Source organism: Blennius ocellaris (assembly GCF_963422515.1).
Source record: "Blennius ocellaris genome assembly, chromosome: 1".
In the NCBI taxonomy this organism is placed as follows: Eukaryota; Metazoa; Chordata; class Actinopteri; order Blenniiformes; family Blenniidae; genus Blennius; species Blennius ocellaris.
In genome coordinates this window covers 26206401-26335531 of record NC_137650.1, presented here as the reverse complement: position 1 = coordinate 26335531, position 129131 = coordinate 26206401, and the positions used below count along the sequence as shown (strand labels likewise).

Here is a 129131-nt window from a genome sequence, read left to right as displayed (position 1 = left end):
ACAGAAATAGCGTACATGAGAAAGAAACATCGACATCCAACAAAAGAAACAATAAGCCTGTAAAAAAAAAAAAAAAAAGCACCATTAGGACTCTGGGACTAGAATGGAGGACAGAAGTAATCAAATTACTGGCTTCAGCTCTTTTGCTGAAGAAGAAAAAATAGCACATTGTCATTACATCAGAGTTTTACTGCTGAATTTTGTGTGTGCGTGCATGCATGCGTGCGTGCGTGTGCGAGACGTGTGCGAGACGGTAGTATTGTGTAGAGGCATGAGAAGTACTGGATTTCTTTTCTAACTGATAGGGTGTTCAGCAGCACCTCACTGCCCTTTCTATCTACCTCACTGCCCTTTCTATCTACACATACAATTTCTATCTACACATACAATTGACCCTGACCAATCTACTTAAATCCCAAATTCAATGATTTTAGTTTGGTTCAAAAATCTTACTTTTAAGCACTAATTGTGAAAGCTTTTGTAACATGTACACCTGTCTGTTCTTGCGACATGTATTGCAGGGGTTATGATTCTCTGTGAGGAATGCAGAGAGTGTGTGCACCAAAACATTCCAAGTGATTGTACCATCTTGGTAGCGCATTGGTGCTTTAGTCACACCATAACCTCAAGCTATTTTCTGAGCATTTACTTGAAAGGCATATAATTACAGCATTAATATAATTATATATATAATATATAAGCCTGGATGACCTGAACACCCTCCATGCAAAATGAAACCCCAACTATCCTTGTAACCGACAGAGAAACCATTCAGAGGAGCTTCACCTGTTCTGTGGAGCAGTAGATGGGTGAGATGACATCCACTACGTCTTATACCTATCTACTGTTTGGCAGAAGAGCGTAGCTATGATGATCCAATTGTGCTGTACCATTACAATACTCGTCAGTCAGGCTACAGAGGCCCAATATCTAATCAACCAGAAGCCAGTTTACATCACACTTTAAAGTCGGCTCAGATATACAACACATCCTTTACTATAAGTCTGTCCAATAATTATTTATCTGGCAGGTTTACAGAGCCCTTGAGGATTAAATTATATAACACTGCTCAACCCTGCTGTTTATTCCTCTGCTTGGGTCTCATTAACATTTCCTCAGCGTTGTTGCATGAAAATATGATTTTCAATTTTAATTTTCACACTTTGCTGTCTCATGGGTATTTTCTCTTAGAGATTGTGGCAAGGCAAGAAAATCAATCTTCAGTCCTTGGTGCCGTTATCTGGTGTTTCCAGTCATATCTGGATTTGAACGCTGCAGTCTTTGTTCACCGGAGGCTGCAACAAAGAGAACGGGTGTCATGCCAGATATTCTAGAATGTACTTATGGGCCATGATGTACGGAATGCCTCAAAGGAGGTGGTTGCTTTTCAATACCTCGATACAGTTTCTTCAGTGTGATTTCCATCTTTGTTTCACTAATCACCTGTCTTATTTGCAGCATATAGGTCAACAGTGAGAGCATTCTCAGGACTCTGGATATGTTGGTGTGAAGAGTGAAGGCACAGCGCTCGCTTACTACAATGAGGTCAAAGAAAATCTAACTAATTTAAAGAAACGCGTAAGAATTTAATGGTGCTGAAGACTCAAATCAAGGCTGATGTTAGGATGGTCAAAGATGGGAGGGAGGAGAGTCAGGATGAATGTGGAGAGAGAGTGAGAGAGAGAGAGAGAGAGAGTGAGAAAGAGAGGGGGTGGCGAGAGAGAGGGGGGTGGAGAGAGAGGGAGGGATGGAGGGAGGACTTTACCTTGAAGCTCCAGGGAAAGAACATGTGCATGTGATAAGGACTGCCAGACATGGGGAGGGGGTGCAGAGAGGGGGGGAGGAAGTTACGAGGGGAGTTGGGTGGTTTCGAGCTCAACGCAGAGAGATGAAGTGAAGGGAGAGGCTGAATCACAGGGAGATGGAGCAGGAGAGTGTTTCAGAGGCTTTGTACTTAGTGTGTGTTTCTCAGGAGAATGAATGATGAGGACCACAGCTCCACTTTCGGCTGCGCTGGAAGGCTTTTAGCGGGATTTTACTTCCACTAATTCTCGAATTTCAATACTGGACTGAGTTCCTGCTACCAGCTTTGGTCTCCACAAGTGCTCTATGGTCCATAACAGTGGCGATGTCGGTAAGATTGAGTTGATTGTCAGTTTTGACTTAGTGGTAATATAAAGTGGGATTATGTCTTGCATTGCGTTTGTATTTGTTTGTTTGACTTAAATAAATTCCAAACTTCAGTTCAAATGTTAAATGAAAACTGATCTGTATTCAATTATGTCGATTCAATTTGCATTGCAAAAACAAATTAAGATATAACGGTTAATACTCTTGAATTTTCCTAATCTACAAAATGTGTCACCTAAAAACTAAGGGGCTGTCTGTGCATGATGAGGATACAAGGCTTGTGAATCTTTGACTGTAGTATTTCAGAGTATTTCAGATGTGTTGAAGAAACTTTGCGATTTTGGCGATCAAAATATAAAAATCAGGTGACAAATAATGGCCATGCTTTCTCATAAATATGTTTTTTCTAAGGAACTCTCAGACAACAAACTGTGATTACTTGTAAGACAAAATGGACTGGTGGATGTTTTTCACGTGTCCTCTAATGCTAACGAACAAACCCAAATACAATGAACCATAAACACAGTTTTGTCTCTCATGAATTTTAATACCATGTGTTGCAACAGTCAGTTGTTTAATGGGAAGCTCATTTTAAAAGAGGAGTGTGTTTGTGTCAGCACAAATATTTTTTTAGGCATCTCTTTAAAAGAAAAAATAAAGATTTGAGTTTGGAGAAATCTTTGTGATGAATATGCAGCAATCAAAGATTAATATGATTTTTTTTTTAATGTTTCATCCATCCTTTTTATCCTAAGGTATTACTTCTTGAGGGGATTCCAGCTAGTTACTGATTAGCTGCTGAGTAAAGTGAGGTGGATGTGACATCCATTAGTTGCACAAACTTTAGACTGGCAGCCATGTGATCTTGCAAAACTGCAAAAACACCTTATGAGACATTGAATTTGACGGCTAGGAGTTTCTCTAAGATTGTAGCACATCCAATATATCAGAATCAGTCAATATTTTAAATCTAAATGATTGAAAGTGGTAAAAAGGTGAAAACATATGAAAATAGGGTGAACAGTTATGTGACATAGGGGAGTTTGAACACAATTGGATGATTTCTGTCACAGGCGAAGCATAGATTCAAAGGCTGGACACACAGCAGGTTGCAAGTGAAGTGTCTCCTCATTGGATTTTCAGTTGAAATTGGAAGGTGGAAAATGTTTAAGCTGAGCCAAGGCTGAGCAGGCAAGGGTAAAGGAATCTTGAAAGTCAGAGGACGGCTGGACTGGAATCTTGGTTGGACAGAAAAAAGTGGAAAAAAAGACTAGGAATAGGAAGAAATCTGGAACGACGTATGAAACAACATAGACGAACTGTCAACAACAGACAACTGAATTTAAAGTGCAGTCACCAGGTGAAGCTAATCACACACTCACACACACACACTTGCTGGAGATATTATATTGGTCTGAGAGCGACTCTGCGTCCCCCCAGAAGAACTGGAGGAAGTTGTGAGGGACAGAGATTTTACAATAGTTTTCAGGCATTATTATAAAGCAAAATCCCTCAATTTCTTGACAGCTTTTTAAAATATTTAAAATATTTAACATTTTTGCCGTTTTAGGTATTATGTATATTGAAATACTCATTATGACAATGATAAATAGTTCCAATTTAAGTTTTTTTGAGGGACATGCTGCCAGAGAGAACAGACAAAAAAAGAAATGAACGAGCAGTTAAAAACCAACAACAACAGCAACAAAACAATAACAAACTAAGAGGCACAAAACAAGAATAACTTGTGCTTTACTTTCATGTGTGTATGAATGTGTTGTTTGTGCGCCTCTCTGACAAACACAATGGAAACAAACACGGACAGGATGACAGGCCAAGATGCGAAGAGAAAGTTGTCTTTCTGCTTATGTGCTGTGGCAGTCGGCCCCAGGCAGCTCCCAGCCTGCCTGTCGGTTATTGCTGCACATGACCCCTCTGTGTATCCGTTGACTTGGCCTGAAAGCCCTGGCCAAGCCCCTACAGTCCTCCTACATATGCCTGAATCTGTCACTCAGGGACAAACCCTTGTCAAAGGAAATTCACTGCATGCATGAACAAACTAAATGCAGCTGCTCCAGCAGTGCTCAGAGAGGCAACAGCTGCAAGCTGCATTAAAAACTGAATATCTGCATACATGTTATCAAAAATGGTTACTGACCATGTGTTTAATATAGGCTCTTAATGTCCTTAAGGCCTGCAAGGTTTCTTGAGTGTCAATGATGATGAATGATTTTAGTTGTTGGCTTATTTGGGACAAGCCAATGACAAAGCATACATTGATTTCTGATTAATGCACACATAGCTGTGTTTCTTCGATCATTCACTGTTGCTCCCATGCAAGCAACCCCCTCTGAGCACTTCAACTCGTTTGTTTTAAGACACACAGATTCACAATGTCTTAGGGAAAAGTTGCTTAAATTGCATTGTCTTTTTTTTTTTTTTCTAATCACACAAGTACTCTGGAGACAACTCCTCAGCAGTTATACACTGCTTGTTTTAACCATCACAATAATCACCGAGGCAGAGGAGAGCAAAGTATTGTTTTCGAAAGAGTAAATATGAAGGTTCAGAAGCACAGAATTCTAACTTATTATTTGGATTTCAAAAAACCAAAATAATTTACTGCAAAAGGAAATTCAAAGTACAGAAGCCTACAATTCTTTCACGCAGATCTACAGTATGAAACAATAAATCTAACCCAGCCCTCATATGTTAGAGGACAAGCTGACCACTTTTTCCTTTTAATAATCTGTGAAAAAATATTTTAAGCAATTGCTGGAGTCTTTTCCCATTAGCCTAAATGAATTATTTGATCAACCAATATGACTGTGTGTGCCCCTCTTTCATGTTCATATTGCACATAAAGCGTTGGTGTCAGTTTGACCCAGCAGGGTGCAGAAGCAGGAGAAAGAATCTTTATTATAATGGAAAAAAATTTTTTTGCCTTGTAAGAACTTTAAGTCGACATGCCGGTGGTGTCAAATATTGGTGGTCAACTTACCATACTCTACATCAGACGTCAATCTGATATGGTATATTTGTAAAGAAATGTCATTACATGTGATAAGGGCAGGTTATGCCAATCGTTATTCTAAACAGAGTGCATGTACATTCTTGTTGACTCCATGTTGGGTTTAAATTATCCTTACTGCAGAGGTCTGTTATGTAACCAGATGGCACTTCCCACACATTGCTTTGAGAATGATGCCAGCAAAGCACAACCCATCAATTTGGAAGATGATGTTGCTCTCAAACATATAATTGTCTTTTCCTGAGCTCACTCCAAACAAATGTTTGTTTTGTGTTGCAGTTTTCAAACAAATGCAAATAGTGCAAGTAATAAACAAGCTTGACGAGTCAAACAAGTCCATCTTCAATACTGTTGAATTTAATTGCGTAGCTGTATGCGAGATCATGCGTGCATGTTGTAAAAGACCAAAGTCACAGTGCAAAGGCTCGTGGGATTGGATCACAGACTAAATCAGATTATAGCCCTGATGAATATAAACCAATAAACCAGTCTGATCATTTTATTCAGTGTTCATAAACGGGACAATCTGATTTAGATTAACAAAGTCAGACTGACGAAAAGTGACCGTGGAAACAGAATGATCGGTGTAGAGCATGGTGCACTGTGTTCAAATACATTCTCCGCTTTGCTCAAACCACAGGTAGATTCCTCCGCTTGTAGGCAACTGACTGTGAAGTCACTCGCATTGCTCACCCACAGCTGTGTGTGTGTGTGTGTGTGTGTGTGTGTGTGTGTGTGTGTGTGTGTGTGTGTGTGTGTGTGTGTGTGTGTGTGTGTGTGTGTGTGTGTGTGTGTGTGTGTGTGTGTGTGTGTGTGTGTGTGTGTGTGCTGTCTTTGCTCTCAGCTGCTTGTCTCACATCGCCTGAGGTCTTGCCACAAGGAAGACTTCTGCCTGTCATCTTCACTTAAGGTAACGGCAAAAAGCCCCTTAATGAGGTTTATCGTCCAAAATAAATTTCTTTTGGCCTGACCACCAGGTCGGAACGTAGGGCAAATTAAACGTTATGGATTTGCTCAGGATCCACACAGTGGATTAGCCCTCTCCTGTTCGAATCCCACGTTGGGCATGTTCTCCCTATGTGGATGTGCAGTTTTTTTTCTGGGTCCTTCTGTTTCCTCAAACCCTCCAAAAAACACCCCAATGCATTCAAGGCTAGATAGTGACACTAAAATTGACTGTAGGCCCCTAAATCTATATTATGCCACCATTTAGACCACTTTTTGAGTTTAAAGCGTCAAATTTAGCAATTCACTTTATGGTTTATTTTCTGACCCCGCTTTATGTAATATGAGTGAAGGGAAAAGTCACACATTTATAGAGAGTGGAAGAGAAGTCAACCACAGATGTCCTAAGTGCTTTGCTCTTCTTTCTCACTCATCTCAGGAAATCCAGGATACTCTTTCATAATGTTGAGACAAAAACACCCTCTTATCAATGTTGGACTTGCATCATTGTAGCTGCACTGACACAGAAGTCATCAAACATCGAACACATAAAAGAAACACAAATAGAACATTTCTCTTATAATCCAATGTCACCAAAATAATGGTCGAGAAAAACAATCTGCATTTTCTGTATGTGCAAGTAGGATTCTTTTGATTAATTTATCACCACAGTACATTTGTCACAAGAGTCACAACAGGCTGAAACAACTGAAACTATTGTTAGGCAATACCGAAGTAATCATTAGTGGACCAAGAATCTTTCAACATTTAAAACTGCGGTTGTGTATTCCCTAGTGCAATGTTGTGAAAGGCAATGAAAACAGGAGTGTAATAATATGAAAGGGCTTATTCTTAGTAATGAACCCTCTAAGACTTGTCAAGTGTAGCTGAAGCTTCTTTTGGCTCTATGGAAACACAGTCATTGCTTCAACTACAAGGTTGTTTTAGCTGCAGGCAGCTGCCCGAAAGCCTTTTCTTGGAAGAATATATTTACCTAAAATAACCAAAAAAGAGTGATAATGTCTTCACATGAATGATGAAGCTGTTTTGGAGTTACACATGCTGGCTTTATATAAGTTAAATAAGGATGCTAAAGCTTTTAAATTGGCATGTATTTTTTTTTTAATCTATTTGTAAAAGCTTCTTTTACCTCCTTTACCAGGTCTATGAATAATATGTTTACATTTGCATTTATTGTGCAGCAAATTCCATTCAATTCAATTTTATTCCTAAAGCGCCGAATACAACGTCATTTCATGAAACAGAGTGAAAAACCTAACAATTCCATAGGAGCATGCATAGAAGGTGGTGGAGAAGAAAAACTCCCTTTTAACAGAAAGAAATCTTTGCAAAACTAGGCTCAGAGGAGGTGGCTTTCTCTGTTCCTGTTGGTGTTTGGGGGAAGAAAAAGAGAAAAGGCGAGGACAGAGACAGAGAGCAACAAGCAACAAACAGATAAAGATAAATCCACTTGCTGCAGAAACTTGTCAACTACATATTTTGATATATTTGGCCATTATTGTTGCTTTTCCACTCGTGCAGCAGTGTGGCCCCGATGTGACCAGACATTTTAAATAAAGGTATTTGATATGAGGATCCGTTTCTGAGAAGCCTCATGTCGCTATTACCTGTTTCACAAACACTTTGTACATGGATGTTGGCACTGTTTGAAAAGATGTTTAATTTCAAGCTCTCAATGAGTGCTGACATGATTATAGCAAGCAAATAAAGCAGTGCACCGTGTTGGTGTACATCCCATGGCACCACTCAGATAATCAGTAAGTCATTCAACGCTCTTTACGCTGCATTCTCAACTGAGACAGGTGGCTTGAGGTAATGCAAATTTCTGGCATAATGATGATGAGACTCAGTCTTCCAGATGCAGAAATACTGGTATCAGTGGGGTTCTCCAGTAGGTTAGTTACAATACCCTACAGAGAATACATTTTCCAATCTGTGGACATCGGACAAGCCTATAAAAGGCTGATGGTTTATGCTGATACACTTATTGCTAATGCGTTGAATATCTGGCATTTATTGCATTCACTTTGCCGTTAATTTGGCCTTTGACATAAATTAATATCATTATTATTATGTTAAATACAGAAACAAACCTGGCAGAGCCCTATGTCAAACACTGTGATAGTTGAAGCACTGTACAAAAGTCTGGATGACAAGATTGACAAAAGAAAAGAAGAAATTAAATCAAGGAAATTTCTGCTAAAGAAATAAAGAACAACATAGTGAGGATGTAATCATAACAAGAAAACTGAACCATTCCCAATTATGATTCCAAAATCACTGCAAAATTACATGTGGAGATTTCCGGAAAAAAATGTACCACATTTAGTACAGAACACCAAAACCACTTTGGATCTGAATGACTCACAAAGGAACATAATAACAGGAAGGTTATTGAGTATAATATATATATATATATATATATATATATATATATATATATATATATACCAGACACAATTCATTACAATCAGAACCATTTGTTCACAAGTGTTGTTCGGTAACCTAATACACCAATAACCTAGAAACTTCTTGCGATTATGTCCTCACCATGTTGGTTATAGACTCTGGTCCTTGGTTTACAGCGTGTACAAGCACATGCACGCATGCACGTGCACACACACACACACACACACACACACACACACACACACACACACACACACGTACACACACACACACACACACACAAAGTAAAATGAAATATTAATGGATTCATATGTTTATATACATTCACGAGTGAGTACTGATAAGATGTCCGTCCTTCAAATGCAGGCTCAATATGTGCAGTAAGAGTTGTAATGTAACAAGACCTTTATGTTTATGTTGACCTTTACACGTATGCATTTTCCCAATGTCCCTGGATGTGTTTTCTTTAGATACTTGAGCTTCATACACAATCCAAAGAGATATTAGTCAACTCAAGATTGTCTGCAGCTGTCAGTCTTTCTATGTTCATCCTGTGATGATCCTTCAACAAATGTTTCCTGTGATAGGGATAGGTGGAGGCATGAATGGATTGCCATCGAACTGTGGTTAAAAACTGCTCAATTCATGAACAAAATTAAATTAAACATCTAATGGAAAGGAAATGCTAAATTAAAAATATGAGGTATGTTTGTGTTAACACTGTGTTACGCATGATTCTGCTGTCGGGTACACATGATTCCCATGGATGTCCTTTTCAGGACTATCTTGAATGTAAATTGATATTCAAATTCATAGCAACCAACCATATGAGAAAAGGACCAGGCACGATTTGTGGTCTATCCATATGCAATTCCTCAGAGTCTTCATTAAAGACTCAACAATATGCCAGTCACAGAGTATTGCTGCTCAAGAACTGCTCATTATTTTGGGGGCTAATTCACTGCTGATGATAGAAATAAAGGATTTTTCTTTGACTGAAAGCCACGCTGTGAAAACAGAATTGTTTTCTTGGCTTTGCCCTGGTCTGAATATGTCCCTTCTGGTTACCCTTTGTTTTCTTCGATATGCGCACCTTCTTGTGCTCCAGTCCAGTGAACAGCTTAAATGATTGAAGGACTCATGCATTTAGTTGTCAGTTGCAGAGGGAGCGAGAGATGTTTGGGGCAGAACTTAGGTTTTGGGTACAGTGACTGACAGCAGCGAGGTGCTTTCAGCATAAGAGCAGAAAGTAATCAGAATACACACGTAATAAAATCAAAGCTGAGTTAAAAATAAAACAATAAAACAATATAAAACAAAGCAGTAAAAATGAAAAACAAATATGGAAATGTTAACAATTTTCAAGCCATTTTTTTGAACTTGAACACCAATCAGATATATTATCAAACACCAAAATCAATTCCGTCAACCCATTTGCCACATTTCTGACTTGAGTGCTCTGCTTCTATATGCCACACACACAAAGTTAACAGCAAATTAATTAAAGAAACTCCATAAATTTCAACAATTTATCAATTTTGAGCAACAGATATAAAGAAAATAGGCTACGTTTTAAAGTTAATAGTCAAACAGATAAAGTCAGACATTCAGGTTCCGCTGCTTTCTTCATGCCATCATCCCAAGATCTAAAGGGCTTTGGAAGGCCTCAAAGGAACACCTTGTAAAAATGTTTCAGTACACACCATACCCAGAGGTGCAGCACTCATCTACCACCACCCTTCCTTCTATGTCAGAAAAACAGATGGGCTTTCAGCATCATCACTTCCTGCATCAAAAACTTTCTTAAACAAATACATTAAAATAAAACACAACTGTGTGTGTCACATCTGTATAATAGTCAACTACTACTGTGGGAGAATGATCCATTGTTTATATCTAGATTTGTTGGAAATCTCTTCTTTAGTTGTGTTTGAAATGGCTGCAGTTGATTTATCCACTACTTATGTCAGGATGAGAAATGAGTTAGTCAGTATGAAGTGTCCAGAGGGTTTTGAGACATGATATTTATCATACTGTGTTATTTATTAGTCTGAAAAACAAAACAAAAGACAAATAATACTGATGAGGGCATTTAAAAGTCAGACTCTTTAGTAAATATTAATTCTACATGTCAAAATTAATTCTCACTGTTTCTAAATGAAAATTTAAAAAATGGCTCGATAGTGCTCTTGGATAACAATTACCCTCATGATGATCATTGCTATTGTATTGCAATTGCATTTAAATAATTTATAATGTGGAGTATTAGAAAGGCATTCGACGGAGAAGCTGAGGAAACACATTTTCCCCTTCAATCAACCACAACATCTGTAATTGTGTTGTTTTTAACAATCTTTGTGCTCATGTACGATTATAAAATCACAGTTTTATTATAAAATGAATCCATGATAATAGGATAACACCCAATCAGAACCTAAAATGACAGGAGGTGTTGGCTCTGCACTGTGTGATGAGAGGAAAACCAAAAGAAATCTGACACATCGATTATTAGAAAATGCTAAAAGGATTTATTTATTTTTTATATACATGATTAGATAATTAGGATCAGATAGTGATTGAACTTTCTTTTTTGTTTGTTTCATCAGGGCAGCTTCCGAGACGTGGAAATGGTTTCTTGAGCAGCCCTGCCATCCACACATCACAGGAAATATAACCAGTGTAGCCTGGGCCATGACTGCTCTGCTTCCCAACGTCAGCCTGCCCGGGACCGTCGCAGCTCTGCTGGTGACCACCGATTGTTCCCTGAACCTGACTGCAGCGGCTCAGGCGGGCCTCGGGTTGGGTCACGCCCCGCTCTGTACGCTGTGCTGCTGTGGGTTCCTCAACCGCACCTTGGCTGTGGTGTTCATGGTCAGCCTGGCTTTCGCCATCGTGGTGGGAAATGTGATCACACTTACTGTATTTGTGCAAACGAGGCAGTCTCGAACGCCACAGGGATACTTAAAAGGTAATTGTTGTGACTTGTTTTACCTCTCCCTGTTCCCTGGTAATCATTTGATCTGTTCTGATGATTTAAGTGAAATTTGATGTTTGTGTACTAATCCATAATTTTGAAACAAATACATATAATACACAGTAAAACAAAACATCATACCTCTTTTAAGGTACATCAAATGTGCATGATTAAAAGGAGAAAGTGAATGAGCATTAAATAGTAAACATTTGTACTGTATTTAATTCCACTGGGTCCAATTTGACAGGTACCAGAAATGATTAGGAATTTCAAAGATAAATGAGTGAGTGAATGATGCTGTGAAAACACAAGAACATCAGTGTGATAAATAGTAATACTATATTTGACCATATGGATTTTTATCATAAAATAGCTACAAATAAGTAACAAATTGTAAATGAACTTCACTTACAGTATATAGTGCTTTGTAGCTAATGAATAATATAGTTAAGCCATAATTTAGATGTTGCTATAATTATTGTTGTTGCTCTTAACTGGTATTGCATCACCTTAGCTGTTGTAGTCCTCTCAAAGAATGTATTTTTGCTAACTTTGTAAAGAAAAGAAAGTTCAAAAATGAATTTGTGCTTAATATTCTTGAAAACAAAACTGGATTTCCCTCTGCTTCACTCTACTTGTGCCTTTCTTTCTCTGACAGTTTCTTTGGCCATTGCGGACATGATGGTCGGTGTCCTCGTGGTTCCTTTCTCTGTCTACACTGAAATCTCACTGATGGTCACCAGCGCTCCTCCTACATGGTACCAGGGCAGCTCCACTGCCCCGGCCGTCTCCTCCTCCCTCGGTGGGCTGGTGAGCCCTTGGCAGCCGTGCATGCTCATCGGTCCGGTGTTTGCTGGGTGCACGTTTGTTTCCATCAGCACCATCTTCCTGATGACCTTGGAACGAAGTGTGGCCATCCTGCGTCCGCTGCACAAGGACGCTCTGGTGACACGAAGGCGAACTCTCTTCCTCATCCTGCTCTCCTGGACTGCCAGCTTCCTGTTGGCCCTGGCACCACTCATCTTCAGCGGCAACTTCACCTTGGAATACAATGAGTGCAGTCGTATGTGCAACTACACTCCACTCCTGTTTGGAAGCCAGCTTCCTCCTGATGCCCACATTCTTCTCTTATTCCCGGCATTCGACTTCATACTGCTCGGCGGAACCTTAGCAGTAAATATTGTGTCTTTCACAAGCATCCGGCGTTATTCCCGAAAACGTAAACTGCTGTCAGAGGGCAGCCTGAGTGATGGAGGGGGGGCAGCAGGAGGGGGAGGATGCACTCACAGGCCCTCTTTTTCAGATATCAAAGCTGCCAAGACTATTGGCATATTAACATTCGCCTTTACCGCCTCCTTCTCTCCCATCGCGGTGTTTGTGCTGGGAAACGTGGTGGGATACACCTGGTGTAATTTTTCCTTTTTTGCCTTTTGGATTCTGACAGGGAACAGTTGCTGTAATGTTATCATCTACAGTGTCCGGGACCACCGCTTCAGAAAGGGCGTGACACTGCTCTTTCAGCGAGAACATTCGGCCCCGCACGGGGAGAAAACCTGAAGGATACAATAAGCCACGGGAGCGACAAATATGTGCTTTGTGGTGACAGTCCTAACTTTGACTTTGAATAGTTTATCTGTTTGAGTGACTTGCTTCGTCACTTTCTTCATGGGGAAATTTGCTCCCCTGCTCATGTTTGCACAGTAAATAATATGAAGACAATTTACAAAAAAAAACAAAAACAAAAAAAAAAACTGGAAAGACAAACATGGCACATTTGCTTCTGTCAGAATTAAAAGTAATATTTTCCGATTGTCTATTTGTACAAGAAGCAACTGAAAATAACAGCAGCCATAGGTGGTTTGATGGAGTTCATAATTCAGCAGTGAACAACTGATTATACTTCAAAATAATCTGACAATGTGACATCTGAGAAATTTTTCAGGTGTTGGTAGGTCATTTTGATTTACATATTTGCATGTTTGTATCTCTACAAAGGGAACTTTTACTTCTGACTTTGATTGGGTGATAATAGATCCTTGATGATTCCGCTGCATTTGAAGCTGCTTGAGGGTGCTGACTTGCTATGTCAGATATTTTTCCCAGTTTTGTTCTGTTTGTGTTTTGTTTTTTTTGGCATCATCAATAGCTTATTTGGCTACACATTAAAACTTAATATTTCAAGCATTTTCACTCACTAGATTTCCATTTTGTTAAGGTTACAGGATACATATTTAACATTGATATGCTCTGTGCAGCACTGATGAACCAGCAAATTGTGTCAGGTAGGATATGATATGATGAAATTATATCGCTGTGGCAATCTTGGAGAGGAGCAACTGAAACACTATCATTATCAATAAAATCAATATTTATGACAATTACGAGCGCTGGTTGTTGTGACCAGTCGAGTCAGTGTGACAGGAAAAGCGAATGTTGACTTGTTTTCATTCAAGTAGTTTTAACCATACCACATTATTCCTCTAAAAGTAAAATAATAATGACCAAAATCCAACTAATGTTATAGAGTTGATCTCATTTTTTGTCATTTCTTTGGGGTTTTTTTACAGAATAGAAGAGATACGATAACAGCATAAGCTTTTTTGTTGGTAACTCACTTGTGCTTTTTCCTGTCAGTTCAGCAAGTTATCATTTTGAGAGTTTCATTACCGTTATGAAGAAGTGTATACAGTCGTGAAAGTGGTGCCAATATCTCCACTGAATTGGTGCCAAACCTTTCAACTTTCTAAAAAAAATTTTGTTTTGTTTTGTCAAGTGTAATTCTCATGTGAGATGAAGAAAAACTGGTTGAAACAGAAAAAAACACAAAAGAGCTGCAATTCCTCATTACAGAGCATACAGTTCAAAACGTTGGCTTCCTTCAGATTTGTCATGTCAAAACAAATCCATATCTATGCATTGCACAGCGAACAGCTTTCAGGTTTGAACCAAGCACACAAACTGTAGATTCTGAGGAAAAAGACCACAATCTGAATAAACTGGAGGTCCTTGTAGCGACTTTACTGCCACACAACTTGTCTCTTCTCTCTTCTTCACCTTTCTCTCTCCTCACCCTTTAACTCTCATTCCTCCATGAGCTGGGTTGATAAGAACTGCTGTCAAGCCTTAGTTTTATTTTATTACTATTAATCATATTTTCATATTTTACTTTATTATGGGCCTTCTCCTTGTGCTCAGAAATCACACGACTGCCTCGTTTTTGGAATACTTTTGGATTAAAATGTTTTGCTTGAGGAAACAGTTAATATCACAGATTCGATTCTCTTCTGATGTTGTACTTACTTCTGAGCGTCTCATGTCCACATATTGCAAAATATATCTGCCTCAAGTTTCAGAAAAGCACTTTATCAGTCATCACAGAAGTCATCTACAATGTGCCATGCGTCACAAAATATTTTACATGTATTTTTTTGCCTTTTACATTATTGTTTATTTTAATAGCAACTGAAAGTAGAATGATGTGTATATTTATTATATACTGTAAGCTCTGACTAAATGAATGGGATTCCAACCACAGAGATGCACTATGAAAAATATTATGATCACATCAGACCATCATACTGTGTCGGACTATTTGTTCTGGGTATAATGTTTTTGTAACATGATTTGTGTCAGCTTGTTAGTCTTGTATATTGTTTGGGCTCATGCATAATACAAACTGACATTTTATTATTCCCTATAAACCACGTTGGGAGCAAGGGGAGCTTTCAGAAGCAGTGAGTGGCAGTCCTGAAATGATAAGCGAATGAAGATGAAGAAATAAACACAACAAAAGTGTTATGTTACACAGATTTGTTTTGGAATTCAGTAAAATGTTACATTTGACAAGACAATTTAAAAACAAAAGACATTTATCCTGTTTGCCATGAAGTGCCAAATATAAGAATTCCTTGACATTTTTTTAAATATACGTCTATTTACAGAAAATATAACAAAGTCCACAGATTCAACTTTATTTATATAGCACCAAATACAACACAAAAAATGATTAAAATACAGATGAACGTCATGGGGAGGAGGTTGTGGAAAATTGTCACGCTACAAAAAGAGCAGCCTCTCTGCTAAACGCTGAGCAAAGTTGTCACTACTTTCAAACACGTTAAACATTGACAGTAACAACCAAATGTTTACAGACATAAATCACATTGTACATTCATATATTGACAGAAACCTTGTTGAATAACCAATATTTCATATTCATGAGGCAATCTCATGCTAAACAAATAACACTTGTTATACTGCATCTGTCCCTCAGTGCGACCATTAGATCAGCCTTTAGTGTTTTTTGACAGAAAATAGGCAAAAATCAAGAATTCCATATCAATCTCACATTAAGGACTCTTTAAGGAGGCTCTGCCAATGTTTTCAACTTTTAACGGAGAATCTTTAAGCCGTAGTGAGAAGCTAATCTAAGTTCATTAGTTATCACAGTACATATAAATTGTCTCATTTATGTTGCAATGATGGTGTTAAAAAGAAAAAAATTGTGTTTATTTGAAGCCAACTAATTGGCTACGCTTGCATATTCATGCAAACACGTCATGTTTATCAAACAAAAATGGTGCTGTGATGTTGTCAAAGTTGACTAACCAACAAACATCAGGGAATGACATGGTCAATGCTGGGAGGAGGTAAAATAATGTGTTAGCATGTCAAGTGTAAATGTCACAGAATAAATGGATGAACACAGTGTCATACGTGGGTGAACTTCCAGGTATTTTGCATTGTTTTCTGAGTTTCAAAATCAATCACGATCATGGCAAACACCAAGAGTGTCATAGTTATTGTTGGTTCGATGTAAAGCCCCTTTCACACAGAAACTCTGCAAAGAAACCGAGCAAAGAAAACCTGCTGTGTGACAGAAGACCAACAGTGTAAATCGGTCCGTGCGTGCGTGCGTGCGTGCGTGCGTGCGTGCGTGCGTGCGTGCGTGCGTGCGTGCGTGCGTGGCAACACAGACTGGCTGTGTGAAAGGGGCTCAAGAAAACAAGTGATAATTATTGTGCTGACATTGAATCACTGTACAGAGTTGTATCAGTAGTGCATAATTCATCGGTGGTGATTGCATCAGATCTGGTAATAATAAATGTGTATGGGAACATTTCACTTGTGGCTTTGATGGGGGGGGGGTTCAGTGTGGCGGTAATGCACTCAGCTCACTGCTGTAATATTCACTGCCTCAGCAGTTACACAAGCTGCTGGAAAACTACTTTAGCTGTTTGACCATGTTCACTCCAGTGCTTCATTGGCCCGATTCCACTGAGATCAAAGGTGTCATTTTATGTAATGTGGAGGACAGGAAGCGACAGTGATACATGAACAGCTAGTATCAGGGCATTTTTTAAACTGTGCAGGTAAAAAAAAAAACAACAACAAATGAATTCCAATAGAACAATGAAGTAAAGATCTTGAAACTGTAAGTTGCAATATAAATGATGAAAACTGCTCCTGCAGCTTGAGAAGTCTTTAGATCGTGACATGGTTAACAGGAAATAGCTCACGGTAACAGTGACATGAAGAACAAAAAAAAAAAGAACCACATCAATCCTGCCTTAAAATGAATTAGACATGAGATTGTCAAGAAAGTAGGAAATATGGATAGAGAGCGAGAGCAAGAAAGAGATTAGATTATGAATGCTGATATGGCATTAAAATGATTATTCACCATATATTTCACTCAGAAATTAGATGGCCCCTATAAACTAGTTCATACACATTCATAAATCAAAGATCTGATGACGTGTAGTGACGCTTCATGCCAACTGATATACAGTAAAACATCAAAATCAGTAAGTGGGAATTGTTTGCTGTATACATTTTTTGAACAACAATTCAATGCACCATAACACATATCCAAGGTTTCTTTACAGTTAAAACGGTGCTTCTGCTACATCTGAATACTCTCCAAAATTCCCAAATTAATGTGAAAACATACATCCTTACTAATTGTCCTTAGGAAAACACACTACCAAAGTTCATGGATCTCAATGAAAACAACTCAAGTATACAACGTTCAAAAAGCTCCTCCCCTTATAAAAGTTGAAGCAACAACTTCATTTCTTTGTAAATCTGATCAGAGGACTTTTGTTGTGTGTGAATAAGCCGGGAAGGTAAATACAGGTTAAATTCCTTAGGATCAAGCAATACACAGAAAGAAAACACTGATTTGCAAGTAAAAAAAAAAAAAAAAAAGCATGAGTGACAGTGATTTGTTAGTCATAATCATTTAAATGTTTTGTTCTAGAGAAGCATTGCATGAGTTTCAGAGCTCACACTTTGTGTTGAGCTTTTACTGAGGGCAGCTGCTCTGAAGAGCAGAAAAAACAAGCTAAAAACTGTTAAAAAACAACAACATATAGACCTGACTGGGAAGTAAACCCACATCTAGAAAACATAAATGCATTTTCCTCTGTCACTTTTCTGATTTTTGGGGCAGTGGCAGGGTAGCCTTGTTTTGTCTGTTAGAGTCAGTATGTCTTTAGTTACACGGCGACACAACCACACACGGACGCACACACACAACAAAGCCGGGAGCAAGAGACTTTGTAGATGGTAGGTCAGAGCACTTTGGGCCGCAGCAAGGTTATATGTATTGTTTGTCCTGTTTCTTTTTCATCCTCTCTCGTTTCATTGTTCTAATGAATTTTTAATTGTCTCTCTAAGCTCTTAAGGCAAGAGATGTGTGTCAGAACCAATAAAGCGCACAGACCACCTGTGGCTGCTGTCTGTTTTTGGCTCCGCAGAGGAAAGGGCAAAGGCAGAGATGGCTGAGAGGGGTGACAGGGAGGGGTGAGTTAGGGACCGGCGCTGTATTTTCAACGCAGCAGCAAGCCACAGCCAATCCAGGTTTCAAGATACATGTAGAAGGTGGAGGAGCAGTTTTATAAAAAGATACAGATGTTTCTCTTTTTTTAAAACACACTGAACTGCATAATTCATATTTACATTGGAATGGCAAAAATAAATAATAAACAGCAGCTCATTATTAAGGTCAGTGGTTGTCATATGTTTGACACCAATAACCACATTGCTTACATAAATTGTGCGAAATTAGTTATACAGCAAAGAAGTCTGAATTTAATTTAAGTCTGGTATTCAGAATGTGTATTCAGAAAGTGGAAAATGTGAAAATTCCTACATCGACTCTCATCCTAACTCACCAACAATCCTCTCCAATATGGATTGCTCCTGTATTATTTTATATGGCCACGAGAGGTTGTTGTAAATGGAAATAGGTGCAGATGGGCCACGTGATCCCATATTAATGTGACTGAAAAAACAAATAAGGTTAGTTTATCAGGCTAATACGATTTGAAGATAACAATTAATAAACAAATAATACGCAACACTAAATAAATAGTGCTATCTTATGGAAGATAAATGTTTTGATTTCATGGTTATGATGAATTTTTTGAAAACATGGACCAAAATCTAGAATGATGAAATTTATGGATTTATGTCAAGTTAATTCTGAAAATGTTCTGCTTTAAAATTGTTGTTTATAACCTTGATAACCAGATGTGGCAGTAATATAATGTTGCTTTATCAAGTCATTATTTAAAAGAAAAAGTTTAACACCCTCTGTGTCCCTCGCCTGATCTCTACAAAGTGATTAGACATACGAGTCAAAAGCTCTCCATATTTATTGCTTTGAATTCTGTAGTAAAGTTCAATCATTCTCTAAATCTTGAGAAATAAGTCCAGCAACATGTTTTGAATGTCTGCTGCCCCCTTAAAGTAATTTACATTCAATCCTCTGCAAAATTGAATGCTGAGCTGTTTGCTGGAATTCCCATTTTAGCCTGCATTAATATTACATGTGTTTTTAATAATACTGCTGCAGTGCTGTGCAAGGAATATAAGGAGAGCTGTAAAAAGGTGAGGCTGATGTGATAATTTTTTTTAAGCGTCTGATCTCCACTGAGAGTCCAGAAACAATGACTCCAATCGCCATGCATCCATACTGCTCGGTCCCAACACCTTGTCAATATATCAGCTATAGATTCTTTACCCATCATCACAGCGTGGCCCCAGTGAATCCACCTGCCTGGCAAGTTGAGCCTGAGCCGAGTTCAGGGGCAGCCAGTGTGGTGTTGGGTATACCTGAAGTCTCTGCTGAGGATGTCAGCTATAAATATACACATCTGCACAGTTCATCCAAAGTCTGCTCAATAAACTCACTATTGCACTTAACTTGAGTGTTCCTGTCACTGCGGACTGTCCTCATGCAGAGAGGTTGCTCTGTAATATTTATCATGCCGGTTTCACTGTTTGAGTAAAGGTGGCATATATTACAACAGCTATTGCTCTGGAACTGATCAGAGAGAGGCAGCCCTTTAAATATTTTTTTAGGTTTGAAACATTTATTATAACTCTGTTGCACCCATTCAAACAAATGCTAAATTCATTGCTAATACACTGCAATGGAAGATAGCACAAGTTTCTCTGTATATAAATGCATACATATGTATGTGAGCACACGCTTCTTTATGAATACGTTTGTTTACAGTTCATGAATTTTAATGTATACATGCAGGGATTAATATAAAAAGCAGAGACAGACAGGGCTGAATGATGTTTATCGCTGATGTATTTCCGTTCGCTTGCTTCACGCTGTCTTGAGCTGATGAGAGCTGAAGTCCCATATGGCTCTACAGCATGGCTGACAGTGAGTGGGCGTTTGCTTATTTTATGGGAACTGGGAGTTTAAAAAAAAAAAAAAAAAAAAGCAATGATATTTAACTTTTGGCTTGATTTGCTACAAGCAATATTCTGTATTTCAGAGCTGTGGGGGTGTTTGTGTGTAAGTCTACACAATACTGATGAAACAACTAGTAGGTATGGATTTTAAGGAGTTTTCGGTCATAAATCAGTCATAAATATTTAATACGTTTCCAAAGTCTACATTAAAAAAAAAAAAAAAGTAAATTCCCAACTTTGTTCCACTTTCAACTGTTTTTTCCTTCACATCTTATCATGTTTCTTAAAATTCGATATGGGTTGTGTATACTTGCGGGTGACAATACTTAAGCTACCATTGTAGTATTTAAAAGCACTGCGTTAGCTTTTAAATGGTTATGTTAATAATTGTAAATAATGCACATTTCCTTACGTGCATGTAATATACAAACAAATGAATAATAGCATGCTGTAGATACACATACTGAAGGGCAACGTGGTGAAGTAAAATAATAGATAAAATATTAATAATTTATTACTGCACATTGATGTAAGTGTTGTAAGTATTTATATACCTGCACTGCCTGTAACTTCATCATAATTTCACAAATGACTTAAAATATTGCTTATAAATGCAAATCCAATTTCAGTTTCTCCAGTCTATAAAAGTCTATCATAACAAAAACAATGACTCTTTTTTACATTTTATGGGGGGACCGCACCTTTACAAACACCATTTATCTTGCTATTCTCAGTCTCCTGCCTCTTTTAAGTGTTGTATGTTCACACGGCCACCCATCAGCTGTAATCAATTCGGGCAGGGTCGTGTCTGCCTTATGACTCTGCCTGCCTCCATCACACCTGTGACTTCCTGTAGCCAGAGGCTTCAACAGCTTTCATAACATCCATCTGCAAGAGGAAGCTGGTCTGTGAACTTCACATTCACTCTGCCAGTGCACACAAGAAATGCTCCAGCTCAAGTTCTAGTCTGAAAATGAATTCAGGTATTTTAACTTTGCACCTTTTATTGTTTTTGATTCATGTTTTGGTATTAATATTACACTTTCTGCATCAAAACTGGACTAAACTCCTTCTGTAATTTCACTTTGAACTCATACAATAACACTTGTGGCAATTTCTGCTCTACGCAAATATAACATTTGTAGACTGACCATGTGAAGCTGGAAAGCTGTGTCCACTGCTGGAACCTGGTCATATTTATGCAGCACAGCTCTCCTTTGCATGAAGTGCGATGGTGTGTGAAAGACGAGGAGGGTGTGGCGATGCTGAAGTTACAGAAAATTCACCAGTGTGAGTTTGTCAGCGTGGTGAAAACAATTCTCCCACAGGATCAGAAAATCAAATGAAGGCATAAACATATTTTTTAACAACATATTTTTCATACCACCATGATAAATGATCCAGACACATCTAACAAAGTCATCAATCACAACAAGACAAAGCCTCTTGAATTATGCAACACGAAATAACATTTTCTCCGTCCTTCATTCATATCAGCTACAAATGTACATATATGTTACTGCAACTTATTAAATCCATTCTGAGAAACCGGCAGTAATGCAAGCACCCTAGTAAGATTACGTCAGTGTTGAGATCCAGGAAGAACATTCACGCTTATCTGGTTGACTTGAGCCGACAGGCTCACAGCTGCCACTGCTTCCTCCTTCTTATGGTAAACAAACACCTCAGACAGCACCTGCAGCCTTCGACTTACATAATCATGTCGGGCCGGACAGCAGCTTTACTGTCCATTCATGGTAAGTTTGTCCTGTTTTTCTGAATTAGACACTTTCATTCAAGTCAAGTCATTTCAAGAATACTTCTGTTCATATGACATTTTAAGTGCTATTAACTGGTGCATATGCACAAACATCTGGCCCAGAGGAGCTGGTAATTCTTGACATAAAGTGTCACAATGTTCACAAAAACAATTAATTATCATCTATGCCAATGCAAAAACTGGTAAATCCAGGCCTTGATCCTGGATCTGTGAACCTGACACCAACAATAAAAACTGAAAACATGATCAAAACTGCATTGCACTGTCAAGATACTATAAAACACAAGCACTGCTCTGAATACAGTGAAGACACATAGATGCATATGGACACAATATATTCATTTCTGAAATGTTCCTCACAAAGAAGCGCCTTGGGCAGAAAATGAGATTTACACTTGAAGCGGGTACATCACTATGCAGATTTTGGGGTTTTCTTCCTCACAGATGTGTTTAGCTCAATCTGTGAAATGCTCTTCTACAGTGACTTCAGTAGTTTCCTGAACAATGAGAGTCTGAGCCCTGCAGGCCTCTATGGGGGCTTTCACGATTTCCTCTGAAGTTATTCCAGTGCTAATGATTCCTCTGCCTCGGCTGTCACTGTCCTTTTCAGGAGCTGTATTGATTCTCAGCCTTTGGAAGTCTGCTGCAGGTTTTCTCTTGGGAACTTTCCTATAGTGGTCTTAATCTATTGTTTTATCGATTTCTCCAAGCCTCCTCCAATAGTGCCAGTGAAAATTCAGTGGTATTTAATGCTCGAGTTAATTCAGTAAACCACTTCCTCTTTTCTTATGAGGAATGCCTTTTCACTCATTTCAGGCTTGTATTGTTGTTTTAAACAGCTTCTTTCTCCTTAAATGTCCAGCGGGAAATGTTTTAGTGGTAATTATGTCACTCACCGGCAATTTATATTTAGTAATGCTTTGTGAAAGAAGAATTTTTTTTCTACCAGTAAGCTGCAGGCTACAGGATTAAAACCTTTGAAGACCTTGTGTTTGCTTGCGTTTACTCACAGTTCAAGATGAACGGTGTAGATTTAAGTGCAATAGAGTCCACATTGCTGTTTTCAGGACTATTTTTAACCACTGATGTTTCCTGATTCAAGGATTCAAGGATTCAAGGATTCTTTATTGTCATATCAAAGAATGATACGAAATTTGGACTCAGGTCCCGGTGAGCCAGTAATAAAATATATAGTAATAAAATATATAGAGCGTAAAATATATACAAATATACAAGAGCAGAATGTAAGTGTGAAGTGTTTGTAGTGCAGGAAGATGAGGGAGTCTATGGAACATGGCTCGAGTTCACAAGTCTCACAGCTTCGGGGAAGAAGCTGTTCCTGAGCCTGGTGGTTTTGCTCCTAATGCTCCTCAGCCGCTTTCCTGAGGGGAGGGGCTGAAACAGTCCATGTGCTGGGTGGGTGGAGTCCTTCATGATGCGGAGAGCCCTCCCCCTGCATCGTGCTGTGTAGAGGTCTGAGGTGGTGGGGGGGCCGCTCCCGACAGTCCTCTGAGCGGCCTTTACCACCCTCTGCAGAGCCTTCCTCTCAGCGGCGGTGCATCCGCCATGCCACACAGTGATGCAGCTGCAGAGGACGCTCTCCACCGCACAGTGGTAGAAGCTCCTCAGGACGGAGCCTCCCAGACCTGCTTTCCGCAACTTCCTGAGGAAGTAGAGGCGTTGGTGGGCCTTCTTGACCAGACGGGAAGTGTTGGCGCTCCAGGTGAGGTCCTTGGACAAGTGTACCCCCAGGTACTTGTAGCTGGAAACCACTTCCACAGCTGCTCCTCCGATGTGCAGGGGAGCGGGGGGGCACCTGACCCTCCTGAAGTCCACCACCATCTCCTTGGTCTTTTCCCCATTGATGCAGAGGTTGTTTCCACTGCACCACTGCATCAGGTGTTCCACCTCCTCTCTGTATTTGGACTCATCGTTGTTTGTGATGCGTCCTACTACTGCTGTGTCGTCCGCAAACTTCACTATATGACAGCTGGGGTGTATTGCCGTGCAGTCATATGTCAGCAGAGTGAACAGGAGGGGGCTCAGCACACAGCCCTGAGGTGAGATTATGGATTAACAACAATAACAAGCAGCAGCAGTAATCAAACAGCGGAGATAAACTACAAATATGCAGAAAGATCTCTCAAACAGGAAGCTCATGCTTAGTTAGGGCTTCAAAAACATCAAACCCAATGTGGATACAAACTCATGTCACTTGCAGTCAGACAGCTTTCATGTTGCTCTTAGAAAGTCTGGTTTAGAGACTATTTCTCCAGCGACAAGGAATTAAGTATATTGGTGACTGTTTCAAAGTTTCAGCTAATGCTGAAGATAACTAGCACATGGAGCAGAAAAAGTTTTTTTGCAGTGCATTACAGCAGTACATAACTTTTAGCATGTTATTCATAATACTAGTAATTCCAGTCATTTATGTTATTTATCTTCACTTTCGGTGGCATGGTTAGTCCTCTGGCATCACAGCCAAGTTGTAGAATCAAATCCTGGCCGAGCCTTTTGTACAGCTCAGCATTTGTAACTTAATTCTTATTGTACACTTTGTAAAAAATCCGTCATACAATTTTTTTTATATATTTAAAAGCATTAAAGGTCATCACTGTAGTTGAAATCTATGTTGTACTACAAACTCTGCCCCCCTCTGAGGAGCCTTCCCTGTTTACTAGAAGAGGCTTTGCATTGTGTCCTTGAAGCTGACAGATGACCCAGAAACCTTTTTTTCAATTTCTAACATTCACAGTTGATTAGTTTCGTAACCAATGACTCATCTCTCACTCCTCGCTCTCCAACAGAAGTCCTTTAATATATCCAGTAGTCTGTGTCTGTATTATACGATGTGTCAATGGCTCAGCCATTGCACGACCCAGAAAGAGAACAAACCACATGACTGTAAATGTCATCTACTGTATATACAATCCCAATTCTGAAGGTTGAGGTGACATAAAATAAGTCTCAGAAATATTCAGAATAGTATATAATATACAGTGTATATATAACATAGTGTGTAAAATGGGACATGGATAATATTACAGATGTTGGCTCAGAGTCATTTTGTTTTACTTTAGTTGGACTTTTTGCAGAAACTAATCACTGGACTACATAAGGGAGGATTCTTTAAGAACGTGAACTTCTTAGTCAGACATGTTCCTTTAAACTGTGTATGAAGTTACAGACGGCACCTTCAAACATGTAGTTCACAGGAAGAAATGACCAGAGGTCAGAAAAGTGTCATATTTTGTTTTAGAATGTTTAACAGCTCGGGAATGGTACAGTCCAGGCTGAGGTCCATCACCAATATTTCTCACCCTCTGAATGATGTTCTGGTCAACTTCAGAATCACTTTCATCAACAAGTTCAAATACAGAGCGCCACAGGACGCCCTTCCTTACTGTGGCCATCACACTGTAATACTCTTACTTTTTTTTTTTTTTTACCTGTTAAGCCCCAACATGTATAGAACACATTTACTTAATATTTATGTAAATATTTATTTATTGCTATTTACAGTTAATTACTACTCTGGTTTCAGTAGATTGTAAACAACTTCAACCACCTTTGATTTCAGGAAAACCTCTCAGAAATCGGTCTCTTTCTAAACTCCCCTGTTAGAGACTCAAGTTATGCTCCTGACCTGCTGCCGCAGTGTTTAACTTGGATCTGTTTGGATCCATCACATTGAAATTGAACTAACAACTTCATGAACTATTTAACATCTCTTTTCAACAGTTTCATAGTGGAAAAAAAATAGGAGAGGAAACCATGCAAAGTGGTTATCAGTTTGAAGGTTTTTCTTGTCTGGGATCCAGACTGTAACACCACATATGGGATATGATCCAGTGTGGACTTGGCCTCCAGGAGAGGGAGAAGGAAATGCTCGACGGCTCACAGCTGATCCTCACAGAGCCGCCGCATAGAGCCTTCGATGGCTGCGTCTAACGGCTGCAGACTATTCTGGGACTGGCAGGCGGTGTAAGAACGGGTTAAGAAGGCATCTCAATGTCAATGAGTGAGGAGAACCCAAAAATAATGACAAAAACAGCAGCAGACTGCAGCAGGCGAGGTCGTGCTGCACCGTTGTGTTGTCGTAGCGCTGCTAAAAGTAGACTGAAGCCACAGTTGGCGTTTTAAAAGACAGAAACTATTCAAATCAACGTGACGCCTGTTGCTGCCACTGATGACCAGGGAAGACCAGTCAGAATAAGCTTCTCAAAAAGAGTTGAAACATTATTGCTTTAAAAAAAAAAAAAAAAAAAAAATGTCTTAGCAAATGCTGCTGTCATACAAAGATGAAATCAACGTGTGATTTGAAAACAAGTGAGTGGAATAAATAATACAACAAATATAAACACATTGGATGTGTAATCACTGAGAACCAGCCTTTTTAGATAACATAGATAATCATACATTTAAAGGGGATTTTGTTCAGTAAATAATCACTCGTTTTATGTTGTAGTGGTTGGCACAGTAGCATCACATCAAGAAATGTCCAGTTCAGTTCCAGTTGAGGGCCTTTCTATGTGGAGTTTGCATTTCTTCCCTATGCATGTGGGCTCTTGTCTTCTTACCCGGTCAAAAATAAATTAATTTGAGGTTCATTGGGGCCGTAATCGTGAACATGATGATTGCTCTGTGATGGACTGGTGACCTGTCCAGGTTGTCTTGTTTTCACTGTTAGTCCCCTGAAATCAGCTCCAGTCAACACAAACTGAATAGGAGGAAGTGAAATAATCCCTACAAAACATTCCTGAGGACATAACATTTTTATTCTCAGTTAAGCATTCCAATATATTACACTTGTCAAATTGTATACAAAGTAATTTTGGTGTAAAGTTGGGCTCTTCATCAGAGTGATGAGTCTTTGCAGTCAGTACAATGTAACCTTGAGTTTTCATAAATTAACTGACTGTAACCCCTGAATGTGATTAAGATAAGTGACAATATCAAATCAAAATCAGGAGGCTGGCTTCTTATAGGTGTTTTCACTAATGGACAAATCGCTCTTGAAAAAGGAAAAGTGTTATCAGCTAAATAACAGTAGTTTTAATACTTCAGACAAATAAATTCTGTTAAGTGAAAATATCTTAAGTATCAATGAGTGATGCACAAAGTATTCTCAATAGTTACAACCAGTGGAAGCACATCAGTCAGGTTAAAGCTGATCAAGTTTGTTTTTTAGTTTTAAGGCTTGTGTCTGCAAACAATTCAGTTGCACACCTAAACAATATATGCATGCGAGATCCCTTTAATACTAGGAGAAGAATTTGCATGTTCCTTCCTTTGGTCAATGAATGACATGATGTGGATTAAGTATGGAGTATTTTGAATCATAAAATTCATCCATGACATTTCCGATCTTTAAAGCACATGCATGCCAACGCTGCCCTGAGCTCTCAGGGAGTGAGAAGTCAAGTTTTGACTTTAGGAATCTTTTGGAAGTCTGTGTGCTTGGATATGCTCACAAACAACTTTTAGAGTTATGTACAAACTAAATAAGCTGGATACTCAACCGTTAACAAGCGTGACTGGACTTCTGTGCTGTTCCATCTTTAACATGTTGTTAATATTAAAATATCTGCCACTCGAGAAAAGATTCCTCTTTTAGAGACAGCAAATCATTTTAATGCACGTTCAAACCCTACTAAATGCATCCCAGAGTACAACAACATAAAGCTTTTACCATTTATTTACCATACAGCATCAAGCATTATTTTTCCCACAAACACAAAATGAAAAATGTTTGTAAAACTGACTTTAGGTGGCAGGTGCATTAAAAAGTTCAAGAACATCATTGTCAGTTTGCTTCAGAAAGACTAACTGCTGTTACACTGTAACAAATAAATTAACGTCTGAAATCGAGTTACAGACCTGAGCTTGTTGACACTGGTGACCTAAAATAAAAGTACTGCCTACATAAAAGTAAGGCAGAGATTTACTGAGTGTGTATATACCTGCATGTTCAGACTCTAATGCATCTGCAACCCTGGAAATAAAGACAAATGGATGGACTCGTACTTTCATCACAGTTCGGGAAAAGCTGACTAACATGTTGCCACGTAAGAGGAGACGGCATCTCCAGGTGCCGCATCGTCCTCCGAGGGTCCGCGTTATCGATTTCCATGTCTGACAGGGAGCTCTATTTCTGAGAGAGCCCACCTGCTCCCCTGTGATCAGCCCCGACTGCCTCACACACGCTGCTGAAGCCTTCATCCCTGTTCAAACGGACAGAGGAGACTATTTGAAATATTTGTGCAGAGAATCAAAGCGAGGTGAAGTATCGGGAGAACACAAGTGGAAACTATTGCGGAAAGTCTTGAGAGAATTGCGTTAAATATAAATGACTGTATTTGCTCGACTTAAAAGACGTAAGCTCGGTTTACTAGGCTCATATTTGTAAAAAGCTTTTACAGACCGAATATTCTTTTTTTTATTAAGACATGAATTTTATTTTCCAAAATAAAAATTATATAAATAGATATAATATAAATAGATTTAGAACTGGTATTCATTTTCTTTCTTTTTTATCTAAAGATGGAAATGGGACAACAAATCCAGTTGTATCCAGTCTGCTTAGAATATTATTTTTATTGTTGTCACTCTCTTGCACCAGCTCTATCTGCTCCTCCCATAGAACCTCAGTGTTTCTGCCATTTAACAGCTCTTGAGATTTAGCATTTCAAAGCGTTTGAACAGCATGTTAACAATGGCGTTCAGCACCTGTAGTTGGAACTTCATCCTAGCGTCACTGCTGGAACCTGACATTTAAGTGTCCGGCATGTTTATCTGCTCCAGAAATGTAATACTTGCACTCAATTGAATTAAAATGCAAAGATAATTTTACTAAGATTTTACTAAGATTAAACTAAGATAAATGAAATGTCAGATAGCATTTTCAAAGGCATCTGTAGCAAAGAATCTAAAAGTAATCAAATATGTAAACCGCAGGAAAATACCATTTTCCATGTTAATTTTAATACACTCTCATACTCACTTTAGAAGTTGCTCCAACTCTCGCTTTATTTTGGTGACTATTGGTGGACCTTGGTAGGCGAAGGCAGTATAGAGTTGAACCAAAGATGCACCGGCTCGGATCTTATCCATGGCATCCTGTCCATTTGCCACGCCTCCTATTCCAATAATCGGTACTTTACCTACAATATAATCAAGAAACAACAGATGTATGTTAAAACGGTGTGTACCGAAAGCATAATGAGACGTTGGATTTGAATTATGTACCGTTGGTGAGGTTGTACATTTCCCTGACGGTGCTGGTGGAGAGATCTTTGAGGGGCTGCCCACTTAACCCACCAGCCTCAGAACTATGTGGGTCCTGGAGTGTTTCCGGTCTGGACACGGTGGTGTTTGACACCATTAAGCCGTCCACTCCCAGCTGCACACAAGCGAATATACAAAAAGGCAAAGAGAAAGCATTTAGCGGCCTCGGAAAAAAACACGACTGACGCATGCGGATCGGTGAATCTGACTTTCATAGAGCTCTAATGTGACAAAGAAAAGGGATTGCTGCAAGTATATTTGCTTTCGTCCTCCTCCTCAACGCCTCTTCCATTACGTTGCCTCAGTGAGCACAGATACAGCAGCGGTGATAAGATTACCAGAGACGACGATGATCCTCTTTGCTGTGGTTATGCGAAAAAAATGCTTTGTGATGCGTTGAGATGATGGTTTCAATTATGAAGTAATTCAATAAAAACAATCAGCCGAGACAGATTCCACTTAAGACATCTATTTCGATTATGATTGGAGTGAAATGTTAAAATCGAGCGAATTTTCCTCTCTGTGTTTATAAGTTTTTCATTTTAACAACAGCTTTCCTTGAATATCTGATAATTGCAGGGGCATTTATCCAACTTTGAAGAATAATCCATGTACAAATCAGTCTAACAATGTTAATTAAACGTTTCTATTTTGCACCTTTACTCGTTCATCACAGCAAATTATTAAAAAAATTCCTAGGACTTCAGTAAAAAGTATTTTTTTTATAGTTTTTATAGTTTTTTATAGTTTGATAATTTTCACCTAAATACCTTGATGCAGAGTAGACATCTTAGGAGTTCATTTTAGTGAAGCTTAAGTTGTATTGACTGTCACATTCAAGCTTTCAAACTAATGGATGCTGCGATGTTTACTTTGCATAAAGACATGACACAAAAGTGAAGCATGTGAAACAGAAATGAAAAGAAATTAAATAAAGAAGATTGCAAGAATTGTGACTTTTGGTACAAATACACATATTTGGTTAAAATGGAAATCATTTCTGACCTCTGTGACGACATCAGCAATGTCCTGTTTGTCCTGGGTAGTGAGGTCGGGAGCGATCTTTACGAGGACCGGAGGTTTGTGTTCCTCCTGCAGGGAATCGCGCTCCTTCAGCACCTGATCAGATTGTAGAGATGTGAGCAGAGAGCTTCAAACTACCGGAGTGATTGACGACATAATAATGTACTCTGCCCGAGGATATAAAATCTTGGAATAGACAAAAAGAAAAGACCGCTGCCTCTGATTTGATAAGTGGTTCCACAGGAGAACAAACAAAAAGATTAAAAAAAAGAAAACATTAAGAAAATAAAGGGAATCATTCCGGTTGAAAAAAACCCAACCTGGGATAACCCTGTGTGTGTGTATCAATGCTGATTTGTACATGACAAAGACATAACAATAACACTTTATAACAGACCTTCGAAAGTGTTGCACTGGTTTTCCTTCACTGTAATATTTTACAATGTTGTCTTTGGAGCCAAAGCCAGTCATACGTTGGGCCTAAATGTTTTTAGCAGCCATGTCAATGCCTCTTACCTTTCACTTTTACTAGCATTTTTTTTTTAGGATTCTATCCCTTACCTGTCACACTTTGATGCCTACTTCTATCTGATTTTATCTTTCATTTTATTAGTCCTGTTTTTATTTCCTTACCCTCACTTGTAGCACTTTGAGATTGTTTCCCAAATGTAAAGTGCTTTACAATTAAAGAGTTTTATTATTCTTATCATCATTATTATAAGAGACACTTTGAAGGGGTTCCAGGGCAAAGAAATAAATCCAGCTGTAGATTTGCTCATCCAATCCTTTTTACCAAATTTGATGGAGAACTTGGAGACGTCATCAAAAACATTGCTTTTTCGCAGTATCGTGACCCAGATGTCAGAGGATGTGCTGTGCTGAAAGGATGTAGTGCTTCTCTCACATATGTTTTCACTGCTCCGTAACATTTATTAACCCCGTCCTTGACTCGTATTTCCTTTTGCTGCAAGGGAAAAGAGCATTTGCTCTTCACTGGGGGGCTGTGCTACAGCTGCAGAAGCTAAAGCGAGAACAACATGCATCAAAAAGTATCAAGGCGACGCCGTGACTCACAGCAAATATCAACTCCAGGAACGAACAGTGAACTATGTGATTAATTTTTGCAGGTATAGTTTGTATTGATATTGGTCAAAGATACCGACAGTGTAATACCAGTCAAAGTAGAAGATGAAAATGTGTAATAATGTTATAATCCATCTTGCACACAAAGGCTGGCATTTGATAGCTCAGCTGTTACAACCACGAGCTGCGATCCACATCATTTACCTGCGTCACGTTTATGCCAGTGTCGGGAAGTTCACATGGGAATAAGCCTTTCCTACCGAGTGTAAAAGCTGGCGCAGCTCAGCCTTCCCCTGCAGGTCCCGGAGACCCGGCGTATTGGGACTGCTGACGTTGACCACCAGGTAGTCGGCCAGCGGGCCCAGCACTCTGACCCCTTCTAGGTAATCTGCCCCTGCGTCCCGGGACAGCTTGTTCTTCCCCAGGTTGATGCCCAGGGGAAGGCCAGCTATAAACACACACACACACACACACACACACACACACGCTTCAGACAAATAAACACAGACTAATCATCAGACACATGACTCAACTGGGGAAGAGGAGGCTGATGTGCCAAATGAGCATGGACAAAAAAAAAAAAACCTGAGGCAAGGATAGGTCAAGGTCATGAAAATGGAATAATGTAGAGCAGAAATTAAGAGTATTTAACCTCATACACTGTTTACTGCGAGGTTTCCACATCACAAGCAGACTGACAGACAATGTGACTGTCAATGTGTCGGAACAAAACCAAAAACTAATGGTGCATTCAGGTTTTGTCCAGCTGAATCAGTATGACAACAGATTTCTGGCAGAGGACGTTCATACTCAAACAGAATAATGCAAAGGTTTTTCTAACCTTTACTTTTCTCCTGCTGCATTTCTTCCCTTGCTTTCAGTCTCATCTGAGCTTCTGCCAAACCGCAGCTGTTGAATCCATACCTACACAAACACAAATATCCAGCATGAACAATCGATCTCATGTGCTTCTGGAGTACAGTACTGAACAAGAGGTGTAAGAACACAACCTAACACTTTCTGTGATATTTGTACGGCGTCAATTCAGTGCCAAAATCACAAGCACATAAAAACTGTAATCGCGCACGGTTAGACAACTTTCCGCATGCTGCTCATCTCGTTCTGTCATCTCGTTGTGACTTCTGTGATCTCTCTGCGTGCGGCGATGTTGAGTTTTGGCACTTTGGGGGCAGACATTGCATAGATGGTCTTGTAATCCTCCCTGCTCTCCGATTGGTCACTTTAAACGTCATATAAATATTAAAAAAAAAAACTGATTTATGTTTATTTGAACAACCCAGATTAAGGTAGATTAGGTGTTGACCAATCGTCAGTTTAGCTGGCACAGTTAAAAAAAACAGACAACCAAGCTCCATTTATTGGTCCGAGTATAAAAATCAAATGAAATCGATTACTGATTACTGAAATGAGAGCGATTACTATGCAAGACTAAAAGGACGATTCATATTCCATAAGAACAGAAACAAGTTCGGCACTATGGTCTTGCTGAACAAAGTGACATTATTTTGTTTGGCCAGCTACTTCTGGCCGAAGAAATTTGTTTGGGTTGTGCCAACCGGCCTTGCAATGGACCTTGGATGGATTATCTGAAGCTTCCTTTGACCTGACACATTGAATGGAGGACAGACTGTTTAAACACTTCTGATCATTTTAATTTACAAAATCAATTCTTTGTCAGTCTGATTAAAATCTTCCCAATTGATTGATCAGACTGTGTTGTTTACATGAACACCGAATAAAATAACATTTAAAAATGCTTCAGAGCCGCACTGTCTCCTGCACTGACCAGCTGTGATTTGCCAACACCATTTTTCTCAAAAAATTATAAATGAAGAGTCACGTGGTTAATGTTACTCATCAGAGAGCCACACAACGCTCAACAGCGTGAAACAACTCCTTGTGCCATTTACATGGACTCTGATGGGATCATGAACAGCACCTCCTCCTATCTGATTATTTCAACTGGATAGGGATCTACCCAGTGTCAAGTGCTTATGGCATTAAGGGACAAAAAACCAACCAACAAGTTTTTTACACCTTTGTGTGTATTTGTTTCAGCTTGAGCATTGGCAAAAATCCACCCATTCCAAACTTACCTGTTGATTATTGCTTGATCGGCTGTGAGCCGAAACACTCGTGGTTTTGGGTTCCCCTCCTGAGGTTTGGGCGTGATCGTCCCCACCTCAACGAAACCAAAGCCCAGCTTGTACAAGCCGTCAACAGCTTCCCCGTGTTTGTCGAAGCCCGCTGCTATACCGACGGGGTTTTTGAACTTTAGTCCAAGGACGTTTACTTCCTGTAGAAACAAAACAAAGAAAACGGGCCACCGTCTTTGATCATTCAAATGTTTACAAATATCAACCAGTTCAGTGGGTAAAAAAAAAGATACAAATGGCCCAATTACCAGTTCAGCAGGGTCCTGGTAGCGGTTCAGAGGAACCAGACCCAGACCGATCATCTTCACTGCCAACACATGTGCCGTCTCGGCGCCCACAATCCTCTGCAGCAGGGGCATCAGCTGGTTGGCATAGAAACGCTCATCTCCAACCACTGTGAGGTAGGAAGCAAACAGAAGGCTTCCCGAGCTGATGATCTTCACAGCTTCCTTTAATTGTTTCTGTATAAAAAGAGCGTGAAAAAGGTCACAACAGGCATACCCCTGTGTGAATAAACTGCAAATGGTTCAATCAAAGTATTTAGAATATCAAAATTGACCCAATTCCCTCAAGAACTTGAATATGCGCACAGCCGCTTGTTGAATTAATTTGTTAATAACTAGAAATAATGCATGTAAGCTTCCAGAAAAATCACACATGAAATGACCCCAATCACCCTTGAAGAAAAGTAATTAATAATAATACAATGAACAACTCATATTGTTGTGCTTGTCTGGCTTTGGTAAGTCAGAATATCTACTCATTAAGTCTTTGGAAGACTAAATGAAACCTGCGAAGAAACTTGTTCAAATATTCATGTATTTAGATCGCAAGAGGAAATAGGAGTACGCAGAGCCAAACAAAATCGGTTACTGTGGCTGTGATCACTTTAATCTTCTAAAGTGTGTGTAGGTGAGGCCTCTTTTTCGTTCCTGTTATATCAATATCAACTGATTAACCCCAGAACCCTGCAATCTTCACTGAGATAAAACTGGAAGATTTGCAAATATTATTGTTTATTATTAAAATAATCAATTCTGCCATGCCAAAAAAAAAAAGTTGTTTGATTTCAGATTAAATGATTAACACTGCTTTAACAAGCTGAAAGGACAGTTCAGTGAGTTATCCAACTACTTGTTTGGATTGGAAGGGACAAACATCATTACCATAGATGTAACAACTTGCTCGGGAAAATGGGTTTTTAGATTAAATAGTAAATTATACAGTGAACGAATGCTTCAACTTAAAGGTCACTGATCTTAAATTGCCACTTCTTACTGATCATATGAATAGCAGTTCCATTAATCAACATCAATAGAACTTTAAAAACAAAGAGCACAAGAGATTATGATGTTTATCTAACAATAACAAAAACAAACTAAACTGAGGAAGACTTTGACTGAGGTGAAGACGAGACACAGAGAAGCGGTAGTTTCGTTGGATTAACATTATTGACAAACAAAAACACGGGAGAAACAATGCTGCGGCGACGTTTCATAAAACTGTTGAACGCCGTGTAACAAAACATGCCACACTGTTCCTCTTATTACCTTTAATCGTCCCGCCATGGACGCAGTTTTGTCATTGACGTTCAAATCGTTTCCTCACATGTTACACAAACAAGTTCCCGGCTTCCTCTGTGTCTTCTCGCGATACTTCAGTGGCGGCGTTCAACAGTGACGCAATGGTGACGTTTGTCGAAGCGGAAGAGCACAAAAAAACTCACAATAAACTCTAAAAATCCCAGCAAATAAAAGAATTGTAAGCAAAAGAGCATAAAAGTACAACAGTTATACTACAGCTGTAAATAAATTATGTCTGCACCAAACACTGTGGTCTTTTAAATCTTTAAAATCAACTCACAGTTGGAGCCATCCTGCAGTTTTCAGGTAATGTATTCCAAATATATGCTGCATGAAATTTAAAAGCAGCTTCTATATGTTTGGTTTCGACTCTGGGAATATAAAGAAAGGCTTGATCCAGATGGTCTAAGAGGTTCTTAAAATAACACAAGATCTGAGATGTATTTAGAACCGAAACCATTCAGAGATTTGTAGACAAGTAGAAAGATTTTTAAATTCTGTGCATGACAGACTAACCACTACAAGCTGCACATTCACATGTTTACATTTATATTTATCTTCTATGATCCATGGATATATTATATTTACTATTTATTAATGATGAGCACAGTATGTATGATGATTATGAGCCATGGTGTAATTTGCCTACATCCCTTATGACGCTGAATCATGTTCATTCCAAGACTATTAAATCTAGGATTATGGTTAATTCGGAGATTACATCCTTCAAGTATAGCTTCAAACTGAACAGCAGATTTTGGTTGATGGTTGGTGGCAGAGTGGTTACCACTGTAACCTCATAGGGAGATCCCTGGCTTCAGTCCAGATTGGGCTTGGGTTGTTCAGAAAGTTATCTGCCTCAAGTTTCTTCCCAAATCCCACCATGTTGATTATTCCTTTAAATGTTTATTGGTTTTATTGTGAATTATATGTTTCTTCATTAATCTATGTATTTTAGATAGCATTAATATAATATGTTTCCGAGTTCCTTCTCAAAAAATACAATCCTTAATCTACACAGCAGGGTGCCCAACCTTGTCCCAAGTCATACATTTCACAATAACTTGAGCTTATCCATATGATACTATCTCAAATATAAGAAATATGGAAAACAATTAGCATTGTCACATTTTGGTCTTTACATAATACACACGATCAAACAGGTGTTTTGGGATTTTGGGATTGGGGTTCAATTTAAATATCCAGTACACAAAAGCCACACATAAACAATTACACACATACATAACATTGTTTTCGTTCTTTCTTTTCTATGTTCAATGCGAGTAAAGAGGTTAAAACTGTCCTTGGCTAGTCTTGGTCAGAAGGTCACCTTGGTGATGCCAAGTGATTCCTTCACTTTGCATCTTGTTTGAGTGTCTCTAGTGATTTCCCTAATGTATTGGGAAGATATGCAGAGTTTTTCTGGAGAGATCTTTCTCATTTCCCTGTGAAAGATCGAAGTACCTTTGCTCAGTAGCTGCTCCAGCCCCAGTCCAGGCAGAACTGTGTGCTTCTTGGCTCTCCAAAAAACAATTAAAATGGGTCCATCATTTCAAACATCTGTCTTTTTGTGGATTTCAGCTGGACTTTTATTCGTACCTGAGAAGACAGAGGGTTATCCTGACTTTGTGGCTGGGTGTGAATTCGAATTTGAAGGTGTCTGTTTTGAGTTTGTTGTGGATTTGAAAACGTGGTCCCAAGCGGAGAGCAGTTGTGAAATGCAAGGTGGGGAGCTCCTGAAGGAGATAAATGAACCCATCAAAGTTTTCCTGAACAACATCTGGAGCAAGAAAAACATCAGCAACTTCAGCTGGTGGCTGGGGGAGGATATCCAAGGAGGGGAGAAGGAATCTACAGCAGGTCTGTAAAGTATGACATTTATTTTGACATCTGTCATTGTCGGTTTGCTTCATGCCTGTTCACAAGCAGAAGAGTCATGGAAAAGAAAAAGACGCAAATGAAAAAGTGGTTTGTTTAAAGAATTATTCAGTTAGAAGAAAAAAACCTCACACGAGCAATGAAATGTTTTTTAGAGCTTTTAATCGAAGGAATCAGCCGGTTTCTTGAGCACCAAACGATGCTGAGTTTGAGTTGATTTTTGTTTATCTAATTACCAACACAGTCTGAATTTAAATAGGTTTGAATACTTGCTCCAAGGAAGGCGTGCATGTCTCCTGAGCATATTTCCATACAACAAAAATAAGACAAACATAGCAATGTCAATATCTAATTGTAATCAGGATGAGGACACCAAACATGTTGAAAAGTCCAGTCTCGCCTTCACAGTACTCAACAATAGTCGCATCTGTTTGTCAAAATATAGATGATTGGTTAGACAGAACAAAACAGGCATTTTGGGGTCAGTCAGTACAAGTAACCGCCAATGTATTCATGTAAAATAAAAATAATTTAGATGCTGTGATGACATAGCATTTCACAATAATGTTTTTGTCATTAAAATTTCTTATAATAATAATAATAATATCTTAACAAGCATTTTCCTTTACAAGCATTTCATAATTCACAATTTAAAGTAAAGTAAATATCTCCAATGGATCTCAAATGGGGGTCAAATTATGGGGGTTAAATTGATATCCTAAAAATGTTCTTACAATCCAGCTGACACAACACTAACACTACATTGCATGTATCATTTTCAGAAAGGTAATGCATGTTGTACTTGTCCTTGACTTATAATGAATGGTTTGTTTCAAGGATATAATACAAATGAAGACATTATCATACACGGTCACTTGCCCTAAAGGGTTAAAAACTCAACAGGATTGTAAAACAGTGCAAAAGTTGTGCATCCTATTGTGTGTATCGAGGAGCACTCCAACCCGTTCCTCAGGTTCGAGTTCTCCCGGATACCCCAAACGTAGAATTACTATTGCAACAACACATCATCAGTAGGGTAAAACGAACAATGGTGGGGACTCCTCAAAAACAAAACATATACATATGAGGTCGACTGCTGACTGAGGTGTGACTGTCTGTCTCTGAGTGTTTGTCCTATGATGAACTGGGGTACCCTACCTTTTCCTCCAGTCTGCTGAGGTCCAGAGTTGAATAAAACAGTACAGTGTGTGTGTGTGTGTGTGTGTGTGTGTGTGTGTGTGTGTGTGTGTGTGTGTGTGTGTGTGTGTGTGTGTGTGTGTGTGTGTGTGTGTGTGTGTGTGTGTGTGTGTGTGTGTGTGTGTTTATAATCTCTTCTTACTGCAACAGAGACTGGTGTATTGACAGAGGACCTCTGCCCCTTGATGAAGCTGAATCCTCTTGAGTTCACAAAGTCGGACTGCGACCAGAGACGAGGCTTCCTCTGCACACACAGTATGCGCCACTTCCATGTCATTGCATCAAAACCTATCACTACACAGAGTTTACTACTTCTTCAGTTGTGTGTTCGTCCATTCCGTCTGTTAAAATTGTTCTTTTTTTTTTTTCTTTAAGTTGTACAGACTCCATCAACGACAAATGTGAGTGAAACAGAGTTAGAAAAATGTAATTGTTATGGTTTGTTTTATTTTACTCATTTATTTATTTGTTTACTTCATGACAGAATACAGTGGCCTTCTATAATGAAACCAGTTCTCGTGAGTTACATTGAAACGTGTTCTTATTCACCTGTCAGCAGACCAATGTGTGTATCTGTGTGTGCCTCTCAAACAAGCACATACACTTTGATTTCAGGACACAGGCGGGATGTTTCTGCAATGGAATCCAATGTTTGCAACATCACCAATCTTCTCAAGGTGAGGGAAACCTCATTTGTTTTACACACAGGCTCGTGAAATCAAATGAGGACAGGCTTTAAAGTATACAGAAAAATTTATTTTGTTTATTCACAAGCAGGTTTTTTTTCTGAAACAGGAAGCAGACAAAGAACTACAGAAGATAGAGTTAACTGCAGGTGAACCAACAGATGAGAACAGGGTGGGTACCTTTAGTTTGTAAAGCATGAGTGAATTTTCACGCCGTTCTTCTATTATTTGCATCTTTTATTGTTGCCAAAATGAGTGTACCTCCCCCCCTCACAGGACAGCTTTATCGAACACATGCTGAGCGGCACGAAAATCCTGACCTCAAAGAAGTTTGCTGACAGTGACAAAGAAAACGTGCATCACATCATAAACTGCAGCGCTGGTATCTTGCTTCTTGCGTTGAAAAAATGCGACAAAGATGAAAAGCCAAATCCAGTTGTGAGTTCGTTTGTCTACGTCAACTCTAATATCAAACACATATGTTTGCATCGTTGTTGTGGCAGTTGGATAACAGGACAACAACTTCTTTCAGCCTTTGTTTGAGAGTGTCTTCGAGATTTTTCGTGAAATTTCTCGCTGGGTAGGTGAAGAAAACTCAGATTTGATCATCATTAAGCACCCATCAGGCAACATCTATCAGAAAAGGTTGGTATTTGTTCTCTTTTGGTTGATAATTGTAATGTTCCAGATTTTCTTTAGTGGGTGAATGGTGTAAATCTCATAGACTACACACCAACATATGGTTGCCTACAGTCTCAGCCATTGGGTTCCACATCTTGTGGCGCAAACATGTGATGCAAGACTAAATCGTCTGGGGCAAAATAGTAAAACTCTCCGTGAGATGTCATTGTGACAGTCTCATTCAACTATCTCATATTTTGCATTTATATATTTTGACTTGTAATAAACTAAGATATTACATAATGTTATGTTATTTTTAACTGGATTCCCCAGCTTGTACTGTGGCCAAGTCTACAGTATAAGTTCATATAACGTGCTGTGGAGACCCCTGTGGAAAAAAGGGGGAGCAACCCAACAGTCATTCATCCCATTTAAATTGGATTTGCCTCCTTTAGCCAAACACCCAATGAGCTTGGAAATCTGGTGCTCGGTTCAGAGGATGATGGTGAAGTTGTAAAGTTTCCGTCAATGTCAGCACTGCAACCACATCTTCAACACGTATCCAAAGTCACTGCTCAGGTCAGTGTGTGTCATCAGCATGTATGACTGCGTCTTTGTTGTCAGCCACAAACTCTTTGAATCACTTTATCTTGCTCTTTCAGCTTGCCACGTTCAAACACAATCCCCATCCATCTTCCGAAAACATCACAGGAACTGTGTGCAGTATTTTACTCAGCGACGGAAACAAAAGTATTTCCTTGATGGGTCTGAAAGAGAGGATTGAGGTACAGCTGACATGAGAAGTACAACTGCAATTTCGCCGGATGACACATATTAGACACCACTACAGCAAATATGATCAACACACCAGTTAATATAACAATGTTCCCCAATCACTGCTGCTTTAAAAGTGATGCGCATGAAATCGGCCAACTCTCAGAAACAACAACAGCGATTGTAAAAACTCTAGCTTCTTAATACTTAGGCAAAAACATGGCAAATAGTAAGACATGCCACATTTGTTAGAACACTTCATACATAACGTTTGATGTGCTGATGTCTTACCTCATTGAAACATAGAGGCGGAGCAGCAGTGAAAAAAATATAACATTAAGTCACTTTCCTCAAACCATCATTCAGATTCTACAAGCAATTTTCTTACTCAATTACTTTCAGTTGCTGGACAAACATATGATTAAGTCTTGTACTTTCAGTCAATGCCATGAAGAATAATGATGATAATACATTGTTATTCATGCCTCAATGCTCAATTTCTCATATTATAGCCATGTTAGTATTACATAGCAAACAAAACAGATTTCTCAGAATTTCTCTGGAAAATATTTCCCTTAACATCACTAACTTGCTTTACCAATCAAATCCATGTTTAATGTTTACCTTCAAGTCATGACTCTTCACTTTCTGCAGATCTTCTTGCCTCGAGCAAATGCTTCAGATTCAGTGGACAATAACACTGTTGTTCTGAAGGAAAACACCAAATCTGTAACGGTGATGAATGTCACAGATGCCAATACAACCATCTTCTTCAGAGTCCAGCCCAGCATCAACGTGTCACTTCATCTCAACCTGACCTATGGGACACCAGATGCACCCAAATTTTCTGTAAACACCACAATCCTGACCGTTGCAGGTAGTTGTTGCCTCCATGTTATTGATTCACAGCAGTGTAAACTAAAACCTGAGTTCTGTCTCTTTTAAATTTGAAGCTGCAATATTTAATATGATTAAATTGCAGTACAGATACAGAATTTAAAAGTAACAAATCATTCAACAGCTTCAACAAACAGCAATTTTACAATATACTCTCCACCTTCTGTGTGTTCTGTTCATTTCTGTGTTACTCTGTTTTCTGTTTTCTGTTTTATTCACTGAGTCGACTTTTGTATTTGCATTTATCCGAAGCTGCTGGTGTATAAATAGTCACAATTCAACTGAACCTGCTTCACTCCTTTTTAAGGACGTCTGCTTGTGGACACCATAGTTACAATCAAATTCTAGTTTTAAGTAACTGGCACAACAGTGAAAGTATTGAAAATAATATAGAAACGTTGTAGTGTTATGGTCAATTAAAAAACTGTTGTTACTGACAATTATTCGAACAAAAACAAGCTACAAGTTACAGAGTCATCTGTTATCAGGATAAATGTAATCATACTCCTGACCTGCTCCTATAATATGCATTGTTCTGAATCTGTCCGAGCCAGAGCAAATGAATTATTCAATATCATAGCATTGTTAGTATTATATTATCATTGTGTATTCAGGCAGATACAAAATCACAAAAATCCATCCCAAAGCAACAAAATTTAGGATGTTGGTTGATGAAATGACAAACACAGCAATAGCTGCAGCTCTCGGAAGTTATTAAATGCTCAAACCTGTGAGAGGAACACTGAGGGGAGACTTCACACAACAGTGACTCAACACCCAAATTGGTTGTTTTCCATTTTACATATTGTGTCTTTGATACCTATCAGCCACATGAGTAGAGAATACTGATCCCTTGAATAACTGGTAACACCAAATAGAGTTCATCAGCTTGTTCTTTGATTGTGAATTAATGTATTATGTGAATTCTTGCTTCAGACGGCTACCGCTGGATGATAACTCCAGAGATGTTACGTTACACTCCTGGGATCTGGCACGTCGATGCCAAACTCAACGGTTCCCAATGGGAACCGGGTTTGACTCTGAAGACAATGTCTTTCATGACAAAGTGTCTGTACTGGAACACAGGGAGGAAGGTGTGGAGTGTTGACGGATGCATGGTAGGAATATACTCCAATGCAATTTAATCTTCCTGCAGCTGTAGTGTCATACGTGTGCTCCTGTGATCTTAGGTGGGGGAGAAAAGCACTCCACAGTTAACACAGTGTCTGTGTAACCACCTCACTCTCTTCGGGAGCTCCTTCTTTGTGATGCCAAACGAAGTTGACATATCTCGCACGGCCGAGCTGTTTGCGACGGTGAATGAAAACTACGTGGTTCTGGCCCTGCTGTGTGCTTTCTTTGGTCTCTACCTGATCACGCTGATATGGGCCTGCTATGCTGACCGCAGGGCGCGTTTTAAGGTCAGTGGCCGGTTTCCACAAAGCACAAGTGAGCCTGTTTTCTTTTGTAATCCCAATTAATAGGATGTTTATGTTGTCCTGACAGAGGAAGATGACCCTCGTGGAGGACAGTCATCCTGGTGCTCAATACAACTATATGATCAGTGCCCAAACAGGCAATCGAAAGAATGCTGGGACTTCTGCCAATGTAAGTCTTCTCTGAAAGTCTGAAGGGCCTTCAGAGAGGCATCTTGCCAACATGTGACTCTGCGTGGGGGTTTCATCTCAATAGATAAGGATTGAAGGAGGACAAAAGAAAGATGAATAGAGAAGGAATAGATGAGGCAGTGTTGTCATGGCAATGCATGTTAGGTTTAGCTCAATATGCCAGACACTGATGTAGATGGAAGAGAAGCACATATTTAATTCCAATAATTAATCCAAAAAAAACACCAAAAAACACAAGATGACACAAATCTAGAAACACAGACTGAGTCACTGGAATAGAATACACACAGAAACACAGACGAAATGGCAAACAAGACACACAAGAAAAGTCCAATACATACCAAAGCCACCAGGTGAGGACGATCCCTCTCTCAGGCACAGGAGAAAGAACTCTGGACAAAAAGTACAGAAGAAACTAAACATGAACCATGACAGGAGAGAGACAGTGATAAATAGATTGCCCTTTTAATCAAATTTCCTGTAGGTGTCACTGTTTTTGTGTTGTCCCTGTGATGAACTGGTGAACTTTCCAGTATGGTTTACTTTGAAAAAGTAGTATACAATGATACCAAGATTATGTATTCGGTAACAAACGAGAAAACCTTCTATGCTCTGTCAGGATCCCTCGTGTGAAAATGCAGCATTTATGGATGTGCTCTTTTCATCCTGCAGGTCACGGTCATGTTGATTGGCTCAGAGGGGGAGAGCCGCATATCCAACCTCACGGATCCCGACAAACCCTTGTTCGAGAGAGGATCTGTTGATATGTTTGTGCTTTCCTCACCCTTCCCACTGGGCGATATTCAAAGCCTCAGGCTGCAGCATGACAACTCTGGAGGAAACCCATCATGGTGCGAGAAGCTGAGAATCTCTTACAATTAATCTACTTTTACCTCTCATATGAACACAAACAACGGTTTTAGATAGCTGCACATTGTAAGCCTTTTGAAGAAGGTGCCTTGCCAGTTTAGGGTACCATCAAGTTATTCTAACATAGTTCAAAAGGTGTTTCTGAATGGATTGATTTAACTTGACTCTAGTGTAACTTGTTTCCTTGTGCACAGTGACCCTTAAATTCAGGCTTGCCCTATCACTTCAAACAACCTTATTACATCATGTTGTTAAATGTCATGGACCATCTTTGTTTATATATTTCAGTGCAATATAGGCTGACTCAGTTGGATAACTATGTAGGAGCTTGACAATAATTAAAAGCCTGCCATGTTATACCAGAATCTGCAGAGTGCATATAGACACATAACATGTGCAGGCACATGTGAGAAAGAATGCTTCAGGTATGTGATACTGTATCCCACGGTGCTGGAGCCGATCCCAGCCGACAACAGGCGAGGGCAGGTACACCTCATCGAATCAACTGTTAAATCAGTCAATTTTATGTATTTTTCATGTGTCTCACTGATAAATTGTTAAAGGTATATCAACAAGGTGATCATCCAAGACCTCCAAACACGATTCGTATGGCACTTCCTCTGTGAATGTTGGCTGAGCGCTGACCGAGGAGATGGCATAACCAAGAAAACCTTCAACGCAGCGAAGAGCAATGAGATCGCCAGCTTTAGGTCAGAGTCAAGCTCTTTTGCACTTTCAAAATGAATCATTCAGCTCATGAGGGAATTTGTGGCAAATGATTAGCAATCTTGTGCATTTCTGTCTCTCCCTGTCAGAAACATTTTCCAGAGCAGAACATCAACCGGCTTCAGGGATGAACACATCTGGGTGTCCATAGTGGATCCGCCATCACGTAGTCCATTCACACGTGCCCAAAGGGTTTCATGCTGCATGAGCTTGCTGCTTTGCACCATGGCAATCAACATCGCCTTCTGGAACCATCCTGTGGACAAGAACCCAGTCGTGATCTTCTCAATAGGTGACTAAACAGGAAGACTGACGCTCACACACTCACATATATTGGTTACAGAAAGGCCAGTGAGGCCTGAGTGCAAACCACAACACCAACGTGCGGCTCTGGACTTTATTCATATAGTGTATTTCTCACTGCTTCAGTAGACTCAGCTGTGTTCTGTCACATTCACACATTCAAACACACACACACCAATTGTTACAGCTTTCATGCACACGTTGAAATTCTCTGCCTTCTCCAAGGACATTTCAACACACAGAATCGTGGGAAGCTTGAATCAACAGCAAATATTAGAATTGGTTTGATACTTTTTACTAACTGACATCTTTCTAATAGGTATTAACGTATCAATATTGAGAGAAAGACACAGGTAACTTTGTATTGATACGTATAATGTCTAGTACACAAGCTCTCTTGAAACATAGGTCGACAGTTTAATGAGAAGGTCATCCCAATGATTATAATTTCCAACAAATATCAATAAATTGTACTTTGCTTTTGAAAAGGAACCGGCCTTTGAATTCTTCATGGTTGCAAAAGGTTTTTAAGAATACAAAAGTGGAAAACACACCGATCACACCTTTTGCATGGGGTGTCCGAAAGGCAGAACTGACCTCAACAACCAGATGATGTATTTCAGACGCTACAGTTAAACTTCTTTTCCCTTAAATCTGTCCAGGTTCAATGGTTTTCACATGGCAGGCGTTCATGGTGGGGCTGCAGAGTGGTCTGCTCATGTTTCCTATCAACATCCTCATCATCACCATCTTCCGAAGCATCCGGCCACGCATGATCTCAAAGCCTAAAAACGAAGAGGCAGATTTAGGACAACCTGCAGTTACTGTACCGACTGTTCTGAGGGTGTGTTTTCACTATCAAATCTCTGTGAGAGAAAGAGTTTGTTCAGAACCTTTGTGGGTGTTATTTGGAGCGTTTTCCTCCAGTCATCTTTGGAGTGCATCTCCCATATAGATCATAACTCAGTCCGTTTGAGTTTCTTGTGACCCTATTTTATGTTTTTATAACATCAACTTTTCTTTGGCTCTGTAGCTTGTCAAAAATGACACGTCTGCCTTGTGGTTGTTCGCTTCTAGGACACAGATGAGTTTATTTCTTTGATGAGCAAAAGTCCGAAGAACAAGGCATTGGAGATGAACAGTCTGGAGTCCACCGCTGACCTTCTCGCTTGCTTGGACAAAGTGAATATATATGTTCAAGCTATGCAGGGTAGGTTTACTTTTTCTACAATACTGTTTCTCAACTAATTCCTGTACTTCGAAATCAGAGTTTGCTTATGCAGATGTGAGGTATTGTATCATTCAAAGTGGTGCACATAATCTTTTGAAGAAAAACAAATATTTTGAGTGCTGAGAACATCATGATGGAAATATTATTGGGAAGAAAATATACACATGTGATCACATAGAATAACCAAAATCTACACACTAACATCTCCAACATTAGGAACGAGATTACCATCCACACACATTCAAAAATAGTGCATCCAATAAGCATGTCAGTGTGGAGAGAACAAGCAAATGTACAGGGAGAACCTACAAACTCCACACAGAACCCGATCTCAAACCAGGGATATTCTTACTGTGGGATGAAAGTGCTAACCACTACGCAGCCATGTGTTTTGTTGTTGCGGCGATAAAGGTTTTCCTGTCAGCTAAAAAAGACTCAACACTGCAAGCTGCACAAATAAGTTTCTTTGTGCTGCACAGAGACACAATTTGTTTGAACTCTTGTGGCGTTACAGGAGAAACTGAGAGCGACCCCCACCTGGTGCACAGCTCCAGGTTTCTCCTGGCTGGACTCTGCCACCTCCTCATGTCTTTGGAGAAACTGGACGTCAAACACTTCGCAAGCGAAGAGGAGCATCAGAAGATCTTCAGCCTGGCCAACCTGCTGGTGCGCAAGTCTGAGATGGTCTTCAGCAGCCACTTGACCACCTGGTCAGCACTCCAGCTCACACGACAACCCCCAAAATATCCGATCAGAACACAATTGCCTTTCAAACACTGTGTGGTCTCGCTGCTCTTGCTTCAGCCCACCTCCGGTGAAGAGGAAGAAGAGGCCGGCGAGCGGCTGGCTGCCCTGGTGGTGTGTGTTCCTGGGCTGGTTCCTGCTGCTGTCCATCAGTGGAGTGTCGACTTTCTTCACTCTGCTGTATGGGTTTCAATATGGCAGAGAGAAATCCATCAAGTGGGTCATGTCTCTGGGCCTCTCGCTCTTTGAGAGCATCTTTATACTGCAGCCTCTTAAGGTGGGTCAAGGTGGAACTAATACTTTGATTGGTGCTGCATCACATTAAGTCTTGATCTCCGTGATGGGAAACATCTGCTCCTGTATAAGGGAGTAGTCAAATAGACACATGTTGAATTGTGTTAAAAAAAAAAATTTAATGTTCTGTTTAGAAATCTCTCAATAATTATCTATATTCAGTTATCAGTAATTTACTGTGACTTGTTTTGCCTCGCAGGTGATTGGTGTTGCAGTGTTTTTTGCTCTGCTGCTGAAACCAGTTGCTGTGGAGGAGACTGAAGAAGCCGAAGAAGTGCTTCGCAGTAAGAAAACATTACAAAGCCCTTCAGTGACCCTAATACAAGAGCTTCAACTTCTACTTTTGACATTGCCTTGCAATGCACTGTTAAAGGATCCACTGAAAATATTAATATGCACTATTATCTATTCAATAATACTTTGGAATTTGGAATAATTGGATGGAATCAACTCTGAATTATTAGAAATGACTGTCTGCAGATAAATAGATGTCCTGTAACATGTGGATCCATCTAAATGATTCTACTTGTTTCTGTTGAATCAAAGACATAAAAAAGAAAAAATTTAATGTAAGTTTTGCAAATTTACCATGGAAAACTTTGCACAACCAAAACAAAAAAAAATGTAAATGCTTAATTATGAGATATGAGATAAGAATTGCCTGTTGTCCACTGATACACTCAAATTTCCTTTTAAAGCAAAAGAAAAAAATTGATTTTATGGAAGATTGAGGTTCACATAAAAGCAAGTTCATGAAAAAGTTATTTAGTTCTTCTTTGTCGAGTCATGCACTCCTCCTCCGGTAAGAAGTGAAGTATTGTGCGGCTGACATGTTTTCTCCATTCGCCAGAGCAACAGGAGAAGTGTATCCAGTATGCTGGCAGGAAACTGTGACGACGCAGCGTTCACCAACACATGCGGTTTTCTCTGAAGGACAGAGCTGAAGCCCACGACACCCTCAGTCCTCAAACACTCGGTTGAACTCCATGCGAGTTTTAACAGCTTGGGTAGTTTGAATGAGTACAAACTGCCATACATCTGTAGTTTTTAAAATGTAAGAGGAGCCCCCTCAAAGAGCGTTTTCCTTCTTCCTCATCATCTTTCTCATTATTTGTTCTAATGATTTAGAGAAAACATGCTGTGAATGTCAATCCCCTGACTACTAGATTTTTCCTGCTGCTCCCAGTAAAGATCCCCCCCCACACACACACACACACTGAAAATCACGAGCTTTAAAGATTTTAAAAAAAATTTTTAAGTCAGCGTAAACTCAATGTTATTAACACTTTTTACCAGAATAATCTAATTATACTACATAAATATACATATAAGACGTTTCTTTCTGTTAAAGAGAGATTACTCATTCAATGTAGAAGTGTAGATTTAAGAGGGATTGGTGCGTTTACATCTTTTAAAGTGTACGATTATAATAGACTTAATGATTTAGTTCAAGTGAATGGAAGTAGAACATTCAAATAATTATTTTTTTATATTTACTCAACCTGTTAAATAATTTACTTTGTGTTTAAGTTTTACTTTATGTATGTTATTCCGTCTCATCAAACAAGAAACCCTGAGTTCTACTTTGTTCTTTATTTTAGCATCGAAACAAAGTGGTCTCCAAGCATTTATGTTAACAGACAATAATTTGCAGTCAGATACTTTAGAGATATTGATATGACCATTATTCCAAAGCGCCTAAAAGCCACAGCATGTTGCTGTCAGCACAACTATCCATCACAGCCAGCCATTAATTACCCGAACACAGACTTTTCCTTGTAGAGAAAAATGAAGAAGCCTTTATGTAATTGCATATACTGGAGCTAATGGTTAATTGAGCACTTCCATCACTGTAATATGTGCTGAGAGTGCATGTCATGTCTTTTTATCGTTCATGTCTGCTTCTATGAGATTTGTCCCCCTCCCCCCCTGAAAGATTTATGAAACCGAACTAAGTACATTCAATTTGGTGTGTGCGGTTTGCAACTACAAACAGCTTTGCAGATATTTTAATATTGTGAGTTCAGCCATCTGTAAGTTTATTTAATCCACAATGGCTCATTTAATATCGGGTTTTATGTATTTTTGCTGTATGTATGCTATCTGTGAGTTTGAATAAAGCCATCGCTGTTAACAACCTGCAGAAGTTTCATGACTTCCTGATAGTACTGATATTAAAAATGCTCACTAAAGTACAGGACGCCAAATGAGGTGAGTAATAATGCTGTGGGTTTATAAAACATTGTATTTTACTACATTTAAATGTGGTTATTTTTTTCTCAATCCACTGATCAGTTAACTTGTTTTAAATGTTATAATGGAAATATCATCCATCAGTAGTCTAAACCATTCTATCATGCCAAGGTCCAAAGGCGACTGGAACAGATCCCAGCTCACTGAGGCCAAAGGGAAGGTCAGCAACCCTGGTGAAGTCTCCAGTCCATCACAGGACAAACACAGACAGACACACACACATGGGTCATAGCTGTCATTTAGAGTAAACTATTAACCGCATACGGATATCTTTGAGGTGTTCAAAATTGCAAATGTTCAGAAAGTTTGTTGCACAGGTGAGGAGCGCAGAAACTAAATGCTGCTTCACCTTGTTTGCGTCTGACTCTTGGAACACCGGTTAAACCTCCTCCTGAGGACCTCGGAGGTCTGGATGTTTCATAATCTACAAATAAATCTGAGATGTTTTGAGGCCCGAGAACATTTAAAGCCTTGTAGACCACAAATAAGGTTTTGACACACAGGCAGCCAGTACAGGGATTGGAGCGCGGGTGTATAACCACATGTGATTGTTTGCTCTGAGAAGGTCAAGTGATATCTCCAGGATGTACAATGTCCTCACTCATTGTCTGCAGGGAATGGCTCCAGCACCTTGCGACAAGCTTGAATGAAGCTGCACAGAAGATGACGTCTCACGTGTACTGACCACACAGTCTCTAGTGTCAGAGGAGACACAAAACTACCTTTAAGCTTCGTTGTAAACAGCCAAAAACACAACAAGCTGATGAACTACAATTATAATAAAGCTGTTTGATCATGTACTCAATTGCAATGTTAAAGTCAATAATACTTTACAATAATGGATCCACAACACGTGACTGCCTCTGTGGGTTTTCATTGTCAGTCACTTTCAGGTACAAAAACCTTATTTCTTCCTGGTCTTCCAATGGTGTATTGAACATGAGATCAACTTAAATATACTGATGATTTTCAGCTTTTATTTGTGCAAAAATGAATGCACTTACTGCACACCACTTTTGGCATAAATGGCTAGTTTTACTCTCCCCCCTTGCTTTGAGAATTCAGTCACTTAGAAAATGTGTCTTTCAGCAAGCAGCAGACAAAACTACTCCTGCAGACTGTTTAAAATTACATTACTTCTAAAGTTTGACTTTTCAGTTTTAAAATGTCTTAAAGGTTTAACGCTGTCGTATCAGACATTTCCTGCAGTTGGCTTGCAGTTTGAACACCTCTGATTTGATGGAGGAAAAAAGACTGGATGCTGAATAATGGCTATAGCACCCTTTAAAGAGGAAGTTTGCAGCCAAGACTACTTCAGAGTTTGTTTTTCTTACATATAGGATGGATTATTACAGGTTGTTTTTTTTTAAACATTAAAGAAAAGAAATTAGAAATTATGACTGATCCAAAATAAATCCCCACAAAGAAAGTTTCCAGTCTCCAGAAAGAGAGCATATTACAGGATTTTAGTGTTTTCATTGGTTATCTGACATCATCAGGAATGATTTAAACAATTGTATTAGTTTAAAAATCTCTCTATTGGCTTGTTCCTACATATTTGTCCAATTTACATTTATCAGCAATCACTCCATCATATAAAATGTTTCTCTTCTCTGATCAGAAAAACACAAAAACATGACAATAATTTTATAAAATGACTTAAGTTAGTCTCTTGTAGATCGCTGCTTTCCCTGCACACTGGGGACATCTACTGGACACTACATGACATTACAGTATAGAAAAGTACTTTGTTGCGAACAATTTAACAGTATCTCAGTTTTTAAATAGTCCTTTATTAAACTCTTTGTTTTAGTATACACCAGAAGAAAAGAAAAGCTTTGCAAGAAGACACCATTCTGTGTCCAAATATTTCACATGAACTAGTCACAGACAGAGAAGACAGTGAGCAGATCACAGTTTGTGTAGTGTTTAAATTATCTCACTCAGTCCAACACATGGAAAACTTACTAATGTCTGCGTCACCCAGGTGGAAAACTTCTCAATGCACCTCCAGGGCCAGTTTGTTATTCGAGCAGAGCTGGGTGTGGTCAGGTTACGCACATCATGTCCACATGAAAACAAAAACTTTCTCACTCCCTTTTCCACCACAGCAAACATTCCTTTCACCTGCCAGTGCAGACTTCATTTCATCCAAAACACAAGAAATATTCGAAAAGATAGTCTGAAACAATGAAAGCAATTTAGTGCGAACTGTAATTCAATCATTTGAGACTCCATACATGTTAACATGTTTCCAGTCTTGATGGACAACAAAAACTAAATCCTGGTACAGACTGGGAAGGCCTCTGATGAGAGATGATGGCTAAGGCAAACGCAGTGGTGCACATACAGTTTAAGTCCCATGCACATGAATCAAAGACACAAAAATACGTGCTCCGGGGTTAAAATTTACATGAAATCAAATTAGGCTGTCATGTGACGTCTTTTGTCGCAGAGGATTTTCCTTGTAAATGAAGTACTTAAGAATTACAAAAGTGCAGATGCTTGGGAAAACATTCAAAAGAGTGGAACAAAAACTACTCGGAGAAACTGTATTGAAAACAGATTTGTCAAATACTGAACACCTTCCTGCTACCAGTTTTATTTCGCTGTATACTTAAATCATTCCTGTAGATAACTATCTAGATTATCCTAAATGTATTATATTACACATATCCGTACATTTTCTTTGCCACTTTTCATCTGTGTCCCATCACCACTGTGAGATGAAGCTATAATATACACGCTTAATCTGATGTGATTATAACTGAAAGTTTGAGAAAGTCAGTAAATAAAATTAAGTTTGAAAGTGTTGTTTTCCAGTGACAAATTCCTGCCAACACACTGAAAATATGGCTTCTGGCTGTCTCCATTATCTTTATGAAAATTAGTGCTGCGTGTTGGAGCCTCGCCTCCGAAACAGTTTTGGTGACTTCATTGTGTGTGAATGCCCGTTTCCCGCTTCCCCCACTGATGTGGAACGGCCTGTCGGGCTTGTTTGACGAGTCTGACGTGGGACTGGGCGACACAGTGGCAGAGATCACAGCGTGTGCAAAGAAAAATCAAGGCAGGTCCAGTAAATATTAGTCAGATCCACAACCCCAGGAGACATAACGACAAAAATCTACATGGTGACATGGTTCAATCACACAGACAAATGGGGGGTGTGTGTAAAAGTCAGTGTGTCCTCAAACGATAAGGAGTGAACAAGGCGCAACACTGTGGTTGTATGTAGAAATGTATATGTGTCAGAGAGAAAGAAATTAAAACATGCGACAATCTCTGGAATCGCAGAAAGAAAGGATATTTCTTAGATCGGTTAATGAGCGTCCACACCCTCAGGAAGTAGGACGTGTTTCTATAAATGAGGTAAGATACATGTTCGCATATTTTCTATGTAAAGTTGCGTCACTGCAAAAGGGGGGAGGAGAGAGAGGGGTTTGGACCGGGGGCGTCTCGATTAACTCTTCTTCTTCAGCTCCTCAAACCGCCGCGTCAAATCATCAAAGTCGATGTCATCCGAAGTGGTGGTGTTTCCGCCAAAGGAGGAGGTGGGGAGTGTGTCAGGAACGGAAGGGAGTTCTGGGAGAGCGTTGGTGTCAAACATGCGAGACGAAGGGCCTGGACCTGTGGAGTTATAGACGTGCATAATTTATGCTGATTTTGGTTTATATGCTGCTAAAAATAACAACGGTGCCTTTATATGGAAGAGCAGATGAATGACTGCTATAGCTTTTCAAGGACATATCTATTATTAATTATATTATAAATCCTGTTAAATGTAACTTTGTCATAAAACAATAGGTAAATATAACTTTTCTTAATATGAGCACATGGTGGTTTAGTGGTGTTATCATTTTTTTTTTTGTTAATGGACTTTCCTAATTTTAATGTTTTAATTTACAGTGCATATTTTCATGAGAATTTAAAACATTGAACTTATTTAGCTTAATTATGACCTGGAAGGTCACATGTAACCAATCTATTATTTAATAAGGTATATAATATGAAGGCATTCATACACTAACGTATTCAAACAACAGATTGTTAGATCCAGTGTTTCACCAGGATTTCTTGATGATACTGTTTCATGGGCAGTGACTGTTGGCAGAACTCACCTGTAACCTGGGAAGGAACAGTATTGTCAGAAAGGTCGTCAATCTGAAACAGACAAAATATGTCTCAGAAATGTTATTATGATTTGATAGGACATGATGTGTGTGTTAGTATGTTTTAACAATAAAGAAGCAAATAGCAAAGAAAGTGGAAATCCTCAGTGACTCTTAAGAGAAACCATCACCGTGTGTTAGGAACTAACTGGTCCGAGCTGTTTCTGCCATACGAGCACGGTTATTTCCTGCGTTCTGTCCTGTGCCGAGCGACTAAGAAACTACTACTAATGGTTAGTATGTCAAAGCTGCACCACCTCATGCTACCTGTACCCATGCGAGTGAAGCAGAATCTGAGCTTACGCTGAAACATTCTATCAAAGTGTCAAGAGGACGGACAACACTGCATATGTCGAATAAACATCTCTTCCCTGAGTGGTGCCCTGCCCTGTCCGTCTGTCCATCTTTGGGAACAGGAAGGGGGCATGATGGGAGGGGGGTCAGTCACTTACAGACTCGTATGTGGGGGGAGAAGTAGGCAGCTGAGGGGGCTGCCCTCCTCCCATGGGGGGCTGGAAGTTGTCGTAGGTTCCAATGGGAGCACTGAAGGGTTCCTGGAGGAAAACGGAGACAGTCAACGATTATAGACTTCCTTCGAGACATCATTCGCTTCAAACCAAGTAGGAATGACAAAGACAATTTCAATCCAAACTTCAAGTGGAATTTTTTGGATTGTTTCTCTGTGATACCGTCACATCATCAAATTAATAATAAATAAATAGAATGAGTTACACGCATCATACATCTGCATCCCAAGACAAGATTGAAGTTGAAAAAATGCTAATGTTTTTCATTTGGATTAATAAAACTCCTTGATGAATAATCAAAAAGCTACCGAGGAGAATGTGTTGAAATGGTTTTGTAATAAAACGTCACTGGATTTAAAATCTTTGATACATGTTTCGTAGACATCCAGAACAATAAATAGTGTGGCTGAACATTTTTTTAATCCAACTTCCCAATGTTTACTGTGAACATTCAAACCTCATAACAGAATTATTAAGAACGCTACAAACCCCTTTAACTGAATGCATGTAGACTATAGATTTCACAAAACTGTAGTGAGCAGGCGCTTTCGCCCCTTTTTCCACAAAATAACTTTCAATATTTTGAAACTGTTGGAATTTTGACTGAGCATGTTAAGGGAGTGATTTGTAATCTGTGACTGGACATTGTACAACAGAAGTCCCATGGCTACTGTAAAGACTGGTAAATCTCTAAAGCGCTATTTACATTTTTTTAAGACATCATAAAAGGTTTTTTAAAAACAAATCTCTTACAGCTCCTTTAGGAGGTGGGTAGTTGAAGGGTGTTGGCATATGCATGGGCATAGGCATAGGCATGGGCATGGGCATAGGCATGCCGGCAGCAGGAGCAGTGAAACCTCCTCCACCTCCTCCACCACCTCCTCCTCCTCCTCCATTCTTCCTGTCGTTGTTCACGTCGATCAGGTCTGCCTCTTCTCCGACACACACCTCAGGCTGTGAAAAACCAGTGGTGGGATAGTGAGTAATAAAATACACTGGAGTCCATGAATTGATCCTTCCTGCTGGCGGATTCTTGAATGCTTACCCGCACCATGGCGTCAGGTTCATATGGGACATTATAGTTCTTGGCGATCTCGATCAGGTAGCGCTCCACCAGAATCTTAGGAGGAGCCTCCACACTCAGTTTGTGCATCAGCTATAAACAAGGATATGCAATAATGGATCACTAAATTCATTAAGAGGGTTACTGGAACGATTTAGAGAAAAGTTCCCACCCTGTCATTGACGGTGCCGATCTGGTTTGTCCGACACAGCTTGCCGTACTCCTTGCTGTATTTTGCACAGAGCTGATCACACACCTGAAAAAAAACATTTGAACACAAACCTATCAAGAATAGACTTAACAGAACAACTGCATAGAAATAATTCCACACTGGTGTTCAATCAAGAAAATGACTTACAATTTTGAGTTCGTTCACCTCCGACTGGAGACGAGGCGTTGCCCAAATGAGCGTGGACACAGCCTCTTGTAGGCCTGGATCTAGTTCCCTAGTTAGTGTAACAGAAACTATGTTTTTTCAAACAGCCCAAATATTCAGACACATATATCGTGCTAAAGTTCCAAACATAAGGCCAGTAAAAGTAACATCATGGGGCTTTCATTCCACAAAAGACAAGTTGATGGTTTTCTAAAGGTAATATGTGTCCCCACAGTCTGTATATGAGGTCCCAGAGATGAAGAATATCTGTCATCTCCCTCACTTGCTCCACCTTTCAGTAAAGTTGTGCTCATACAGGCAATTCAAAGATGTTCCCTTCATGACGTCAACTGGGGAAATACCGACGAATACCGAGATAAGATCTGCCCTCTAAAATTATCACAGGTGCCAGGTATTTTTGTTGTTTTTTTTTTTACCTCACAAATGCTACTGGTAAACAGACACGGCTTATTGGCATTTAAAGTTACAGACACAGAAACAGCGTGTTCTCAGTAGAGCTCACTGGAAGGACTTTTAGACAGGGCTGAAATTCACGACAAAGGGTGGATTTAGGGAAATGCACTTGAATACCATATTGTTGGACGTCTGACACTTATGTGAAATTGTTGAAAAACTGGATAATGTGGGACCCTTAAATCAATTGTTAAATGTACCGAATGCCAAGGAGGCGCTGTATACATGAGATGAAGTTAAGGCATAAATAACAGTCATATGATTATTATAGAATACCAAAAGTCCTAAAACCTATGTTAACAGTACTCACTTCATAGATTGAATGAGGCCAAAGCGAGCCAGCAGCAGATCACAGTAAAGTTCCAGGATCTCCATGGCCTCCACCAGATAGTCCTCTCTGATGATGTGCTCCACACGGATGCGTGCACGCTCATCTTTCCCCGATGACAAGTAATCGGCAATCTCCTTCCTTGCCTTCTGAGCAAGTTCAGCTACATTTTAAATTAGTTAATGGGGGCAGGTCAAAAGAGGACTGTAATTAGTGGGACGAATGGAAACAATTCACAAACAGGCACTCTGTATTCAGCTCCAGGACTTACTTTTCTTTTTCTCCAGAAGTTTGAGCCGGTTGATGACCAACCGTAGGTTGACTCTCAGCCTCTCTGGTTTGAATCCCATCATGATAACAGACCTTCTGTAAAGAGGAGAGCATGAGAGTTGAGGGGCAGGACACCTACAGCCACAGCAAAGCTACAGAGGCCATCTACCCTCACCCCCACCTCTGAGTCACATCGTCATGTGAGCAAGACCAGCCCACAGGAAGGACTCAGTGACTCAACAGATTTACTTCACAGAAACACAACATAAACAAAACAAACAGTAAACACTAAATCAACCAGTTAAGGAATCTGTCGTAGAATCAGATGACGAAAACAGTTAGCTTCTTTAGCCATGGACAGCTGAGAAGGGCCGGCCGTGATACTTTGGACAAAGCCGTCCCGATATTCAAATGTCCAGATTATCTATAGTTATTTCACGGTGACTTTATCGTTCTACACGACTACAAAACCAAAAGATGTGTGTAAATCAACAGAAGTGTTCGCTAACATTCGCTTTGTTAGCACGCGCCTGAGCTAGTGGCGTTAGCGCGACAAAAAAAAAAAAACTTATTCAAAACAAGTGATCAAATAGAAATGGTCGTCATAACCGCAATCATTTTAAACGCATCGACATAGGAAAGGGTCACCGAGACTTACCGATAAGACGTGAGACGGCGGTACACTTCAACTTATTTGGGTTTCTGTCTGTTGTTCCGTCGCCTGGTTTACTTCCGCAATGAGCGTCAGTGACGTCATGGGAATTTTACCCCGAAGGGGGTGTGGCCAGACAGGTGCGCCCACAGCACACAGGAGCGCACATAAACTAATTTTAAAACTATTGTATCTTCTTTAAGGACATCTGAGCAATACTAACTTAGTGGAAGCTACTGTGAATTTAGACATTCAAAAATCGTAACCGCCACTTCTGCGTCATGCTGTTTGTAATTTAGTTTTTCCTGTTACATAACACGACACAAACTTCCTGCAAACATGCAGACTGGAAGAAATAGTACAGGTTTTTATATAAAGGTTTTTAAAATGCTTTCATATTTATTACCTATATCTTCAACATAAGATTGAATTCTAGAATTAAAGTACCTGTTATATGACAATTATTACAGTTATAACTACTCATAAGAAAATAAACTATATAATCATTGATTCATTAAGCACCTTTTAGTCAACTCATGGTAGCAGGTGTGCTGGTGGAGCCAATCTAAGTTGAGAATTAGTAAATATAGCTTGCACCCTGGACAGGTTGTCAGTCCATCCATCCATTGATCTTCTTTACTACTTACCTATTCACTGAACAGGGTTGCAGGAAGCTGGAGCCAATCCCAAATGATATTTAGGTGAGAAAAAGCATTGACAAACCTGATAAAGAGGACATTGCAGTAGAATCTCAACATCCCCAACATGGAACTGATTTTATCTTAAAGGCATATACAACTACAAATCATCACCATGACAATGGACACCAAATCCAACAAAGAGAGACCAATAGTTTCCTTACTAGACATCAAATGTCATTTTTGGATAAGGAACTGCCCTTGATGAGGTTTGGCTCTGAAACTACAAGAAATCCACAATTCCACCAAAATGTACTATTTACAGTGAGACTATGTTGTTTCAACGGCGCAGCTTTCCTTTGATTCTGAAATGGATCTCGTCAGCATATGAAAGATTTGTCCCTCCCAACAAAAGTAAGTTGTTAAATCTCACATTACCAGGTGGAATGTTGACTACCTATGCACTACAATGTATACCTTTTACCGATTTGTGCATTCCACTAATCCTTTTAACGATACAGGATGGTAGAGAGTGGCTATCATTCCTGTTAATAGTCACCTGAAGTCTTACCTGGATAAAATGTGTCCAGAAACATCCTTCTACAAAGGTCAGCACCCTGTGAATCCCCAGAAACATTTCCCATCGAGTGGAAATTCACACAGTATGTTTAATGACAATGGAAACGCTTCACAAGGAATTTCGGATTTAATATATTTCTCGTAAAAAATATGTACAAAGAAAGTTGACTGTCCTCGGTGCAGCGTCACAGTTACAACTTGAGCTTGCTGCCTGAAACCTCTTTGCTTTTCTTCTTCTTTGACGGCTGAGCCTTTGCACTTTTGATCTGACTTTTGACCTGGTCCTGGAGCTGTGAGAAGAAGGCTTGAGAGGACCGCAGAGCCTTGTCTTTTCCCTCGTCCTGAAACCAAAACACTGTGTTAGCCGAGTCACCACAGAAACGTAGTGATGTATTGTTTGTCCTGGCAGTGAAAGGTGTGGCAGGGCTGCATAGTGGAGGCTGAGACAGGAGAAACCCTCGAGACTCCCAGCGATAGAAAACAGGTGGAACAGACTGAATACAGGCAGTATGTCTTCTGCTAAAGCCATGTTTAGGTAACAGAAACTTCATTTCACTGTAAAGTTTAAGGCAGTGGGCATCCAGACATCATTTGGAATCTTCGAAAAAGACGGCCGAAAAAATAGCGCACACCTTGCTGAAAGCTATCTAACTTCTGTGTACAGTAGAACCTCTTACTAGGGACCCAGTACGAGTGGATAAATAGTTGTGTGAGATTTTAACTGAGAGACAGTGAGATTTTTTTTTAACATTTCACTGTATTTTGCAGCAGAATGTTTCATTAAAATTGACTACGGTATGTTGAGACTGTTGTCATTTTTTGTACTAATTTTGTGATCTAACAAAATTCGTCCCATACACTGTGGCCACAACAAAGAAATACTTTCAAGTATAAATTCAAAGGTCGCATTATGTCACCAGTACAGCCCACTCAAGCTGAAACTGGACTGTATGTGGCTTCTGAAGTAGTGGAGAAGAAGAAAGTAGCGGGATTTCGTATTTATTTTGTATACCTCTTTGTATATATTATATTACATTCAGTGTAAGTGCCCAGTTTCTTTCTCTCATTTCCATACTGTCCACTTTAAATGTTCACTTGAGAACAGAGAGCAGGGTGAGACCAGTTCCCTCATACTGTCCTGACAAGTGCAAGTGCTGAAAGCACAAAGGTGTGAGCACAATAAAAGTAAAAAAAAAAAAAAGACACTCGCCTTGAGTATGGTGGCTTTGCCTCCTTTTGTGAGTTTCTTCAGGTTTTCTGTGATTTCGGCCTTTGATGGTTTTTTGTTGTCGCCAGTCGCAGTGGCCTCTTTCAGTTTCTGCCTCTTTTCCTTCTCCTTGATCTTCAGATGCTTCGTCTTCTTCTTGTTGCGTCTCTCGCGCTTTCTGTCCGTCGCCGTCTTCTCAGTATCGCCCACTATCTCTCCGGCTTTGTTCTTCTCCTTGAGACAGAGGATGGCACCATGAGACACACCGTCTCTATTGACATCGACATTAAATTGATATTTGTATACGACTTGCAAACCTTGATTTCCTCTGGTGCCAGCAGTGTCGCGTCACTAGTACTGACTGGAGCCACCTCCTCCATTGTGATGGTGGGCAAGTTCGACACCACTTTGACCTCAGGAACCGGCTGCAGAGCGAGAGCAGCATCAAAGCAGTGTTCAGTTATTCCAATGACCTTTCATATTAAACTACCATTGATCACAGTGTCATCATTCCATGAGGACCCCCCCCCCCCCCACACACACACACAGCATGCTTTATGTTAAAGTCTTCCCTTACACATATACATCAACAATCCCAGACTGCAACCTATAAGATGTCACTGACTTTTGTCTGAACTTGGAGAAAACTATCTAATCAGAGGCTTTCACTCTTTGTTAAGAGTGAATGACATCATTCAGCCACCCAAAGACTAAACTCACTGGTTTGGGTGTGAAGTGGAAGTTGGAAAGAGCATCCAACTTGAGGAAGAGTGTGTCCATGAGCTTTTGTATTTCAACATGGGCAGGATTTTCCTTTTCTTCAACCTTCTCCTGAAATGAGAAAGACAAGCAGATAGAAAACATGGACGCAGTGAAAGGTACACACTTTTATCATAGCAGTGATTAAAAACTGAATAAAAGTCAAACCTGAGACTGTTTGATGAATTCTTGCTCGTAGATTTCTGCGAGACTCTGCTTGCTCTTCTCATGGTCCAAAGTTAATCTCTTCTTGTACTCAAACACTTCTTCTTTAGGTTTCTCCTTACGGACCACGTCATCGAATGCCTTCAAGAAACAAGTGAAAAATAGTAGATTCAACGGAACTTCGTATTTCTTTAATCAATATGAAACGGAAGGTTTTGGGGGACAAACCTGGTCTTTAATTCTCTGTTTGATGATGTCTTCAAGCTGTAGTGTGGTTTCCTCTGTGACAGCCGGAGCTGATGAAACAAACACGAATTAGTTGGTCTGATTAAAAGTACCTTTACAAACACCACACATCAACAACTATGCTCGTTTGTTAAATCGGGGCTTCTTCTAAAATCAAAGCTGGTCGTTCAATCAACATGTCAAAGCGCCCTTGAGCAAGACATTGGGCTCCCTTGCATGGCAGTTGTCACTATTGGTGTACGAGCGAGTGCGTGATCAAAAGTGTAAATGCTTCGAGACTGCAAAAGTACTGAAAAATGTGAATATGCCCACACATGGATGCGGAGCACAACCTCGGAGGAGCCACTCACCAAACCTGGAGGTCTGATCAAAGTCCACATCCACCTCCAGCATGCTGTTCTCTGGACGAGTCTGTGCCGTCACCTCTCCAGACAGCTGCCAGGGCTTCTCTCCCAGAGCGGCTGCCTCCAGCTCCTGGATCTTCTCGGACATCTGCAGGTTAGAACGATATAGTAAACTATTAATGGAAATTAACACATGCAAGTTCAGTTTGAGTGTCACACCAGTGAATCTCTTTAATGCAGCAAACAAAACGTCGGTTTTTCTTTCTGACCGACACACTATAACCCCAGACTGGAGCAGCAGACAAAGCAGTTACTATTAACAGTCAGTAGCAAATACAAGTTTCTTTTTTGAAAGCACCAAATTTCTTGAATCATTTGTTTTTGTACAAGAGTGGACAGTAGAGATTAGAATTAAAAAAAGTTTAGTTTAGATTAGGCAGTTTCAATATATGGTCTCTCTGCGCCCTCCTGTGGGTGCACTGAAGTAGTAGTGACTTCAGAGTTTTGAGAACTGATCTGCAGTTAATCATCAACTGACCCTGTTGGCCATTTTTCGCTGATGTCGTTTCTCTACACCATTCGTTTCCTGCTTCACTTTCCTCGTAGGCATCCTCCTCAGAGTCAAGTTCAAATAAATTATTTTTTCCCCCACTGCTTCTCACGTAGGAACTGTTGGGTTTCTCTCAATTTCATTCAAAACAAGGAATCTTGCAGGGAATATGTGATAAATGAGGCTTAATCAAACAGACAAGCCTCATTTTATGACATGAGTTCACATTAGAAATGTCTGCCCCAACAAACTAAAAGAAATAGCGAATAGGGAACCTATTCACCTTCTCTTGCCGTTTCTCGAACGATGACTTCACTTCAGACTTTGCAGCACTCGAACTTTTTCCTCCAAAGATGTCCTCCAAGTCCTCCCCCTCACTGTCTTCATCCTCAGACAGATTGAAGGTCACCTTTTTATCAGATGTTTTCGACCGACTTGCAGCTTCATGGCTGAAAAAGACCAAAACAAAAAGGCACAAACATGTTGGAATTAAGCAAACGTGTCCTTCCCACACAAAGTGATACATTTCTTCATTCTGATTCACACTTACTCATCATCACCCTCCTCTTCACCATCATAATCCTCTTCTTCATCATCCATTTCTTCTTCACCGTCATCCTGGCCTCCATCCACGCTGTCATCATCTCCATCTGACTCTTCGTCTCTTTTTGCTGTTTCGCCGTCCACAGCATCAAAGAAGTCCTTGTACTTGAGATTCCTGGAGCTCCTGGCCTGTTAAAATAAACAACAGTCAACATACTTCTCATTTCTCCGTCCCTGCCCGGCCCAATAAAAGAGGCAGAATATGTAGAAAATTACATACTGCAGTTTTCTTTTGCTTTTTAGAAGACATTATCTGTTCTAGATCAAGATCTTCATCCTCATCAGAGGGCAGATCTTGAAAATAGTCAATACGATCTTGATCATCATCCTCCTTTCCCTCTTGCTTGTCCATGTCATCAAGAAACGTTTCCATCTCAGAGAGTTTGAAAAACTTGTCATCGACCTCAGAAGGAACCACTTTTGTTCGGGAGCCTTTTCTTTCCACCTCCTTCCGTTTCTCGAGAGCATTAACGTCAAAATCTATATCAGAGTCATCTTCTGAGTAATCCTCTGGTTCTGGAGTCGCCTTCTTCGACTGTCTGGGTGATTCCTCTTCTTCATCAACGTCATCGTCGTCTGTTGCTTCTTCCTCATCGTGACCTTCCTCCTCCTCTTCCATCTCCTCCTCCTCCTCTTCTTCAAGAACCGTTAACGTCTCGTCTGACTGGGCCTCATCGATGGCATCTTTAAAGTGTTTGAGCACAGCGTTGTTCTGCAGCTCCAACTCCTGCCAGATCTGCTCTTCATCGAAGCTCTCCACAACCAGCTGAGCCAGTGGGCTGCCTTTATAATGCGAGGGCTCCTGAGCTTTGTGGAGGTCATACAGGGTCTTGGTGAGCGACGTGAAATCTGCTGCCACTTCATCCTGAAGGCTGTAGTAATGAAAAATACAATGATATCTTATGTAGTATCAAAAAGACATTTTTAGATTTGTTATTCAAAGGCACAAGTTAATCTATTCAACAAAGGTTGAATGGGTGCAGTGTAGTTTAAAGTGGAGATTATTTTCACAATACTGGCTTGAAAGTTAGTCGAGGCTTTAGTTCATAAATACAATGAACTTTTATAGCAATTGAATGGAAGCATGATGATGCATGCAATGTAATTTTTTTTCAATGGCTTCCCATCAGAATCATACCAATGTTCTTTTTGGATGGTAATTCTGGGTGTTTGATGCGTGTGATCAGGATGTATGATTTGGATTTGGCTTTCAGAGCATGTTTGTTTGTGTTCCTCATTTGTCTCAGTTCATTTCCAGTTTTTTTTATAGTAATTTCATATTCTGTGACTTATTTGACCCTTCTTTATAAATCATATCTCAACTTTGATTTGCAGGAAGGAAATGGTCAATAAATTGACTTCCTTTAGGACTTTTAAATTAGTATTTTGTGGGTGTTTAGTTTCTTGTTTTGATATTCTAACATGCCATTATGCTTCTCTGTGCTCATTTTGCACCATACTCTTGCAACACTTACTGTTAAGACAGTTTGAGAAGACCTCTGTGATGTCACCTGGCTGATCAGGCCTCCGACCTGTGCATTATTCTAATTTTGTTTGTTTCTTCTTAACACCTGCATGTCCATCCAATCATCTTTACCAACATACCCTTGTCCTATTGAGAATTCAATGCAGTCATATGAAATCATGTGGTGAACATAAAATACATGTTGGGTGGAAGTTTTAATTTATTCATGGATTACTTTGGTTGCATGCTTCTAAAAGAACGCGATTAATTGGAGGTAAAGTTGTGAGGCAACCCAAACTCAGTTAACGATAAATATCTCCAATAACCGTCTATATAAATAATATCTGACAATGCAAGTGGGGACTATATGCTGATAGTGTTAGCTTTAGCTCCATTAGCTCGCCGGATCTCCTCTCAAGAAACTTGCAACAACTTCAAAGTTTTTCAACACAAAAGGAAAAACAACAAATACTCGCCTCAGAAAGCTATCCGGCTGTGCTGTGTTGGTATGTATTTTCTTGACACAGTCCTCAAGCACACTCCTTAGTTCTTCGCTGGCCATGTTGGCTTCTCCCTCACATGCGTGCCCCGTGTGTCGCACATAAACAGGCTCCTCTGGAAAGTCGTCACAGCAGCAGTTTGGTTCCGACATACGAACATGGCGTCCGTACTGCTGAAGGTTGCAGGTTAGTTTGTGTCGATCGTTGTTTAACTACAAAATAATCTCTTTAACACTTTATATTTTCTGTCATGAATATGTTTATAAAATCCTTGGATTTACCTGCATTTACCTTGTGCAGCGCCGGAGAACACAATGCGAAGAGAAATGTTATGTTACATCACGTCTGTGTTGTGACTTGTCAAACTTAGTTTAGAACAGTGATGCAAATCTCCTTCTTTTAGCATTTTCAATTACCTAATATAAATATGTGTTGAACGGGTAAACAAACCAATGAGCAGGACTTACCAATGTTGCATTTGATCAGAGATACAATCTTTCTTATATGTGTCGCCGGTTAAATGCAACTCAACAAAACAAGGTTCAGATCAACAGACCTTTTTATTTAAGGACTAGTAGAGACTACACAACTTCCCAAAGTCGTGTCTTTTGTGTTTATAATGTTTGTATTTATCAAATGGTTTAACAGAGTGATGCAGGCAGATATGACATGTTAAACCTTTTAGATTTTGTGGGGGGAAAAAAACAACAAAATGTCAAATTAAAGTGTCAGTTGTCAGTGTACATGCGTGTTTTACCACACGAAATTGCACTGGTCATATGTAATACCAGTTTGTTCCAGAAGATGGTACAGTGCATCCCATCCCAGCTCACTGGGCTCAGGCAGGATACCCCCTGGACATCAGTCCATCACAGGACAATCACACAGAGACAGACGACAACACACACTTATTCACACAAAGGAGCAATTCAGGGTCAACGATTAAGCTTGCATGTATGCTTTTGGACTGTGGGAGGAAACTCATGCACATGTGGGGGGGACATGCAACTCTCCACACAGAATGGCCCAGTCGGTATTTGAACCCAGACCTTCTCGCTGTGATACCAGAGCATGACCACTGCACCAGCGTGTGACTCTCGTCTGTTCTCAGTCATCAGGGAAAGAGTAGATACTAAGTATAAGCCATTGGGGACCAATTATTTTATACGAATAGAGTCAGTGCTTTCATTGTGTGAGAGGGAGCCAGAGCAGATAATGTTCGAACACTGAGTTGTTTTTAATAGTTGTATTTGTTGTTACTGATACACTTTAGCAGTGCACTTTCAGCTCATCTGTATTTTGATTTGTTTATCTTTTAGCCGGCCTTTCCAGATGCTCTCGCGTCTCACTTGTGAGGGCACATTCAACGACTGCAGCGCTTCATCAGGGTGTTCCCGGGTCTGTGTGGAAACTGGGGAGGCTCAACCATATTGCCATTGCTGTTCCTGATATAGAGAAGGCTACAGCTCTGTACCGAGATGTACTGGGGGCCACGGTGAGCGACAAGGTGCCCCTGCCTGAACATGGTGTCTACACAGTGTTTGTAGAGCTGGGAAACACTAAGCTGGAGCTGCTCCATCCTCTGGGGGAGAAGAGCCCCATAGCCGGCTTCTTACAGAAGAACAAGTCTGGAGGGATGCACCACATCTGCATTGAGGTGAGACGGCTCTGATGAGTGACACCTTTATGAGTGTTTACTAGTTTTTAGATCATCCAGTTTGTGCCTGTGCTTTTTCTACATTATTAAAATGTGTGCTGCGTGGATGCTTTCCCGATTGGACGGATCCGTCTAAGTGAGGTAGTATAAAGACGTTGGGACCTTCCTAATGTTCTATATTTATATGTATCAAGCAAATAAAGAGCCAATTTGCATATATGACAATAAGGTTACTTCTAAAATAAAATTAACATATCATGACATTTCTTTGAGTTGATATTATGTTTTTGGAAGTTTTGGGTCCTTTCATAAATATGGAATTTGACTAAAGGTAAAGCCACATTGCACAACATATGCATCATTGCCTTTGTCAGTCAACTAGATGTCTTCAACTCCAAATTTTGGAACTTTGTTCACATGTGTGTGCGTGGGTGGTTACGTGCATGGCTCATGTGACCACATTTGTTTGACGAGGCAGAAGTTTTATGCAAGACACCGTGCAGTTGTTGTTTAAAACAGTTTCACTTTGTTGTCCACAGGAATACTAATGTGTTACAAATCCATGTAATGGTACATGATCATTTTTAGATAGATTCTACACTTGGATGTCATTGGACCTACGATATTCCTGAGTGCATGTGAGGATGTCAGTCATTTATTTTCTGACAGCGGACCTCGTGTCTTAATTTCCCTGAGACTGAAACGGTTAATCTTAACATTATTCCAACTTTGCTGAAACTACTTTGAACTTAACCTTAACATGGTTTGCTGCTGGGCAGAGGGCTGCTCCAGAATACGCTGTAATGTAGTCACACTGTACGAGAACCAGTCAAGTGCATTGGATGCAATCTGCCAACACGGCAACGTTTCTATACAGTCCAGATTGCGCAACTAACTCACTGACTGTACTCGGGTGAATAATTGACCAGGTTTTTCTCTGGGTTGCAGGTGGACGACATAACCTCTGCGATTTCTGACCTGAAAGCCAAGAACATCAGGACTCTATCAGCGGAACCCAGAATAGGTGCTCATGGGAAACCGGTCATGTTTCTTCATCCTAAAGACTGTGACGGTGTGCTGGTGGAGCTTGAAGAGGCCTGAACGTGACTGTTGGAACATGTTCATATCTTCCACAGCTTTATCCTGATCCACTCAGTGTTGGTCGTTGCTCGTGTCAATTCTCGCATTTAAAACAAAATGTTTCTGCAGCTTTGTGTCAATGTTTTGATTATTTCATCTGGAAAAATAAATTTGAATATGATGTTTTTCTCGTAGATTGTAGAGAGTGTACGCCTGTGTGCATTTATTGACTTTCCAATCAATGTCGGCTTGCATAAGAGAGTTCAATCTGGTGTGATTTCTCAAACAAAATGTATAAATTACATCACTGCAGTTGAATAATAATTTTGGCTACTGCTACCTTTTGAAATGAGATACAAAGCTTTAATGACAAACAACTTTATTCTCCTCAAAGAGATTGCTGTGTATTTGTTCAGAAGACAGGTTTCGAAAGAGTAAATGTCATTTGCTTTGTTTGAGAAATGTACCTTGAAAGTCAGTCTAAAGGTAAACTGACTGTGCTACAGTCAAATATAACCAAGAGTAGTTTCTGAGGAAACCAAAGCATACATGCTGCAAGAGCAAACTGGTATTAGATCATTTATACTATATTTCCATTATTTAGAAGTCTGAGATGATTCAAACTCCTCCATTATCCAGAAACTCAAAGCTTTATTTCTCTGTTAAGAACTTTGAGATTATTAATACATTAATCACAGCTCTTTATACTGTTCCCATTCAGTGTACTTTTGCTAAAGCAGATTCAGGTTTTTTCAAACAGTGAATGCAAAACTCCAGTTCAAGGCTCCTTAAGTATCCAAATAAGATGTGTACAATACTTAGAATAGTTACCCTGTTGCTTTAGAACAGGGGTCATAACCTTTATGAACCTGGAAGAAACTTCAGGGATACAAAGCGCTACAAAGTCACTGATTTGAATTTTTAAATCATGCTATTTATAATGATCAAAAGTCCTGCAAGATGATCACCAGGGCCTCACAGGTTAGACTTTCCTGTGTATGACCTGCTGGTGGAGATCACAATATTGTAGTTCTTTAAAAGCATACTTTTGAATCTGCTTTTTGCATGGTTTCCTGATACATTGGATATAACGATTTTGCCTTTTAAAGTAGTTTCAATCCATTTGGAGAAGTAATAAATAAATGACCTATTACTTACAAAGGCAAGCTTCAGCCAACGACAGCACTTCCATGATTTTTTAAGCTTTATTGGATTGTCCCATTTGTACATTCCAGGTCTATGGCTCAGGGGATTTGAACACAAATAATGGAATTAGCAGGTATAAGCTAGTCTGTTACATTTTCAAATATTGGATCACTCTGGTTTTGATAAAACTGACCTTTAATCATGTTTGTATGATTATACAGCTAAAAAAAATATTACCTTCATTTTATATAGATTGAATATAAAATATGTTCTTTGTATTAATGTGTTTATTCACAAATACATTAAATGAGGAAAATTCAGTTGATAAACAAAAATAATCCTGGGCATTTAAAATTAAGATTCTTAATTGCCAAATTCATACTTTACGCATTTGAAGAAATAAAGTGTATAACCTGTTAATTCTTTTACTCAACCTTTAAACCATCTGGGAAAACAGTCTCTTAAACCTTGTATTTGGAAACATTCGACATCAAAACACTCGACAAAGTCAAGACTGGCAGATTAGTTCCCCTCAAGCTGCTTATTAAGGATATTCCGTCACCATTTTCCAAAGACTGGGCTTTGATTAAAAGCAGTCATTTTCACTCTGAACTGATTTCACCTTCAAAACCTGGAAACCAAAAATAGATGCACAAGACTGTTCGACTCAGTCAGTCAAGTTGCGTTTTCTCTTAAAAGGGGAAGTGTAACCGGGGAGTTTTTATGCGCCCCAGTCATGGTTCTCAACATAGATCAAAGTTTTGAAGCCAGATTGACAAAACCACAGAAGTCAGAATCCAGAGGGTTCAGTTTTATTTGGTCTGATCAACAACTCCTGGTATCAAGCACAGCTTAATATGTAGTGAAACCAAAAGCATAGCTAATAGAGAAGTGCAAGATGGAAGAGTGAGCTTTAAATTTAACAACCGACAAAGGCTTTATCCTCGTGTAATGTGAAGACGGCTACCTGATCAAACAAAGTCAAATAACTGGCCGGTATCATGCGGATGGCTTTATATTCTCAAAACATTTCAAAGCAAGACAAATGCACATATAGAAGCTTGTGGAGGGATTTAGCCGCTTTCTTTGCCCAGGGTATGTTTGTCGAACAGGTACTCTGCCATGCCGTTCTGAGGAGCGCCCATTTTGCGGAGGTTGGTCACCCAGTCTGCCAGCTCTTTGATGGACTTCACCTGCTCGTCCAGGTAGTGGGTCTCGATGAAATCACACATCTAAAAAGACAAGAGCACAGTCAATTGGGAGTACTTAACATAACCACACTGCTTGTTCATTCAATAGACTTAAAATCTGACAGTTTTCCTAAACAATACTATGAACTAGAACAAATATTTGCCCAAATGGTTGAGTGAGGCGTGTCAAAAGTATTGAAAACAAGCCATAAAACACCCATATGTCTGCCTTTTGGTATGAATCCCCTAAAGATTTCTAAGCTGAGCATTTAATCTGCCGAAGAGGACAAACTCTTCAAAATGCAGCAAAATCGCATAAATTAAAAGTAAAAAGTGAAGAAAAAAACTGCTTGCACAGCAAAAACAGCACCAGAGCTTAGAATGTAGTCATTGATAAAGCAAAATAAAGGGGGGTGAGCCTAAACACCCCAGCTTACTCCTACTCTGCAGCATTGCTTCACAACTACGTGACACCTTCTCCAATGGTTTGCTTTTGAGGTTCACACTCACATGTGGGTCATTGTGATCCGAGCAGAGTTTGTGCAGATCCAGCAGCGACTGGTTCACACTCTTCTCAAGCTGCAGCGCACAGTCCAGAGCCTCCACACCACTGCCCCACTCATCCCGGTCAGGCTTCTGCAAAGCAAAAAAAAAAAAAAAGCAGGTCAGAAAAAAGCAGTGACACACAAATGTGAGATAATCACACTGGACCACATGACTCGGGACTGGTTTACAGTTTAACGTTTCACTCAAGCCGCAGGGGTTGAAGACGAGTGTCGCAACAGATAAGAAGCGCAGCCCACTCACACCCACCATATCTTTTCAACCAGGCACCGCCCTCCCGTTTGGACACCAGCCTGGGACAAATGTTATTGCGCCCGGCGAAGAGTTCAAACAGTTATTGTCACCAAGCTCATACCTTGACATCCTGGAGGAAGATCCTTCCCCCCCTCTGGTTCTGCAGTTTCATCAGCTTTTCAGCGTGTTCTCGTTCCTCATTGGACTGATTACGGAAAAACTTGGCAAAGTTGTGCAATGCTTGGTCGTCCCTGTCAAAGTAGTATCCCTGAGAAAAAGAAATGAGGAAAAGATGCTTTCAAAATGAACCAATGTCCAGTCGCTTAAGTGACGAGGTGTTGCGAGATCAACACTGGGCTTAATGGATGACGTGCATGGGTTTCAAAATGAGGTCATGTGTTGCGTCTTCAGTAGATAATCTCAATGGAAACTCCAAACATGGGTTTCAACCAGTCACACTATAATTACTTAACTTTATTTCAACTACATGAAGTGAAATGTAGGAATGAGTGAACAGGTGTTTTAGAACAAACTGCTCCACTGGGCACTTTAGTATGGCTGGTAATTTGTTGCTTTACAAGCTCATCCATACTTCCCACATGTTTTCTCCTAGCACTCAGAACAGTTGTATAACAAAGATGATTCAAGAGAATTAGTGTCACTTCCCCAAAAAGAAAAATGAAACACATAATAGGCAGACATTTCACCAACCACTTCTTCCTGTATGGAAATTGTCCAGATTTGTTCACTCTGGAATTTACTGTCTCATCGCCTCTCTGCCCACACACTGGACTCTTACCATAGACAAGTATACATAGGAGGCATACAGCTCCAGGTTGATCTGCCTGTTGATTGCAGCCTCACAGTCCTGATGGAAGTTTTGTCTCACTTGGGAACTCATGGTTCTGAAACGGACAAAAAACACTGCTGTAATCATGTTGACAAACTGAATAGCTACATAAAATGTGATTATGCAGTAAAGATTTGAACTACAGAAACGAAGTTATGTCATTGAGGAACTATGGATTAGTCTGGATACATTTTAAACCTATTCTCATCTCCTGAAATGACCATGATTGAGCCATACGATGAATATATGACATGACAGGTAATGGACATGAAGCTCAATGGCTTTCTTGAAAACGTTGAATTGATTGCGCAAGACAAAAATAGGTCACATACAAAAAAAAAAAAAAGACAAGCGGTCACCAAAAGTTGAAGGAGGCCTTTATATTCGCTAACGTTTTGTTTGTCTTGAGCGCGGTTGTGATAAATTCCAAGACCCGAGAAGAAAAACAATGCGCGCTGCGTGGAGAGACAACTGCGTCAAGGCCACACGCACACGGCGACAAGGTGATAAACAACAGCCAACATGTCCGTCTGCTATACGTTAACGCTGGCCTATTATAATACAACGCCAACGTTAACGTCGCTTAATTGCATGCACTTGAGAAGGTTGGCGCGGGCATTCTTACCTGATAATCAGCGGCTGGGTCTTGTAATGAGGAGGTCGCAGCTGCTGGCTCACGGCGTCGTTAGCAAAACAAACAGTTAGCCTGGAAGCTAAGTGCGTGTCGGTGTGGCTCCGGCGAGCTATTTAACGCAAGAACAACGTTGAAGTCGTCGACGGAAAACTGAGTGATCAAAGCGAGTGCCCGCGTGCTGTGGAGTTAGGAGACAGTTGAAAGGTTGCCGTTCAAGCACTGTTGAAGCAGGTAACCTTCACCGTCCGAGAGCGACACAGTCTGATGAGGAGCGCGGCCTCGTCGTCAATAAATACAAGATGTGACGTCACTCAATGAGGGGGCGTGTCCGACGAAACGAGGCAAATTAGACGTGAACTTTTATATTAATCATAAATCTCTCTTTTTCTCCTTCAAACAGCATTTAATATATATATATATTAATATATATATATATATATATATATATATAATTCGACAAATGTTGTTACTGACTTGTATTATTTTATTTATTATATCATTGTATTTTGCATTTGCACTGTTTCCCGAACTTGCACTGTTTTTTAATGTACAATTTGTATATTTTGTGATTGCGCTTACTCTTTTTTTTTGTGTGTTTTTATGTGTATGTCTTCGCAGTTTTTACATGTAAATGTTTCTGTTTAGTGTGTGTATATATCTGTGTGTACTGCTGATAACATTCCACTGTGAGATAAATATAGGCAACTCTTATCTCATCTTATTAAAACAAATCTTAACATTAGTTTGATGATTGTTAAAGTACACAGATTGAGAAGTAAACAAATTAGGAGGCCATGTTTCTTTTCAATTCTAACAAAGAATAAAGTACTGATTTTTAAAAAATCCATAATTTATCATTTAATTGCATAAATAATTTTGCAATCCAAATTGTTACACTGGTATAAAATAAGATAAAATAAGATATTCAAGTCTTTACAGCAGTAAGATCAGTGCAGGAAGGAAATTAGATATGGGAGTATCAGATATACATATCAAATGTAGAAAAGTGCAGACATCATGCTGATGTAGCCGGTTTTTACACTAATAATGTACACACAATGGAATATTTTGACATAATATTCACAGTATTGACACAAAAAAAATAGTTTAGAATTAAGCTGAACCAGTGTTGTGTCATTGCAGCAGATTTCAATGAACTGTGGTAGCATCTTGCATGCAGACTGCTGTGCTTTGCCACAGTCATTCTGAGGTGGTTCTGTTCACACCAGTCCAGAAAGGCAGTGATGTCTTCTTGGTACTCAGGATCGTTGTCTCCTGACACTGTGAGAGCCCTGTGCCCTGAGGAGCTCCTGAACTACAGACCATGTCAGCAGCTGTGAATCCTCACACACGACAACTGGTGTGGTATTTATTAGTCCAGGCAGTCAGGACCCTGTCAACACTAGCTCTATCCTCAATAAGATAACTGAACGGTTTACTTTCCATTATTCAATCTCCTTTAACATTTTCGGGAGATTGGATTTGAAAGTCCTTGCAAAAAATCGTGTTGTATTAATACAACATATAGTGTATTGGGCTTTAGCACTATCCATAATTAAGTCCTGTATATTTCATTAATTCTTCTGTTTTGAAGACGCTCCTTCCTCAAGCTCTAAAAGCATCCAAGAGGTCATGTCACAATACCACCTGCCTCCTCCATCTGTCACGTCTCATCTGCTTGGAAATGCACTCAGGACACACATTGTGAAATCTCAAGAATTATTGCTGTTGTGAAATTATATATGACGGCACCAGCAGCTTCCTGAAGGGCAGTGTGACGTATCGGGAAGTAAAGGCATCGAACTGCATTTGATAGCTGACGTTGACAATTGAGTAAATGTGTTGAAAGAATAGCTGACGTAGTTTAATATCAGCATTTTCTAATAGGAGACAAAGGCTGGGTGAACTTTGGTTTTGATCTGCTCATTTTTAAGGTTTTGAAGGCTGATGAGGCATTACTTTTAGAAGCCTTCCATCCACCATCAGCTGTTAAAGAAGAAGAAATAGTTTAGTTACTTTAACATTCCCCAAAATACCTACAAAACAACACAGAAACATATGACAGAAAATAGTTACGACATCAAGAAAGGATTTATGAAATCTCTCCATGAACCTACATCATAAAGAGGAACATCAAAATTCTTTACTTCCTCTGGTCTGAGCTCAGCTCATTGTAACCTTGGAAATGATCACTTCAATTTGTATAACCGGATCTGAATATTAAAGTTTAAGGCTCAGGGTCACATGTTTGTCCTCCAGATGAGCAATAGTTGTGTCATATATATTTTTTGTTGAGCTGTTTTGTATACTCAAATGTAAATGTTTGAATGTCCTGAATTCTCATCAATCACCAGGCCTTAAAAAAAAGGCATTAGATCTTAACAGGACTTGTGTCCAAACAAAAGCTGAATTATAATTTTTTTTTTGTAATACAAGGTCTTTAATGTCTTTCCAAAGCTTTATTGACTTAATGCATCAAAAAGTTTATATAATCAGACTGGTTTAGAGAACAAACCTGATTACAAATGTAGTTGCATCACTGCTTACTGTGAAATACTTCCATAACATCAATAAGTATGTTAAAATATGTGAAGTGCATGAAAAAGAAAGAATGACACTTTTCTCCATGAATACACTATTTAGGTATTTATGAAAAGGCTCTTATCAGCCATTTAGTAAGTTAATGTGGTTGCACTTTTACAATGTCTGGAGCAAAATACTTTATTCATGTTTTTTTTCTCTCCATTCACCCAGATATAAACGTCTCTCTGAACTCACAAAGAATCATGAGTGATAAACTCATGTAAGACACACTTCTCAGACTTCTCAATGCAGGTTTACTCAACTGAAAGTACAAACGGGTAGATGGATTTATGCCAAACTATTTTAGTGGATTTCTGATGTAATTCCCATCTTGATATGCTGGCAGGTCAGGCCAAGAACAATAAATATTTTAAGTTGTGCACAAAGCAAATTGTAGTTTTAAACAAATTTTCCAACACTTTGAGCTAAATACTGTCCCCTGGAGGATACTGAAGATATTACCCAGATATGATCTGCACCTTTCCAGCTTTAATTAGTTCCTCTCAACATTTCAAGCTTGTTTAAAACTTTTTTTTATTTTATTCAAATTAACTCAATTATTTCAAATATGTAAACCTGCTTCATTGAAATTATATCTCTAACCATACTAACAAAACAAATCTTGGAATACAACTGAAAACTGATTTTTTTAAAACAAATTTTATTCATTTTTTGGAACAATTTAGTCGAACAGGCCGAATCCCATGTCGTCATCAGACTCCTCGGATTCCTCTTTCTTCTCCTCCTTCTTCTCCTCAGCAGCTGAAAAACAAAAAAACACTCAATATGAAACCGGATTCTTGTCACTGAGATTATTAATCCTGGCATTTTCTTGAAATGTCGCAGTTATTGTGCGATGCATTGACAAAATCTGCCACACCAGGTTTTCCCGAAACAATCCTACTTAAACACTTGGGACATAAATCATATAACCTGGAGGTAAAGTCTGAGGTTTACATGAAGTGCCAAGTGGTTCTGATGCCAATGAACAAGGTGCGAAGTTGCAATTCTCACCTGCAGCGGGAGCTGCGGCTCCGCCTGAGCCACCAGCTGCAGAGCTGGCAACGGCTACGGCACCACCTGCTGGCATGCTGGCCAGCTTACCATAACCTGAGGAGACATTTGGCAGAAGTTAAAGCTCAAGTGGGAACATTCACACTCAGCAGTTAGAAACAAGACGGGTCACCAACACTGATCAACTTTTACAGCTGACCGGGCAATTTAGTTTGATAGAAATCTTTGGATCAAATTCCCCTAAACTTTTGAAACAATCGCCTAAAATTCAGCATCAATCCATTTGAGTATGTTCCTATTTGAGCCAAGACACAAGCTTTGCCATGGTGCATTGAGGATATCACAGTATTTTCAAATCAATTTACACTGTCCGTAAATGATACTTCCACATTAATAAAGCAATAACAGACTATCAATAAAGTTTGAAGGTTAAAAAAACAGTACTTGTGACACTACTTCTATGTCACACGTCTAACACATCTATGACACGAATATAAACTCTTTGGTTTTTCACTGGGGAAAATAAGGGTCAAAACATTAAAGTAATTTCATATAAGTTACTCATTTCTGCACCAGAACTGTTAACAAAAAAACCCCAAAACACTAATAATTACAACATGCAGGCACAAACATCTTGAGAAAAAAAGAAAGAAACAAAAAAAAAGGAATATTAAACTCACCGCTGGCAATCACATCGTTCACATTCTTGCCCTGGAGCTCAGAGATCACCTGAGAATGAAATCATGTATATTTATATCAAAAGGTAGCGTGCCCAGTTGTGAAGGCTTTATTCATCACACACATTCAGTTTTAACAATGGATTTAACAGGAAAGTGTTGAAATGCTATAGGCCAGGGTGTCAATGGCCACCGTACTGCATGTTTTAGACATCTCCCTGCCTGAATCTAATGTTGATGTTATCAAGCTTGCAACAAAAAAGGCCATTAAGGAGTTCCTGTTTGCAATCAGAATGATACATGTGCTATAAATGCAATAAGGCAGGAGAAGAGTGGACTGCTCTTTACCTTCTCCAGACGAGTGTCATCGGCCTCAATGCCAACACTCTCCAGGATCTTCTTGATGTCCTTGGCCGCAGGTTTGTCATTGCCACCCAGGGCAGCGAGCAGGTAAGCAGCAACGTAACGCATTCTGAAACCCACAAATAACAAGGGTGAATAATTAAAACAAAGATTGTATCTACTGTTAGTGTTGAACAATTACTATAATGGAAACTTTAAATCTGCCCCTCTGACAAGTCTGATCAAAAAAATACACAAAAGAAATGATCAATTAACAAACATGATTTGGACCCATAGTTGTATACGTCAGTCATTTTTGACATAACATTATACATAGTGAAATACAGTTGATTAGAACAGTAGTGTATCATCTATAAGCAGGAAGATTACTGCCCACTTTGATAAATTTCAGTGCAGCCTAACCTTGCATATGAACCTTATAAAGTGTAAGCATCTGGATAAAAAATATTATCTAACACATTTTATAACGATATTGCAGAAGGAATGAAGATAGATTCCAGCGCGACGGCGTGTTGTTCGCTGGCGCTACCACCGGTTAGCTTAGCCTGCGCTCAAGCATCTGTCTAAAGCTATTAAATTACCGAAACTTGACATCGTTGGTATTCATGTGCGGCCGATAATGATACTTTATTGATTTGTGTTGATAGTACAGTTGTTTTCCCGCTGATCGCTACAGTATTTTTTATTAAATAGACACTCACTTGAAGCAGACGGAGGAGCGCGTGTTCACTTCGTGGTTAGCACGGAAAGAAAGGAAGTTACGTCACAGGAACAAGCCTGAAGTAAACTTTCTTCTTCTGCAGCATCAAACCGAGGCCGGAGGAAGTGAAACAGCATCTACTGCCCTGGAGGGCAGTGGCAGTAAACGTGTCAGAACCTTTTACAATTTATCCCAGACACATCGGTGGTCATTGTTTTTCGTCCCAAAGTTGACAGGTTAAAGGTCAGAGCTTTACTTGACTCCATGTCACTCAAGACAAGAAAACAAGGTAGAAATCTTGGTGTAATTATGGACTGAGACCTGAAATTAAATAACCACATTGGGGCAATTACACATACCATCTGAAAATATAAGAATGAAAGGATTTCTAACTGAATAAGATTCAGAGGAACTTGTTTATGCATTTATTTACATTTTTTCTTGCAGGCTGACTTGTAAAGGTGCATTCACAGGTCTCAATAGGAAATGTGTTGCAGCTCATGCAGAGTCCTCACCAACACAAAAAGGGTGGAGCGCATTACACCTGAGCTTAAATCAATGCACTGGCTGCCTGTGTCAAAGGATTGACTTCAACATTTGACTTCTTATCTATAAAACTATGAATCATCTCATTTGGGACTTAAATACATATTAGATTAACTAGTAGAATATAAAACATCCAGACCCCTAAGGTCCTCAGGAAGAGGTTTATTAAGGGTTCCCAGGGTCATAAACCAACGAGGTGAAGCAGATTTGAGTTCTTATGCTCCTCACCGGAAACGTCTTGAACACCTGAAGACTGCTGATCTGCTCACTTCTTTTAAATCAGGCCTTAAAACACTATTATTTGCTCAGGCATTCCATTAAACAGTAGCTTTAACTTTTTTTTTTTTTTTTTTTAACTTTATATTAATAAATCTTTTACTTTATTTATTCTCCTTTTTATGCATGTCTAAATTGCTAGATTTTTTTTTAATCATTTGAGATTAAGGTTCTTAATCTCCTTGTATTGATGTATTTTTATTCCCTTGTAAGGCACTGGAATTTAGCTTGTGTCTGACTGGTGCTATATAGATACATTTGCTTTGACTTATTTTAAACCTCCAACCTGCATTATAAACCATCGTGACTTTATTTTTTGGATAAAAACACATTTCACAATTGTTGCTTCATCTTGTCAAAACTAAAATTATAATCCACTTTTAAAACTGTGTAATCCTCTGAAAATCCAGAGCAGGATTATGTGAAGTGTCCGGGGACATCTGCCAATAGAGGGCGCTAAGTGATTACAACAAAGCCGACACTCAAAAATGTTTAGCATATTTTCTTCACATGTCTTTTACTTGAAGACCTGCAAAAACTTTCCAAAATTAACAGTCAGTAGATTATATAAGAATATGATTCAGAATTATAGACCAATTAAATATAGACTAAATCTTGATGTATATTATTTTTTCTCTTTTAACACATCTTTCAATAACCCATTCAAAGTATTTATGCTGTAAGTTATTTTAGGTGAGTATATCACATATTCAGGTGACCTGTCTTCAAATTTTAGCATGAGTGTAGAGATACATTTGTCATCAGTGAACCCATAACCATCAGAGTTGCAAGATACATTGATAAATAAGAATGTATTCTTTGATAAATTACAAAGAATACCACATACAGTGACAAAAAACAAACAAACAAACATATATATGCTATAAATACATGATAAAGAGCCTGCAGCAGAAATAAACATAGTCTCTCTCCAGTGGACAGCATTTTGCCAGCTGTACAAAATAATGAAAGAGGATTACAGTAAAACATCAATTTCACATACTTTACTTCACTTCTTCTATCTGCAGAGGAGCTGAAGCATCTATGAAGTGACTCTCATCAAGTTATTACAAGGCCATTGCTGAGAGACGGACAATCTTCAAAATCACATACACACTTATGACTAAATTAGTCAGACTTTAATGTACAGGTCAAGTTTGGACTGTGAAAGACGCCAAAAACATGCAGAACAAAAGAAGGACACAGCGAGGTCTCTGAAACCTTGACCGTTTGACCACTGTGGAACGCCTTTATAAAGGTAAAGATAAAGGTCTCATTTCCATGTATGGTATTCAGGGATGCATATGGAAAATGCCTTTAAATTAGTATTTATTTTTAGTTATCTCTTTAATTTATTTACATTTAGCCTGCTACTTTTTTTTTTTTTTTTTTAAGAAAATTTTAATTTCTACTATGGCAGTATACTAAATGTGGGTTCAAAAAGGCCAAATCTAATTTAGGCTGCTTAACTCGGTTCTCTGGTTACTATTGCTGTAGAACAACCATCAATACCTGGATCACAACATGTTATCATTGGACAAAGTTCCCATCTATTTATGGATTTGCCTCAGACCTCTCTCTCTCTCTCTCCCTCTCTCTTTTTTAAACACATAAACCACACGAATTATGCTCACTATTGGTATTTTTTCATAGGTGCATCCCACATATTCAACTGTGCTTCTCCCCCAAATGCATGTTCTTTAATATATCGCAGCACAATCAGGCCTTCCAGTAGTATACGATGTATTGCCATTGAGAATTTGAGAATTGTTACAACAAATAAAACAATCTGCCAAGCATAAACCTATTTAATTCTACTGATTAGCTTAGGTAAATCTGTGTGTTTTTGTGATACTGCACCAATTTGCCAGCACTCATGATATCAACATGAATCAATTTCTTGCTCCTCGTCTGTTGCTGCTTTGGCTCCTGATCCTGTTTGGCCTCCTGCTTCTTGCTCGCGTCCTTCTGCTGCCGCTGCTGCTGCTCGCTCCTGGGTGTGATTGATTTTGCTTGCCAGAGTCGACCAAGTGAAGCCTCCGCACACGAGAGAGTCTGCGGTGGACGGCGTCGACGCGGCAAGAAACCAGCAGCTGTGCTGTGGTCTCAAGCTGGAGTGTGAACTACCAGCTCTAATGAATCGCTGTCACGTGCGCTGTTTGTGTCCAGGCAAACAGCCCTGGTTCACCACTGAGATCCTGATACCGAGCTCCTCTTACAGCATGTACGGACGGATGTAAAAGCAACGGAAAGGCGTTCAAATTGCCATTTAAAAAGAAAAAAAAAGGAACAATGTAGCATTAAATAAACAGTATTTATTAGTGGAAATCCCCCACATTGAGGACACGTTACCAGGGTTCAGGGGACGTAAACACCAACACAGGTGCAGTAATTACTCCAGCCTGACAATAATTACTGGAGGGGAGCCATCATTCGTATTATTAGTAACACCTGTGCGTTTCCTCCTACTAAACTCTGTGGAGAAGGCTCATGGGCCGGCGAGTGAAAGGAGAAAAATGAATTTGGGTCATATTGCTGACAAAGAGGTTGGTACTCCTCTATAGCGTGAAGGTCTCGGGTTCAAGTCTGTGAGTTTGCACATTTTTCGATTTCCTCCCAAAGTCCAAAATCATACGTTGGAGGTTAATTGATGACCCTAAATTACGTGTAGGTGTGTCTGTCTCACGAGCTGTCCAGGATGACCTCCTTACTAGCTCACAGTCGGCTGGAGTCTATGGAGGCGATGTCGTCATCGAGCGGTTTTCAGGTTTAACCACCTTGGCAATGTGTATAGAAGTGTCAACTCTAATATGCGTATGCTCATGTTCAACTTTCACTCAAATTGCAAAAAGAAAAACAAAAAAAAACACTACAGTGATTTATTATCAGAACTGGTTATATAACACAAACATAAGAAAATCTATAAAAAACCTTACACATCAAACAAACAGAAGTAAACAGACGACTAGAAGAACATATAAGCTTTGTTTATAGGCAAAAAACACAACTTTAACACATCAACCCACTTTGCCATTGTTTCAGATACAAGCGCTCTCCCATGTTATTACACAGACGTTAAAAGCAGACTCCACCTCCATTACCTTTAAAGCACCAGAGAGATATCAGCTCATGAAGAAGAACAACAGAAGTGATTTACCTGCATTGATTTGCAGAGAAAAGTGAGTTCCTCAGTTAAACACCCACAAGTTATCTGTCTCAGCCTCGGGTTCAAGGAATGACAAAAAAACCCCAACTATTTTGGTTCAAACTTTGAGTGATCATCACCATCGTCATGCTTTCTCTCGTCTCTTGACTTTTTTACACAGTATCGGCTCACTCAAGTTGGCTCGCCAGATGACGATAGTTGTTTTTCCAGGTTCGGTAACTCAGCTTGACAGATAAAAGACTGGAAAATTACTGATGTGTTGAAGTGACCTGCAAACCGAGTCCCAAAAATCAGTACACACAGGTGATGAAATATTAACTGTACTCTGTAATAAATGTATCGGTAGATGGGTTTTAAGGTGAAATAAAATATCAATTGCGCGTGTGGTGACTCATTACTGGTAATCTAACAGACACGAAGTTCCATACGTCCATCAGTGTTCTATAGAAATCGAGCCGATTCCAGCCGACTGGTCAAAGACAGGTCACCAGTCACACATATTCACATTCACACCGACGAGCAATTAGGTGTCATTAATCAACGTCGATGTATGACTTTAGGAGAAGTTCGGTGAGAACGAATGAAGCTCAACCTGGAGCTTTTCTCACTGTGAGGCAGAAGTGCTGTCCACTACACCACCGTACAGTCGTTTGTGGTGGAAGTTCTCGGGGGGAGAGAATGTCCTGTCGAAAACACTGTCTGGTGGTGAAGATGATATAATGTGACCCTCAAAAATAACCAGAGTTGCTCCTCCCAGTTGCAAAGTGCGTGTGTCATTTGTCGGCTGTTATTTGATGGCTAAAATAGTCCAACTGTGCTGCAGCGGTTATCTAAAAAGTGCCATGATGCTTTAATCAAACTTTCCATCCCTCCTGCCTTTCAATTACGAAGTCCAGACGGTGAGAGACAGAGCACCGTGCTGGAAACTAATCCTGGTGTGGATGCTGCGAATGACGTCAGCAGGAGAGTGTGTCAGATTTGGTCCGAAAATTGTTTGAACAGATGAGTGCGAGGGTTCACTGTCGGGTCACTTCTGACAACATTTTGTTTCATTTCCCCCCCCCCGACATTAAGTATGGCTCTGTGTTGCGTATGCAGTGAGTTTGTGCGTGTGTGTCAGACGTGACTCTTTATTTTGAGGAGTGGAGACTGCGTTAAATAAGAACAAACACGTCGTAAATGTTTGGCACAAAACCTTTTTTCAACAGCAAGAGATGCACTTATAATCATATTTTATTTTTTTTTGTTTAACCTTTTAACTACACAAGTGGTTTATATTACTGGTAAATGCTTTAAATATGGCAGTGGGAGAGTAGTTTCTCTCTTTGCTATCTGTTTTACAGCTTTTTATGATCCGTGGCTCGTTACCAGTCTCCACGCTGTCTGTTCTGCTAGTGCCAGTCATTAAGCCTGAAGCTGGGAATGTTGGCAGCCCAGATGATTACTGGCCATCATACTGTCAAAAGTCCTAAAAAGTATCTCGCTGGATGATTAAATAAGTTTATTCACTTCGCAGATAACTAGTTTGCTTTAAAAAACTAAACTTAACTCTTTCAAGGAACTTTTTTAAATAACTATAATGACAAATAGCTCATTATTTCTTTTCAAAATGCCTTTTGATGTTTTTAAAGCCTTTGATTATGTTAATTAGAATAAAATAGTTTATTTTAAAGGGTCTCCGAATAGAAATGTGTGTTTTTAAAGAAAGCCCGTCACCTGATGACAAACGCAAAACTGTTATCAGTGGTGGAAACATTCATGACGTGGCCCAAGTGACAAAGTGTCAGCTATCTGTCCGTTATTGGTTCACTGTGATACTAAAGTCCCAAGAGTTTCCTCCACAGTCTCACACAGCTTTTGGACTGTGTGGTTGGCAACAGGAGTGAAACCTACAAACGCACAGTGAGAATATGGAAACTACACAGCCCCCACAGTTTTGCACACTCTCATTGCAAATACCAAAACTTAAAAAAAAAAAAAAAAAAAAATCTTGTGTAAAAGAAGTTCGAGAAGACGTTTAAAAGTCATAAATGTGAGCAGTTTATTGAGCTTTAAATCGAACTAGTATTATGTTCTACGTCACAACATTTTACATTCCACATCATGTAACACAGTAAAATTAGATAACAAATAGGAAGACACAAAAAAATAACACAACACGAGTCTCTACAGGCATTAAATCTTAAATAAGCACCGACTAATACATTTCCAAACATTATCAAAATTCCCACAAATGTTGCAAGTTTGGTCTTGGGTCTTAGAAAGAAAAGAAATCAGTTCGGGCCTCGGACAAGATGCCGCCGATGGAGGAGAGCTTCTCGGAGGGGCCGAGCCGATGTGGCCCTGGTACACAGTGAAAATGGAAGTACCAATCATTCCCCATATTGTTTCTTTATTTTCTTTTTTAGGAAAATCACTTATAAAAATTGAGAAAAATATCAAAAGAAAAAAACCATTATAAAAAATACTCTATTGACCATTCCAATATACAGACAAGAAAACGGGTAGAAAGTTGAAGCGTTACGTCACAAAAAGTTTGCAACTTAGTCAGACGATGGTCGGTGACATTCAGTGGAGAGCGTGACTGTGCAATATTGACACCAAGTCTCATTGGAGGTTTTCCTGATTCACTATACACGTGTGCGTGCGATTAGTGATAGATAGCCGTGTGAGAAGCCAGAGAGCTAATGTCTTTTAAAACACAATGAAGGGACAAACTATACAGTATATTAAGACTTTTATATACATCCGAGCTCCTCTGCTAAAGTCTTCTCGTCGTCGTAGCCTGGTCTATTACTAACCACACAGTCTGCTGGGCAACATGTCACTTTACATCTCTCTATTTAGACTTTTCAAGTGTAGCACGGGGGGAGAAATAGTAAACAACTTGAGCACGCTACTATGCAAGTTGGGAGGTTTTCACATCCTCAATCTCACCTGCTACACATAAAGCCTATTTCATCATTTTAATTCAAACTGTCTTACACCTACAATAAATTTGATTCTAAAAGTTTTAGCTTCAATGTTTGTCTGCCTCACACCTATACAGATGTGGTTTAAGGTTAATTACTAAACAGCATTATCATCAGCCCGCTTTGGACAACTACATTAATAAGCATTTATTTCTGCTCACAGCTACATCAGTCTGTTAAATGCAGAATAGGGAGTCGTAAAACAAAGTGTTGATGCCCGTTCTTCCACAACATCCCGACCAGGTTTAGTTTGACAGCAAGGTTAGTTTGTAGATTTTCACTGCAGTTCAGTATGAAAAGTGGTACAGTCGTAAACTTTGTCAATGTTGGATCAAAATGTCAGGTAAGCGCAGTGGATTCAAAATGTTAGCGTCACATCAAAATAGTCATTTCTAGGAACATTCTGCAGTCAAATCGAAGTCACTTTGCACCAATGTGGATTGTTTTCAAAGTTTCTACACGACCTTGCATAGATAATTGATTTGCATTCACTTTTTTTTGCAGCACTGCTTGTGTTTGCGTCGTTATGTTTTCGTCCCACATTTCACCGTTTTTAATGAGCGATACATTACAGGGAGCACACTCACTAATGTGCTCTGCTTGAATCATATTTTCTTTCACGATATTTAAAAGCGTTATGTAAAAAGCTTCCACGGACTCAAACGCAGCTGCACCGGACATTCAAGACTCTGATAAGTCCATGGAAAAGTGATTTGACATCCGTCGTTGCAGATCTGAATTGATACACCTGACAGCACTTGGTGACGCATTTGAGAGGATCTGTTTTTAAAGAACAAACGGTCTAAATCAATGGCAGCACACGGGTGCATCTCAGATTATAATTCCCACTAAAATATGACAAACTCCAATCATTTTTGAATGATCTATTAAGAGTTTGCTGGAGCAACCGATGGCGTCGTCGTTGAACCTTAGTGTTATGTGAAACAGAAGCGTGTATGTGAAGCAACAAAAACGGCAAATAAAAATAGCTTCTGTAGAAAACGTCACAAACGCAGCTGCGGAGGAAGACAGAAACTCTGTGACCCATTTTCAGAAGCCTTGATTCCCAAAAAACCTGTACAGATGTTTTGAGTACGCTTGTCAAAGCAGAACCGCCCAAAACAAGTGGACGATCTCCCCCTTTCCCGTCTCAATCATGCCGAGCGGATCCTGAGACTGGACAACAATATGGCTTACCGAGCTTAACTTGTGCCAAACACATCCACAGTGAAAGCAAACGTGTGAATAAATAATACATACATCTGTTTTGGACATTTTTGCTGATAATGGGAGTCACTTTCATTTAACCTTCGCCAGACAAGAAGTCTTTAAAGGATCAATGTGTAGGACTTGGCGGCATCGAGCAGGGAACCTGCCGAATGTAAAGTAGATATATGGAGGTGGTGAAACTTGTGAACAGCTTGCCCTGATCTGAGGCCTCAGCTTCTCCGCTGAGAATTGTAGAAGAGAACAAATTGTCACATCTCCGAGTTAAGTGTAATTAATCCAAATGATTGAAGCTGGTATTTAAAACTAGAGAATACATTAAAAATATATATAGTAATCACAAAAATAAATAAAAGGTACAAACTACTAGCTCACTGATTTGGGAATATTGACTAGCGAGCGGCAGAGAACGAGCTTCAGCCAATTGTAAAGTGATACCTTAATATCCTACAAAATGGTCCTTTAAATACTCTTATTCTAGTTTATAAGAAACACAATACAAATGTAAATATGCAATGATTGAAGCTGGAGGTGGCTCTGAAGATGTGCTACAGGCTTCTCTGGTTGAATATATAACAAACATAATATAGTAATGGGATAGATGAACATGCAAAGAAGAAAATCCTCAAAAATATGTGTCATATGTGAATGTGAGTCTACAAATACAGACGACTACTGAAACCGTTTAGAGACATCAGAACAAACTCAACAGTTCTGTGGTTATTACATGTTCATTACTTCTTATTTGAAGGTGATATGCAGTCTGTGTATCGCATATAAAGAACCATTAACATGTTGACTTTCATGATCTAAAAACAGTTATAGAACAGCATGTGAGTGGTGCAATAAATCTGTAGAAAAATGTGGAAATTATTGCTTTAAATTATTGAAATGTAGAAAGTTCTATATATCATTTTTTTAAATATTAATACAGTAAATATTTTGTGCCTCAACAAAGCTCCTGTTATGTTTTGTCTTTAAATCTGTAACTGATTAACCGAATGAAATGAGTAGTTTCTAAGACCAAGCTATATTAAGAAAAAATAAACATTCAAAGCAGATAGAAAATGTAAATGAGCCGACAGCGTGATGTCCCAATTACTGTCGAAACCTCTAATGAGTGTGTGGAAAGCATAAACAGAACAATTCGGACATAAAAGGAGTGAAAAAAGTTCAAGTTGGCATTTTTTCTTCTTCCAGAAAATAAAAAGATAATCTGACGATAACAGATCAGCTGGTAGAATAAACGTCTAAATTAAAATCATGTAGAGTCGCAGAGTGATACGAACAAGACCGACAATCAAGTTTTTTTACCCCGGAGAGATCAAAGACAAGCGTTACATAACCGCCTTCTAATTAACTAACCTGAGAAAAAAAAATAAAGAGAAAAAAAGCCAACACATTCCCGATGTGAGTGAAAACAAGCAGATTTCATCTGGTTGGTCTGACAAGCAGAGTTTACAATCCTCAAGGGTTAATGTCTTGATGGAAGTAAAAAAAAAAATCTAAATCTAAAATAAAAATCTGTGTTGTGGCAGCAATTTAGTTGACAAGTTGCTGAGACCCCATTACATCACTTACAGTGGCTGCTGGGCTTTTTATAGCACAATATGACGTTGGAGAACCGGGTAAACCCGGAGAGAAAAAAAGAAAAGAAAAAGCTTTAAATACAATCCACCACTTTTGTTTTGAAGTGGCCTTGCATGAGTTATTGTATCTCTCAAATGAACAAAACCTCTCAACTCCTCCGAAGCTTCTTCACTATGAACATTCCTGCAATAAACTGCATATTTCCTAGTCTGCACCATTGAAGGGGTTTTACATAATGTACATGTATTTAGAGTAGCAGTTACAAAGTGTGTATAAATTCCTGCCACAAAACCGTCGATTACAGTTTAATAAGAAGGGTGGTGAGCACGGCACAGACATTAATGTGTTTTGCCCTGAGGCACTTGGTAGTGGCCGTGATAGAAACCTTTAGAAACACTACCTGTCCAGTGGAGAGTTGTACCGTTGATCTAAGTACTCAAAACTGCATTCAAATTGTCAATTGAAAAAAAATAAAATAATGCACACGGTGTGACACATGCTGATAATCACAATCATTCTAGTATTCCAAGTGTTTAGTACAGTAACCTTGATAAGTTAAAAAAAACTAAAACAATTTGCTACAGAAACGAGTTGAAGCAGAACATGCAGAATATGTGAGGAGGAAACTTAAAAACTAGACTTGTGTATTTTGTTGTTGTTTGTGAGCAGGGAGATAAGAAAAGAGACCAGAACAGATGGCCAGAAGGCTAGAGGAGGAGAGAGAGAGAGAGAGAGAGAGAGAGAGAGAGAGAGAGAGATAGAGAGACATGGGCGCTGGGCATCAACACCGGAAAATCCTACTGAGGATAGCTGTTCTGTTGCCGGCGCTTCGCCGACCTCATTTTCTCAAAGCGTGACTCCATCTCCTCCAGGACTTTGGGGGTGTACCTTACTACCAGCTTCACCGTGCCCTGAGCTGCTTTGAGGAGCTCCACGGCTTTCTCGTGGTGCTCACCTTCGACGCTCTGAAAATAACAAAACACAGAAATGCGCTGTAAGGTTTTGGCAGGAAAAAAAAAAGACGATTTCAGTGTACAGTTTTTTTTATACATCGATCCACGCAGAATTTACTGTGCCGCCGGCGACCGTTAACCACCGGGATCAAGAGGATATGGAGTAATCTTTGGAGTAAACAATGACCTCAGGATTTTATAGGTAGCTGGAGCGAACTTCGTTCCAACATAAGCTTTGGCAGCCTGGTTCAACTTACCGTATAACGGGTTGTAATTTGGAATTTTTTTATGAGGGCGAGTCAAAAGGATGATTGTTTTTTTTTTCCTCCCGGTGTTGGAATTTTAAACCACCCAAGCATAGAAAGCAACAGTCACTACCGACGAATGTTCATGCGTCGGAGTCTTAAAGAGGCCCCGTGGAGTTTTATATTAGCCCACCCCCCCCCTCAAAAAGATTACATAAATATACATTTACATTCACTGGTTCCTTGACGAAAAACAACTGTGCAAATCCGTAAGGCCTAGTAAACACGTTGAATGCATTTTCTGCAGACACATCCATCCTCCGAGGCGGCAACATGTTCAACAGGAGAGGTTGCACAATTCTGGTTCGACTTCCACCTCTTTGTTGAAGAAGCAGGATCACGCCATGAATGCTGGGTGACGCCTGACACCAGGCACAACAAAAAAAACAGGACTAAACTATGCTGGATTCATCAATAATATCCATTCATCCATCTCCGTACGACACTTTCAGGATTAGAATAACTATACGATGTGCAGTTAATACAAACAATTCAGCAGATGATGTTGACGTTTCTGTGCTTTGAATTTTGTTCACAGTGCTACTTTCTCTTGCCCCAAACTGACACCTCGCTCGTCTCCTTGACATCCGAAGGATTGTCAAATTAAATTGTCAAATTAAACAATAAAAAACAAACTTTCCCAAACAGTTCACCTCATGTTCCAAAGTTTTTTCCGCTCATCTTGCGAGCAAATCTTATTTAGGATCTCGGTTCAGATTTCCAATGATGTTCGGATCAGGGAAACGTGACACGGATCAGCCTGCAGTTCTTGAAGTTGTTCCGTGATGGATTTAGAAATCTGCTTCAAATCGTCGGCATCTCTGCGTCTGGCGTACAGACTCTGCGACGGCTTTTGATGTTATTACTCCACCTGTGGCTGACGCGGAACCCACGGCCCCCTCGTCTCGCCTGATTGACGAGTCCTGTCGGGCCGTTACGATGAAGACATCGCCAAGACCAACAATAGGATCTGGAACGGCTTAGTCAAGCCACGTTTGAGTCAAATCATCTGATGTCTCTCTCCGCCAGGCACTTAAAAGTCGCAGTAAATCAGTTTTATTCTGAACCTTGTCCAACATTCTGTACACTCGGCCTCGCCCTGCTCTCCTCCTTAGCTGTGCTGATGAAAAGGTGGCCGCTGGCTTCATGTGGTGCTACAACTTCACGGCTACTGCTTACATAGTGCTCCACGGCGGCTAACCTCTTACCGATGACCCACAACAGAGAGAACCAGCAGAGTCCAGCTCTGGTACCCTTCCGCTTTAGCTGGACGTCAGAGAAAACTGAAACCAGGAGCGTTGTTTTTCTATCTCGATGTGAGGTTTTCTGGCTTGGCGGTCACTTGTTGAGTTTGAGATCATCAGTCAAGATGAATCCTATTCAGTTCTTTAGGATGTTGTGTGTTTCTACATGCCTTGCTTCTTTCTTCAGTTAGCTGAAAATGAACTATATGTCGCACATAGACATTTTAAATCTTTATCATTTTGTCACTTCAGGTAGTTAACTTTAGGCCATCCTTAAAGATCAGCTTACGCCCCTAGATTCACTTAGTTTATTAATTTCTTATCCATGTTTTTATCGGATTCACTCTTACTCTACTACCCTTTTTCTTTAAATACCTCACCCTATACTGTTTCTCTCAGCTTTCCTCAATTGGTACCCGTGTGTGTTACACAAATAAAGATTGACAGATTAGTGCTTGGAAGAAGAGGGATACAATAGAATTAGAATTTTGTTTCACTACTAAAATTTCCCAGTAAAATATATTTTGCTTCTTCTCTACTGCAAACGTCTGCTTACAGGAACTGATACTTCGTTGATTATGTACGGGTTAGATGAGTCACAGATAGGACTGTGTTTCAAAGGTGACCAAACGTACCACCCCGTTGACGGAGAGGAGCTGGTCGCCTCTTTTCAGGCCGCCGTGTCGGTCGGCGATGCCTCCTGGGATGATCCGCGAGATGTAAATCGGGGAGTTTTGCTCCTTCCCGCCCATTATGTTGAAGCCCAGGCCTTCTTCCGTCTTGGGCAGTTCCACCACACGTGGATGTGAGTGCCCCTCACTTGCTGCAAAAGCTGCCACCGTAGCCTAAAAAATTAGATGAGCGTCGAGTTAACGATAAGTTTCTGTAATATTTGAAGTAAAGTGTTTATGTAAACCTCTGAAACTAATGCTTGCGTATCAGTGACGCTACCTTGGCAGTGGCGTTGGCCCGGACCTCAGGGCTGCTGTTGATGTCCACAGTTTCATACACATGTTCATAAACCTGTGGACACGTGAACACAAGACAATTATTTCAAACAGAAGTTTAGCGGCACAAGACGAACGATACAGAAATAGCAGTGTGCCTCACTTCTCTGACAGCATTACAGAATTCACTCTGTAAGACTCTCTGCAGCGCCTGCAGCTTTTGGGGGGGCACCTCCCCTGTCCTCTGAAGCTTATCCAGCAGTTCAATAGCACGGTTGATGTCTGTCAACAACAATATGAACAAAGCCATCAGGGCATATTGATATTAGTCCTCATGCCACACTTATACAGAAATGGAAAGACAATATGTGACAGCACCAATACACATCTTACATGTAATACATTACATTGCTTTACACATTATTTTCAATTTATATATACGGCATATCTAGAAATCAATTGACTATATTAACACCAATAGAGCAAATTTGATCATTTTCATCAGCCTTAGGAGCAAAAACTGCCCCTTCTACTCAGTAATGTTCAGTGCCAACACCTCATTAACTTCATGGGGCATTGCAGAGGTTTTCAAGGGAGAGGCAGGCCTCCCTACTGGGACTCCAAAGTTTTTAGAACATTTTTTAGAACATTTTCCTAATTGCATTCAATGAATGCAATTAGGAAAATGTTTCATCACCTAGAATAACCTAAACGTGTGTAATTTGGTCACTGTTATTGTCTGCCCACTTTCCCAGGGTCAGGAGCAATCAATGAGATTAGCTTGTGAAGCTAAGCATCTTCATACCATCTTGTTCAGAGGATATATAACACTGAAGTTGAGTGAATGCCTGCAGCACATTGTGGAACAGGTTCAGACTTTGGAAACCAGAGACAAATACAAAACAAACATCTGCAACTCCAACAAAGCATTTTGATCATATCTCTCCATTAAAAAGCAGGATGTCGTCCCACTGGATATTCAACTGTAAAAGTTGTAGCTGATTTTGATCACAGTCACAGACTCTACTGAGGCCATATGTTTGTTATTTTCTCTAAATGTACTACAGAGAGGATTCTGCTTCATGTGCAGATCTCTTGCTGGTCGGCCTAAGTTATTAATGTTTGGTTAGCATTTGAGGATTTGATGAAGCGCAAGCAAAGAATCTAAACATGCACGAAACAACACGCAGCCCATCTGTAGGAACCAGAAAGAAGCGGTACGACCGATACAATCTTTAATTTAAACAATTTCTCCAATCCTGCCTGGTTGCTTGTTGTGTGTTTTCATTTTAGCCAGTTACTTAGCCAGCGAGCGAATGACACACTAATACTGCTCTAAAAGCTATGGCCACTTAAACATAGCTCGAATATTATGCTCCATTATTCACAGACGATCATCAGTGCAGGGAAACACGATTTAAGTCTGGATATTCACTAATAATTCACCGAGTGCACTGAGCTAATGCGAGCTAACTATGCTAACGTCTCACATCACTACAAATATTATACGAAGCTACAGCTAGCGAGCTAATTAACTTTACCTCTTTCCAACCGCACAGGCTCCCCGAGCGATGCCATGTTTGCAGCAATTGGTTATTTGATGGTGAATATTGTTGTTAAACGGCGAGATATGGAAAAACCAATTTTAGTAATCCTGGCTAACGTTACGTGCGCTTAACTGAGACGATAAATCAGATTAGCAAAGTTAGCCGGCTAGCTGCCAGTGTCACGACGCGTTCAGGTACAGTGTGTAAAACGGACCTCCGAGGGAGATGACGGGTTAATGTCACATAATCTCGCGTTGTTTTACTTTACTTTCGACCAACTTTATGTCTGTCATTTTAAAACAATTCCGAAGTTTCTGGAGGTATATGAGAACAAATTAGAGGCTATTCTTTATTTTTTGGATCCATTTAAAGTAGATATTATATTTTCTGGAGCAGCACCTGAACGTTTCATAACAGCTTAGACTAATTTATTTAACAGCATACATTTACCCCTTATATATATATATATATATATATATATATATATATATATATATATACCATTAATAGACCTGTGTCTTTATTTTCACTATTCTATATATTAATTGTTGAGTTTGACATGGGGAAACAAACTCTTCTCTGGGAAGAAAACGCTTGAAAATGTGGATTATCTGGTGCATTTTGATTTCATTCTTTACCTGCAACACTTGTGCCAATATGTACTGTCGATGATTGTGCTTTATAATACATTTCTAAATGCTTCATTCTCATTCACCTGTGTGGAAGTAAATACAAGGAAGCAAATCCACTTGTGCTTCAGTATAATGATGTGCTTATGTTTCCTTCCTACAAAGTTCGTGCTCATGGCAGTTAACAATGTCTATAAATCAAAAGTTAAACTTTTGGGATGGTTTTATTCTTATGTTTAAAAAAAGTAGATATGGATCTAGTCTTAGAGTTTTACCTGCTGCAGGTCTTCATTCAGACAAAACTTGCCTACTGTTTCCCCCAAACTCCTATATATCCCTTTTGTACCTCTGTAGATAAGCTACACCCACTTGACCTTTCTGAGAGGATGGTGACCTGCAGCAGGCAGTGACCGTCCAGTGGGAAGGTCACAGCCTGAAGAAGCGCCTCAGTACCGCCCTCCCCTGGTGTGAAGCCGCACATGCTGAGAACAGAGAAATGCGCTGCTGCACTGCTGTCTGTGGCCTCAAACTTGGAGTATGAATCACTTCTGACCACACCCCTGTCGGTGAGGAAACGCAGCTTTCACTGACAGCTGAGAAAAAACACATATACATGCAATCGTGTGTGCATAAATTAATGAAAAATACCTGCAGTAATATTGCCAAGACACACTTCTGAAACGCAGTTTTTGATCTTTTTCTTTAATAGGCTCATTGTTTCTATTTCTTTCTTGTTTTCTTTATTTAGTTACAATCCTGGCTCCAAGTTATAGCACATTATCTTGTAAGATCTATTCCCATGCATGATTTATGATCAGGGGAGACAATATTGGCTGGCCTTTTCTGTAAACACGGGCTGCTTCAGCCTGGCTCAGAGACAACTGGTGATTCCAGAGTCTCTTTATCCTCTTCTGTAGTGAGCCTGTGATTGGCTGATGGCACTTTTCTATTACTTAACCTTTGTCAAACAAAAATAGCTCACTGCTCCTATTCATTATAAATGGAGCAGATCAGAATACCTTATCTAAAATGCATCCCAGTCCGTTTGATTCGTTGTCCTCTAAGCTCAGGGTGTGCTTGTGCTTGATTTGACTAAAACATAAAGGCTCAACCTGAAGGTAAACGTCTGTTGTTTTTTTTTAATTACAGGAACAAAATTGTCTTGAGTGTTTATTGGTTATTTCCATGATGTTTGTTTACCATGACAAGGAAGCTTGGTGTATTTTGTTGAAAGTGGAGTCTCCCTTGTTTACACTGCATTTTGTACAACAACAAAAAACTCACAGCGTCTTCATCGGGACCTTCTGGAGGATCCAGGCACAATGTAGAAGAAAGCGGCGCATCTCTTCTTTGTTCGGGAATAAAAAAATCTTTCTTCATTTATGAAATGTTGAACCTGGTTGTCTTTAGAGGTCGCACTTACCTTCATGTCGCAGTGGTCACAAACAGGAGCAAATTAAAGCTTCAGTTGAAAGTTTGTATTTGCTTTCGAATGGATTAGTACCTTCTATTTCTGGATGAGTGTCCTCTTCTGACTGAACGTTGAAATGTTTAATGATATTGAGGTTAAAAATGTCGAACACATTTTTATTGTTATTCAACTACGACCTTAAACTGTGGCGTCTAGACTTGGCAAACAAGGGTTTTCACCATGTAATGGACTGAGTTACGATGCGCCTGGGGGAATATTGATATAAAGCCTCAGCAGACTCTTAACCCAGATGGGTTCAGGACTCAGGAGAGCTTCGTGGGCTTTTTGTGCTGGTCGCCACTTGAACTTGTCGGCACTTTACCCCTCATGCTATGTTTTTTTGTGATTGTGAAACGCCACATGTGCAGCTGGAGTGGATGTCTGGACACCTGTATGTAAACACCATAGTATCAAGGCACACAGATCTGTGTTTGGATAATGTGCCCGGTGGTTAGTGGGAAGTGGTGTCTGCCACTTTTCCCTCGTCAAACTGTTGAACAACACCAAGAGCTGCATTCCTCCTCCCACCCAGACCGCAGGATCCCAACAGGACGGCTCCTCTGCTACTGAAGACGTACTTGTCTTCTTGCAGCTTGTAAAATTAAAAACTGGCTCCGCCGGCAATTTGTTGTTTGGGACAATCATCTTGTACTTTGATGTTTACAGATGTGGCAGTTTGTGCCGTGCAGATGTGTGCAGATGTGCCGGCCTTCCTCCCTGCCTGCCCGTCTGCGTGATAAAGTTTATCCTGGCTGGAATGCACTATTGAAATTTTATCGACATTGATTTTGTTTTTCAGTTGCCTATAGTCATTTTTATTTCTTCAAATACTTCAGTTTAATATTGCAAACAACTTCACAACATACAAAATGAATAATATTAACCCATAAACATGTCTATATATATATATATATATATATATATATATATATATATATATATATATATATATATATATATATATATATATATATATATATATATATATATATATATATATATATATATATATATATATATATATATATATATAATTTTTTTTTAAATATATCTTTTCCTCTGGTGGGGATAAAAAAATAAACAGCAAAGCTTTGACAACAGCACCTTGACATAGTATGTAATTCCAACATTACCTTGAGAAGTTTAGAACAGTAAACAGATAAATTACTCGAGAGAAGATTGTTTTCTGCTGAGTTTGTAAACTGAATGTTTTTTTTTTGTTGTTTTTTTTTTGGTCAGCATCGTATCCTTTTTTTGTAAGTGGAGAATTTCTCAATTCACAATTGAAGCAGCATGCAAGCTTTTGAAGATGGAACGGTCCTCTCATTCCTTGCCTGTTTTTTTCTTCCCTTCGTTTTCTTGGCAACGTAAACAAATCACAATGTCTTGAGAGATGTAATATAGTAATTTAAACTGGGCGCAAATGACTGATCAGATTTTTTTTAATTGTTTACAAGGTCATGAATATGTTCAATAAATAGACTGTAGTATCACTTTTACTGTATAAACTTCATCTTTTTTTACATGCAGTCCATAAAATTTTCATTTGACGGAATAATTTACCCTGTTATGTATATATACAAATAGATATTTTCTCTTTATTCTCTTTTTTAAACTCTTCAATAAAATCTATACATTTTATACACTATCTCCCTCTTTTAATGGTCAATGTGCATACACATGAAGTGTCTATCCTTATAAACCGCCAGCCGATCTTCTTTTTGCTATCCATGGTAAGCGCTCGCACGTAGGACTGGGTTGTCCTGCATTGGGAATTATAATGCCGCTTGTCTATTCCTCTGCAGCCCTCCTTTGTGTACCCCATGGGGTTGCATTTGGTCTCATAAAAGTATTGCTTCAGTTGGCCATTGGGGACAGGGACCTTTTCCATGACGGTAACTGTCTGCCCAGACATGTCTATTGCCGTCTTTTTATCCACAGCTGTCACCCACTGGCTAATACTGTCACACACGCTGAGCTCTCCACGCCGTGAGGGATCGGAGTGTCGCCGCACCCTCATGGACATATTAGCGGCATCCAGATAGTTTTTGTATTCCTCCAGAAGAAAGAGCAACGGCGGCTCCAAAGGCACTTGGTTGCTGATCATCACCCGCGAGTCGTACAGGTCGACATCCTTGGTCTCTGTGGTGACCACAGACAACGGGCCCCCACCTCCCTGGCTCTTATCAGCCCCCTGTCCCAGCTGTGCCGCCTCTCCTTCCACTTCCAGTAGCTCCTCTATCACTTGCTCAAACGTGTCTGTGAGTGAGGGCAGTTCCACGCGCTGGCCCGGCCCGCCGCCACTCTGTGGAGTCCCGTGGCCTCGTGCGGCCGTCGCAGCAGCGCCCAAGTAGCCTTCCGTCCGATGGCCCCGCATGCCCGGGGCATCTCTCAGGGGCGCAGCTCTCATGCAACTGAAGTATGAAATAACCATAGTAAGGAACAGGATGGTCATCACTCTTCTAACCTGGTGGAACTGGAGAGGGAGAGAAAGACAGAAAACAAGGGGGGGAGGAGGGAGGGCGGGAGGGAGAGAGAGAGAGGGAGGGAGGGAGGGAGGGAAGGAGGGAGGGAGGGAGAGAGAGGAGACAACACCATTAATCAAAGAGCATTTTCTATAAAGTTAGCTTATCCTTGATCCAAAATGCACCATCTAAACCTCTCCTCTTATTTGCACCCTCCACTCTTTGTTTTGCGAGCCAAAAAGAGAGCCAGTAGCTTTGATATAATCACAGCATGTTTTTATTAAACTGATATTGGCACGGTGTCATCGGTGTTTTCAAATTGTTTGCAAACTGTAATCATTCTGTTCCTATGTGAGGTCTGGCTTAGATTTCTATTTGTTGGCAGCAATGTACAAAAGCTGTGCTAAGCATCAGAGAGGCTGCTTATTACAAAAGATAAGATAACACAAATGGATGTCAAAACATCATTACAAGGCTTGTTATTATTCATACGCTTTTTTTATGCTACCGGTGTGTTAAACTGCACAGTTTGTTCCTGAGTGTGCAGACGTGTAGTTTCATAATGGACAAACCTGTCATTCATCTCTCACCGCCTGAGTAATTGTCTTATCCGTTTTGAAAGCTCATGCCTCCCCCTTATGACTCTATACCTCACAGAAGACAGTGGATTTTCACATTGCATCTATAGTAGTTGCCTGGATTTCCGATTATGATATTGAAAACCTGAAAGATGGGAACAATTTTTAGCTCTTGGAAAATCAGAGTTAACACGGAAATGACAAAATGTGGCTGTCCATTGACATTGTGACATTCTTTTCTGAGCTCGTGTAACATCATCCATGGCATTGTCACACTAACAAGAGTATTAACACTTTAGGAGCTTCCAGAATGGACAGCACATATTGACTGAGATGGAAATGCAGTGTTTGTGTTAGTTCTGACAAACACTGATGTTGCAGCATTATCCTTATTATTACAAAACAAAAACTGATCTGGGTTACACAGTGGATGTCTCTTATGAATGGGAACCAGGGGTTTGTAAAGGGACACTGTTTGAATTTGGCAGGTGGAAAGAGACGGAGAGAGAGGGCGAGAGGAAGAGAGAGAGAGAGAGAGAGAGAGAGAGAGACAGAGAGAGCACTGCAGGATGAATTAACAGGATGTCATGAGGAAAGTGTATGACAGAGGGATGTGTCATCCTGCCTGCACAGTATCAGAGCGAAAGAGAAGCCAAGCGCTTGCCGGGGTTAACAAACAGCCGCAATGAGCCATGTGTAGCTGCAATACTGCACACACATCCTTAATGACCAAAGTTCCTGAGCACATATGAAACTCTTACCTCTGAGAAGCTCTAAGATTCACAGCAAATCAATGAACTGGTGGACATCCAACAGCCTGAGATATAAAGACAACCATAATGCAAAAAAAAAAAAAAAAATACATACAAAAAAAAACTAGATCTTGCTTTCCACAGGGGCTCATTTAAAAATAGCCTGGTTGAGGCTTTGACTGCACTCCGCATGTCCCAGCCTGACACAGGAAAAACACACCGAGCAAACACACTCCTGCCTCCACTCTGAATGGACACGAGGACCTTTACAGTAGGGAGGAGCAAAACCCCATCATGAAAGCATTTGTTTCATTCTTAATTGGTATCTGGGGCTGTGGCTGCAATTAACCGACACCGCCGTGACTGCCATAGTGATATCTCGTCTAAAAATAGACGTGCTGGGAGTCTCACAGTCTCTATTCAGAATATCACATCCTTCTTCTTAATGAGCCACTCATTCCCCGAGCTCAGTGACGTCCTCCTCCTGAGTGTGTGAGTGTGTGTGTTCAAGGGAGGGGCGGGCTTCTATGTGTTTGCACCGGGGTGAGGGTATTTTTCCTCTAACCAACTAAAACAACAATGTGAACAAAGCTAGTCATGAAGAAAAAAATCCTCCATATGTCATAAAAATATTGGTCATAATTTACTAATATTTGTTCCAAAACAGGATTCTTAACCCACCAGCACTGTTAAGGTGTTGCTTCCAAGAACAGAAATTCCTCTGCGAGGCTTCCCAGCAGATAAAATCATGTAGGTTTACGGGATTCAGGCCAGTCACCAGCTTTATGTGTAGGATGCATTTAGGCTGATATTATTATCAGCATCGTGCTCAAATGGTTCCACTTCCACATGAGGGCAATGAAGGAAGAGGGCTGATTACTGTTAGGCGTCAAACTTCATGCTGGAAATGGTGCAGACGAAGAGTGCTGCATCTTCCGTAACAGACCACAGGGGTAATATTGCAGTAGCAGGGGGTGGAGAGAGTGCCAGCGTCATTTCGCAGCATAACAACCACAGATGACGTCTCTTCCAGGTCTCCATCGGGGAGAGAATGGAGGGGAGGAGGTTGCTGGGGGTAATGCCACTCAACATTGTGCAATTGCATGCCGTTCCCCCGGGTATCCTCACACCGGGAACAACAGATGATTTTATTTCTATCTCTGTGATTTCCTGTTTCCATCAGGACAATCAATATGGCTTATGCTCTCAATCAACATCCTGTTAAAACGCAATAAAGCCAATGAATCATTTAATTGCTATGGGACTGGCGGAGAATCTCTGGCTTATATCTGCTGGAGGCTAAATGTGACAAATGTTTGGTTTGCTTCTGTTTTATACATCGAGCAAAAGGAACATTTTATGTGGATTTCACAGTTAATAAAAGAAGTGGCTTGAGTGTTAACATAATGAGCATGAATAATGAAGTAAGAGAGGAATAAAACTGCAGGGGCTTTTTTCTTTTTTTTTTTTGGAGCAGCCTTCAGACGACCTTTTTAACAATATGCTAGCTGAAAAAAAAGTGATTTCTTCTCCTGTTGTTGATTGAAATCAATAATTTAATGAAATCCTATCAAATAAATACATACTTCATGTAAAGCACGGCAATATAAGCATAGCACTAACATAACAGACTAAGTACAGAGCCAATAATATGAACCAGAGGGAAACAAAGCCCGCAATAACTGCTGCTCAAACACACCTAGGGCATGAAACACCCCAAACAATAGGAGCAGGTGAGTCTGTGGACTCTGTCAACTGTTTGGCTTGGACGTCTCTAGATGACCACCTGTTCCTCTGCTTTGAGAGCACGGCTGTATGGCAGGGATATGTAACTTACCCTCGCATTTATTCTTTGTTCCAGGTGGGGATTAAAGTGATAAATGCCTGCTTTGACAGACGCTGAAAAGTTTCTCTAAAGCATGAAAGGACTAGCATGGCTAGTATTATTACACATTCAGTAATGCTCCCCAGCCTCGCTGCACATGTCAACACACTTTATGGCTTCATCTTTTCGTAACAGCATGCATGATATCTTATAAGCCATTACAGAGGGAAAGGAGCCACGAACAGGAGAAATGAACATGTGCTCGAGACATTTGAATAGAAATGTGTGACCTATAGCAAGATTTGTTCTCTGCCTCTACCACTGCTCCCTTGTGGGTACCCGTCTTTGTTCAATTCCTCCAGAACCGTGTCAGCCTGAGCTATTTACCTGGCAACATGTTTCGTCACATTCGGCATATAAAGCAAAACAAAGCCAAAATGTACAAATTAGAACAAAAAGGAGAACCGCAAATAATTTGTAAATGTTTATCCCAAGACCCCATGTGTACCACAAAGCTACAGTTAACACAGGAATTTGGACTTAATTGAGTTGGCGCTTGTAATGGCAGACACATGTGGAAGCTTGCTTTCCTGAGATCTGTTTTTAATCTGAGACAGCTTCAGAGCACGTTTAGTAATAGATGATCATCACTACGGATTATATCTGGCCTCCAGGCCAACCCCAGCCACTGCCACAGAAAGCCCTGCATTCAAATACCTGCTGAGTGATTTATGTTACCCAAATGAGCTGATGCCTCCCTCCCGCACTCGGTGTGCAGCAGTGGACAGCTGAAGGGAACCAAGAACCAGTGACATAGCAAATCATTAATGACTCCCTCCACGTCCAAAAATGTGAAAAACATCTTATTAAAAAAATAAACAAGAAGTTGAACGCACAGTTTATTTTATCTCATGAATCGCCACCAGCTCTGACAAAAGCCACTGATATGACAGAGCTGTGAAGTTCGCAACTTTGGACACGAGATGGCGCATGAGACCGTGAAATAGAAAGAGCTCCTTCTCTTCTTCCAGTCTCCAGACAGAGAGACAGAGAGACAGACAGACAGACAGATAGATAGATAGATAGATAGATAGATAGATAGATAGATAGATAGATAGATAGATAGACAGACAGACAGACAGACAGATAGATAGATAGATAGATAGAATTTTTCCAGGGCCCATAGCCAAATATGTTGTGCGTAATTGCAGCTAACAGCCATGAAGTTCACTTGTGTGCCACTGAGTCACGAAACAAAAAACATGTCCCTAATTTTCATTTTTTGGAAACTGCATCACTAATTCATCATTAAATCATCATCCAGTCACTCGGCCCTTGCGCATGCAGCTATGCTATAATAATTATTGAAGTAGATCCCTTCACAAGTGGCTGTCACAAACGAGCCAGTTTTCCACCTCTCCATAAAGCGGATTTTGGATTAATCCGTGTTTATTCTCAGAGGTTCATCGACACGAGCATGCAAACCCCAAAGAGTAGACCCAATAGTGAATGTTGGCCGCCAAAGCTGGCCGTTCAGGTCTCGGGTTTCCTATAAAGTCTTAATGAGTTCATCAAAGTTTTCCCTGTCCAAAACAACATGACCAAAAACTGTCTGGAGTTGTGTTTTTTGTTTATTTGTACACAACGGTGGAAGGTCTGTGGTTGGATTATCAAATACAGACGAACACCCCGAAGAAAAGAGTTTATTGGCGCTGTTTATGCGCGTAAAGTTGTCGTAAAAATGTCCAAACGCGGGTGATTTCATACAGACTCACGCTGGATTGTTTCCACTTTGTTACTCGGGGGGGAAAGAAAAGCTGCTAATGACCACAATGCAGCTCCAATAATGAAACAACAATGTTTTCTTTTCTTGCTTTTTTTCTCCCTCTCCCTCTCTCTCTCTCTCTCTCTCTCTCTCTTTTTAAACTCGAGATTACATCTGCTGCGCTCGTGCTCTCCACTGGAAACCCAATCAACATAATAACTCCGTTTTTTATTAATGAACGAGAGGATAAGGTTACACATATCCCCTCTCGGGCTGCGCCGACGTCTGATCGAGCTACTTTTAACCCCCCCCCCTCTCTCTCTCTCTCTCCTCATCACCTCCAACGCACACGCGCGTGCACACTTTTACGCACACATACACACACCAGCTGTCTTTTACTTAAGCAGCATCAAGCAATGGCAAAAGTGTTTAAAAAAATACAACAAAAGTTCTGAGAACAAGCAGACATACCTTTCACTGCCCAGTCGTAAAACAGACCATTCAACAGGACAGCAGTGTCATCTGGGATGTTTGGGAGCAACTTCCCTCAGTAATTTTTACTTTAAGCGATATTTTCCTTCTCTCGTTCTCTCTTCCCGACCAGCTTCAGGATATCTCTTCAGCTTTGGAGCAAATAGATTAAATTATTGATGGTGGAAATTGCATGGCTGAGGTAATGCACTCCCATGGCTGCGCGGCTCCTTTGGAGATCGTCTGGAACTGAAGTTGTCGCATGTTGAGAAGCCGCCGCTGCAGCAGCACCGCCACGGGATGAGAGAGACCTCTGGAGCTGAAATGAGGAGCCTCTTTGCAACTACAGTAACTTTACTACACAATGACGCTGCAACATGTGACCTGCCGCTGGCTGACTGGTCGCCACCAAACTCCTGTTTAAACAGCCCCGAAGGCGGAACTATTAATGCGCTTTCAGTGAGCATTAAGTGCGCCCCCCCCCCCCCTTTTTTTTTTTTTTTTTGGTTTGTCCGCATACCGTGCAGCCTGCATCCACACCATAATATACAAAGCACGAGTGAATTAAAGCCTCTCCTCTTCCGTATTTCTTTCTTTTTTTTTCTCTTCTTAGTCCACACAGCTTAAACAATTGGCATCTTTTTTTGAAGGGCTTTGCATAACAGCGTGTCTACACCAAGTCGTGATACACACCGTGGCCTATTTGTGTAAAATTAGACGGAGAATTATAAATAATCATTTCTTGTTGCAGGTCTGCAGATAGAGAGGTGAGTCACATTTAGAGAAAGAAAAAAAAAAAAAAAGCTCAAGTGAAGGAGGCCCAAGTATTTGTCTGCATTATTCCATCATTTCATCTATTTTATATGGCCAAAAGCCTGTTTCCTATGTCACAATATGTTTGAATTTAGATGCTGACAGTTAGTGGAGGCTGACGAAGAAAAAAAAAGTGAACTTACTGAAACGATTCTCTTTTTAAAGTGAGCCATCTCCACAACAGATGGATGACTCCCCTGCAAGTGCTCTGTAGTGTAGTAACCAGCTTTCACAGGTTATTATTATCAAATGTCAGCTAAACAAACCTGTTTAAATTATACACAAAGAGCATCCACAGAGAATAATGCCGCTTTGCTTCTCGATACTCTGTTTCCCCTCATCAGGAACAAACCGGGAACAATTCATTCCCTCTGTAATGTAGAACTCAAATAAAGATGTCAGTGGAGGCACAGCCTTTCAAAGGGTGATGAACGTTTGGAAATTCCACCTCTGATGAATACAAGAGTGAGCATAATGGAGAAATAGCAGCTCATTATCCTAGTGACTTGGCCCTGGTCCAGTGCAAAGATTGATTGTGATGTGTTTGCTATATTGCCATCATGATTCTTCCCTGCACGAGCTTATGAGCTGGAGAGCTCTTGTTTGGCATGTAGCAGTATAGGAGTGGATGCTCACACCTGCTTAATGAGTCACTCCCACCTCCAACACACCCAGGGACATGCCAAGATAGATATAGCCCTCCCCGAAGGCTCACAGGAGGTGAGGGCAAACTCTGGATGACAAAGACTTGCATCAGCAATCACTGAGCGACATGACTCCAAAGAGGATTAAAAAAATGCACACTGTACAAGGGGGCTGTTCCAAACAAGTAATTCATAAATAAATCACTTGGCATCTCATTAGAAGAGCAAAAACAACAACATGGTCCCTCTCATTTCTGCAAATACAGCACAACTGAAGGTGGTGTATCAAGAGAAGTCCTTTGGTCTGCATGTGTCCGAGGCAGTAAAGGCTGAATTTCTGAATGAGACGAATACAATTTATAATAACTGTGGGAAAAAAAAAGGAGGGGGGGGGGGGTTGAGCTGTGAGAAGTGTTAGAATCCCTTTGAGTCATCCAGTTGAGCATCAAACAGAAGGACAGCAGTGGCCTGTTAAAAGACGACCAGGAGTCATTGTGAAAACTGCTAAACCACTATTTCACTGAGACTGGGGTGTTAGATTTCTAAAGGTTTAAGATTTCGGCGGCAGGAACAATGACTTCAAACTATCCGAGGTGTTGGGATGCAGTCCCCTTGTCTTTGCTTGTCATGTGGCAAATTTGTTCAGGTTTTAATGATCACATTCATGGCTAAACAGATGTGATGTGCAGTATCAGATGGACAGCTCTCTCCTCACATTTTCCCTCCCCGCTCACCAACATTTTTTTTTTTTTTTTGCTGTTTTGTGCAGCAGTAAGAAGAAAACAACCACGGGAGCTGACAACACGACACACTTGTATAACCTTTCAAGGCTTCTCTTGCCAAATGCAGCACGACGCTGACAGGTCCGCACTGCCGAAAGCTTCGCTTAACAAGTAGAATTATGCCTCCTTGTGTGGGGAGAAGAACCATGTAGCACGGACGAAATGACATTTTGTGAAATGTCATTTTCACAGGGGATAAAGGAAGGCGAAGAGGGTATTTTGATCAAAGTGAAATTGCATTCCTCCTGGAGGAGCAAACACGTCAGCTGAGAAAACATTTTGTTATGAGGTTTGGATGACGTCAAAGCGGGCGAAGGATGAGCTCCAGAACAGTTGAGAAAAAGTCTAAAATTGGTAAACACCGTCAACTGAGCGCAGGCCACTTTTAATCAGATGTTGGTGTGAGGAGTTAATGTCATCCCTCCTGTGATGACAATAACCTTTAATGTAATCATCATGCAGACACAGCACACTAGTCCTCTAAGCCTCATATATACACTCCTCCCTCCACACCCTGCTACAGCTGATGCCTTATTTCTATAGTGACTGCCTCTGTCTGTCTCTTTTATTAGCTCCAGCATGGTTCAATGCGAAATGAAAAAACACATATCATGTCACAATTTCAGGTGGAAACATTGGAATCCATTTGAATGTAAAGTTTTAAAGGCTTCAACCTTAACTATCACCATCACTCAAGACGCAGGATGTTTGATTTGCTCTGCCAGCACCAAAAGCAGCCCCAGAAGCTCTCTAACTCCCAAATTAAAGACAAAAATGACACTATTCTAACTAATCTCATGACTTTATCCAAGCCTATTGACATATTGTGAGTTTACATCACCCAGGCAACACAAATACAGGTTTTATTGTTTGAGGAAGTTGCTTGAATCCAGTGATGTGCTGCATGTTCACATGCTGAGAGACACACTTGAATGCTTTGCTGGAATGATCGAACATTTCCTAGCGTGCGCACGCACGCACGCACGCACACACACACACACACACACACACACACACACACACACACACACACACACACACACACACACACACACACACACACACAGCACCGTGAAACCTCGTTGTCCCGCAGTGGTCCGACATGTAAAATATCTTTACAGTAACAATAAATACATCTCCACTGTGTATTAATAACTGATCGTGGGCTTGATCGATGAAATAACGCCTCTTGATTTCGAATAACTGATAATTAAAGGTTTGGGAAAAGCTTCAAGGCTTCGCCTCCTGCCAGAACTTGTTTAAACAAGCCTGTTAATTGGATGAAGGTGTTGGTGATGAAGATGATGGTGTGGTGACTAAAGCGATTGCAGCGATGGTGGCGGTGCGATGTAGCCTACATTTCCATAATGATTAAGATGATTAATTTTCGCTCTAAATATATCGTGACGTCCGACGAGCCGTGAGCCGAGATTTCCGCCATCTATTTACCCACAAATAATCAATAAGCCCGTTTTATGATTTAAATCCAGCTGAAGCGATAGGCAAGTTATTGTCATTTCATGAATGAAAACGTTTGGGCAGAGTACAGCACGGCACAATCCAAAATCGAGAATGTATTTTAGAAGAAATACCCAGTGTTTCTATAAAAAGAAAATTGAGCGTCATTAATATAAAACCAGATTTCGCCAAATCCCTTTCGCTTCCTGAATTGATCGCAACGAGAGAAGGAAAAAAATCGACAGACAAAGGCCAACATTTACCAAATGAGAGAAAAAAAAAACATTAGCTGCAAGAGATTATTAATGCTATGTTTATTTCTGCATAATGCACGTATTATTTCGTTAAAATTAACAGGCCTATCGAAAGAATTCCAACTGATTTTTGCAATGAAAACCTACCATCAGGTTTGTTATTGACGCCCACCCCAACTCTGCAGAGCTGAGAGTGCAGAGGGAGAGAGGGAGAGAGAGAGAGAAAGAGAGAGAGAGATTGAGGGGAGATTCTCGGTAAAGATAACACACGCGGAGACGCACGCACACAAGGCGCGCGCGCACGCAGGCGCACGCCCGCACACAAGCGCACGCAGCCCCATTTATGGACTGATCCGCTGACGTACATTGCAGAAAAGTGCTATAAAAAAACCTTCATACATACAAAGTGTGTCGTGCCACCCCACAACCCCTCCTAACCCGCCTCCGCTCATCCCTCCTCCTCCACCCAACACGCCCACGCCCACACCATAATCCCACGTCTCAGTACAAAATAAAAAATAAAATAAAAATACTGCTACATGGCCAGAAAAAAAGACATTCTGCAAGGATAAATATTAAATTTACAAACAAATACATCCGGCAAAAGATGGTGCAATAAAAAAAAGCTCGAACCCACCCACAGCATCTGTGAATAAAATGCTAACGATTTTCTTCAAAGGCAAATTTCTAGATCTTAAAAAATACCTTCATCGGTTCGTTAGATAAATCCCTAATCTGCCATAATTCCTGTAATCAATAGTTCAGCGATATTGCAGATTGAAACGTGGTTATTATATTGGCGACGCAGTCTTCATAAAAGAAGCGTTTGTATGAGCGTCGGGCAGCCTATAATAAGTAAGATGATCTATTTTGGTTTCGGTGTCTCATGAAATAAGGAGTAATAGGTTATATTACGCCGAAACCGATCTGCACACATTAGATTGCTGCGTAGAAATGACCGAAAACGCTGCCTGAAAAGTACCATAATTCAAATGCAATTAGGAATTCACTGGACGCGTTCATATTGTGGTATTTATACGAAAATGCAGCATGCATGAGGAATCTTGATTAAAACAGGACAGCCAGTGGGCGTTGGGGCTTTTCTCTTCTCTTCCTGTTGTTTTTGCCATGCAATTGCTTCGTCTTGGATCAGAAATCTTAAATCTTTGACCAAAGGAAAAAAAAAAGAAGAAGCCGGGTGAGGGGGGGTGAGAGGGGGTGGTGGATGAGTGAAGGATGGAGAGAGAGAGAGAGAGAGAGAGAGAGAGAGAGAGAGAGAGCGAGAGAGAGCGAGAGAGAGGGGGGAAATAGACAATATCCACCGCTCCTGCATCGGTGCGAGACGAATTTTGAGGCTACAAGTCCTTCAGGAGAGCAGAGAAATAAAATCCCAGCAGTTTTGGTGCGATGATCACCTCAATCTAAAAACACGCATGCATGATTTCACGCGTCTTTAAATTAGAACGAAGAAAAAATGGCACAACACGAAGAAAGAATAAAAAAAATAGGAAGGATGCTTCCCGAACAATTGAAAATCAAGCCATCTTATCTCTCTCCATCTCATTCAGCCATAACATCTGTCAGTGGATGGACTCAGACCACGCCCATCTTTATTATAATATGACACAGGAATAAAATCACAATTTGTTCAGTGTAAAAAAGAGCCCGGCTTTTGGCAAATTACACAATTCCCCAACAAATCAAGAATTAATTAATCGTTTCTTGATTCAACCCCCCCCCCCCACCCCCCTCACCCACCCCCGTTTTTTTCCCCCATATTTTTTTTTTTTTAATTATTCACTCGTAGTCTTGACAGGTCGACTCAGAGCCGTGTACAGACAAAAGAGGGGGTAGGGTAGCAGGTGAAGTGAAAAGCACCTTATGAATGAAACCGTGGAGCGGTCGTAGTAAAAACACAAGTGATTTGATGGCGATGACGGGAGGGGGGGCGATGGAGGGAGGGAGGGTGGGGGTGGGAAGGGGGGGTAAAGAGTAGGGCTATTTTTGGTCGATAACAAAATCCAGAGGGTTTGACATCAAGACAAAACATGAATGCAGCAGACCAAACAAGAAAAAAAAGGATAGCGAGATAGATAGATAGATAGATAGATAGATAGATAGATAGATAGATAGATAGATAGATAGATAGATAGATAGATAGATAGATAGATAGATAGATAGATAGATAGATGTTTTTTTCCCTGACAATTTGATGATATGCACCAGCATCAGTCCTCGTGCTGGAAGGATCACTGCAGCGTCTTAAGTCCCATATTGGAAGCATGATTAGGCACAACGCAACGATTACGCAAATTATGTTGCAGCAGGCAATGTTCGGAAACTCCAAAAACGCGAGGAAAAAAAAAAAAAAAGAACTCTCTTTGTAGAAAAAAAAAAAAATCCCACAAGCACGAAAACGAGTCCCGGTCTGAACGTTTCACACGACTTAAAGCCAATGTGAACGTGCAGGCGCCGGTAATGTCTGAATATAACTTGGATTTTAAAGGCATACGAGGATGATTTGTCTATCCGAGGTATTTGTTCACCTGGATCGGATTTCATCTCGGAGTTATTTCGGTCACTGATGTCCACAATTAACACACAGTGCCAAAGCGAAAGGGCTGCATGCTGTAGTTTAAAAGCCCGAAGTTCGTATTGAGGAAAAGCCAGAAGAAAAGCCCGTGAAGACAAGAATTAAAAAAAAGAAGAAAAAAAAGAAAAGAAGATTGACATGAAAACAATGGATTGTGCTCTTACCTTTACAAGGGCTGACAACCACTATGTGCGTGGTTAGATCTCCGCGACCAAGACTTGCATGTCCCAAAGTTTAACGCAGTGTGGGGGGGCTTATAGGTACCGAGAATGTGCTGTGCAAAAGACCAGACGCCCTAACATTTCAACTTTCACCACTGCTATACAAAAAACACATTTTTAAAGCACAAGCTCCTCTAATGGCAAGCGCCTTTCTCTCTGCCTCTTGTCTTTCTTTCTTTCTCTTTTTTTTTTTTTTTTTTTTTAAACAAACTGTTTTCTCTCTCTTTAGAATCCCGTTTATTTCCCGATTACAGACCACAGGCTCCTTCAGAATAAGCTTACCAAAAGTTGAAAAAACAATCCCAGGTTTGGCAAAGGGGGGCTGGGAAAAGAGAGAAAGAGAGTTGGCGTCCACTCGGCGTTTTAGTCCATGCACGACTCCGGTGCCTCTGTCCAACGTGCTGAAAGCATAACACAGCCAGGGTAACTATGAGGGGGCAAGAAAATATCTATATACTTTTGTTTGAGTGCCCACTTTAGAGACTGCTTTTTTTTTTTCTCTCACTCTGCTGCTTCCCCGCGTCTTGTCACGTGTATTTTCCCACCCCTTGCCAAACCAGTCCTGTTAATATTTGATCACATATTGGTCGGACATTTCCTTCCAGGATAACAGCACCTATATGACAAACGCCGGTTCACTCCAGTGTATGGTCGCGTCAAAAAATAAATAAAAAAAAAAAAAAAAAAAAAAGCCTACACTCTCACGCCAAATTGCAAGTGACAACGCTGAATGCTTTAGCCCCATTGTTCCTTAATGTCATGCTTATGACAAGTGTCACAGGTAAGTGGCACATGTTGCTTGTTTCTTTGTTTTTTTAATAATATATATTTTTTTAAAGAAATTTAAAAAAACACGGTCACCGCACTCCAGAAAGAACACATACATGCATAAAATATAAAGCCCTCACTGGCAGCAACACAGCTCTCCAAGACAGTCTGTACAGCCTACATCACATCCACACATTGCGCGCAGACACAATGTAACATTTCCTTACCCCTCTCAGTGTACCGGCATATCCTGAGCAGAGAAATGCCACACAGTCTTTTTCACACAAGCTTTTCTCAACATCAGCCTCAAAAGACATGGGGCTCGATACTGAGTTTCTCAAGTAGCCACTGAGTCCAACCCTTCCAGCAATGCGTTGCCAGACTAAACAGCAAGCACGACTATTTGCCGGTAATCATCCCTTTATAATGCTGTGTGTTTCCATTCCTACTTACCATTTTCCCCTACGCTGTCCTGGAGATAGAAGTGTCTTAATATCCACTCACTCCAACAGATGCTGGTAGGTAATGTGTCTTGTTTGAAGTCATCATATGAGAACTTCTGCTGTGCTCAGTAGATCGCCCACCACTTCGCTGACTTATGAATCTAATAACCCTTTGCAATATCGGCGTGCTTAAACTCTCTCAGGCAACACCTTGGTGGCTCTACAGTGAAGACAAATATCAACAAGCCCGGGTTTGTCAGAAAAGCTTGTACAGATATACGTAACACCCTCGCCCGGACAACGCCATTAGGGGTCTTACGTGATTGAAATAAGCGACGGCAGTACAAGTTTATGGGGGCACTAGTTCCTGGCTGATCGCTGCTTCACTGCTTTGGATCATTAAAATCCGCAACGAGGTACAATGTCACAGACATAAAACTTCGGAAACATATCAATTTTCACGTGCGAGTGTGTGTGTTTTTCTTTCTTTCTTTCTTTTTTTTTGGACACTGTTAACTCCCTCTTTGGCGACGGGCCATAGGCCTATTACGCATACGCACAACTGGTCATTTAGATTATTCTAACGCGGACGAAGCGCAGCGGGTCGGATTTTACAAAACAAATACCCGTTTCCACCGCCTCTGTGTCTGCCTGTCAAGTTGTTGAGGAACTTGTTGCTGCCCCCCCTCAAAAAAAAAGACCCCCCCCTTTCCTTTTTCCCGCTGGACCAACCTTTTATACTCACGTTGTCAAATGCTGTTGAAGTGCTGCGTTATTATTATGATTTTTTTTTTCTCGGTGAAGATGAATCAAAAAGTTAATCCACGTCCTCTAGAGGCGTATTCACACCCGGAGAAAGCGACCACAGGGTCTAAAAGTCGGGGATGAGACTTTTCGATCAGGAATATCTGGAAGTTCAAAGGCGAAATCTGTTTTCAGTAAAATTCCATCAGTTGCACTGCCAACACTCAGCCATCTGATTGTTATGCAGTGACGAAGCGCTGTGCTTGCAAGTGAAGCCCCAAATGTACTAAGTAACATGAGTAATAGGTGATATTTGCCCGACTCTTTGCCAGCATCCCAAACTTTCTAGCGTGCGTGTAAGAAAAGTGTCATTCTCGTGGTATAAATTACTTTTTTGTCATAGTTTATGGAAATCACGCAGCAAGGGTGGCGCGTTATTGAAACCTGTAGGCGTGCGTCTGCAAAGAGACAATAGCACCAATCTGACAAACGCCTCTTGGACTTCTCTCACAAAACAGGAGGGGAAGAAAAGCAAAAAAAAAAAAGCATGCTCATCAAAGTGTTTTAGGAAACTGGATGCCATTCAGAGCTGCTACTCTGGCACGCAGTCTGTCTTCTATGAGGATTCATGGAGAGCAAGAGGGGAGGTGGTGGTGGTGGAGGGGGGGGGGGCACCACAACAAACCCCCCCCCCCTCTTTTCCTGCACTGGTTACAAGGCACTGATTTGAACATTCAATGTTTATGACTCACTGGAAAATACTTTTTTTTTGTAATCAGGGTCAACTTGTCAATATTGTACCAAACTTCAGTGTTTTGTTTTTTTTGGTGGTTTTTTTTGGCAGTAGCAGTTTATTCTGGTCTGACTATGCATGTACTATGTCAGTCTGCTCTGTCGAGGCAGTGGCCAAAAAAACAACAACAACAACAAAAAGCCTAGTCTTTACAGTTTATGTCAATACATTTCTGCCTCGAAGACACAAGATGGCATAAGCACATAAAATTAGTAGCATTTTTCTTTTTCTTTTTTTTGAGATGACGAACACTACTTGCTGAGGAATATGGAATTTTTCATGTACCATGTAGGCAACAAGTGCTGGATTTGAGAGTCACACACAGCTTATTATCCTTGATCTCAGTCCTTGTAGGCTTTTCACACCAGGGCGACTCATTACAGCCTTCTGATGAAAAAGCAGCGATGTAAAGAGAGCGGTAATACATTTCAGCCGGACGTGGACAGCACGACCTGGATGAACAATCCCCCTTTTTTTGAATCAGCTCAGATGAGTAAATGATTAGGCTGTACAGTGTGTGTCCCGTCACCTCACGGGCTCATACCATCATCCTCCTCTCAGGCCTTTTTGCCTCCTGACGTGGTAACTTGACTTGCTCCTACTTGTGATGTTGTTAACACTTCCTCTGCTCCCACAGCTTTTCGCAGACTCTGTTACTGACTCACGCTCGTCCCTTTTCCACTATCCGTGCCCTCCCCCGCACTCTTCACCACGATATCTTATGGCGGAGTCCGAGGTCACAGATCAATCACTTCATCCCCTGGGCTGCATATGACTGCATGGCATTTTGCTCTTTGGTCTGCCAAGATACTTCACCTCTTTTGAGCTCACTCGTGAAACTTAAAAGTGTTTGAGTGGAGCATATTTTGGCAAAGGGAATGTTTTGAAAATGTGTGGCCAATGGGCTTCCACCGTGGGATAAAGGTGCACCGTTACAGGTTTGTTGGGGAGGGGGGGATCTGTAATGAAAGTCCAACATTCTGATATAAAGAGGATCCAGTAAAACACATTAAAGAAGCTAATCCGACGTAGGGATAGTGGGCCGAGCCACAGTGTTGCTACTCTCCGTCAAATTTTATTACTTCCAAAGTTTCTACCTGTCTTTATAATGTGATCAGATCCAACCTTTTCCTGAGTAACCGCCAATAATCTGCCCATTAAACCCCCCCCAAACCTAACAAAATGAATGACTAAAAAGGATTGTTGAAGCCATTTTAACACCGCAGTCATCATACTGCCATGTTTACATCTACTAATCACATTTGGACCCTGTCTGGTCTCAGGAATCATTACTAAAACGCAGAGTGGCAGCCTAAAACTTCGAGTCTATGAGCACTTTCCTCCCCCTCACTGTAATGACAATTATTAAACGAGGATGGATCCCGTCGGTGCTGTGTGCATCATGACTCGGTCTTAATCTTTGTTCCATAAATATTGATAACAAGAGCCCCACGTCATGTGTTACTAGTACCTGCTGTTAAAAATAGAAGGCCTGCTGATGGCAGGTTATCTCATACTGTCAGATCCCCCCCGTATCTACAGGAAGTTGAGCTCTGGGACAAACAAAGCGGAGACATAAAAACAACTGATTCTCTGATTACACATTGTTAAATCAAACCGCTAAACCTCTGATCTCTGATATTTATTCATTAATGGTCCAACCAAAGTAAAGTTTGTTTGAATTAAAGATTCAGGTGTAAAATGAAGTGGATTTTCTTTTGTAATAAAAATGAGTCCAAATGCGCTTCACACTGTACATCTGTCAATCAGCAGTGTCGCTTCATAACATCTCTGTAGAGTGAGGAATTAATTATCGGGCTCGGTCGGTGACTCAGAGCTCAGGTCTTCAGAAAGTAATGCAGCCCGTAAATAATTGCCCCACTGTCACCATACTTCACGCTGATGGTGAGCCCTGCATTTGTGCTAATTTCGCCGTTCTATGTATAGTGTGACGGACAGTGTCAGGATGAAGGATATTTGGGTTACCCCAGTGGTTTAGCAGGCTGAAATTGAACTGAATGTGCTGGTGTGTCACTGAGCCTTTCCTTTTTTTTTCTTTTTTCTATCTGCCTTTACTGCGTACAGCGTCATCTGTCTCCCCACAACCATATTTTACCAGTTAAACACTCTGTGCCTATGTAAACCTTGTCTTTAGTGCCTGGGGGGGTGAGCTCTGGGTGTGACATATAAGTGCATTGATCTCCTAACTCTGACTAACCTCCGTCTGCTCAACAGCCCGGAGTGGAGGATGCTGTCTGTCTGCCATTATCTTTATGACTGCCGGGGTGAGACGAGCAATCTGGGCCCGCCACCGGACTGCCAAACTACAGCAGACAATCCGGAGGGTAAGCACTGTACTTTGGATTTAAATGATCCAGAATACGATAGATATGCCTCCTCTCTTGGCAAACAAGAAAAGCGAACACAGAAATATGGATCCAGACTTGTCTCAGATCAAGTATCGCTCCAGGACTGTGACTTATTCATGACTAAAATTAATGCAATGTATTTCAATTCTGCAGCCCGGTGCAATAGGATGAGAATTGTGTGCGAGTATTTTGTGTAAGCTCAAATGTGTATGGAGTGGTGCGAATTTGAATAGATATATTTGCATCTTGTTGCTTAGCCAAAGGCGTTATTGGTTCCCAGTGGTAGTGACCTGGAATTTTGCATGCACGGCAAACCCTGCAAATGGTAGCCTCTTCATGACCGGCCAAATATTGCACAGTAGAAGTACGAGGCACTGACCTTCAATGCAGCACATGTATGTAACACATGTCGACGCAGATGTTCACATTTCATGATTGCCTCGCCTTTTCACTTTTTCTTTCGAACTCTACGAGGGAAAGAGAAACAATAGAATCAGCGTCTGTGTTTGGATTGTGATGGTTCACATTGATCTCATGGTTCTGGTCATTAATATTCATTCCTGTTTGCATGCCACCCTGAACTTCACGTAGCGAAACATTCAGACGTGCTGGAATGTAACAACAACGGAAAAAAAAAAAAAAAAAAAAAAAAAGACTGACAAGACGAGTACGACAATATCATATGTGGGTATTTTTATAGTTTGCAGATGTATAAAAATCATTCCACAGCAAAAGTGCGTGCATACTCAGGAGGTAGGTGGTAGATTGCGAGCTCAGATATTCACATGGTGTGATTCAGTCGGACACCGGTGGGGTGGACTGAAGCAGCGCATGGTGTTGACCTTGTAATGTATTTCTGAACTGGATATCGAGAACTCAAACACCTTCTTTCACTTAAGAAAACGTAGGCTTTTTTTTTTTTTATTTGTAGAGGTGCAGTTTTTTTTTCCTCCTATGGAATAATCATGTAATGTTTAGGTTTCCATTTAAACCACCAACTGTTGTTAAATACCTTGCTTAAAAATCCAGGGTAAGCCCACTTAAAACATACAGTCAGTGAAGGTCAGTAAACCCTTCAGAACTCATATCAGTATTACTCAGGCCTGAAAACAAAACCGTATTTTTTTTTCTTCCCCCCTCTATGTTTTTATGTAAAAGCCTTATTCTGACCCCCATACTAAAATGTCTATGTGATGAATATAATCTTTATCTGCTTAAGCACTTGTGGGCGCCCAGAAATGGAGGGGTCAAGAGTTTTAGCTCTTTCTCTGGTCGTCTGACATAAAAGACAGTGGCGGCAGCCTGCAGAGGAGGCGGAGGCTCGTGACTTGGAAGCTGGCTGTTCAAATCCCCGGACTAGCTGACTGACTGACGAAAGCTGTGTGGGGAAGCAACACTGTGCTCAGCCTCAACAGCAACCATCAAAGTGCTGCTGCGCAGAGCGAAGTCCCAACTGTTCAGTGACGACAGTGTAACACTGTGGCAGTATACTGGGCAGCTCCCAGGTGTGACTGCACAAGCTCTTTCCTCACCTCGTCTGCACGAGCTTACAGATTCTAATCAAGTTTGGATTCGCACATTAAAAGCCGACACTTCACAGATCAAGAATGAAGCATTTTGTTGTTGTCCAAATAACGATTTTTTTAACACCACAATTAGAAAAATGTGATGCAACACCAACTTGGACAAGCTGCTATTCCGAAAATAAAAGTCCTGATTGTACAGTTGCTCCGGAATAAAAAAAAAAAAAAAAAAAATCACAATAACAATAATGAGCACAAATTAAAAAAGGTTTGCAAGAATTTTGAGCTTACAATTTTTTTTTTTATACAAGATTACAGCAATAAATGTGGATTAAATGCACATATCCAGAGCGAAGTCAGGCTGGGTTTAGGGGCTTTTCTGAGTTTGCAAGTCTCTTGTCTGGTTTCCTGCTCCAGTCCAAAAAAAACAAACATTTGCATTTGACTCTAAATTGCAAGGAGCATTTATCCTGTATCTGTGTGTTTGTACAGATGGATGTTATAAATAAGACTACACGAGACCAAAGGGAACAGAAATATTAGATTACTGTCATAGATTGTAGATGCACAACTTACTATTAGTTAGACGTTTAAAAAAATTTTTTGTTTCTGAAACGTTTTTAAAATGTCAATTCTTTTAATGAAAATAAATCTCGTGATATTACTGTAAATTGTTGACTTTCCATTCTTTATTTGTTGCCCATGTCCAGTAGTTTTCCCTACAGTACACCTCTCAGCAGATTTCTCTTTATAGTCCCATAACTCAGGATGTGACCTGTGAAAGAATGTCACCTGTATGTTTAAGCCACTTACAAACAGAGTCACTGTCACATAACAAGCAACGACGACTTTGTTCACCTAAGTAAGTAAGCAGTAAGTTTAAATTCGAGATCGGAATATTACATCTATTACGTGTGCCGAAAAATGTGGATGATTTTTACGATCAAAGTGGAAGGTTTTACTGAAAAAAATATTCCATAAGTTAATGCACCCACTGTTAGAATAGGCTGCATTCGGTTAAGTGAAATGACAATATATAAAATTTACACTCTGGTTCTGGTCTGGACTTTATAAACAACATGAATGTTTCACTATTTTTACACAAAACCTGGCCCGTTGCTCCTGCACGGTTCCAGTTGTGCTATGCTCAGCGAAAATGTGCTCATGCCCAAAGGCCATTCCACCCTTTATCCGCCAAACTCAGACAAGATACCCCATTACAGTTGACAGACAGACAGCAGGCACAAAGTTTAAAATAAAGGTCTTAAAGGGAATAAAAGCTTTGCAGTGAATGGCGAGGGAATTGTTTGGGATAATACAAAGGAGTGGGATTTCTTGTGTATTTGTCTGCGAGGGATATCCCAGCCAAAGTTTCTCTATACATCAAAGGGCCGCCGCAAATAAAAGCACACTTGTCAGGGGTGAACAAACTGCCTCCTTTGTGCCTCCTACCAACCAAATTCGGGCACACAAAGCCTTTGGATGTACAACAGTGCAAAGAAGACATACTATTCAGGTGACATGCTTTGCTCTCTGGTGGGTTGCTGTGTGCTTTTGTCTGCCCTGACCAGCACAGATATATAATATCACTGGATCAAAATCCTTTCAGTCCCTTTTACTCCCTGTTAAAGACTCCCGTTACACCCCCTCCCCCATACACTCCACTATTCTTTCTTTTCTTAAACAAAGTAAACTTGATGCAGCCAGATAACACTTGCAGCCCTCAGGCCTAATGCCCAAAAATGAGTCTCAGGTTCATTCAGTTTTTTTTTTTTTTTTTGTTAGTCTTGTTCAAACTGTGGTCAGACAAACTGGACATGTTACACTGTTAAAAGAAAAGTTTGAGAGCTTTGAATGTTTTTTTTCTTTATAACGTCACTCACCGACATCTTTTTCATGCACGTAAAGTAAACTCTACTCTTATGTGCCACTGAAAAATGTAAGAAATTTTCCCAAACGCTGTCCATATTCACACACACACACACACACACACACACACACACACACACACACACACACACACACACACACACACACACACACACACACACACACACACACACACACACACACACACACACACACACACACACACAGTTGATGTTGTGGTGCGTTATTCCATTGACACAACATTCAAAAATAAATAACACAAGGGAAATTAAAGGAAAATAAAAGAAACAAGCCTTTTTTTTGCAATTAAAAATAACTTTTGACTTCATTGTTTTTACAAATGGTTTGAAAAGAAAGATTTGCAAAAGACAAGTTTTTCTATAACGCAGGGTTGTATTCTGAGAGAAGGGGTCCCTGGGCACAGACAGTAAGAAGGGTCCCCCTGCTGACACTTACTGTGTTATTCCCACTGTTGCATCTCATTTTGTTTCATATAATTGTTGTTCAGACACTTTGTACTTCAGGTTTGATTGTTAATAACTACACCTCGTCTTTCAACTGTCATTTTTCTTGACTGCTTATTTCAGTTATTTTACTTCAAGGGGATATGTTATATTTCTGGGATCAAGTGAATACCAGTACCAGTTTGGTGATAAATCCTTGTTTATTTTGCTGTTCATACCAATAAATTGAAGTAAATTTATCAGATATGCATCTGTGATATATCACATTTTCTTGAATCGGTAAAGATTTTTCTGAATTTTTGAACGTCCCTGGTTCAAATCTGGACTTTTCATGTTCTCCTTGTGTGTGCATGGTTGAAATCATTTCATCCCTCACTTCAGAAACACACAATTTGAGGTAATCATTGGTTCTTAATTGCCCTCAGGTGTGAATCTGAGTCCGTGTGCGAGCCACACAGCGAGAAGGTTGTGAGCAGAACTCCTGTAGACTTTGCATGTTTCTGCGTGGCGGCTGGGAAATCATACTCCGACTGCGCTGCATTACTATTTTTGCTCGATTTGTTTAAATTGTCAAGCTCCACCTGAACTTGCACAGAGACACAATAGTGAGAACCAGTGCTTCATGTTGCCTGAAGATTTCAGTGTGTTGAGTAGAAAAAAAAAAGAAAAAAAAAAGAAAAATCTGAGTGAATGCAATGACTCATCACCAGGGTCATTTGCCTTTCACTGCAAATGAGTGTGGGTGTCTGCCTAACATGCAGTTATAAGCTGGATATTGTTTTTTAATCATTGGAGAGAGAAAGATAGGGTGAAAAAGAGAGACCAAGTGTTTGTGTGTACAGTATGCATAAACCAACCCGTGTGTGTGTGTATGTGTGCGCGTGTGTTTGTGTGTGTGTGTGTGTGTGTGTGTGTGGCTGTGTACAGGATGTGTGTCGGAGAGAGAAAGACGAAGGGCCACATTTTGTGTCTTTGAGATGCATTGTGCGCCCGGAGACACGCGTGTTATTTATCAAACAGGCGCTTTGGCCTGGAAGAGCAGTTTCCTGTCCTTTGACAGAGAAGCCCTCTGTGTGACTCTCTCTCTCTCTCTCTCTATCGCTCTCTCACTCTCTCACATGTGTGCGAAGGAGGAACACGCAGAAAGTGGGAGGAGATATGATAAGTGTGGGCTTGTGGCGCGTTCTGCACCATCTCTTGAAGTCCACACACTTTCTGATGCTGACATTCAAGTCAATTATTATTAATTATTATTATTATTATTATTTTCTTCCCATCTCCAAAAAGAAGTTGCAGTTTTTTTTTTTTTTTTCCTCCTCAAGTTTTTCAAATTAAAGGCGAAGGTAGGCAGGAGAAAATTTAATTAACCTCTATCTGCTGAAATCCAGCCCACATACCGCTACATCCATGGTAACACTTCATTTAAACGGGTGTGCATGAGGCTGGCATAACACTGCCATGAGAACTCTCCTGAAAACTATCATGATCACAGTTAAACTTTGTGGCTGTTTATAGTCACCGTCGTGACGCTTTCTTTAATTTTAAGTCCCTCAGAATATCAGTAACATCTCAGTATTGTAAATGTCTTGACATTTCTGTTTCCCTGGAGAGTTTCTTCCAAATGCAGCAATGTAAAAATAAAAAAAAAATAAAAATGTCTTTATGTCTTTAATTACAAATAGGTGATAAACGTTTAATGTTTTGGAAAAGACAATGCGTAATGTCCTTGCAGGTGAATAAGCATGTTACATCACACTACATTACACTACAACACACGCATAGAGTATCATCTTACATAGACCAGCAGGGTATTTATTGTCTATTCCAGGGCTGAAGAAACTATTTCTCATTTGCCATAATCAACAGCATACAACTGAATATTTGTAGACTCAAATGTTAACACACCTCTTTCTAAAAGAGTCTTCATGACATCTATGATGATGAGCAGAAGATGGTGCTGACTCTTTCTTTTTGGCTTTTACATTCATGCAGCAAACAAATGCACGTCTGAATAATTTTTCTTTGCACAATCAAAAAAAGGTTTACCTTGTGGAGTTGACATCTCAGACTGAGAAAATGAGTCGCTGCTGACGAAGAGCTTTTAGTCTTCATATATTTGCCAAATGTAATCGTTCGAAAAGATGTGGTTAAGATGGGTTAACTAATTCTTGATTTGCCGTATATCAACAAGAAAACAAACTCTTTTGCTCTTTTGTTATTATGTGACATGTCAGGCTATGTAGAGGTTGATAAAAATAAAAAAAAATCCCACCAGTGCTCACGTAAACACGTTGTCAATTCTGTTAAAAGAGGAAGTTACTCAGCTCTATAAGTATTGCAGAAGAATCTCTGGTGGCAGACCGATGAATTTTATAGATAATTGAACTCAACTAGCCGAGTGTTCACGTTGAGATGTGGATGAAGCACCCAAAACAACGCGGCACAGTTCAGAACTGTGTACACATCATTAGTCACACAAGTGTGAAACAGTTGAAGAGATTTAATTTGCAGTACGTTAGCTCAAGTCTGACGGACCAGGAAAACCCATAGTTAAATGCTAACTCACACTTCCAACAGAGGGAAGCTGTAAATGTGTTTTTTATTTTCTTCCTCAGAGACGATTGGTATCACTTATCCGACAGTTCAAAGGAGTTCAATACAGCGGCGTTTTGCAGCACAGCTAATACCCACTCTTGTTGTGTTTGAGGTACACTACATGCCAATAGTAAACTAATTTGTTGTTTTCTTCCAGTGGGGGAAAAAAAAAAAAAAAAAAAAATCTTGTAAAGACAGAAGACGACAGCAACTCTTTGATTAGCGGGATTCAGAAAGATAGAGATTTGTAAAACATTTTCTTTCTGGTAATTTCTGACATCCTGCAGGCTCCAGTCTATAAACAACATGAGGCTCCTCTGGTGTAAGTTACCTGGATTCAAAGCCGTCTTTTATGTAATACAGACACATCTATAATGTGCAACGCTGATAGGACTGGTACCTCATGGAAAGTATTTAAGCCACTTTTATAAAACAGAAGTGAATCGCCAATAGTAAAGCCTCACTGTAATAAATGAATGTAGGTTTTAGAGATTTTCCAGAAGACAAATACTTACCTGAAATTTGGTTTCACCTGCGCTTGTGCTTCACTTTATACCACATGGAAACATGTTAGCACCAGTTGGTTATTTGTTTTGTTGAAAAATTCACAATTGCTTTATTTACTGTTGATAAGCAGGTTTTTACTTGAGAAAGTACATTTGCTTTTACGTTGATCGTTATTTCAGTAAATGTGCAGAATCAGTTGTAATGGAAAGTTCCAGCTTCAAAGTGGGGAAAAAAAATACATCTAAAACCAAGGTGTCAAATATAATGCCCGCGGGCTAAAAGCGGCTGACGAGAGGCCTCAATCCAGCCAAACCACTGAGTAAAATTCTAAGCATTTAAAAGAAAATATATATATTTTTTTTGTTTCTAAACACATTTCTTAAGAGCAGCAGACACAACACAACACTGAGACCCAAAGCCATGCAGCCGGGGTGAGTTTGTAAAAACATGCATAACGCAACAGTTGTTTTGGGTTTTTTTTTTTCATCACGTATTTGAGTTTGACTTTAAAAATTACTATGGCAGTATTATATTGGTGCAGCCCGCACAAGATGAAATTAGAGCATATGTGGTCCCTGAACTGCGGTGGAGTTAACATACCGGAGCTAAATGAAGTGACACGAGAAACTTTGCAGTACGAAAGAGGTTAAGGCCAAACATTTTTTATTTCAGACCAATGTATTGATGGGCGTGGGATGCATTCTGAAAGAGCATCACAATTAAGAGTAACAATATTTATGGAGTCTGATATGTTTCTACTGCCCAATACCTCCTCTGAACTGACTGGGAAAAAAAAGACTTTGTCAAATAGCAAATTGAAGGAATAATGAAGACCTATCATTGAAATAGGAGGTGAATTATATTTCTGTGACAGGAAGGAAAAGAAGAGCTCCTAAAAGAAAACACAAAAAGGTAAAAGATGAGACACATTCCGAACGTATCACTTGTCCAAAGTCAGTTACCTCAGACGACTAGACAAGTTATATTATCTCTCATATTATTGAGCGAAAGTTATAATGTCATGCAGACTTAAAACAGGTGCGCCAGTGTTGCAGCAGTGATGCAGATGTGTAGCAGGCGCAGTGTGTGCGCAGTGTGTACGCGCCCACACAGCCCAGAGAGGAGGTCTCATCAGGCGAAGCCGCTGAAAACACCTGAGTGGGTGTAACACGGACGTGGCTCCAGCTTCATTTGAAACAAAACCAATTAGGCCGGGGTAAAAAGTTGCAAAATGAAAAGGATGCTGGGACGGATAAGGGGTCTGAGGAGCTGCGTGCAGATTACATTTCCTTTCCTCCCTGCAGGAAGTCAGGGAAAGGTGCTTATTTAAACTGGCCCGAGTGAGAGAAATGCATCTTTTATTTCTTCTTCTTCTTCTTCTTTTTTTTTTAAACTTAATGGGCTGCCTGGTTGTTGTGTAGAAAGTACCCGAAAATAATTCTCTGCAGCAGGGAATCCCAGCCTACGGCTAGGAACTCAAGCAAGAAGAAGCTGAAGAGTCATTACCACATTTCTAGTATTTGCCTTTAAAAAAAAGAAAAGAAAAGAAAAAGTAGATTTCAAAGATAATTTAACAATGTCAGGTACTTGAAAGGCTGTCAGGGTGCTTTCACGCCAGGTTCCCTGCAGGTATGTGTTTCATCGGTACATTTTGACAAGTCTAACAGGGACTCTGTATCGGGGTTCGTGAGGTAAAATCCTGCTCCGGCCATTTACGTCATTTCTGCAGGCCATCTGAGTCCAAGTCAGAGATGTGAAGCATGTGGCCCGCGGGACAAATCCGGCCGACGAGATGGGCCAAACTGGTCAGCAGGAGGATCGCATTTCATGCAAAAATGACTTGAATAAAAGCAACGGTTATCTGTGATCTTTTTGTCTGGAGATTGCAGTCAAACGTAAGAAGCAGAGCCAGCGAACTTGGCATCGGCATCAAATGCGGCGCAAACAATGTGTTCTGAGAAGAAACAAGCTCTCCCCCCCCCCCACACACACACACACACTTTAGCAGCAATGGATGAACAATTTGTCTGCAGGTTTAGAGAGACAAAGAACATAGAGTTAAGTTTGTGCTTAACAAATTGTGGAGGACATTTCACTGGCTTATAGTTAAACTTGCACACATTTTTAATTTGATCAAATGACATTTGATGAAATTTATGTTTTTTTTTTTAAAAATATGATTTTACTGAAACAAAATAAACATAGGTCATTGACAGAATTTATAGCTTACTATCCAGCTCACTCAAATAAAATCCAAGAACATTTCTGGTGGAAAGTTGGCTGCAAAAACTGTATCAGTTGAATTTCATGTCTTTTTTTTCGTTTTTTTTTTTTTTTTACTGTGGATTATGAAGGCATATCCTGGTTACAGGAGCAAAAATGTAAACACAGGTCAACGGGGAGATGAGAATGGGAATAATCAGAATTTTTCTCTGCACAGATTAATCTGCAGCCAAAGCATTGTGATAGGCTTTAATCACTCTTTTTGTTTCCAATGTGGGTCAAACTGCGGTGTGGTGGTTATTGTCTGTGCAAGAATACACTCAATTTGATCTCTCTATGGAGTTTGGATGTTTTCTGTATGTGTGCGTGTGTGTGTGTGTGCGTGCGTGTGTGTGTGTGTGTGTGTGCGTGTGTGTGTGTGTGTGTGTGTGATTGTCTACGTCTTTCTGGGTTTTTCCTGTGATGACCTGGCCTTTTGCACACAGTTAGCTGGAATCGTCTCCAGAGCTGTGCACCTTATTAATTGTACGAATCGGATGGATGTGGCAACACATTCAGGCTACAGGTGGTTAAAAGGCTCGTTTTGATCAGCACAGTCGAACTACGTCACATCTTCCTGCACAAGGTCAAGGTTCTGGAGTCCCGCGAAACGTTTCAGACAGGCGCGAGGAAGAGGGCAAATTTCACCACAAGGACTAATAAAAGTCTAATTTACATCAAAGAACGTAGACCGAGCTCTCGTCGAGGCGTTGACTGAAGCCGTTCTCTCATGCGGAGGATAAATCCCCCTCATTAGTGACAAACTTTATCAGGTAAACGCCTCAAGCGAGGACGACAGGACTGCGGGACGCTGCGAAGCAGACGAGGACCGGGGGGAAGGATTTTTTTTTGCAGGACGTTTGAAAGGGAACAGGTGCAAGAGACTGCTGGGAATCAACGATCATTTGAATGTCCGCATCTTCCCTCACCATCCTGAAGAGGTGGAGCCACACACGCACTCAGTGTGCAGTCTTTCCTGGAAGTTGCGGTGAGCAGTAATGAGCACACGCTCATGCACTGTGTAATACCAGTAGGTTTGGGACTTAACCCTGTCTCCATGGCAATTGCTGCAATGATGACAAATTTGCTGTTTCAATAAACAAAATGACCAAAAAAAATTAAAAAAAAATAAAAATAAAATACAGAGCCTGAAGCGGCGTCTTCGTGTTGCGTGTGATTTCGGTGGAAACGGTCGCGGCATGCGTGACACGGAGGGGAGAGATCAATGCGGGGAGGCGTTTAACAGCGCGTGCCTCGCAGACAGAACGGGGGTCCGTCAGAGTTTGTGTTTGCAGTCTGCGGGATCCGACTTTAAGTCAGCAAAGTACTTCAGCCGACTCTGCGGATCGGGAAATGTTTATTTGCAAGGCTACCTGCGCCGTACAGCTCATTCTCCGGAGGATGAGTCATCGGCAGGCTACATACAGTACGTCTGAGGTGGACTTTGGATGAGCTCCTGGAGGAGAATGTAGAGGGGCAGAGAACACTGCTGAGCCATCACAGATGTACTGATTTTCTGTCACATTGTTTCACAACTGGAGACATTACCTGGTAAAGCAACCTGTAAATCTCACTCCCCCCCACCCCCACCCCCCTCACCACCACCACTGCGATTACCACTGCACAAGGTCCTGTCAAACAGTCAGCTGTGTATTGATAAAGGGAGCCAGGTATTTGCTGCCACATCTGCTTCCTCGCAATGTTTTTTTTCTTTTCCTTTTCTTTTGTGGACTAAACTGCAGAAGCAGATCAAAGCATGAAACATTTCCCAAACCTCCGGGTGAAAAATGAGGGCGACAAAACATGCAACCAGATCCATGTGTCCGTATGTTATCGGATAAATCTCATCCTGCAGCCGTGACGCTGAAATAAACTGTTCCTTTGTTTACCTTCGACAGGAAGTACAAAAAAAAACACATTGTGTACCCCCTGCTTTTCTGTGATTCCTCTCCCTTTCTGTATGTAGCAGACAGTATAAGTATGATGTCCTTGAGGACGGATGTCTGTTGTTACCGAAGCTCGACAGGGCCTCGTTTTTTTACAAAGTCAACCAAACCTCCTGGTTATCTTTCCTTCTCCCCGCGTACGAAAACCAGCAAAACCAACTGAGGACACGCGAGCATCTGTTTAAAATACGTTTGTCATTTCGTTTTAGTATTCTTGTGTTAAATGATTGACTTGTGTGGACTGGATATTTCAGCCTTTAACAGTGTGTTGTTAATACAAAAAAAAAAAAGCCTACCTTCTACAGATCCACCTGTTCCTTGGAGCGAAGTATCTCCCCGGATGTGCCTCGGTTTGCTCAACAATCACACCTGATTTCACCTCTCAGTCCAGTTTGTTCCCTCTTGTGTCTGAGCGGGATTCACCGGGACATAAATGTTTGGTGCTGTAAACAATAACCTCCGCGGGCCTGTTTTACATGCCAAACCAGGCTGCATCCCAGGAATTTCCATAAACCCCATTTAAATATTTGCATCCAGCATCACGGGACGGGACGGCAGTACGAACAGGAGCTCTTGTACTTTTCTCCTGCGTCAATATTTACAAAAAAAATAAATAAAAGAGAGATAAAAATCCACTTATTTAAAATGTATTCCTATTTATAGCGAACATTGTCAACAGATTTTCCCTTTTTTTAAAAAAAGAAAGAAAAAAATTCAAATATCTGCAAAAGCATCAATGTCCCCCAAAGGAGAAGTGCGGAGGAGCTTAAAAATAATAAATACCAAGGTTGCTTTTGACAAACATTTGAAGCAGCATTTGAATATTTTGAATATTTTGATATATTCACATAAATATGAGTCAAGCTGTGTGCATCCACACACACACACACACGCACGCACGCGCACACACACGTATTCCAAGGAAAAACAGAGGTAAAAACAGAAGCCAACAAGCGCCACTATTAGCGGCGAAAGGACAGACAGTACTGGCGGTCAGCTCTTCACGAGTTGCTCCACTCTGACATATTGCTTTAAGATATGGGGTCATCTAATTAGACAGGGGACGAAAAGTTCACAGCTGTGAAGTGTGGCCTTGTGGGAGTCAGGAACGCCGTGGGAGAGATCGTACACTCTCCCTGTATAAGCAGCTTCTCCTCCGACTGGCCACGCACCTCTTTTCACAACATGTATTTACCAAGAGCATGATCTCGTTTTCACCCCGTGCTTCTTCAGACAGAGCGACAACAAACAGTCCTCATAATTTTACTAATGAGTGTGTGCCGAAATGTGGCGGCCTATCCGGGGGCGTGGCAGGTTAAACGTTGCAGATGCTTCAAAAGCGGGAGGCGACGTTTCCCCACGGCGTGCGACGTCTTTGTTTTGAGCTTCCTCGTCTGTTCGTCTGCGCTTCTAATCACTCGTCTCCGAGTCTGCATGAGATTCAGTGGAGGTCATTATCTCCATAACGAGGGGCAGAAAATAAAAATAATGGAATTAAAATTCCCTCGCATGTGCTCCGGTGACTCGCTGATGGAAATAAGAGTGGCTTGCATGTAGTAACATGGCAAATCAACAACAAGAAAGAAGTGCTCTGTCTTGAGGGCACGGTGGCATTAAAGTCACTGTGATCTTTGTTTAACAATACAGAAATAGAGTTAACAACTTTGTGACGCATTTGCACAGGGGTGTTTCTGTCTTTTCTTTTTTTTCTCTCTCTCCCCCCCCCCTTTTCTTTTTTACTAACAAATGACAACACGTAGCATGCAATGTCTCTCAGGGAGGAAAGATAAAACAATGGGTCCGACATGATCTGAGATTCTACCTGCAGTTGCTAAGCAACACCCACCTCCAACCTCTCAATCTGTCCCATTGGTCAGCAGGAAAAACGCACAAGGCGCCCCATTGGCTAAGAGAAAGTTAATAAACTTTAGCCAAGACCTGCCTCCTTGTGTGCGCACACACACACACACACACACACACACACACACACACACACACACACACACACACACACACACACACACACACACACACACACACACACCACTCTCCTGCCCCCACACCCCACCCCACACACACACACAATGAAGAGATTCTTGTGAATGAGAGCATGAGAGGGTGTCAGTGCTTGCGCAGTACAGTGCTGATATATGCATTGAGCTCCTGAGCTAAAAATAAAGATCACACTGAATGCTGTGCCACTGAAAGTTGCAAGACTGAATTCAAAGTGACAAGTCTAGTTCTCTTCAGACAGAGCAATGAGGTGCCACCTTCATGATGAATCCAGGATCTTTTATCTTTTTTTACTTTACTTTTTAATATAATAATAATAATAACAATAATAATAATAATAACACTAATTTCTTTAAAGCCTGTTTCCAGAAACTCCACGATGATGAGGGTAAAAATACAGAGAGAAAAGGCACAAAAGTACTTAAAATAGCATTTGAAAGAAGTGTTCAGCAGCAATCGTTTTTTTTTTTTTCTTTTAAAGCATCCCCACACACAATGACAGGTATATTGAATGGAGGTGTACGAGAGTGAAAACTAATAATAATAATAAAGATCGGGGTGCCTTTCAGCGTTCACACAATAGCAGGTGGATATTGTAAAAGCTACTTATATGATTTACTGCTATTGGCCAATTAAAACAACTTGTATGTGGCGATAATGTTCCGCTCTCTTCTGGAACTGTGTTACAAAGACCATTTTACAGATGCACTCACCCAACGTGACGTACGAGAGTCCACATGCCAAGAGCGAAGATCTCGTCAGATGATGAGTTTATGATGCCAACAGACAGTTAAAAGATGAACGATGCACGTGTCGTTTTCATCATGTTATCCATTCTTTTCAGCTGAGTTCTGGAAGTATGTTTTGTCACTACTGGGACAGAGGGGACTGACTCGAGGCTCTGTAGTGGCTGACGTGCCAGACATTTTTTTCCTAGTGGAAATAGTTTTTTTTTTATAACTGCATATGAAAAAGTCCCAAATATTTTGGCACTTTCACTTTTTTTTTTCTGCACACTTGATAACTGTAGGAAGGAAATACAATCCCTTAAGCTTGTATGCTGAACTGTTTTGTGCCTTTAAGGTGCAATAATATCAAAGACTTGCCAACTTTTTTTTAATGACCCCCACAATCCAGCCAAAGCTTCCTCTGATCTTGCAGCTTCCTGTCAGACTCATTCTTACTCATCGATGCCATTTCACCATTAAAACTTTATATTTCATCCATGTTCTTATTGCTTTAACCAGTTCAGGGTCACAGAGCAGATCCAGTGAAGGCAGAAATCTCTCTCTCTCTCTCACACGCACACGCGCGCGCGCACACACACACCCCTTTACCCACGTGATGAACAAGCCAACACAGTGGGGAAACTTAAAAAAAAAAAAAAAAAATTCATCAAAATATTTATCAAAAGTTTCAAGAGGAGTAAATCTAGAAGGGACATGCTTCACCACAACAATAAAGCACCGTGAAGTTGTCAATAAAAGGTGAATTAAAGAGTGATATTTACCCTCCCTCTTTTCATGTTCTCCCTCCAAAGTGTCTTCTACTTCCTGGGAGTCATGTGACCAGAGTGACGTTTGAATCTTTATATATATATATATATATATATTTTTTTTTTAAACTAATAAAGAATTTTTTTTGGGAACCATGATAAATGATCCTACACAGAAAGAACACGTTATTAGATTCATAGAACCTAATTGAAGGGAACACAAGCTGGTACATGGCAGTACTCTATATAACTTAAATTAGATAAGTTAATTTATCCTGTGTACAAGCAGTGTTTGGTTGTGTTTCATTGGAGAGTGATATCAACCACATCAGATATTATAGATAAATAAAAGTGTGAACTACACTACACAATGGTACAAAGACTCAAAAAGCACCCAGCATTCTATGACCAAAAAAAACCCCCCAACCAAGCACAGAATCCAGAATTAAACAAATTCCACCTCTTCAAGAAATATTTTATAAATATTCCACAGATTATACTTTACAACATTCTTTTGATATCAGTTCCTCAAATATCTGATGCTTCATAATAAACAAATAAACATCCGGGTGTCATCACTTGATGCCTTTTTCAAGGATGTATTCGCCATGTGTTTCTGAGAAATCCTGATAAGAAATATGTATGTATATATATAAATAAGAGACAGATTGATAAAACCATTAGTGAAACAATCATAACAGACTATATACAAGAACTTACATCAGATGAGGAGTTTCTAATTGGCAACAATCCCAATAAAGGATAACCACAGACTATGCAGTTGACTAGAAATCTTTTAACGTCATAATCACCCATAAATGATCTAATACTATAAATTGTGCAGCAGCCATCCTTTTTATTGTTTCCTCATGCTTTGAAAGAAAATCTTTTGTTCCTTCAACATTGGCTGACGAGTACGTGAAATTTCCAGGGTCAGCTGGGATTCGTTCTGGGT

General features: G+C 40.2%; 9 protein-coding genes across 9 annotated transcripts; 2 read left to right on the top strand and 7 right to left on the bottom strand.

The window, feature by feature from the left end:
• Window positions 1-11227: 11227 nt before the first annotated feature.
• On the top strand, window positions 11228-13067 carry LOC308139360 (trace amine-associated receptor 13c; the record flags this gene model as incomplete). Its single annotated transcript, XM_080508776.1, has 2 exons — window positions 11228-11504; window positions 12169-13067. 2 exons carry the CDS (start codon window positions 11228-11230, stop codon window positions 13065-13067), a joined length of 1176 nt encoding a protein of 391 aa, XP_080364902.1.
• Window positions 13068-27702: 14635 nt separating this feature from the next.
• On the bottom strand, window positions 27703-35208 carry dhodh (dihydroorotate dehydrogenase). Its single transcript, XM_080513251.1, has 9 exons — window positions 35129-35208; window positions 33827-34039; window positions 33519-33718; window positions 32243-32325; window positions 31662-31849; window positions 30301-30414; window positions 29257-29410; window positions 29012-29171; window positions 27703-28232 (listed from the first exon to the last, which is right to left on the bottom strand). The coding sequence occupies exons 1-9, from the start codon at window positions 35144-35146 to the stop codon at window positions 28157-28159; spliced, it is 1206 nt and encodes a 401-aa protein (XP_080369377.1). The 5' UTR covers window positions 35147-35208; the 3' UTR covers window positions 27703-28156.
• A 15828-nt stretch (window positions 35209-51036) lies between these two features.
• ist1 (IST1 factor associated with ESCRT-III) lies at window positions 51037-57223 on the bottom strand. The gene is made up of 10 exons (XM_080497323.1): window positions 57129-57223; window positions 56472-56566; window positions 56183-56363; window positions 55381-55468; window positions 55195-55278; window positions 55005-55115; window positions 54713-54913; window positions 53885-53986; window positions 53382-53424; window positions 51037-52890 (listed from the first exon to the last, which is right to left on the bottom strand). The coding sequence occupies exons 2-10, from the start codon at window positions 56551-56553 to the stop codon at window positions 52724-52726; spliced, it is 1059 nt and encodes a 352-aa protein (XP_080353449.1). The 5' UTR covers window positions 56554-56566; window positions 57129-57223; the 3' UTR covers window positions 51037-52723.
• Window positions 57224-58465: 1242 nt separating this feature from the next.
• Window positions 58466-64280, bottom strand: mphosph10 (M-phase phosphoprotein 10 (U3 small nucleolar ribonucleoprotein)). Its single transcript, XM_080499752.1, has 11 exons — window positions 64155-64280; window positions 62434-63085; window positions 62161-62342; window positions 61894-62059; window positions 61067-61208; window positions 60699-60766; window positions 60474-60611; window positions 60267-60377; window positions 59864-59971; window positions 59550-59780; window positions 58466-58680 (listed from the first exon to the last, which is right to left on the bottom strand). Exons 1-11 carry the CDS (start codon window positions 64238-64240, stop codon window positions 58531-58533), a joined length of 2034 nt encoding a protein of 677 aa, XP_080355878.1. The 5' UTR covers window positions 64241-64280; the 3' UTR covers window positions 58466-58530.
• Window positions 64281-64299: 19 nt separating this feature from the next.
• Window positions 64300-67125, top strand: mcee (methylmalonyl CoA epimerase). The gene is made up of 3 exons (XM_080499764.1): window positions 64300-64364; window positions 65498-65835; window positions 66784-67125. Exons 1-3 carry the CDS (start codon window positions 64337-64339, stop codon window positions 66934-66936), a joined length of 519 nt encoding a protein of 172 aa, XP_080355890.1. The 5' UTR covers window positions 64300-64336; the 3' UTR covers window positions 66937-67125.
• A 1732-nt stretch (window positions 67126-68857) lies between these two features.
• On the bottom strand, window positions 68858-71811 carry LOC308133475 (ferritin, heavy subunit). Its single transcript, XM_080500854.1, has 5 exons — window positions 71525-71811; window positions 70849-70954; window positions 70171-70317; window positions 69762-69887; window positions 68858-69293 (listed from the first exon to the last, which is right to left on the bottom strand). The coding sequence occupies exons 2-5, from the start codon at window positions 70948-70950 to the stop codon at window positions 69135-69137; spliced, it is 534 nt and encodes a 177-aa protein (XP_080356980.1). The 5' UTR covers window positions 70951-70954; window positions 71525-71811; the 3' UTR covers window positions 68858-69134.
• Window positions 71812-74757: 2946 nt separating this feature from the next.
• Window positions 74758-76917, bottom strand: LOC308134476 (large ribosomal subunit protein P2-like). Its single transcript, XM_080502228.1, has 5 exons — window positions 76872-76917; window positions 76156-76279; window positions 75811-75859; window positions 75131-75226; window positions 74758-74878 (listed from the first exon to the last, which is right to left on the bottom strand). The coding sequence occupies exons 2-5, from the start codon at window positions 76276-76278 to the stop codon at window positions 74799-74801; spliced, it is 348 nt and encodes a 115-aa protein (XP_080358354.1). The 5' UTR covers window position 76279; window positions 76872-76917; the 3' UTR covers window positions 74758-74798.
• A 5957-nt stretch (window positions 76918-82874) lies between these two features.
• Window positions 82875-91765, bottom strand: lin7c (lin-7 homolog C (C. elegans)). Its single transcript, XM_080495273.1, has 5 exons — window positions 91638-91765; window positions 90260-90378; window positions 90101-90172; window positions 89785-89994; window positions 82875-87612 (listed from the first exon to the last, which is right to left on the bottom strand). Exons 1-5 carry the CDS (start codon window positions 91672-91674, stop codon window positions 87445-87447), a joined length of 606 nt encoding a protein of 201 aa, XP_080351399.1. The 5' UTR covers window positions 91675-91765; the 3' UTR covers window positions 82875-87444.
• Window positions 91766-95199: 3434 nt separating this feature from the next.
• bdnf (brain-derived neurotrophic factor) lies at window positions 95200-101730 on the bottom strand. Its single transcript, XM_080495261.1, has 2 exons — window positions 101600-101730; window positions 95200-96219 (listed from the first exon to the last, which is right to left on the bottom strand). The coding sequence occupies exon 2, from the start codon at window positions 96196-96198 to the stop codon at window positions 95389-95391; it is 810 nt and encodes a 269-aa protein (XP_080351387.1). The 5' UTR covers window positions 96199-96219; window positions 101600-101730; the 3' UTR covers window positions 95200-95388.
• Between the last annotated feature and the right edge of the window lie 27401 nt (window positions 101731-129131).

Excerpts from the sequence above, each read along its gene's own strand:
- LOC308134476 (XM_080502228.1), bottom strand. The coding sequence starts at position 76,278 with ATGCGTTACGTTGCTGCTTACCTGCTCGCTGCCCTGGGTGGCAATGAC. Across the intron at positions 75,860-76,155 it reads ATGACACTCGTCTGGAGAAG|GTGATCTCTGAGCTCCAGGG; the intron begins GTAAAGAGCAGT and ends TTTCATTCTCAG. Across the intron at positions 75,227-75,810 it reads GAACGATGTGATTGCCAGCG|GTTATGGTAAGCTGGCCAGC; the intron begins GTGAGTTTAATA and ends ATGTCTCCTCAG.
- lin7c (XM_080495273.1), bottom strand. The coding sequence starts at position 91,674 with ATGGCATCGCTCGGGGAGCCTGTGCGGTTGGAAAGAG. Across the intron at positions 89,995-90,100 it reads GGGCCAACGCCACTGCCAAG|GCTACGGTGGCAGCTTTTGC; the intron begins GTAGCGTCACTG and ends CTAATTTTTTAG. Across the intron at positions 87,613-89,784 it reads TCCTCTCCGTCAACGGGGTG|AGCGTCGAAGGTGAGCACCA; the intron begins GTACGTTTGGTC and ends TGTTATTTTCAG.
- mcee (XM_080499764.1), top strand. The coding sequence starts at position 64,337 with ATGGCGTCCGTACTGCTGAAGGTTGCAG. Across the intron at positions 64,365-65,497 it reads CGTACTGCTGAAGGTTGCAG|CCGGCCTTTCCAGATGCTCT; the intron begins GTTAGTTTGTGT and ends TTTATCTTTTAG. Across the intron at positions 65,836-66,783 it reads TGCACCACATCTGCATTGAG|GTGGACGACATAACCTCTGC; the intron begins GTGAGACGGCTC and ends TCTGGGTTGCAG.
- ist1 (XM_080497323.1), bottom strand. The coding sequence starts at position 56,553 with ATGATGGGATTCAAACCAGAGAGGCTGAGAGTCAACCTACGGTTGGTC. Across the intron at positions 55,279-55,380 it reads AGGTGAACGAACTCAAAATT|GTGTGTGATCAGCTCTGTGC; the intron begins GTAAGTCATTTT and ends GTTTTTTTTCAG. Across the intron at positions 52,891-53,381 it reads TGTTCCTTCCCAGGTTACAG|GTCCAGGCCCTTCGTCTCGC; the intron begins GTGAGTTCTGCC and ends ATAACTCCACAG.
- LOC308133475 (XM_080500854.1), bottom strand. The coding sequence starts at position 70,950 with ATGAGTTCCCAAGTGAGACAAAACTTCCATCAGGACTGTGAGGCTGCA. Across the intron at positions 69,888-70,170 it reads TCTTCCTCCAGGATGTCAAG|AAGCCTGACCGGGATGAGTG; the intron begins GTATGAGCTTGG and ends TTTGCTTTGCAG. Across the intron at positions 69,294-69,761 it reads CGGATCACAATGACCCACAT|ATGTGTGATTTCATCGAGAC; the intron begins GTGAGTGTGAAC and ends TTGTCTTTTTAG.
- dhodh (XM_080513251.1), bottom strand. Across the intron at positions 32,326-33,518 it reads GATCAAGCAATAATCAACAG|GTATGGATTCAACAGCTGCG; the intron begins GTAAGTTTGGAA and ends GTGTTTGTGTAG. Across the intron at positions 28,233-29,011 it reads GAGTTGGAGCAACTTCTAAA|GGATGAAGGCTTCAGCAGCG; the intron begins GTGAGTATGAGA and ends CCGTTTGAACAG.
- mphosph10 (XM_080499752.1), bottom strand. The coding sequence starts at position 64,240 with ATGGCCAGCGAAGAACTAAGGAGTGTGCTTGAGGACTGTGTCAAGAAA. Across the intron at positions 60,378-60,473 it reads AATTCATCAAACAGTCTCAG|GAGAAGGTTGAAGAAAAGGA; the intron begins GTTTGACTTTTA and ends TTCTCATTTCAG. Across the intron at positions 59,972-60,266 it reads TCCACTTCACACCCAAACCA|CCGGTTCCTGAGGTCAAAGT; the intron begins GTGAGTTTAGTC and ends CTCGCTCTGCAG.
- bdnf (XM_080495261.1), bottom strand. The coding sequence starts at position 96,198 with ATGACCATCCTGTTCCTTACTATGGTTATTTCATACTTCAGTTGCATG.